This window comes from Anastrepha ludens, chromosome 6 (assembly GCF_028408465.1).
Source record: "Anastrepha ludens isolate Willacy chromosome 6, idAnaLude1.1, whole genome shotgun sequence".
NCBI classification, from domain to species: domain Eukaryota; kingdom Metazoa; phylum Arthropoda; class Insecta; order Diptera; family Tephritidae; genus Anastrepha; species Anastrepha ludens.
In genome coordinates this window covers 32,057,578-32,201,756 of record NC_071502.1, presented here as the reverse complement: position 1 = coordinate 32,201,756, position 144,179 = coordinate 32,057,578, and the positions used below count along the sequence as shown (strand labels likewise).

At 35.4% G+C, this 144,179-nt stretch overlaps 6 protein-coding genes across 7 annotated transcripts; 5 read left to right on the top strand and 1 right to left on the bottom strand.

The window, feature by feature from the left end:
• The first annotated feature begins 75,199 nt into the window (after positions 1–75,199).
• On the top strand, positions 75,200–94,046 carry LOC128867006 (neogenin). The gene is made up of 12 exons (XM_054108098.1): positions 75,200–75,263; positions 75,526–76,701; positions 78,605–79,436; positions 85,749–85,875; positions 85,935–86,090; positions 86,177–86,386; positions 87,248–88,587; positions 88,665–88,765; positions 88,839–88,970; positions 89,379–89,556; positions 90,673–90,842; positions 91,349–94,046. The coding sequence occupies exons 1-12, from the start codon at positions 75,200–75,202 to the stop codon at positions 91,579–91,581; spliced, it is 4,719 nt and encodes a 1,572-aa protein (XP_053964073.1). The 3' UTR covers positions 91,582–94,046.
• Positions 89,680–90,580, top strand: LOC128868095 (uncharacterized). Its single transcript, XM_054109829.1, has one exon. The coding sequence runs from the start codon at positions 89,870–89,872 to the stop codon at positions 90,389–90,391; it is 522 nt and encodes a 173-aa protein (XP_053965804.1). The 5' UTR covers positions 89,680–89,869; the 3' UTR covers positions 90,392–90,580.
• Positions 94,047–105,266: 11,220 nt separating the features above from the next.
• Positions 105,267–128,629, top strand: LOC128867307 (probable cytochrome P450 301a1, mitochondrial). Its single transcript, XM_054108415.1, has 9 exons — positions 105,267–106,156; positions 119,325–119,475; positions 124,894–125,006; positions 125,117–125,310; positions 125,384–125,585; positions 125,667–125,829; positions 125,902–126,150; positions 126,218–126,430; positions 128,363–128,629. Exons 1-9 carry the CDS (start codon positions 105,801–105,803, stop codon positions 128,471–128,473), a joined length of 1,752 nt encoding a protein of 583 aa, XP_053964390.1. The 5' UTR covers positions 105,267–105,800; the 3' UTR covers positions 128,474–128,629.
• Positions 128,630–131,735: 3,106 nt separating this feature from the next.
• On the bottom strand, positions 131,736–132,834 carry LOC128866825 (adenylate kinase isoenzyme 6 homolog). The gene is made up of 3 exons (XM_054107825.1): positions 132,654–132,834; positions 132,388–132,539; positions 131,736–132,329 (listed from the first exon to the last, which is right to left on the bottom strand). The coding sequence occupies exons 1-3, from the start codon at positions 132,703–132,705 to the stop codon at positions 132,000–132,002; spliced, it is 534 nt and encodes a 177-aa protein (XP_053963800.1). The 5' UTR covers positions 132,706–132,834; the 3' UTR covers positions 131,736–131,999.
• A 436-nt stretch (positions 132,835–133,270) lies between these two features.
• On the top strand, positions 133,271–135,686 carry LOC128866823 (uncharacterized). The gene is made up of 4 exons (XM_054107821.1): positions 133,271–133,711; positions 133,797–134,087; positions 134,391–134,612; positions 134,678–135,686. The coding sequence occupies exons 1-4, from the start codon at positions 133,454–133,456 to the stop codon at positions 135,257–135,259; spliced, it is 1,353 nt and encodes a 450-aa protein (XP_053963796.1). The 5' UTR covers positions 133,271–133,453; the 3' UTR covers positions 135,260–135,686.
• Positions 135,687–138,043: 2,357 nt separating this feature from the next.
• LOC128866824 (uncharacterized) lies at positions 138,044–139,979 on the top strand. 2 transcript variants are annotated; one of them, XM_054107824.1, is made up of 3 exons: positions 138,044–138,212; positions 138,775–139,381; positions 139,487–139,979. In XM_054107824.1, the coding sequence occupies exons 2-3, from the start codon at positions 138,930–138,932 to the stop codon at positions 139,557–139,559; spliced, it is 525 nt and encodes a 174-aa protein (XP_053963799.1). In that variant the 5' UTR covers positions 138,044–138,212; positions 138,775–138,929; the 3' UTR covers positions 139,560–139,979. The 2 variants fall into 2 exon arrangements, with proteins under 2 accessions (XP_053963799.1, XP_053963798.1); XM_054107823.1 differs by lacking the exon at positions 138,044–138,212 and having other exon boundaries at positions 138,623–139,381.
• The last annotated feature ends 4,200 nt before the right edge of the window (positions 139,980–144,179 follow it).

Here is a 144,179-nt window from a genome sequence, read left to right as displayed (position 1 = left end):
AGAGAGGACTATACTACTCAATTTCCTACTTAGTCCGTTGGATTCAAGCCTGGCATTATTATTGGTGTTAATGGTGGTTCTGATTCCATGTGTAGAAGTTCGCGCAAGTGAGGAAAGTTACTGATCGCCATTCACTTGGGAGTGGCCAGGACGATTCTTCTGCATATGGTTCAAGCAGCTCACAGCGTCCGGGATTAGCCCACGTATCCTCTGGAGAAGGACTTGGCTTCACTTGGTGTGTCCAATTGGCGCCGGTTAGCACGAGAAAGAAACGACTCGCGCTTTGTTAAACTCGGCCAAAATCGCGAAAGCGGTTATCGCGCCAATTAAGAAGAAGAAGAATGGTGGTTCTCTTGCCACTGCCCTGCTCTAAGTAGAACTCGCTACAGCTGCCTGAGGTCGTTGCACTTTGCATCTCTTAAGGATGTTGCAGACAAAAGTATAAACTGTTTATAAAACTAAGATATGTATTACGAACTAAGTTTAACACGACTCTAACAACACTGCTCCGAGTCCAAGAACACTTCGCACCCTTGTGGCCTGTGCGAGATCTATTCAGATCAGCCTAACTCAATACTGATCGGCGACCGCCTTAGCTGAATGAGTTGGTGCGTGACTTGTATTCGCAAGTGCGTACGTTCGAATCTCCGTGCATGAACATCAAATAATGGAAAATGTGTTTTCTAATAGCGTTCGCCCCCCGGCTGGCAATGGCAAACCTCCGCGTGTATTTCTGCCTTGGAAAACCTCCTCATAAAAAAACATTTGCCGTTCGGATATAGATCCCTCCACTTGTGGAGGCCAAACACCTAACAGAAGTGCACGCGCCAATTATTTATTTATTTTTATTTTTAACCTAATGCTGGTTCTTAATAAACGAAATCTCTTACCACTTCAAAATCATAACTGTCAACAGTGATGGCACAGTCAAAATCTAAGAAGCTAGAAATGATTCTGATATGAGGGACCGTAGCAATCCGGTGTTGAAGTTAAAGCGGCTAACGTTATCATAATTTTCGGATGTTGGCAACCAAGCGTTTCAGTCTGAGTAAATGCACTTCTTTCCACGAGCGAGATCTGCCAGAATATTCATTAAAAATCTTCTAAAAAGGTACTTCAAATCCCAAACCTTCTTCTTCTTAATTGGCGCTATAACCGCTTACGCGATTTTGGCCGAGTTTAGCAAAGCGCGCCAGTCGTTTCTTTCTCGTGCTAACCGGCGCCAGTTGGACACACCAAGTGAAGCCAAGTCCTTCTCCACCTGATCTTTCCAACGCAGAGGAGGCCGCCCTCTTCCTCTGCTACCACCAGCTGGTACCGCATCGAATACTTTCAAAGCCGGAGCGTTTGTATCCATTCGGACGACATGACCCAGCCAACGTAGCCGCTGGATCTTTATTCGCTGCGCTATGTCTATGTCGTCGTAAAGCCCATACAGCTCATCGTTCCATCGTCTGCGGTATTCGCCATTGCCAAAGTGCAAAGGTCCAAAAATCTTACGCAGAATCTTTCTCTCGAACACCCCAAGCGTCGCTTCATCGGATGTTGTCATCGTCCAAGCTTCTGCGCCATACGTTAGGACGGGCATGATGAGAGTCTTGTAGAGTGTTAGTTTTGTTCGTCGAGAGAGGACTTTACTGCTCAGTTGCCTACTTAGTCCAAAGTAGCACTTGTTGGCAAGAGAGATTCTACGTTGGATTTCAAGGCTGACATTGTTATCGGTGTTAATGCTGGTTCCTAAATAGACGAAGTCTTTTACAACCTCGAAATTATAACTGTCTACAGTGACGTGAGTGCCGATACGCGAGTGCCCCGACTGTTTGTTTGAAGACAGGAGGTACTTCGTTTTGTCCTCGTTCACCACCAGACCCATTCGCTTTGCCTCTTTATCCAGTTTGGAGAAGGCAGAACTAACAGCGCGGTTGTTAAGGCCGATGATGTCAATATCATCGGCATACGCAAACAATTGTACGCTCTTATAAAATATTGTGCCTGAGCGATTAAGTTCTGCGGCTCGTACGATGCTCTCCAACATCAGGTTAAAGAAGTCACACGACAGCGAGTCACCCTGTCTGAAGCCTCGTTTGGTATCAAACGGCTCGGAGAGGTCCTTCCCAATTCTGACGGCGCTGCTGGTGTTGAGCAACGTCATCTTACATAGCCGTATTAGTTTTGCGGGGATACCAAATTCAGACATCGCGGCATACAGGTAACTCCTTTCCGTACTGTCGAATGCAGCTTTGAAGTCGACGAAAAGATGGTGTGTGTCGATTCTCCTTTCATGGGTATTTTCCAAGATTTGGCGTATTGAGAATATTTGGTCGATGGTAGACTTTCCAGGTCTGAAGCCACACTGATAAGGTCCAATCAGTTGGTTGACGGTGGGCTTCAGCCTTTCACACAATACGCTCGCTAGAACCTTATAGGCGATATTTAGAAGACTAATCCCGCGGTAATTGGCACAAATTGCAGGATCGCCCTTCTTATGGATTGGGCAGAGCACACTTAAATTCCAATCGGCAGGCATGCTTTCATCCGACCATATTTTGCATAGAAGCTGATGCATGCACCTTACCAGCTCCTCGCCGCCATGTTTGAATAGCTCAGCCGGCAGTCCGTCGGCGCCCGCGGCTTTGTTGTTCTTTAGCCGTGATATTGCTATTCTCACCTCGTCATGGTCGGGTAACGGAACGACAATTCCGTCGTCAACGATTGGGGTATCGGGATCTTCACATTCTCTATGACATGCGCAGCTGTCCCCGTTTAACAGGTTCGAGAAGTGTTCCCTCCATAATTTAAGATTACTCTGTACGTCAGTCACCAGATCGCCGTCTTTGTTCTTACAGGAAAACGCCCCGGTCTTAAAACCTTCTGTAAGCCGCCGAACTTTCTGGTAGAATTTTCGGGCGTTGTTCCTATTGGCCAGCATCTCAAGCTCCTCGCACTCACGTATTTCGGCCTCTCGTTTCTTCTGTCGGATAATACGTCTCTCTTCCTTTTTCAGCTCTCTGTAGCGATCCCACATGGCTCGCGTTGCGCCCGATCGCAGCGTGGCTCTATAGGCGGCATCCTTTCTTTCTGCGGCAGCATGACATTCCTCGTCGTACCAATTGGTTTTTCGGGCTCGCCGGAAACCGATTTCTTCTTCGGCGGCGGTACGTAGAGAACGAGAAATGTTGCTCCATTGTTCGTGGATGCCGGTTTGTTGGGCAGTACTCTCTGAGAGCAGGAGTGAGAGTCGAGTGGCGAATCTTCTGGCTGTCTGTTGTGATTGCAGCTTTTCGATGTCGAACATTCTTTGCGTAGGTAGATGCACGTTTTTTCCTGCACAGAGGCGGGTGCGCAATTTGGCTGCAACAAGGTAATGATCCGAGTCGATGTTGGGTCCTCGGATCGTACGTACATCTAATACACTAGAAGCGTGTCTTCCATCTATCACAACATGATCGATCTGGTTTCGTGTTTTTCGATCAGGAGACAGCCAGGTGGCTTGGTGAATCTTCTTATGCTGGAATCTGGTGCTGCAGACTACCATGTTTCGGGCCCCGGCGAAGTCGATCAGCCTCTGTCCGTTACCGGATGTTTCGTTGTGCAGGCTGAATTTTCCGACTGTGGGACCAAAAATTCCCTCCTTGCCCACCCTGGCGTTGAAGTCGCCAAGCACGATTTTTATGTCGTGGCGGGGGCAGCGCTCATAGGAGCGTTCCAGGCGCTCATAGAAAGAATCTTTGGTCGCATCGTCCTTCTCTTCCGTCGGGGCGTGGGCGCAAATTAGCGATATGTTAAAAAATTGGGCTTCGATGCGGATTGTTGCGAGACGCTCGTCCACCGGAGTGAACGACAGTACTTGGCGACGAAGTCTCTCTCCCACAACAAATCCGACACCGAATTTGCGCTCCTTTACATGGCAGCTGTAGTAGACGTCGCAAGGTCCTATGGTTTTCTTACCTTGCCCCGTCCATCGCATCTCTTGGATGGCAGTGATGTCAGCCTTTACTCTCACGAGGACATCAACCAGCCGGGCAGAGGCACCTTCCCCATTAAGGGACCGGACATTCCAGGTGCATGCCCTCAAATCATATTCCTTATTTCGTTTGCAGGGGTCGTCATCAGTAAAGGCAGTTCTCATCCGAGGCTTTGTAATTATTTTCATTGGGGGGGATTTTTAAGTGGCGGGTCCCAAACCCAACGCACAACCAGCTATCCTGGAATGTTTCGCCTTCTCACGTTAGCTCACTCCCGAACGGGTGTTCGGAAGCTACCCAGAGGATACGTGGGCTAATCCCGGCCGTTGTGAGCTGCTTGAATCATATGCAGAAGAATCGTCCTGGCCATTCCCAAGTGAATGGCGATCAGTAACTTTCCCCACTTGCGTGGACTTCTACACATGGAACCATCCTCCAAACCTACCCAAACAATTAATAAGCCACTAGTGAAACACTGACTTAAGCTGCAATTAGCCATGTCGTATCTATAAACAGCTAATATGGGAATAGATTTAATGACAATATTTGCATTTTGTCATAAAAACACGGATAATTTTCCACTAAGTCAATTAATTTTTCGTCGTTCATTTCCAGTATTCAAATTTTTATCGCAAATATCAAAATAAATGTAAAGTATGCCGCAGCTGCTTACGGTTACGCGGATAAACCAAAATTTAATAGACACATACGGCTACGGTTATGGCTACGGCGTTATGGTGCGGCACCTACAGTCGTTTACAATGATGGCCATGAAATTGAAGTTCAAATTTGAATAGGTCGAGTCAAGGAGCACCAAGAAATTTGGTGGCTCCAAAACCACTCAGGCTAAAAAGCCCATTGTAATTAGAGCTCTGGAAAGAGGGTAGATAGTCAAGGAGGAAAGGAGAAAAGTATCAGAAAAAGAGATAGGAAAGAATAGAGACAGAGACAAAGGTAGTTAGGCCTCTGAGAATTTTCAGATTCTTTGGCAAATCTGTAAATATCCTCCAGTTTAGAGAACGAATATTACTCATTCTCACGACTTCGTAGCCTTGCTCTAGCAAAGGCAGGACACTCACAGAGAAGGTGCTTAGTGCTATCCGTGATAATACCTGTCCTGTGACAATACCGATCAGCAACCGAACGACTTTGATATGATGCCCATACTCGTTTGTTTGATCAGAACAGTTGATTGCTATGGTTATGGTTGCGTCGCCACTAATTGCACCTTTAGCGGCTAGCAGATGGCATTTCATAAGACAAATCCCGATTAAATTCTCCATTTACTGAGATTGAAGATAGATCGCATGCAACTATTCGGCTGCAATTCTAGATGGACTTTCTTTCTAACAGCGCTATTAAAAACCGTTACAATAATTTCGTTATGCGATGCACTGCCGGTCACAGAACTGATGTAATCGATTTTCCGGCGACGTTCTTTCACATTTCTATTAACCTCGCAGCTAAGAAGATATCATAAATGGCAAAATATTGTGACTGGAAAAGCAAAATAAGTCTACTGAAACATTTATTGAAGAAAAAAATTCGAACCACTGACATCGATGTCAATATTGGAAGCGAATTTCTTACCAAACTGCGGCAAAATAAAAAATGCAAAACGAAATCTCGCCACAGATTGCCAGCACAATGCAACATGACAAATGGCATGAAATAAATAAAGAGCAAAGCGCAAAGTGACGTGAAAGGCCGTGAACCTAACAGTGATACAACAAATGCGGTTATGACAATGACAATATGTGAGTATTCACTGTCAGGGATGCTCAGGGAATGCGAATGCGCGGCGAGGCCAAGAATTATGAATGCATACGCAAACATACGTACATGCATATGTAATATACCATACATAATACATATTTGCTTTGAAATGAGTAAACGAAAAATACCTTCTTCTTGGCTGCATCGAAGCAGTAATCGAATGCAGGCGTGCCGCCGCGGAGGGGTGCGTGGAAACTAAACGCATTCGTTGCATATTAATGAAGTGTAAAAAATTGTTTCGGCGCCATTCTTTTGTTCGTCTTTCGCCAATAGTATGTGTGTATATGTGTGTATGTGGAACCACGTGTGGCGTAAAATTGAAAATATTTAAAAAATATATAACGGAGATCTGAAGTGGTGGACCGAATACAGAAGCCATAGAAGTGCCTTTTTTATACCGCTGAGCAGCCGTGGACTTGGGTTTGCAACCAAAATATTCACACTGATGAGAGGATTCGAAGTAGCCGTGCCTGTCTGTCCGTTAGACCGTCTAACTGTGCAAAGTATAATTCGAACAGACAGAGAGACATCTCAACTCAATCTATAACGTTAATTTTCGAAAATATAAAAATTCAGCCTTGGCCAAAAATATAAGGCACCCAATTTTTTTTTTTTTTTTTTTTTTTGTCGGGAAAACTAGCAAGTGCAGCACTCAGACATTAATTAAGTCCATTGTACTACACTTGGATTCCCTTTTAATTTTCTTTACATCTACCCAGTCTTCGAAGATCTATCGGTGCCAAGGATCCAAGGTGGTCGCTTCTGAACACATCAGTGTCTAGGACCTCAAACCTGATTCGAGCGAAGGCGGGGCAGACGCACAGGAAGTGGTCCGCCGTCTCATCCTCTTCTTTACAAGCTGGGCAGCAGAGTGCACTGTCTGATATGCCCACCCTTTCCATGTGCTTTGCCCGTCATCAGTCCAACCAGCCGTCTGCACTCCCTTCTGCTTAATGACAGGAGAGGTGGCGACAGTCGATCGTACATGACAGGTAACATCAGTTTAGTCCATCTCCAGCCTCTTTCAGCCTGCCAAGCTCGCTTGTGGGTTGTAGTAACCCATTTGCTAACCGTGGCTTTGATGGCCGCAGAAGGGAGGGGCAAAACGGGCTCTGGGCCAAAGAAGTTGGCCTCAGAGCACAGCCCGGCTAAGGATATCCACGTGTCCGGGGGCCCATGTTAGCATCAGGCTATTATGTCTACCGACATAGTTCAGCCTGGATTTACAGGACTCGACTACCGCTGATGTAGTTGGGAGCTGTCTTAGGTCATAAGCGCAGCTTGGCTGTCGCTGCAGACCCATATAGATGGGCCTTTCCATCGGTTTTCCACAACAAAGTTCATCGCTTCTTGAACAACATACTCCTCCGCCTCAAACAAAGATGCATGCATTCCAAGAGCAAAGTGCAATTTTGTCCTGCTGGAGCCATGCTCGGTCCTAGAGCCATCCATGAAAATGCGAAAACAGTGTTTGCCGGGCTCATTTTCTGAGTTTAACCACAACTGAGCCTCTGGCAGCACTACACTGTATCTCTTTTCAAGTACGACTCTTGATGGCATGAAGTCAAGGGGCATGGAGAGAATCGTGGGATCGAAGTTCATGCCTTCTCTGTTTTCCAATGCCGGACAGGGGCCGTACCAGTTCCCATTGTGTTTCAGCCTGCAGATGGCTTTGAAGGCCTCTCCTTGAATGAAAGCATCAAGTGGTGGTAAACCAATCAGATCATCTAATGCCGGGCCTGAAGTAGTCGGAAAAGCTCCGGTGCAACAGATGGCCACAGTGCGTCTATTACTGAATTTTTCGTATTAGAAAGTAAAGCACTGATATTTTTGCAATAAATCAGTACAAATAAATAATTAGTGGTAAAAACATGAATATTTAGTAGGTTCGCTCTTGGCTTTGATAACAGCAATCCTCTGGAGATTTTACTATATTTATGGCGCTCCACTCGTGAATTAAAGCATTTTCAGAGCTGTTTTCTTAGCCATGTTACGCAATACTTTTCACCAATATTTACTCACATCCTCGGCACTCTGTACCAATACCAGAAACAAGTAAAAATATCGATGTCAAGTTGGTATCGAACAATCACTAATTCTGATATGACTGTGGCATTGCCGTAAAAACATGCACCGGGTATATAAGATTCGGTCCCATCCGAACTTTTACATTTATTTACTTATTTGTTTATTATCATTTTAAAAAGAACCAGCAAATAGAATTAGGCGGCGACCCTTCCTCTTTATCCGTGTAAATGCTAAACTTGCAAGGGAGAGGTGGGATAGTGGAGAAAATAGAAAGCCAATATGCAATCGCCTTGGAGATTAGAAGAGCAAACGCTGCAGCACGAAAATGTGCAATAAAAATAAAATTTCGTATGCATGAAGGAAGGCACGGTTGGTGCACCGATGCAGCCGATGAAACGGCAGGCATCGAACGGTTGCAGCACCCAACGTCAACATTTGCTTAGCCTTATTCCGTTGCATTTTGCTAACCTCCAAAACGGCAGCACAACGAACGGCCTGGCATGGCAACGCGCGCTTGGCCATTCGATATGCTCCACTATCAAATGCACAGCATCGCAGGCTCACGCCAAAGACCTATAGCCGTAAGGGATACTAAGTTCTTCACCTTATGCTGCGTCAATTGAATAACGGAGGGGCAAAGAACGCAGCAAATTGTATTGTAATGAGAAAGTGGAGTAATAGCGGCATAGTGGAGCATATTTTGAAGCGAAGCACATTCGCGCTGGAAGATGAAACAGAATTCGAATATTAGCTGACGGAAATGGGCATTGGTATATGGCAAATATTGCACGCATTCCTAAGATAAAAAAGACAGAATAATGAAGGGTAAGAAGTGGAAAGCAAGCAAAAGCAAAAAACAAAATATTTCTTGCCACAGCAAATCACCTAGGGAGCGCATTTAGGCTTGCTTTTTTGTGGCACACAGTAATTCTAAAGCCACTTTCCAGCTCTAGCAATTGCCAAATGCAATTGCCACAGTGGGCGTTCATCGTCATCGACATTGCCCGCTTGCTTCAGCGAGATTATCTACGCTTCAAGGATATTTGCAATTTGCATGCAAGAATGTAATAAAAGCTCAAGACTGCTGGCGAGCGCGACTGATTTCGGCTGGGGTGGGGTCTGTGTACGGTCAATATGAACAAGCCCCAATTGGCGGCTATCTGTTTGTGGTTGGTCCTATTCATTTGGAAAATTTGCATTTTAGAAAAGTCAAAGCTATCGAAAATGTGCAACTACTACTCTTTAACAATAGGCAGTGTATAAATAGAAAATACAGATACTGGAAATGGTAACAAATTCAATAAAGCTGGATGAGAAAAGAAATGATCTATGATGGCTACAAAAATAGTGGAGATTAACTGATAAAACAGCTTTAATTGTGTAATACAGTACTCAGTTTTTGTCGGTAACATCTGTAGCACTTTCCGTAGGCTCTGGAAAGAATAGAGTTGCCATAAAATTGTTAGTGAATAAAACATAACTTTTGCTTTTCACCACCACATATAAGGTACCAACTTTTACCCTACCAAATATTAACGGACAAACTCTCAAACTTTCACCCAGTGCAAAGTACTTAGGGGTAATTCTGGACTCCAAACTTAGCTGGAAATTAAACGTCGAAGAACGGGTAAGGAAAGCAGAAATCGCTTTATAAGGCTGTAAACGTATGCTTGGAAGAAGATGGGGTCGTCAATCTAAGCATACATTATGGCTATATAAGGCGGTTACACTACCTATGTTATCGTATGGTTCAATAGTTTGGTGATGGAAAGCTCTAGAGAGAGAGTACAATACTAAGTTACTCGGCAGAATACAAAGATCGGCCTGTGCATAAACGATCGGTGCAATCAGATCATGTCTTAGAGAAACTCTCAATGCACTGGCACACGTTATTCCAATAGACCTACATATTAAGAAGACAGCAGCCATGAGTGCATTTAGGTTAAATGAAGCGGGTCGCTGAAAAGAAAAAACTTATGGTCATGCCAGTCTATTATTGCGACAAACACAGTTAATCTCGGTGAGGACTGAGAACATCGTCCCGACGGTAACATTCAATAGGAATTTTGCCACTCTCTTTCCATCAAAGGAAGAATGGAATAAGGGATTCTTACTAAACAACTTCGACACTACATAGACAGATGGCAGTAAAATGGAGAAATCGGTGCGTCTCCCTAATACCAGCAGTGTCTTCCAGGCGGAAGTACTGGCAATTGGGGAAGCTTGTAGGCTACTAATCGCAGATCCCTCTTTTAAGGGCAATATCGCTATTCTTTCGGATAGCCAAGCTGCAATCCAGGCACTGAGTTCGGCTACAACAACCTCTAAAGTGGTGGAGCAAAGTAGGAATAGGCTAACCAACTTGAGTGAAAACCATAAAGTAACCTTAATCTGGGTCCCGGGACACCGGAACATTGAAGGTAACGAAAAAACAGATGAACCAACAAGAGGGGGATCTGCCATGAATAACGCTCTTGCAGAATCGGTACTCACACCATTAGGTGCAGTTAAGAATACAATTTCCCTAAAATACCTCCAATCGCGGATTGTAGATGGAAAGACCAGACGAAATGCAAAATTAGCAGAACGTGATGGCCTACCTACAACCTCAAGCAATCGTTGACATTAATAAACATGAAACGACGGGACACCTGCAGACTTACGGCAGTCATAACTAGCTTCTGGTCTGTTGGAGGACAAGCAGCATACTGTCACAGTTGTAAGCAACCGGAGAAAAAGGAAACAATCTTCCATTTCCTCTGTGAATGCCCTGCTCGATGGAAGGACAGAATATTAACCCTGAGCAAACCGCTGTTCGAGAGTCTCGAGCAACTGTCTGGCGTAGACGTCAACAACCTAATAAGGGTCTTAAACCGCACAGACTGGATATAGTCATGCTGTAAATAACCGTTAAACAAGTTGGTAACGAGGATGTGGCAACAAATGGTGCGGAAGCGCTAGTTGTATTCCGGAAGAATCGCCACTTTAACCAACCACCCAACCAGCATCGAATTAATGGCATCGCATATCGATGGCAGTGTAGGATGTCCACTAGAATTGTATATTCCCGGTACTGAATACGAAGCTAGTGAAAATGTTTTATGCGAAAGCCCAAGATTGAATGGGAATTGCGCTGCAGCAATGGTCGGTCATCTACGCAACCTACGTGATCCTGAGATGGATGTACATCTTGATAATAAAGCCAATGATAACATAGGGAGCGCTTGCTTAGGCATCGAGAGTCGCTCTCTCGAGAATGCGGGCAGCACTAACTAAGCTTCAGCGCTTAACATGCGTGTGCATCACGGGGACGATGCGGACCTGCCCTACAGCTGCGATGGATATGATACTCGAGTTGACGCTGAGTTATTCAGCAATCTGCCAAGGGTGGCCTGGTGAAAAATCCAAGGGAAGGTGTCGTTAGAGCAAAAGTGATGTCATCTAAGAACATGGGATTGCTGAGTCTGTAGCTACCAATTACCCAGTTACCCAAAGGTGACAACACCAAAGTCGTCAGATTCGAAAAGAAGCTCAGCATTGAACTAAACGACAAGATAAAGTCGAGTACAGCTGCATTTGAAAGGAAACTCCAGGAGTGTACCCTACGCTGATACACAGATGGTTCGAAGACTCCAGAAGGCATAGGCGCTGGAGTATATGACCTCAGAATCAAGCGTGTAGTTTTCCAAGCATTTTCCAAGCGGAGGTCTATCTGCCGTCTGTCTGTGTGCAGGCATAAACTTGTGCAGGAATTTCCGAACTGAGCGAATTGCCATTCTGAGCGACAGTCGGACGACACTCAAGATTCTGTCATCCTGTGAGATTAAGTCCTCACTGGTCCTTGAGTGCATCGAGAAACTGAATATGTTAGGAACGCACAATCGCATCCAGCTAAATTGGGTCCCAGGGCACAGGGGTATAACTAAGAATGAAGGAGCGGACGCATTGTCATTAATAGAACACGAGCTCCTCCTTGCTATGGGGCAACATATCATCAAGGAAAGCTTAGGAGTGAAGAGCTAAAGCTACGCCAGACGAAATCCTTACTAGAGGGGCAGAAACAAAAGAGGTTTGGAAGACCCCCGAAATTTTTGTGTCCTGTTTTGCGAAAAAGTTCAAGTCAATGTAATTTTTTTTTTTTTCGAAACGAAATTTTTCTATTCCTATTTCCTATGATTCGTACGCTTTTCAAATACCGAAAATCCCAAGACTTTTGTCTCCATTTTTGCTAAAAAGTTCAAGTCAATGTTTTTTTTCTACAACGTGGAATTTTTCTGTCTCTATTTCAAATGATTCGTCCGCAAGTATAAATCCCGAAATTTTTTTATACATTTTTGCTAAAAAAATTTTAATTTAATTTAATTGTTTTTTGTTTTTATTTTTTTTTGCTACAAAAGGAGATTTTTCTGTCTATTTTATATGATTTGTACACATTTAAAATCCCGAAAAACCCGAAATTTTGTACTGGGACCCCGGAATATCGGAATTGATATCGCGTTCTCCCATCGGCCAGCATTTTCATGTGGAATTGTCACAACTAAGCGGCATGAACTACTGCCGCACCCATCCTACTCTTTCGATCTGGCCTGGCCCGTGTGTGGAAGCCATTAGAGGCAGCGTATAAAGTGAATTAAAATGGGAATCAACGCTCTTCATCAGAGTTTTGCGCTGAAAATCTATTTTAAAAGTGAAAAAGTTTCCACACACACCATCAGACATAGGTAAAAATAGAAAAAAATAGAAATAAATCGAATATGTATTCGATGCAAAAGCCAAAGTCTGCAATGATTTTCGCAAAAAGTTGCAACCAGTTATTCCGCGACTAGTTGGAGCAAAGCAATTAACACCTATTCACGGCGTCCGTTGGCAAATGCGCTTTCATAAGTACTTGTTCTTACACACACATATAGATGCATGCATACATACATACATACCTGCATATATACATATGTACGTACATACATACACACAAATGTGCATTTTTACAAATTTTCAATCATCCTTCTGGTGCTCTCTCGCATGTTTTGCATGTTTTCGCTTCGAATATGTGGCAACTGTTAATGCAACGTCGCAGCCACTGTACGAGCGTGTCCTTTTTATCGCAAAATATGTAAATTCATTGGCAAATCATAAATATTCATGCACTTTTCTTTAAAGCGGAGCAATTTCCTGCCTGCCAATGTCTCAGCTGCCCAGCTGCCGGTGTTGCTGCTACTTTTGCCGAATGTATTTTTACTGGATGCTTGTTTGTGCAACGCTATTGATGGTGCAGTTTCGTAGATCATGATGTTGCTGTTGTTGTAAATGCTAATTTTTTCTTGCTGGTAAACCAAAAAAAAAATTTTTTTTTAATTTGCAACAGCTTGCTTTGAATGCTGTCGATATGCTGGTTGCTAAATGGCAACAACAGCTATACCAACACCAATAAACAACATGTACACTAAATCGAACGCATCACTATCACCATCACTAATAAAAACAACAAATCACCTTTGATGAAAAGTGGAAAGCCAAACATCCAATTCTATCCAATCGAACTGAAATGAACTGAATTGAACGCCTCAGCGCATTTTCCTCTCAGTTCGAATTTTCGTTTGCTAAATGTTCCATTAAAGGCTGACGTTTTGTTGTTGCTTGATCATCATTTGCTTTCGGCCGTGTTTTGCTTTTTTATGTTAGTCGATGTCCGGTGCCGTTGCCGTTGCAGGGGGCGACCGAGTAGCTTACACGATTTGTTATGTTTTCATGTAAAACTGTTTATGGCCAAATTGCCGCTGACGTACGGCTGCTGTTTATGAGTGCTTAGGAATTGAATTTCCTTTAAACATTTTACACACTTTCTATGCAATTGTGAAGGGAAATCGAATTGGCCAAATGTGTATGGTGTGCACTTATTCAATGTGTGCGCGAAAAATATTCACACACACATATACACCCGCGATCAAAATAATAGCGCTGGGGAAATACACATCGCAAAAAATTATTATTTTGGAACAAGCGGGGCACTGAATTGAAAAATTACTAAAAAACATCGAAGCGGAGTGATCGTCGTTCAAAAGAGACACTTCGAGCTCACTTTCCCGTTTTTAAAATGGGTCTAATTCGCGTAATCCGATGACCTCTGTAAATGAATGGTTTGGTGGCATTAATCGAAATTAACGACTTAACTCTGAACGATTACAAGAATTAAGTGCAACTAATCCGGATTAACTACTAGACATTATTCTCATAATTTATGCGGATTAGGGCAATTTTAGATGTCAACACTGAGACAACAGTGTCAACCTAAACACGAAACGTCAACCTAAGGTCGAATAAGAAATAGTTAATTTTAGTCTCAAGGTGGGTAATACCCGTATGTGTTGCCTACGGCCCATCTTTTACTAACAAAACTATCGAATAAGCCGTAATCCGGCGGCCTCCGTAGCCAAATGGTTTGGTGCGTGTGACTACCATTCGGGAGTGCGTAGGTTCGAATCTTGTTCGTGCATGGACATGAAATAATAGACAACTTTTTTTCTAATAGCGATTGCCCCTTGGCAGGCAATGGCAAACGTCCAAGTGAATATCTGCCTTAAAAAAGTTCCTCATAAACAACCATTTGCCGTTCGGAGTCTTCTTAAAACTGAAGATTCCCCCATTTGTGGAACGGCATCAGACGCGTGCCACAACTAGAAGGAGCTCCGCCAATTATTTAGTTTTTTATTATATATTTTTTACAAGTTTAATCAGATTAACTGGGCGAGTAATCTGGATTAACGCCGCTGTCTGTCAAGGCTATGACAATGGCCCCATTTTAATACGCTTTGCGTAGATTTCACGAAGAAGGCAACTCTTAATTCGCATGGCTATGTTTTAGATTTGAAATTCGTTTAGTGGAAATAAAAATCAGAAGGAATAACCATCGTTTTTTACCAATTAGATTACGTTAAATAAAAAACAATTTTAAATTTGTATCTATGGACTCTGGATCAGTGAGCATTTGCTGCAAAGAAGCAATCACCTCGATTTTCGGTCACAATATTTATCTTCCACCTGAGGCAAGCTGTGCGCGTCATAATAGATAAATTCGATTCAGTAAAATCGGTGTAAAACGTTCCAAAATCAGTGAAGCCACGCACGAACGGTCGAAGTGCCGAAAATATCGCAGCCGTGAGTGCTACAGCTCAAATTGTTCTTAATCAATCGATTCTGGCGATCTCTGCGTTGGAATTTGAAGTTTCTTTCCGCGTTGTGGCGAATTCTTTCGCGAAAATGTTCACCAAACCACCTACAAATTTATATTAACTCAAAGAACTAAGCCAGTTGAAATATCTCCAATTTACAACCCCTTCTCCTTGATTTTTCCGTTATATGCGATTGTATTTATTCATTTATTCGTTGCATGCGAATTCAAACAACAACAACAATGTGATAGATAAAGTTTACCAACTGCCATGAAAAAGCTTACTTGTCTGAGTTTTTACAAATTTACTTTTAACTTTTCTTCAATAAATTCGACGTTCGTTTTCAAGTGCCTCAATTAAGTGTAATTTAATTGAATTAAATCAGTGGCATCATTGTTCAAGCAACATACGCAGAACAAAAAACATGTGGAAGGGTCGTATGCCTTTTTTGTTTACTCAGACAAAAGAAATTTCAATTTAGTAAATCGAATTTCTTGGAAAGTCGACTGCAAATTTTAAAGGCAGTTACTTTTTTTGAAAGTCAGGAACAGAAAAAAGCTATTATTTCAGCAATTAATAGAGACTGAAAATACTAATCAAATTTGGTTTAACTGCTGTGATATTCTTTTGAAGTTCGTAAGACCTGCAACGGTATATTTATGACCACAAGTAAAAAGAGTCAAAGAGTCAAAGTTAAAAATCTTGCTTTCGAGCAAAAGGAATCTAAACCAAACAAACTGTGATGAAAATAATAGCAGTGGCGTATGTTGCAAAGTTCAGGTCATTTATTTATTATTTAATTCATTTAATTTTTTATTTTTTAGATAATTTTTTTGTTTTAGTTATAATAATTTTTTTTATGTTTTATACAAATTTGCATAGTTCATACTACAACAAACAATATATAATTTAAATTAAAGTTTGTAAAACATTAAGAAAATCAGGAAGATTTCTTCAAAAGATTTCAAAATTTTTAGAAGAATTCTGAGCATGCAATCTTATTGTGTGCCAGTGCAAGGGTGAAGAGCATAGCAGCGCGATATTTTGCAAAGTTTTGATTATTTTTTATTTAATATAAATTTTTGGGAAATTTGTATTGTTCAAAATTTTTGTGGTAATTTTTTTTTTATTCTTAGGCTTCCAAGTTGAAACATAGGGCATTAATAAATTATATTACATAATTAGCTGTACGCGGCGCGCGTTTCTACGCCAACAACTAAAATAAATTTAAAAAGAATAACTTTAAAGAAAAATCAGTACACAAATATTCAATTCATTCTAAATAATTTTATTGATTTTGTTTATTTCGAAAAAATGGGTTGAACGGGGCAGAAGTTGCTACTCTGCAGCGCCACCTGGTGGCGAGTGACATGCTCATTGCATATTCTACAAACCTTCTACGTGGAAAAATATGTACATATATATACCAATTTTTATAATAATCGGTCCAGTAGTTTTTGAGTTCATCGAGGATATACAGACAAACATTCATTTTTATATATGAAGAAGAAGATATAAAAAAAAAAAATTCTAATAAAAAATTTTTTTCGGGGTTTTTAGGGATTTTTTTGTTTAAAATTTTTGGGAACATTTTTTTTCTTTGATTTTTTTGTTAAACGTTTTTTGGTGACATTTTTTCTGTATTCTTAGAGTTCCAACTAGGAACATAGAGTCACCATTTATAATATTATATTATATTCCAACTTTCGAAAATAATTTAATTTTTTTCTTCAAAATTTTTATTTTATTGTTTTTAGAAATTTTTGTGAAACTTTATTTTGTGTTCAAAGTTTTTGGGAACATTTCTTTTTTGCTTTTGTGTACAACATTCTTTGGGAATTTTATTTTTTTTTTTAATTTTTGGGGATTTTTATTTTATTTGTTTGTTCAAAATTTTTATGGCATTTTTTTTGTTTTTGTGCTCAAATTCTTTGCGATGTTTTTTAAAAAATTTTGAGGAATTTTTATTTTATTGTGGTTTTTTTTAATTTTTGGGAAATTTTTTTTGTGTTCAAAACTTTTGGGGTCATTTTTTTGTTTTTGTGTTCAAATTCTTTGGGACTTTTTTCACAATTTTTGTGTTCAAATTTTTCGGGACTTTTTTCACAATTTTTTGGGAATTTTTATTTTATGTTTTTTTTTTTAATTTTTCGGAAATTTTTTTGTGTTCAAAACTTTTGGGGTAATTTTTTTTTGTTTTTGTGTTCAAATTTTTTGGGACTTTTTTCACAATTTTTGGAGAATTTTTATTTTATTGTTTTTTTCTAATTTTTGGGACATTTTTTTTGTGCTTAAAATTTTTGGGGACATTTTTTTGTTTTTGTGTTCAAATTCTTCGGGACTTTTTTCACAATTTTTGGGGAAGTTTTATATATTGTTTTGTTCAAAATTGTTGGGAAATGTGTTTTTTGTGTTCAAAATTTTAGGGACATTTATTTTTGCTTTTGTGTTCAACAATCTTTGGGAATTTTATTTTTTCAAAATTTTTGGGGAATGTTTATTTTTTTGTTTTGTTCAAAATTTTTGGAGACATTTTCTTCTTTTTTGTGTTCAACATTTTTTGGGAATTTTTTCAAAATTTTTGGGGAACATTTGTTTTGTCATTAAATATAAGACTATGTATAAAACTGAATACAAATTTCATAGTGGGATTCCCGTAACGCTTCGAGTTATATTCAAATACTAACACGCGTGGCGACGCTTCAATCGATTAGTAATCTGAAGTAAAACTCGTATACGAGCAGGTATGATACAGTAGTATTTTTCACTGATTTTTCCCAGTTTCGCTGTACGTAATTTGAAAAGAATCGAATATTGAAAAGAAGATATTTCGCTTTAAAAGAATTTACCGAAATTTTCGGTATTGAATAAATCCAAAAAATAATATTATTTTTTTAATTTTTTCAGTTTACGTTTCGAGCCTACAAATAAACCAATTTCTAGAACCACTGACGACAATGTTTAAAATAATTTGGTCACTTAGCATAGCTTCGCTCAACTTTTTAAAACTACTCGTTTTGAAGCCGTTACTACTTACTACCTTAGACGTTGTGAAAGCTTCTATATAATCATTTAAATGTTCAATCAATAGATTTCGAAATTTAGGTACATTTTGAATTGAAAGTTTTTTATTACTTATTACTTACTTATCCTTAAAACTTTAAACGAAACTTTCTTGCATTTAATTACTAATTTTTGGTCACTGACTAGACTTTCTCTCTACTCTTACTTGGCTGTGTGATGATGCCTGTGCTTTAGGTGTTACTTACTGTGTGTGCGGTGCTGCTTCGAATTAGTCCCCATGTGTTATGTGTCACACACAGGAAATGCCGCCATATTTGCCGCAAACATCCTGCAAGCCATCCGCCCTTTTTGTTTACTCTCACACACTTTATTCTTGGGTCGGTTGGTTAACTGCAGGAATATAAAAACAAAATTTGGGGGAAAACGTGTATCATTTCCGCTTTTAATAAACGCCTTAATGGAAGCTGAAAATGGCCTGCAGTTTCAGCTGCTTAACGGTGCTGTATATTCTGGGGATGTTGGTTGGAGTGATATTTCAGTGCCTCGCCACACGCAGATATTGGCTTGCGAACAGATATGAAAATTCTTGACAGTTTGTCGCAGCGCAGTGGGTGGACATTTTAATTTAATTTTTATTCTATTGGTTGTTTTATTTTCTCTAACGGCTGCTGTGTCTCCGAATAGATAACGTCTGTTGGTCATTACTCGGCACTTCCGCGTTGATGACCATTTTCTGTATGGCCAGGCGTAATTTCATCAAATCCATTTGTTTAAGTCTTAACGTTTTCGCTTCTCTATGCCACACCTCTCTACGTACTTTAGTCTCTTCACTTTTACTTCATTTCCTACTATAGGGTGGATCATCGGCGGGCTTCGTTTCAAGAGCGAAGTGATATTATTTCGATTTTTGCGTCCGTTAGAAAATGTAAACCTTTCCATTGCAGTGCACGTAAAATATCAAGTTATGTAGGATAGATCATCGGCTAGCATAGAACGAAATGAAAAAACACCCTTTCATATACTTATGTTGACAATTTTGTTCCATTAGGTAAAATATCAAGTGCAATTTCACAAAAACTTTAATTTAATTTTGAGGCGCAGATTACAAATCTGTATTTTGTTTTTCCGGAGCTGCTTATTTTTTCAAAATATTTCGATTTTAGGTATGTTTTGCATTGTGCCTCAAGTAATTGCAGAGGATAAAAATGTCTAAATGATTCAACAAACCACTTGGCAACCGAAGATAGTTTCCCTGGCTCTATGTTTGCGGGCTTATGATGGTCGGTTTTATGCGGGGAAAAAATATAGAATTCACGTGTTGTCGTAACGTAGCGTAATCTCATAAAATCTTAATTTATAGCAGCGCAAAAAACCTTGTTCTTGACTGCCATCAAAATGGAATTAAAACATAACATCTTCACTAGTTTTGACAGAGTGGAGTTCGGTTTAGCTTCATTTGACTCTTTTAACTGACTCTAGTTAGTGTGAAAAAGAAAAAAATCTACTGACTGACTAATTGAATTCGACAACCGAGCAAAAAATAAGAAGCTTCATAAAAATTATCAATTTATTACCCGGTGTAAAAAAAGTAAAACAAAAAAAGGTAATCCATAGTATTTTTCTAGTAAGTTATGGAAAATAAGACGACTCGCATTTTACCAAATACTTTTATCTGTAACTTTTTTCATTCTAAGCAACTTCAAATATTAAATGCAACTCCTACATTAAATGCAAGAATCTTATCTGGAATCATCAGTAACTTCTTCCTCGCCATGATCCCTTAGTTGGGGTCGGCGCTCCGTATATGTACGCAATTTTCAAGATAGTTGTGCTTAAAAAGGATTTACAGAGTCTCATCACCGCCAAATAGATCCGTTGCTCCCGCTTAGTGGACAGCGGCCAGCATTCAGAGACATACGCCATTGCAGGTCGGACCACAGTTTTAAACATTTTTTCTAATAGCGGTCGCACGTCGGCAGGCAATGGCAAACCTCCGAGTGTATTTTTGTCATGAAAAAATTTCTCATAAAAACCATTTGCCGTTCGGAGTCGGCTTGAAACTGTATGTCCTTCTATTTGTCGAACAACATCAAGACACACACCACAAATAGTAGGAGGAGCTCGGCCAAACATCTAACAGAAGTGTACGCGCCAATACTTGTTTTTATTGCTTATATCTTTATTTTTTTTTTTTTTTTTTTTTTTATGTTTTTGTTTATGTTCATAATTTTGTATAAGAGTATAGCCCATTGTCTTACAAAAACCAATCAAAATCAAAGCTTAAAATTTTATACCCAAAATTACAAAAATACCAAAAAAGTTCTAATTTTGGCATGCAGTTGAAAAGCTTATTCAATTCTAGTACAGTAAAGCGCCGTTCCCGTTGTTGTTTTTTTTTTGTTTTTTATTATAATTTTTTTCCTTTTTTCCAAAGTTCTCATTGTCACTTTTCACGGTGAAGTGTCGAAAGTAAGCCTCTTTCGAAACTACTTTTCAATAAACACAGATTTTGGCCTGTGCTGAGGAAGTAAGTTTGCCATGAGTAGTATGTATATTCCGGACTACAAGACAATATCAAAAAATGTTAAAATTTTAACATTTTTATCATTTTAACTCAAAAATTTAACATTTTTACCATTTAACTCATTTTTTTAACTTACAGTTACTCAAAATTTTAACATTTTTTAACATTTAACTCATTTTTTTAGCTTATATTATCTCAAAAAAAAAGTTAAAAATTTTGAATTGGGTCGATTTAGTCCACCCCTAAATTATAGTTACTCGTAGTTAATATTTTTAAGATATTAAAGATATCTATTTTTGATGTACTAGTAATCAATATTTAGGTTGGTACAGTTAAAATTTTGTGTTGGGTCGATGTCTATTAAGTGAAAAAATGTTAAAATATTTATTACAAAATATTTAAAGTAATCTATTCAAACAAAAATAAAAAAAAAAGTTAAAAATTTTGAGTTGGGTCGATTATTATTGATTGATAATTTTAAATATTTATTACAAAATATTTAAAGTAATCTATTCAAACAAAAATAAAAAAAAAAAGTTAAAAATTTTGAGTTGGGTCGATTATTATTGATTGATAATTTTAAATATTTATTACAAAATATTTAAAGTAATCTATTCAAACAAAAATAAAAAAAAAAGTTAAAAATTTTGAGTTGGGTCGATTATTATTGATTGATAATTTTAAATATTTATTACAAAATATTTAAAGTAATCTATTCAAAAAAAAATAAAAAAAAAAGTTAAAAATTTTGAGTTGGGTCGATTATTATTGATTGATAATTTTAAATATTTATTACAAAATATTTAAAGTAATCTATTCAAACAAAAATAAAAAAAAAAGTTAAAAATTTTGAGTTGGGTCGATTATTATTGATTGATAATTTTAAATATTTATTACAAAATATTTAAAGTAATCTATTCAAAAAAAAATAAAAAAAAAAGTTAAAAATTTTGAGTTGGGTCGATTATTATTGATTGATAATTTTAAATATTTATTACAAAATATTTAAAGTAATCTATTCAAAAAAAAAAAAACAAAAAAGGATACATTTATTTTTTAAAGTACCTTTCAAAAAAAACGACGAACTCCTCAAAACAAGAGTCTTTGAGTCAGATTTGAACTTGCAACAAAATTATTGTTATAATTCCAACTGCTTAACCAACTCATCTAAACATCATATTCTGAAGTAATGTAATTACAGCTGAGTAGTATGCAAAGCAAGCAATGCTGATCTTATCAACATTGCTCACAATCTATAAATAGAATAAGCATAAGCACAAACCAAAAAAAAAAATGAAATACTGTTGAATACGAGTCACAAACTGCAAGATAAGCATAATATTTGATAAGCTTTTATACATCAACACATGTTTCGACTCTGTCGAAACCGTTTGACTTTGTCAAACATGGTTACAAGTGCAGTATGTATTTAGCGTTAGAAGAGGGTGGACGCAAAATAATTGAAACTTCAAATTTGAACTCTTTGAAGTTCAAATTTATAAAATTTACCCAATATTGGTTCATAACTTAAATCTCTTATTAAATATGTTATTGGATTAGATGGATAAATTTTACTAATATAAAATATTTCTCGAGTCCAATTATTTTTATATTTGTTTTCAAATTGTTTTTTATGTGATTGAATTCTTACTTTTTCTCCAATTTTAAAAACTGGTTTTTCTAAATTGTTTCTATTAATTTTAAAACAATTATCAAAAATTAATTGTTCATTTTTTTCATTTACTTCACATGGTTTCATACCAATAGTTCTATGTACATCTTTGTAATTATATTCATATAATATTTTATCAATTACATCAATCCAATTAGTATTTTTCTGAATTTCAAATCGTATTTTTAGTTTTTCATTAATGGTTCTATTAAATCTTTCTACAATTGATGATTTCTTTTCACTAAATGTTTGATACATGTTAATATTGTATTTATCTAAAACTTCTTGGAAATGTTTATTTAAAAATTCTTTACCAGAATCTGTATGAAGTAATTTTGGTGCACAACCTGCTTTTTTAATAATATTTAAAAATGCTTCAGAAGTTGTTTTTCCATCTTTCTTTTTTAATGGTTCTATATAAGCAAATTTAGAAAATGTATCAATTACATTAAGCATATATTTGTATCCTCTATTAATTCTAACATTAACTGTTGTCATAATTAGTAAATCTGCTGCCCACAGTTCATTTATGCCTTTAGTAATAATTTTTCTTCTTTCAAAATTTTTTCTTACTGGTTTATGCAACTCTTTTGCTATTTTAAAATCATTATTTTTAGTATCAATAAATTCATCTTTATCCATTTCAAAAATATTTAAAATTTATTTTAATTAAATAACAATGATATCAGATAAAGTTTTAAAAGAATATATTAAAACACAAAAAGACTTAAAAAATAAACTTCAACAATTTAATTTAAACAAAGTAATAAAACAAGAAAAAATTAATGAAGATCTTCAAGCAATTATTCAACCATTAAATCAATCAGTTATTAATGTTCACAATTTAAATGATAGCTTTAAAAATTTAATAGTAGATTTAAATCAATCATATAAAAAAAACAATAGATGGACATTCACAAAGTGAATATGTTTCAACGGAGTCGAAACCGTTTGACAATAATATGAATTTACAAACTAATGAATTTAACGAAAAGCAACTATCACCAATTAGAAAAACAAACAAACAAAAATTAGTTGAAAGTACACCAACAACTAGCACATGTTCACGAAGCGAACAGTTAACTCCATCAACATCAAAAGACGCTCTTTTGCGTAGTGCAAATGAAACGTTATCTACACCAGTACAATTTATTTCAGACAAAATTGGAAATATGGCAATGAAATATTTAAATTTAAATAATTCTGATATGAAATTATGTGACAATATTTTTGGTCTAAGATCTGAAGATGGAAAAGATTTATGGATTGGTAATACTGAAGTAAAAATTAGTAATAATGATATTATTTTAAGTAATAAAACTTATAATGGAACAAAAGGGTTATGGGAATTAATAACTTTAAAAGAACCATCAACAGCTGTAACAAATAATGATTTACAAAATTATGAAGAAATTATATTATCAACATATGCTTACATGCAAAATAATGACAAAAGTTCTAAACGTATTAAATCTAGCGTTGGAAATAAATATATGAATTTTATTAGACCAATATTGATTAAAAATAAAATTATAAAAGAAAAAGTAGGATCTGGTTTAAATTCAAAAAATAATCTTTCAAAATCATTAAAAAATTTTAAAATTAAAACTAGTTTACCTACTGAATATGTTCGTTTTGCGAATCGTTCACAATGTGAACGTGTTTATTGGAATGATATTAATGAATTAAAAGATAGATTAAATTTGTTGTTAGGAGAGTATAATGCAGGAAATGATAGTCCAGAAATACATAATGAAATTATGAATATTATTGAGGAACTAAGAGAAGAAAATATGTTGACTCTCTCCGAAGGAAACGTATTAACTGTTTAATTAAATTACATATAAATTTAAATAAATTAAAAAATTGTTTTCTAATAAATGGGAATTGATAAGTTTGGACAAAAATCTTTTTCAGAAATAAATTCATCTAATGAATATTCTCTTAATAGAATAATATCATTAGAAAATGAAGTTGAAGAAATTCGTTCAAATAGTGATCAAATGAAAGATATTATTAGTAAATTAATGGAATTAAATCAACTACTTCAAAAAGAAGTTGAAAAACAAGAAAAAGATAATGTGGTAGCTTTTGGTGTTGTATATAAAGAAATAGAACAATTAGAAAATAATTTAAATCAAGATATTATTAACATAACTAAACAAGTAGATTTTATAGAAACAAATATTGAAAATTTTAAAAACAGTTTAGAAAAACAATTGGATAGTTATTCGGAAAAACAAATTTTAATTGATAATTATCTTAAAGATTTAGTTTTACAAAATAAAGACAATATTAATCAAAATAATATTACTAAACAAAATGATGAAACTAATAATAAGATTGATAAAAGTATTCAAGTAGATGAATATATAAAACAATTAAATATTGAAGAAAGTGAAACAGATATTGAAGAAAGTAAACTACAAATTGAAACAAATATAATTCAAAAATAATTTAAAAAATTCATACATATATAAATGATAAACAAAAATAATAAATCAAAATAAAAATTCAAATATTCAACATCGTTGAAATATGTTCACATCATATTTCATTTGAAATTAAAAAAAAAAACTTAATCTAATATAATTAATAATTTAATGTATAGTAAATAGGAGGGGTTCGTTTTAGTTACCTACATTTCCTATTTCATAATGTCCCCAGGGTAATTTGTAAGTCTTATTTAACTTATCGTTATCATTATTATTCAACTTTTTATTGAAATAAAACTTATCATCATAGGGTGACAATCCTATTTTATTCTCTTCTGTAGTATATAGTTTATTATCATATGATCTAATATTATGAACAGTTTCATTTTTATTTTTTAAATTAATCAAACAATTCTTATAATCTTCAATTGTTAACTTTTTAATATTATTTTTCTTTATTCCTTTACAAACTTTTTTATCACAAACATCGGTCTTAAATGCATACATTTTACTTCTAAGTCCACAAAATTCTCTAATTGGTATTCCATTATATTCATCTTTAAATTTTCCTGGTACTTTTTTATTAATATTAGATTTTAAATCTTCAATTGGAAAATTATCTATATAATCACTGGTATCATAATTATCTAGATCATCTTTCATTTCAGAATAAATATCAAAATCATCATCAATATGTTTACCTTCAAAATAAAGAATAAATGAATCAGTATCTGTTCCTAATAATTTCATTCTATTACCATATTTAGTTTTAAGTTGTACATACATTTTAAACATTAATAATTTTGATAAATCTAAAATATTTTGACCTCCAAAGATAGGTTTATTTAATTTAATATTTGTATTTTTACCAAACACTACACACATATTATGATCTATTATTTTTCTTGATTGATATGTATTTCTACTTATTAGTTTTCTCATAATTTTTTCAGTTTTAACTATTCTAACATTAAGTCTATTTCTAACATTTTCCATTTGCTTACCATATACACTATTATTCATAAGTTTGAAAAAATCTTTTTCAAAATCGTTTTTAGCTTCTTTTCTAAGTGTTGTATTTTTTTCAATATAATTTTTTAACCATGCTTCTTGTCTACATTTAATACCTCTATGAATTTTAGTTAAAATTACACCATTATTTAAATATTCTTTTAATAATCTTATATCAATTATATAATTTTTCTTTGGTAACAACGTACACATTAATTTTTTAATTTTATCATTTGGTTTACTACCAATCCCTTTATTAATTAAGTCTGTTTGATTTGGTGATAAATCTTCAAATTGTGGAACATAATGATGAGGTGCTGGAGCATAATCATTATAAAAGTTGTGTAATTCCGGAGGAATACTTATATCAACTTCTAATGTATATCCAATATTATTATCATCAAAATCTTTATTTAAAATATTATCAACATTACAAAAATATTTAATTTCATCTTCATTTAACCATTCATGATTACCAACACTTAATTTTTGTGACATGGCCCATCCATATAAATTATTTGCATCTAAATATAAAATATAACTTGTTAATTTTTTAGAATCGTATATACCTTTAAGAGAAGCTTCCTCTTTACTTAATTTATAAACTTGTTCTACAATATCAGCATGTTCCTTTCGGTAACCGTTGACATGGTCAATATGTTCACTCTGTGAACCGTTTCCTTCGGAAATGTAATAATAACAATTATTAGCTTTAGCATAGTTATGTGCAATTTGTGATATTCCACCTCTAGTTCCACTTTCATAAAATTCATACATATCTTGATCTGTTAATAATTCTAATTTTTGTTTGGTTAATTTTAAAGCAGATGAATTACTTAAATGTGGTGAACTTATATAATGTATAGGATCTAAATTATAATTTTTAAAACATTCTTTTCTAAAATTATCAAATACATCACTTAAAAGTATAACATCTAATTTCAAATACCAGTTATGATAGTCTCTAAATGTTTTACAATTAAAATGTTTCCAAAATTTATTTGCAAATTTATAATCGTTAATATTAATATTTCCATTTAATGATGAATTAAAATTTTCAAGATTTGGAAATTCTGTTATACTTAATTTTTTATAATCATCAATAAATTCATATGGATATACACCTTTTCTAAGTAAATAACATTTATTTTTTAATGATAGATTTTTAAAAATATTATTAAAGTTTTCTAAATGATCAAAATTAATAGGTTTTATATTTTTAGTATTACAAACTGAACAAATACTACAAGCATATATTTTATTCTCAGTATTTTTACTAACTTTATAAGATACATAATCCATTTTTCTTATTTTCTTACATGTTACACAATATATATCATTAACATCTAATAAATTTTTAACAGCTTTATCTAATGAAGTATTTATAAATTCCATTGAATCTATAAATCTTAATTCTATTTTTTCGACAACTGTATATAATTCTAAATCTGTTGAATTACAATTACGACAAGTGTTTCTTGTCTTTAAATTATATTGATATTTACATTTTTCATTTTTACATTTTAAATATTTAGTTTCACCTACAATAACTGGTTTTTTAATTTGTTTAAATTTTTCAGTACTCGTTGCTAGAACACTAGTTTCAGTTTCAGGATGAAATTCATCTAAATATTTTAGAAATAATTTTGAATCATAACCTTTTAAATTATGAATAATAATTGGTAAAAATTTTGGCATCTTTAACTTTAGATTACATTTATTACATAAAGCCATTCTATATTTACCAGTTGTATGGTCATGATCCCAACATTTTTTATTTTCTTCAGAAAATGGAATATCACAAATTTCACAATTGTTAGTATTATCAAACTTTAATATCGATTCTTTATCCTGAATTATATTATTCAATTTTCTTACTTCATAATAATCTTTAGCATATTTTATTAAATTATCTAAGAATGATTTCAATAGCACTTTTCTATTAGAAGTATTCTTTGAAATATATTGTTTGTTATAAGTGTTATAAATACCATAACTATTTGGAATGTGTTCATGAAGTAATATTGTATTTTTACATTTGTCAGATTTTTTTTTATTAATTTTTTCCAAAGTACATTCAAAATCAGCATATAAAGTATATGGATGAAATAATTCTGCACCATTAGATTTATATTTTAAAATATTTTCACCCTCTTTAGGTAACTTTATATTTTGTATTATATTATTATCATCTTTTAATAAATAACATGTTTTTATATGTTCTTCTAATTCATCAGATTTTTCAAAATGTTTAAAACATTTATTACAAATATGTAGATGTTCATGCTGATGATGAATTTTACCACTTAAAAATCCAGATAAATTTTTAAGTAGTACAAAGTGAGATTTGTATGTTTCTTCTGTAATATTTTCTTCTATATATATAATATTAACATGTTTTTTTGGCAAACCATTAACGAAATAATGAAAAGAGTTACTTTTATACATTAATTGAATTTGGTAATATTCATCATCATTTTTTTCTGAATCATAATGATAAAAATTCATGGTAATATTAAAATAATCTTCTAATTTTTTAACATTTTCTTCATTAATTATAAATGGAAATTCTAAATTTAGATTTTTAAATGTATCATCATTTTCTAAATCTTCAAGATATTTTTTATATTTTGTTGGTCTTTCTGGATGAATTTTTAACACATCTTGATAAATAGAATATAAGATACAATATAAAATACATTTATTATCAGTATTTTTAATATTAACACAATTTCTATTAGTAAATGGAATATATGATCCAGCAAGAATTTGAGACTTATCTCTACTAATATGTGTTTTTACTATTCTAACAAAGCTAGCTGTAGATCCTTTTGTACATTTTTCTGAGAATTTATTATTTATTTCCTCTATCATTAAATAAAATTCTTTTGTATAGTTTAATTTATTAACATAATGTATTTCTGATCTATACCAATATTCATAACTTTCTTTAATTTTATTAGTTTTTTTATCAATAATCACAATATTTACCGCTGTTGCTAAAGACACTTTAAAATTACTATATTTTTTAAAACCTTTGAAAAAATATTTGAAACAATTTCTTTTTATTAATTCTAAATGCTTTTCAATATCAAATTCTTCATTATTTGTAAACTCTAAATCAGCAACCATATTGTTAAAACATGAACCATTTAATTGTTTTTCTTGAATATCAATAATATCAAAATCATAATCATCAAAATTTTGAAATATATTTTGAATAACATCATTATTATGCTTTTCTATTAAAACACTTATTATGTTTAATAAACTATTTTTATTTTTATTGTACCAATATTTTGGCAATTGAAAAATATGTTTATTTGCTCTAATATATTTTTTTAAATTTTTTAAATTTTTAGATTTCAATTCTTTAATATTAAATGGATTCATTTTTATTTGGTTGATATTTTTACTTAATTTTTCCTTATTTATATAGAAAATTTTTTTTTAATAATTTAACTTCGCACCTCAAACATTTTAATACTTTAAATTGTGATGTAAATACTAATTAAATTTATTTAACTTAATTAGAAATTAATTTTTATCAGAATTTTTTTCATTATTTTCTTTATTATTAATATATTTAATATGAAATTGAGATTTTAAATGACGTTGTTTATGTGGAAGAGTATAATTTATACCACATTCACACTCTACGCTTGTAGTTCTACTTGGTAATGAGTTACGATATGCGAATTTTTGATTGTAACATTTTTTACAATACCCCTTATTCAAATTAGAAATAGTTGTTTCTTCTAAGCATGAAAAACATATTTTTTTACCATCTATAATAGATAAACATATTTTTTCACCATTTATTATTTTATGATATAATCTTTGTTTTGGTATGTTTCCTTCGTGAATGGTTTCTTTTGAAAACATAATTTCACTCATTATTTCCAATTTATTAACAAATATTTTTTTTAAATTTATGTTAACTTTGTTAACTATTTTCTTCGAAAATATCAATTTACATTTCTAATATTTAATCTTATACTAATTTTTTCTTTTCTAAAATCAATTAAATTATTATCCTGATCAACAATATAAATAGTTATATTTCTAATAGTATTTGTATTTACTGGATAGTATATTAAATTTTTAGGTATTTCATTTATTTTTTCACCAGGTTTATCATTAATAAAAAATTCATGAATAATATTTGTTTGTTTATTATTTTCATAACTACCTCCTACAATATTACATTTTATTCTAATAGAATTAACATTCATAATATTTACTGGTAAATCAGATGATACTAATGTATTAGGTTGAATAATTTGTTCACTAAATCCTAGTAATGAAGCTATGGAATTTTTTTGTGTAAAATCAATAATATAATTACTTTTAATTTCAACTTTTAATGTTGTCATATTTGGTTTAATAGTAATACCCTTTATTTTCTCTTTTATAAAATTGTTTATATCATTTATTTCATATGAACCAGTTGGAAATGTAATTTTTTTGTTAACACTGTTAATTGTATGTAAATTATCTTGTGAATCATTTCCTTCGAAAATATGTTCACTTTGTGAACCAATGACAGAGTCAACATAATGTAAAATATTATTTTTTAATTTTTCAGATATGTTCGGTATAGAATTATAAGTAGAAAAATTAAGCAAACACATTTCAAAATCATGTTTAACTTCATTTGACTCTGTTGAAATATGTTTATTATCTAAAATTATTGGTTCATCAAAATTACATGAAATTATTGAAGTATTTCCATCTAATGATATAGTCGGCATTATTTAATTAAGTAAAAATTTTAAACATAGATGACCACAAATTATTTCATTTATTTCTTGATCAATATTATTATTAAAAATTACAGTATTTTCATTAGTTTTGAAATATTTTTCTATTAATATTGGTAATTTATTTATAGCAAAGGAATCATAGTAAAAAATATGATTATTATATTTTTTATATGCTACCCAGTGTGTACCATTACCATCATTATTATCTAAATTTATTATTCCACATTCTTTATCTTTTATCTTTTCTGGTAATCTATCTTTCATGAATACACCCCTAAAATTTGCTATATTAAATTTTCTAGCATATTTTTTTAAATCATAATTACTTAATGGTTTAATTGGAATTAATTCAAAATCAAATTTTTTTTAAGTAACATACCATTACCAGATTTTTTAAGTAACATACCATTACCAGATTTTATATTTTTTTCTTCTAATGCTTTATTATGACGTATTTTTTCTTCTAATAATTTATCGTTAGTTTTTTTATCATTATATGCTCTATATAATGTTGTTCCTGCAGTAACTGCAGCTCCTATTGCTGGAATAAGTGGTAATAGTGCTGGTAAAAATCCGCCAATTTTTTCATTATTAAAACTTTGTAACTGAGACATAGATAATTTTAATATAAAAATTTTAAAAGTAGTTTTATTATTATCTAAATGTTTTTTTATTGAATTAATTTGTTTTCTAGTTAATGGTAAATATGTTTCATTCATTACACTTTCTTTAGTTCTTTGTAATTGAATTGGTTCTAATTTTATAGTAATATCTGTTTTATTTTTCATAGCATCATAAACTTGTTTTTGTTGATCCTCATTTAGAGATATTGGATATTTAATATATCGTCCACATTTTGGAATAAAATTAATTTCATTTTCATTTGTATTATGTTCACTTTGTGAACCGTTAACAGAGTCAACATTTATCAATTCTTCAGTTAATGAATTGTGAGTTGTTAAACCCATACCCATTTTTCTTTTAAATTTCATAGCATTAGTAGTTAAATATGCATTTACTTTTTCTGATAAACTAGCATCTTTTGCTGAAACTCTTGACCATGCTTTATCTTCTAAAATTTTATCAGCTTCATGTCTTTTCTTTATATCGTTACTTTTAGAATATGCAATATCATGTTCTTTAGCTGCTTCATCTAATTTATTAATTGGATGTATATCTTTTTCAAGTTTTAATTCAAGATTAGTACCAGGTCCTAAATAATTATATCCTGGAGAATGTAATTCAAATGGAAGATTATTTATAAGATTATTTATAATACCACTACCATAATATCGCACCATTTATTATAATAGAAAATGTGATGTATTTATTTATTTATTTGGATAATTATTAATCATGAACTGAAGGTAAACTTGAAATATCATCATCAACTTTTTTATTAATATTAGACAATTCGTTTTTATTTTTCTTATTTATTTTAGTTACATTCTTTAAAAGTTCCTCTGTTAAACTATTTGATTTAGTCTGTCGAGAATTGTATTCATTTGTCGAGAATTGTCGAGAATTGTCTTCTTTTGTCGAGAATTGTCGAGAATTGTCTTCATTTTTAGTGTTTTTGCCAATAATTTCAATACCAAGTAATTTAAGTCCATTATTAAGAGAATCGCGTGAAATATGATTTTGTTCGCAAAATTTTACTTTAGTTAATTTTAAAGTACTAGCTTGTTCTAAATAATTAATAGCTAAATTTCTTTCTCTAATTTGTTTAAGTTCTTTAGCATTTTTTGGAATATGAATATTTTTTGAATTTCTAAAACTTTTTGTTTTCCCTTGTAGTGATACAAGTGGTGAAACAGTTTTAGTAGAAGGGCTTGGATGATTGTATAAATTAGTTATATTCTTATACATTTTATTCATTTTAATTTATTTATGAAAAAATTTTTTAAAATAATTATATTTTTCTTAGTGTTTCAATATAAAAAAATATTAAAAATTTTTATTATAATAAATGTCGAATATACATACAATTGAAGAATTTAAAACAAATACTGATGTGCCTATCTTGAAATTAAGAGGATCTAGTATAAAACTATTAAATAAAGAAGAAATAGAAAAAGAGGTTAAACAAACACAAGAATTTATTAGGCAACATAAATCTCAGTTTAATAATAGAAGTGGTTTTGTTCAATGTTTAAATGATGCACTTAAAAATAATGATCATGTATGGCATGAATATGCTGTTTGTATTATGAAAAGTGTTAAAAATATTAAAGATTATAATATTGAATTACATTCAGAATCAAATAAAATATTAGTAAATGAATTATTAAATGAGAAAGCTATATTAGAATTTAGTTTAATGAGTTATGAAGAAATTATTGGCAAATTAAATGATGATATGTATGAGTTACAAGTAAATTATGATATTCTTGAATCAGAACATAATAACCTTATAAATAGCATTGAAAATAAAAACGCTGCATTAGCTGAAAAATATAAGAACAATTTTATTAAAAGACAAAAAGCTATTGAAGAATCTAAAACAATGAAGATTGGACTAGTAAATAAAAAAATTACAACACAAAAACTCAATGATTTATTGAAAAGTGTAAGTAAAATGAAATAAAAAAAAAAATATTGTTAATAAATGAATACTTGTGTTAATATTATTCCATATCAAAATGATTGTATATCACAGTTATACATAATTGATGCTAATAATAAATATAATGGAGGATGTAGATGTGTCATAATGGATCCGTCTTTATTAAAATTAATTTCTATTGTAATTTTTATTGTAATTGCAATTCTTATATTTTATGCAATATATTTAGATATACAAAAAAAGGTAATTGAAAATGAATGTAAAAAGATTAACAAAAAAAAAATATTAAAAATATTTAGGATTTTTTCTATTGCATTAAATGAATAATTGTAAAAACAATTTTGATAAAAATAATCAATTATCAAAAATAGATTTTATTATTTCAAATGGAATAGATAAAATAATGCAAAATGAATACATTTCAATGGTACTAATTATTATTCTATTAATAATGTTTTTTTATAATTTGATAAGACAATTAAATACAAGACTACAATTATTTTAAACATAGGTTTCGACCTAGTCAAAACATATTAGTAAATTTTTAATAATATTTTTTAGTTAAATAAATGAAAGAAGAAAAAGGTATCGAATCTTATGACTTTTATGAACATTTGCCATCTAATTCTACACTATTAAATGAATATGGAAGACCAATAGAAATAAATATTAATAATCAAGACATTAAAACGTTACCATCAAAAAGTTTACTTAATATTAGAGGTCAAATTATTGCTAAAGATAAAGATGGTAAAATATTAGATAAACTTAATCCTGATAAAATAAATTTTGTGAATAATGGTATAATAAATCTGTTTAGTAAAATTACATATTTTATTAATTCAGTTGAAATTGATAAAATTGAAAATCCTGGAATAACAACAACAATTAAAGGCTTAGCATCATTTTCTAATGATTTATCATTAAATAATGCTGGTTGGCAAATTGTAAATAAAGGTAGTGTTTGTAATAAGAAAGGTTATTTTTCTGTTAGCATTCCATTATGTATATTAATTGGGTTTTTTGATGATTACAAAAATTTCATTTTTAGAATTAATCAAAAATTAGAATTAATAAGATCAAATGATGATACAAATTGTTTAATTATTGATAATAGTTTAAGTGATCATACTTTTTCTATTGATATTAATCAAATTATATGGAGAATGCCTCATGTTAAATTTTCAGTTGAAGTTGATCATGAAATTAATAAAAAAATTTCAAATAATACAAACTTTCAAATGTATTTTAGAAATTGGAGATACTATTGTACTACTGCAATTCCAGCTGTAAAGACTTATACCTGGAATATAACATCATCTAGTGCTAAACCTAGATATTTTCTTATTGCATTTCAAACATCAAGAAATCAGAATAATTATGAAGACAATAGTAAATTTGACCATTGTAATTTAGAAAATGTTGTAGTTAAATTAAATACAAATAGATATCCAAACTATGATATGCAACTATCTATTAATCAAAATAAATTTGATACATTATATAATATGTTTCCAGATTTTAAAAATTCATATTATGGTTCTAGTATAAATAATTTACCAATAGTTAATTGTGATACATTTTTAAAAGAATATCCAATAATATGCATTGATACATCTAAACAGAATGAGGTAATTAAAGAGGCTGCTATTGATATTAAAATTGAATTTAAATGGACAGAAGATTTTCCATCAAATACAGTCGTTCACTGTTTAATTATTAGTGATGATAGTTATTCATATAATCCACTAACAAATCAAGTGATGCATGTTTGACTTGTTTTTTTTAATTTTTATAAAATTAAAATTAACTAAAAATTAATTGAAATAAATATGTAATTAATTATATTAATAGATTAAAAAAATTTATCTAAAATTCTAAATTATGGATGGTCATTTAAAAGTTACTAAATTAGATAATAAAATTAAATTAACTATTCAAAATTTTGATACTCATAAACCAATAAAAAGATTAAATGAAATATTTCCGAATATTATTAGAGCAATTATTTGTGGACCAAGTAATTGCGGAAAAACAAATGTATTATTAAATATATTATCAAAGATTTATTATTCTGATATAATAATTTGTTCAAAAACTTGCTATCAAGAAAAATATAAATTTTTAGAAGATATGATAATTCAATTCAATAAATTGTGTGTTAAAAATGATTTGGAATCTAAAGATATAAAATGTTTATCAATTCAATCTCTACCAACACCTGAAAATATTAAACCATATTCTATAATAATATTTGACGATATCTCTACAGAACAACAAGATAATATTGCCAATTATTTTGCTTATGGTAGACACAATAACATTTCTTGTTTTTATTTATGTCAAACATATTCAAAAATACCTAAACAATTGATAAGAGATAATGCAAACTATATAATTTTATTTAAACAAGATAAGACTAATCTGAAACACATATTTAATGATCATTGTAATGATATTGATTATGATATTTTAAAAAATATGTGTATTCAATGTTGGAAAGAACAGTTTGGATTTTTAGTAATAGATAAAGAACAAGAAACAAATGATGGTAGATATAAAAAAATGTTTGAATTTTTCTTTACAATATAAAAAAATGTTTGAATTTTTGTTTGAATAAGATTTTTATTTTTTATTATATCCAGTTATTTTGGAAATCTTTATATTTTTCATTTTTTTCATCAAAAACTATATCTAATATTTTTCTATATTTATATAATCCATCAATGGTGGGCAGCAGATTTACTAATTATGACAACAGTTAATGTTAGAATTAATAGAGGATACAAATATATGCTTAATGTAATTGATACATTTTCTAAATTTGCTTATATAGAACCATTAAAAAAGAAAGATGGAAAAACAACTTCTGAAGCATTTTTAAATATTATTAAAAAAGCAGGTTGTGCACCAAAATTACTTCATACAGATTCTGGTAAAGAATTTTTAAATAAACATTTCCAAGAAGTTTTAGATAAATACAATATTAACATGTATCAAACATTTAGTGAAAAGAAATCATCAATTGTAGAAAGATTTAATAGAACCATTAATGAAAAACTAAAAATACGATTTGAAATTCAGAAAAATACTAATTGGATTGATGTAATTGATAAAATATTATATGAATATAATTACAAAGATGTACATAGAACTATTGGTATGAAACCATGTGAAGTAAATGAAAAAAATGAACAATTAATTTTTGATAATTGTTTTAAAATTAATAGAAACAATTTAGAAAAACCAGTTTTTAAAATTGGAGAAAAAGTAAGAATTCAATCACATAAAAAACAATTTGAAAACAAATATAAAAATAATTGGACTCGAGAAATATTTTATATTAGTAAAATTTATCCATCTAATCCAATAACATATTTAATAAGAGATTTAAGTTATGAACCAATATTGGGTAAATTTTATAAATTTGAACTTCAAAGAGTTCAAATTTGAAGTTTCAATTATTTTGCGTCCACCCTCTTCTAACGCTAAATACATACTGCACTTGTAACCATGTTTGACAAAGTCAAACGGTTTCGACAGAGTCGAAACATGTGTTGATGTATAAAAGCTTATCAAATATTATGCTTATCTTGCAGTTTGTGACTCGTATTCAACAGTATTTCATTTTTTTTTTTGGTTTGTGCTTATGCTTATTCTATTTATAGATTGTGAGCAATGTTGATAAGATCAGCATTGCTTGCTTTGCATACTACTCAGCTGTAATTACATTACTTCAGAATATGATGTTTAGATGAGTTGGTTAAGCAGTTGGAATTATAACAATAATTTTGTTGCAAGTTCAAATCTGACTCAAAGACTCTTGTTTTGAGGAGTTCGTCGTTTTTTTTGAAAGGTACTTTAAAAAATAAATGTATCCTTTTTTGTTTTTTTTTTTTTGAATAGATTACTTTAAATATTTTGTAATAAATATTTAAAATTATCAATCAATAATAATCGACCCAACTCAAAATTTTTAACTTTTTTTTTTATTTTTTTTTGAATAGATTACTTTAAATATTTTGTAATAAATATTTAAAATTATCAATCAATAATAATCGACCCAACTCAAAATTTTTAACTTTTTTTTTTATTTTTGTTTGAATAGATTACTTTAAATATTTTGTAATAAATATTTAAAATTATCAATCAATAATAATCGACCCAACTCAAAATTTTTAACTTTTTTTTTTATTTTTTTTTTGAATAGATTACTTTAAATATTTTGTAATAAATATTTAAAATTATCAATCAATAATAATCGACCCAACTCAAAATTTTTAACTTTTTTTTTTATTTTTGTTTGAATAGATTACTTTAAATATTTTGTAATAAATATTTAAAATTATCAATCAATAATAATCGACCCAACTCAAAATTTTTAACTTTTTTTTTTTATTTTTGTTTGAATAGATTACTTTAAATATTTTGTAATAAATATTTAAAATTATCAATCAATAATAATCGACCCAACTCAAAATTTTTAACTTTTTTTTTTATTTTTGTTTGAATAGATTACTTTAAATATTTTGTAATAAATATTTTAACATTTTTTCACTTAATAGACATCGACCCAACACAAAATTTTAACTGTACCAACCTAAATATTGATTACTAGTACATCAAAAATAGATATCTTTAATATCTTAAAAATATTAACTACGAGTAACTATAATTTAGGGGTGGACTAAATCGACCCAATTCAAAATTTTTAACTTTTTTTTTGAGATAATATAAGCTAAAAAAATGAGTTAAATGTTAAAAAATGTTAAAATTTTGAGTAACTGTAAGTTAAAAAAATGAGTTAAATGGTAAAAATGTTAAATTTTTGAGTTAAAATGATAAAAATGTTAAAATTTTAACATTTTTTGATATTGTCTTGTAGTCCGGAATATACATACTACTGCCATGCCGTTCCAATGCGAAATATATTTCAATAAAGATAAACCAACCGCTGGCCCACCCTATACTCGGAACACATGGGCTGCAACATTTGTGCCCCCACCTACAATTTAGCGCCTTCAAATTTGGTTAGGCTGGGAATTATTCTTCCATTTGGTTGTTTGTCTGTTTTTCTTCCGGTCGGCAAACTTTTACTGAGGTTCAGTCACTCTTTTATTACTTATTCGTTTGTTTGTTTGTTTTGGTGAATTCGAAGCTTTTGCTAAATGATGACTTTTCCAATTGAATTAAGAATTTGCATTCACACTTTGCCTTGCTGTTGAGCTTTGTCTAACAATAATAATTGTCTGATGAGGGAGGAGCATCATGTTTTTTTTTTTTATTTTTGCCGACAATTTGCTTCCAAGTTTGCACTGGTTGAGTGGCTCGACAATGTCTGTATCCAGATGCAGATGAATGGCTTGGAAGTGTCAGCGACAATTTTCTGCTTTACATTAAAAATAAGCCAGGAAAATCATTGACTTGATTACATAAATAGTTGTGAAGACTTATTTACAGCTTTTGTCTTTCGCAATTAATTTTTCTGTATTACTAATATTATAGAAACATTTTAAAACTCAGTTTTTATATTTTAGGAGTCCGTTTTATTTCGGAATTTTCCAGTGATTTTCGTGTAGAACCATTCATGACATTTATTCTTTAAAGATAGTCCCTTTGAAATGTTGGCCGCAACTGCGTGGTAATTCGGCCATCCGTGAACACCAATTTTGAATGATTCACTGGAGGACTTCGGGTTGGTATCTCGTGAATAACTTTAGTTAATTTGGCTGTCAATGCCTCAATCGAAGCTTGTTTATCCACAAACCATTTAGACTTTACATACCCCCACAAATAAAAGTTCAAAGGCGTGATATCACACGATCTTGGTCGCCAATCCACTGGTCCAAAACAAGAGATAAATTGCTCACCAAAACGACGACGTAATAAATCCATTGTCTCTCGCCAGCCTCGTCTTTGAAGAAATAAGGGCCGATGATTCCTCCTGCCCGTAGGCAGCCCTAAAGGGTTGTTTTCAATAAATGTAATGGTTCTTCTTGAATAGCTACGGGTTGCACTTCAGCCCAAATATAACGATTTTGCTTATTGACGTGGCCATTAAGCCAAAAATAGGCCTCATCACTGAACACCATAATTTGGCCTGAGCGCGCGATGTACACTTTTCACAGAGGCGCAAGTCTTTTCATGATGAAATGTCATATACTGAAAAAAATACTGCCAATACCGAAAAAATTATGTATTCTAATTTTACATATTTTATTAAGGCCCTCGCTTCATTTGAAATGGTGTTTTTCTTTAAAAGCGTGTAAAACGGAAACGAAAAAAGATTTGGGTTATTTATTTTATGTTCCATTGTTAAAAAATTTAAAAAAATGTTGGCCAAAAAATGGCTTAAAAAAATGGTCCCCCAAAAATGGTCTGAAACCAAAAAGCGAAACCAAAAAGCGAAGCAGGTTGTTGTTCGGTATGAATGTCATTATCGTGTGAACTGCGATCTTTACAAAAAATGAAATGTGACAAATTGGCGAACGTTCAGAGATGAAAAACAGTTTTCTGATCCTTTTTTTTGACTTTAACGGTCCGAAAAAAATACTACAAAATATTTTTCCGAATGATCGTAGTTCACACGATAACTACATCAATTCTACGTCATTTAAATTTTATTTCAACAAAATCGGTTCAGTAGGACCAGCTATATTTGTGTCGCCAGCTCGAAAAACGTGGTTTCGAGAAAAACGTGTTTAAAGTTTTGGGTTCATATTTGGCATAAATGCATAAAAACAAAAAACAAATAATGGCCATAAAATGCATACATATTACTAGTCGAGTATCGGACATTCGGAATTTCGAAAAATCGTTTGGGGACGATATTTTTGAATATTTAATCTATATAAATAAGCAGAAAAAAAATTTTTAAATTTGGAATTTAAAAAAAATTTAAAAACTGAAAATTAAAAACAAAATTGAAAAATTCAAAGTAAAAAAAAAAAGTTTTTTTAAATTTAAAATTGAAAAATTTAAAATTTAAAAAAATTTAAAAATTGGAAAATAAAAACAAAAACAAATTGAAGAGTTTAAAAATGAAAAATTTAAAATTAAAAAAACAAAATTGAAAAATTGGAGAAAACCATTGATAAATTGAAAATTAAAAAAAAAAAAACAAAAAATTAAAAAATATAAATTAAAAAAAATTTAAAATTGGAAATTAATTTTTAAAATTTTTTTTTTAAAAAGGCGGAAGTCGTAAAATATATAAAATATTTTGTACAAATATAATCGAAAATTTTTCAAAATTTTTCGAAAATTGTACAAAATTCGAAAATTGTGCTTTAAATGGAAGAAACATCTCTACATTATTTTCAAAAAAATTATTAAAAGTCAACGAGAATTTTGAGTTACTTCAAACTTACACTTTATTATACTAAAATTGAATGGACTGTAAAACTGCGTACCAGGAATTTTTATAAAAAATCCGATTAATCTAAATCGCTTAACTTATTTTGATGAAAATTATTTCGAATTTCCATAAAGTTTGTACCAAGTTTGAAACTTAAATTTTTAAAATTAATGAAAATTAAAAAAAGTAGTCAAAACTGGTTGAAGTATGGGGATGCTATTATTTTGTCTGTAAATGCATGTGGATATGTAGGTATGTACCTTACAAGACAGCTGACTATCATATAAGCACTCGTATTAGAATCATCACTATCCTCATCCAAATACACATTTTTGTTGTAGCCATGGAAGAGTTCTGATAGTTTCCCCTTGTCGGTGTGATATTCTATGTCTATTTTATCAATAGCAATTTCTTATAACTGAAAACTATATATCTACTATGCTCTAAAAGCAAGGCAACTAATCATTTTTATTCTTACAATGTAATAACTGCTGAAAACTAAACTCCTCATTGTCGTCATCACAAACTTCTCAGCACTAATAATCAAACATCTCATTTTTGTTATCAAAAAGTTATCAGCATTGATGGGCCAAACTACTCATTTTCGTTATCAAAAAGTAATCAGCATAAACTCGTCATTTTCGTAAGAAGTAATCAGACTGATGACAAAAACTCCTCATTTTCGCTATCATTAAAAATTTAGAAATATATAAAATTTATAAAGTATTTTTTCGTTTTCATTAGAAAACTTTTACATACCAATTCGGTGTTTCATCCACGGTGATTCGAACTCACCAATTTTCAAATTTTAGCCAAGCATCTAGTCATTCGGCTATGGCGGCTATACAACAAACACGGCCTAATTTCATACTACTACTTTTTTCACAGCAGCCACATTATATCGTTCAAATCGTTAAAATTAATCAACACTGATGACAAAAACTCCTCATTTTCGTTAAAATTAATCAACACTGATTACAAAAACACTTCCTTTTCGTTAAAATCGTTAAAATTAATCAACTCTGATGACAAAAACTCCTCATTTTCGTTAAAATCGTTAAATTTAATCAACACTGATGACAAAAACTCCTCATTTTCGTTAAATTCGTTAAAATTAATCAGCACTGATGACAAAACCTCCTCAGTTTCGTTAAAATTAATCAGCATTAATGATAAGAACTCCTCATTTTCGTTAAAATCGTTAAAATTAATCAACACTGATGACAAAAACTCCTCATTTTCGTTAAAATCGTTAAAAAGTAATCAGACTCATGACAAAAACTCCTAATTTTCGTTATCATTAAAAATATAGAAATACATATATAAAATTATTATTTTTTTTGTTTTCATTAGAAAACTTTTACATACCAATTCGCTGTTTCATCCACGGTGATTCGAACTCACGAATTTTCAAATGTTAGCCGAGCATCACTCCTTCGGCTATGGCGGCTATACAACAAACAAATTTCACACTAGAACTTTTTTCAGAGCAGCCAAATTATAAGCATTCAAATGAGTTGCCTTGGCATTTAAAGTACAGAAGATATATTTTTCACTTATATGAATTTGCTATTGGTAAAAGAGAGATAGCATTCACACCGACAAAGGGAAAGGAATATCAAATGAAATATTTGATTTCCCCATTAAAAAGTGTTGTATATGCCATTCTGATAATGCGGATGTATTAGAGACTAATAAAATACTTGTAAATGTGTTGGAATTTTTGGCGAAAAGGCTCAACACTGGCTTGGCGGGTAGTGTACTTGTACATGCATAACAGTAGCAACTCCATTAAAACTATGTTTCGATGAAAATTTATCTATTGTGTCAATTCTGAAAATGCTGCATTTAATTTTACCATTTTTTTTGTTCATTGCAAAAACCCAAGCATTTTTAGGTATATTTTTTATTTGTATTTTTGTTTTTTTGTTTTATTTTTTTTTTGTTTTTTTTTTTTCATATTCCAATAACCGCATTCCTTTGTCTATTAACATTGCCATTTATCCAGTTGGTTTGGACAACTCCAAAACGACGACGCAGAGCAAAAATGTAACTTCAATGTCATCATTCAGACGAAACCCAAAAAGTGGGCAAAGTAGGAATGGTGAAAGCAATAAATGTTGCATTAGTAGCAGACAGAAAATACATATATTTGTGTTTATTAAAATACCTTCCATAAAATGGAAACAAAACAGAACAAAAGAAAAATCCACTACCACCATTTTTAATGCGCATTTTTATGTTGGCAAAACAAAAGAAATATTCGAAAAACTTTGTCTGGTCGAACGGTGGGTTTGAGTTGTGTTGTGCAACATTAATTTTGTTTCACTGCATCAACGTATTTCATATTACATTTGCTGTCCGCTGCAATGACATTCTCCAACAATCTGTTCACGGCTGTCGGTCGTCATCTTTCAACCAGCATCCGTCTGTCTGCCGAAATGTCTATGTATGGGTGTGTGTGCGTGCATTCCGGTATTGCTGAGGTTTCACTACTTCCTCTCCCTCAAGATGTCTCCTCCCTGTCGAACAACAACGGAAGCAGAAGCGGGGTTTCCTGTCGTCGTGTTGCAAGCGCCACGTTGGCGTTCTGTGGCAGATATATCCGTCTTGGTTTGTGGCAGTTCAGTGGAAGTGGCGAAATGCTTGCACTCATAGTTGCATCAGCATTGGTTGGATTCGGCGAAACTTTTCATAATTTTATATTTATGTGTTAATGACCATGAAAATGTAACGAAATTCAAAAAAATTAAATACATCGCATTTCATTTTCTCGTAGCATACAAATTATCAAAAGAAACACAAAACAAAAAAAAACCAAAGAAAAGGAAAAAGAATTAGACAAATACGAAGCATTACGAAATAAAAGAAAACCACTGAAGTGCACGTATTATGGCAACATTAAATTGGTTTTTTATTTAAGCCTTATACAGCCGCCGAAAAATCAATAAAATCACTTAAATGTTTTGCATATTGGGTTTTATTTAATAAATTTAATTTATTTATTTAATTTTTTGTCATCACTGTTGATTAATTTTACCGATTTTAACGAAAATGAGGAGTTTTTGTCATCAGTCCGATTACTTTTTATGAAAATGAGGAGCTTATGCTGATTACTTTTTGTTAGCGAAAAAAAAATGTTTTCTGTCTGCCTAGGTTAGGTTAGATGGCTGCCCTTGCGAGGGGCCCACTTGGTCAAAAATTTAAAATTTGTCCGTTGTGATACCATAAAGGGGGAGGAGAGGGGAACAGGAGAGGGAGAGGAACCGACAGAATCCAGGGTTTCAACAAACTAGGGTTCAACAGTGGCGATTTACGTTTGTGTTAACCGTTTCTAGCTACTGAATAATTTCACCAGATGTGTAATATTGACCTCCGCAATATCCGCCGGTCTAGCCAAAAAGTGAGCGCCTAGATGTTTAAACCTTAGCCCGACGAGAGCAGGGCAGCTGAGAAGAAGGTGCTGCGATGATTCCACCTCGTCTTGCAGACAGCTTCTGCAGAAAGGGCTTGAAGCAATCCCAAGCTTCACCGCACGGACACCTAACGCACAATGCCCGTTGAAGATACCTACCAAATTCGAAGGCTGTGGCTTTGTTAGCCTTAGAAGTTCTCTCGAGCGCCCCTGATCTATCCGCGGCCAGAAGGATCTCGCGACTTTGCACGTTTCCGCACTAGCCCAGCGCTCGCTGAGTTGACGCGAGGCCCATCTTTCCAGTAGCAGACCACAGGTTCTTAAGGGAACTCCAATCCTCTCATATTGCGATGAAGCCATCTCCAGAGGCTCCTGTCTAGCCAACTCATCGGCCCAGCAGTTTCTCCCCTATGCCGCTGTGACTCAAATGAGCCTAATATCGAAGTATTTTTATGCAATTTGGAGGGAAGTCAGGCATTCCACGACTAAATTCGATCTCACAAACTGCGAGCCCAAGGTCCTAATTGCCGCTTAGCTGTCAGAGTAGATATTTACCTCCTCTACTGTAATTACAGAAGCGATCAACCAATCCACAGCTTCCTTAATTGCGGTTACTTCTGCTTGGAAAACACTACAGCGGTCCGGAAGCCTAAATTTGAGCTTGATGGGGAGCTTCTCGCAGATTATTCCCCCACCAACTTTTCCGTTCAACTTCAAGCCATCCGTAAACATGTTCGGTATGCCCTGCTTGCAAATGTTGTCCCCGCCCACTCTTCTCTTGAAGGAATATGAGGGAAAAAGTTCCGCTTGGACCTAGCGAGGGTGTACAATGATCTAGCACCATGGGGATGAACTCAAAGTTGTTGCTAGAGAGCCCGTAGCTTAAGTTTAGCTTATAACCCCAACCCCTCAATGTGCTTGCGACCCAGGCAGTGGTAGTTTTTCCTGCGATTTCCACGGGTGCCACATTCATCATAGCGTTGAGTGCTAGAGTAGGTGCGGTGCGAAGCGCCCCACTGATTCCAATTAGGGCAGAACTTTGAACTCTCTCCAGCTTCTTAACTGATGTCATAATTTCCAGCGAGTTCCACTAGACAAGGACTCCGTACAGCACAATTGGCTTTATATGTATGGCTTTTGTGTTATAAAGCCAAAAAGTAAAAAAAAAAGTAATAAGAATTGTCTTCAAGAAACTTCTGCCACACGAGAAGACTGCTGCGGTTCATTGTCTTGTTGAAATAACCGGTAAATTCTCGTCCACATTAGGTGGGTACATTTGGAAGCATCTGAACGTATGCACGGGACTTGACTCTCCATTCTCGCTCGTCCTAAGAAGTTTCACTTCAAAAAAATCCTCTGCCAGAGTAGGATAAGCAAGGTTTGATACACATAGCGAAAAATTGAAGAAGATGGTCTATTGAGATGTTTGCCAACAATCCATAACCGATTCAGGCCCTTAAGACGCATATCAAGTACGCCATTCGTGAGATTGAGCCAGAAACCGTCACCAAGGCATTGGAAAACTGTGTTAGCAGGTCGCGTTTCTCCAACACCAGTCGCGGCAGCCACACGAATAAAATAGTAAGTAAAATAATGGGAATGTTTGCTTTGTCGAATAACCCGATAATATACCAAAAGCACAAAAAAACAAGTTTTGTGACCCAGCCAACTGAGCCGCTGGAGTTTTAAGCTGGAACTGCATTAAGTCTATGTCGTCATTGTTCCCCCGCCTACGATACTCGCAATCGCCAATGTGCAAAGTTCCAAAAATCTTCCGCAGAATCCATCTCTCAAACACGGCAAAGAACGCCTCATTGGATGTTGTCATCGTCCAAGCTTCTGCACCATACGTTAGGACGGGCATGATGAGAGCCTTATAAAGTGCTAGTTTTGTTCGTCGAGAGAGGACTTTACTGCTCAATTGGCTACTTAGTCCAAAGTAGCACTTGTTGGCAAGAGAGATTCTACGTTGGATTTACAGACTGTCATTGTTATCGGTGTTAATGCTGGTTCTTAGATAAACGAAGTCTTTTACAACCTCGAAATCATAGCTGTTAACAGTGACGTGGGTGCCGATATGCGAGTGCGCCGACTGTTTGTTTGAGGAGGTACTTCGTTTTGTCCTCGTTCACCACCAGCCCCATTCACTTTGCTTTTTTATCCAGTTTGGAAAAAGGCAGAACTAGCAACGGCAATGATAAGGCCGATGATTTCAGTATACGCCAGGAAATGTACGCAAATGTACGACATATTGAATTCCTATGAATGAATTTTGTTTTTGTATTTTATGATAATTAGACCTCAAATAGCTAGCCCACCCTGCCTGCAATATAACCAAATTCATTCTCGACTGTTAAGCAGGACTTCGCTGACACTTGCCACTGCTCGTAGTTGACCGCAAACAGATTTGTGCAACTAATTGCATTGAATTCAATTCAATTAAGTGCCTAGTTGGATTTTTTTTTGTTGCATTCATTGTTATTTGGTTGATTGCAGCATTATATTAGGTTTAGTTTTCGGTCGAGAGACTTTATGGCCCCCCCGCACATATCAGCGTTCCCAACAGACTACTGTGGCCGACCACAGTCCGTCCGATGATGCAACCGTCTGACTAACTGCCACCACTGGATAATTACATCATCAGAATCATGCACATTAACTGGGGTATCCCCCAGGTCAGGCGGGCAGACAAGTAGTGCTCGTATGATGAGTTGTTTGTAGTGACGACTGTCCTGCTCCTGTGCAAATAATTCACTTTCCTGCGCTTCACATTATTCGGCAATGTGGCAGGCAACATGACATGTTATGGCAGCAATATGCGAGGTTTACAAATGCTTCATTTAGTTATTTGTTGTAGTTGTTAATTTGCATGTAGCACATAAATTAATACATACATACACACACAACTCGTCCTCTTGAGCTTAACCGCTTGCCCGTTTCCATGCAATGCCGAGTGAGGCGAGAGGCGGGTAGGCGGAAGCTGCAGAAACATGACAGTCGACAAGTTGCAATTTGCATTTTAATTTTAGCAAATGTTTGTCATTATCACAAAACAATTCAAACTGTCTGCCACATATCTGTTTAGCGCCGAATTGAGTGTTTATTTGCAGAGCTGGTGATCAGCTTCGTTGGGAATAAATCCACATAAGGGTTGCTAATTAAATCAATTTTATTATTTCATTTGTGAAAATAACACAAATGCATAATGAATGAAGTTTACTATGAATGGCGGCCAAACAGTGCGTGTTTCCTATTCAAATCGATTTGGGTTCGAAGCCCACTGAGGTGTGAAAAACATAGTTCTCGTTCTCAGCGTGTTTTAGCAAGCTCCTGAGTTATTTTTACCAAGATAAAACTTCTCTCGAAAATCTGCTGCTGTTCGAGGGCGGCATAAAACTGTAAGTCCCCCCCACTGTAGCGCAACATACCTCTGAATTGAAGGAGAAATTCGGCCAAACATCTAACAAAGGATGCGTGCCGGTGTATACTTGAATGCTTTTATTTAAAATTTATAATTTTGATCCAAACAATAAGCGTTAATTGAATTAATAATATCAATAATATAGCATTAGTGCAAGGTGGCGCAAAATTAAGTTATTATTATGCCATTTACTGTCAAAATGCTACAGGGACCGAAAGAACATACAGCGAAGGCGAAATATAAAGCTTTAGATCCGAAAAAGCGAAATACTCCATATTCACAGATGGATCAAAAGCCCGAAACTTAGTGTCTTTTGCCGTCACCAAGGTCAACTGAGTTTGATGATCGAACAGGATCTTCTGCACCCCACATGCTCTGCTTTTATAGCAGAAGCAGTGGCTTTGTTAAAGACCTCCATTTATGCTAAATAAATTAAAAGCAAAAAAAAAATTATATGGAAATTGTTAAGGCCGAAGCCGCATTTCGGATGCGCGCAATATATCGCGGTCAGGTCAAATCAAACAAGCAGCTAAGCTGCGAATATTCAACTCTAACGTGAAGTCAGTATTATATTATGGTTCGGAAACCTAGAAATGTTCATAAAAGCTAAGTCTTTGTAAATAAATGCTTGTGGCAGATTCTAAAAATATGGTAGCCTTCTCGCACATCAAACGAAGAGCTCTGTGATCGAGCCAATCAAGTATGGGCAAGCAATGAAATCAATAAGCTGAAATGGCAATGGATGGGACATACACTTCGCAAAGATAACAACTAGATACTTGTATTGCAAAACAAGCACTGAGGTGGCACCCGCAAGGATCCCGTCAGCCAGGTGTCCCTGCTAAAACCTGGCGAGAACTGTCGATAGCGAACTGAATGGCAGTGGGTATTCGTAGACCATAGTATGCAGGGAAGCAAACAACACAGTTACCATAAGCCATCCAAACAAAATTAAACTTTGTGGAATCACTGCATTCACCAGTCTTGGCCCTTAGCGACTTCCATCTGTTTCCAAACCTAAAAAAATGCAAGCGTGGAAAGCGTTTTTCGTCAAATGATGAGGTCATTACAGCTGTGGAAGCGTATTTTGCAGAACTTCCGATTCTCACTTCAGGAACGAAGTTCATAAATTGGAATCCCTTTGTAAAAGTGTACCGATGCTCAGGAAGACTATACTGAATAATAAAGTGTATTTCGAACCATAAAATAGTGTTTTTCATATCGAACCGCAAAACATATTGAACAAGAAGGTCGTCTTCTTAATTGGCGCGATAACCGACTACGCGATTTTTGCCGAGTTTAACAAAGCGCGCCAGTCGTTTCTTTCTCGTGTTAACCGACGCCAGTTGGGCACACCACATGAAGCCAAGTCCTTCTCCACTTGATCTTTCCAACGTAGAGGAGGTCTTCTTCTTCCTCTGCTACCACGAGCTGGTGCCGCATTGAATACTTTCAGAGCCGGAGCGTTTGTATCCGTTCGGACGGCATGACCCAGCCAACGTAGCCGCTCGATCTTTATTCGCTGCGCTATGTCTATGTCGTCGTAAAGCTCATACAGATCATCGTTCCACTCGCCCTCACCAACGTGCAAAGGTCCGAAAATCTTCCGCAGGTCCAAAATCTTTCTCTCAAGCACGCCAAACGACGCCTCATCGAATGTTGTAATCGTTCAAACTTCTGCACCATACGATAGGACGGGGTCTTCTCCAAGACTTATTGTGAATTCTGGTCGATTGTGGATTTTCCAGGTCTAAAGCCACACTGATAAGTCCAATCAGCTGGTTGATGGTTGGCTTCAACCTTTCACACAATACACTCGCTAGAACCTTATAGGCGATATTTAGAAGACTTATCTCGCGACAATTGGCACAGATTGCAGGATCGCCCTTCTTATGGATTGAGCAGAGCACACTAAAATTCCAATCGGCAGGAGTGCTTTCATCCGACCATATTTTGCATAGAAGCTGATGCATGCACCTTACCAGCTCCTCGCCGCCATGTTTGAATAGCTCAGCCGGCAGTCCGTCGGCGCCCGCGGCTTTATTGATCTTTAGTCGCGTTATAGCTATCACTGTCTAGCAGGTTCGAGAAGTGTTCCTTCCATAATTTAAAATTGCTCTGGATGTCAGTCACTAGTTCGCCGTATTTGTTCTTACAGGAAAACGTCCCGGTCTTAAAACCTTCTGTCAGCCGCAGATCTTTCTAGTAGAATTTTCAATCTCCTCGCACTCACATATTTCGGCCTTTCGTTTCTTCTGTCGGATAATACGTCTCTCATCCTTTCTTAGCTCTCTGTAGCGATCCCACATGTGGATCCCACAGCATGGCTCTATAGGCAGCATCTTTTCTTTCTGCGGCAGCATTACATCCCGCGTCGTACCAACTGTTTCGAGCTCGTCGAATTCCGAGTTCATCTTCGTCGGTGGTACGCAAAGAACAAGAAATGTTACTCCATTTCTCGTGCATACCGGATTGTTGGGCAGTACTCTCTGAGAGCAGGATGGAGGAGTGACGAATCTTATGGCTGATTGAACAACCAAGTCTGTATGAAAATAAGCAGAATTCAAGTAATTTCTATTTGCGAAGTTGTGATCAAACACGCAGCCTTCGGATTCACAGTCGATTTATTGCTAAAAAATCCATATAAAATGCGTAACTCTTCACATCACCACATGGACTTATTTATTATGTTCCATATTTTTTATTTTTCTTTTATTAAATATGTATTAGAAAAATGTATAGCTACTTTGGCTCATCTATTCAATTGAGACATAGGTATGTATGTATGAACATATGTGTGTATGGTATATGAACCGTCACTATTATCAATTCATCCAACTATCGAACTACTGAATGGGCGATGTACTCAGCAGACGTTCGAAGTGCGTGTGTTCATTTTCATTGTATTGCATGTGGAAAATTGTATGCAATGATTTTCATGAAAATAAGAAAGGTTTTATTTTTATATTTCTTAATAAAATGAGCATGAAAAATATTTAATTACGATTTCATAGTCGAAAGTTATAGAATTTTATAACTTAAATCCCATAAAATGAAGTGAAATAACTCAAAGAAAATAATTAATGTAAATTCCTTTTTAAGTTCAACGTTTTTGGCGTCCCTTATAAAATTATTATATATAAAAAATCACACAATGCAAAGAAAACAACAAAATGCTTATACGATAAATATTTTTCCTAATTCCACAGATAAAATATAAACTTTAGTAATGAATACTTCAGAAATTCAGAAATTAAATAAATTGATGAATAAGTAAAAATAAATTAAATAAATAAATAAATTTTTACACGAATCTAAATCTGGTAAGAAATTTACCTTAATCCTCCTCTCTCGTTAAAAAGCTGAGTATTTTATGTGTGCCTATTACCCGGTTTTTCGGCACTCGTTCTGAGATATTTCTCTTAATTAGTTAGGGGTAGTTAGAATTTTCAAAAAATTTGATTGGTTTGACATTTTCTTAAAGCATAATATCTTAAAAATATTGTGTGAAAATTACAAGTGAATCTGACAAATACTTTTCGAGTTATTCTACAATTAAAAAGAGCGCTCGGGCGCTTCGGAACCTACAGCAAAACTTTAGATGGGTTTTCTTCAAAACTGTGTTTTTTTGATTGGTGATCACTATAACTCAAAAACCGCTTGGTATATTAGATTTCAATAAAATTTATACTGCTTTTGAAAAACAGGCACGAGGCCTGATCGAAGGAATTTTTTTTTTCAAAATTTCCATTTTTTGTGGTTTTTTTTCTCGAAAATGTGAAAAATATTTCATGCGACCGCCACATTGTTAATTTAGAAGAAAAAAAGCTTCGATCAGGCACAAGATTATCTATTAAAAGGGGAGCCTGGTTTATAAGGTAAAAAAAATCAAGTTTTTTTCAGTTTTAAGCGATTCCTAATATATTTCAGAATATTCACACAAAGTTACAGAGCCTAATTCTCAATATTTCCGTAGATACAAAGCCAAAGGTAGGCGAGCGTTAGGTAGTTACGCTGTGACCGGACAGCTATAGTACAAACTTTATCTTCTTTTCTCGACTTTTCATTTTTATGATTTCTTTGAATTGGCGTACATGAATGAAAAAAAACTAATGAACCTTTTGAAATGAATCATAGCTTGTTCCCTTCAGTATTAAATTCTACTAATTTCTATGTTAAACATTTTTTTCAACTTATTTTAACCAGTACAAACATTTTTTATGCTTTTTAAATATTCGTTAAAACATAGAAAAAACTTTGCAGTGCTAAATTAATTAAAAAAAAATCACAAAGAGATGCAATTTTTAGACTTCATAAACCAAGCTCCAGCCTTAATGAGACTAATTTTTCTTGTCCGATTGATTTTAGATGCATCTCCAAGGACTTGTGATGATCACCGCAAGGGACTTCTAGTGAAACGAGTTCTACACAAACAGCGATAACTTTTACAATTATTAATTTTTTTTATTTTTTTTTTGAAATTTTGCTAAAATCAAGTCAAAACATGATTTATTAATGCTATATTTTTATTTTTGTAAAATAAAGCAATAGCAATAGCAAAATTATTGAAAATCATTATTTTTCGGGCCTCTGACTTCTCTTAACCCCTTAAATTGAATAGAAATTCTTTTACTCTAAAGCCTTTATACTAATTGCAAACATTTTAAAATTGATGTTTCCAAATTTCATCAAAACTTGCAACTTTTTAACAAGAATTTTTAAAATTTTTCCGGTTATGCAATTTTATAGCCCATTAAATTTTAGTATAACAAAATGCAAGTTTCAAGTCACTACAAAATACCCTGGATTTTTTACAATTGTTCTCTGTTGAGGTATCACACGATTTCTTCAATCAAAATACTTGCTCGACTTTTTTTACATGAAAGAAAAAGCTGTGGGTAATTATATATGTAGTTATGTATATATATGCTTTCCTTTAACTCCTTGTCGAGCATAGTGCATCAACAATTCCTCATCGCCAGCGAGTACGGTTTTGCGCTATAACCCTCAATTCGCTCCATGATAAGCCAAGAGATGCCAAATCGGATTCGGTTGATCTCCGCCAGATTGTACGAGGTCTTCCAACTGCAGAGCTCTACTTGTTGGAATGGGCTCCTCCTTAATAGCCACGTTGTTGTCGTTTTTTCGAAGTGTGTGACCAAACCATTGCCATTTCCTTCGCTGCACTTCAAAGGCAATCTCGACCTGATTGGCAATGCTAAGCAATTCGGAATTGCTTATTTTACGGGGCCAGAAGATTCGTAGTATGCGTCGAAGGCAGCGGTTGATGAAAATTTGAAGGCGTTTTGAGATTGTCACTGTAACCTTCCAAGTAGTGCACTCATAGAGCAACACAGATCTAAAGCATCCATTGAATATTTTCAGTTTGGTACCGACGCTTATGTTGTTATTCTGCCATAGAGGCGCGAGAATACCGAATGCACTCTTCGCTTTGCATACTCTTTGTTCAACATCTATGTCAGAGCCTCCACTTAAGTCGACACTACTCCCGAGGTAGCAAAACTTCGTCACGCTCTCGAACTACTGCCCATCGACGTCCAATGACTCAGAGGCGGTACTGTTGAGATACAAGGCTTCAGTTTTATTGAAGTTGGTTTTAAGTCCAGTCGAACGATTAGGTTAGTTTAGGCTGAACTGGTTGACTCGCAGGCACGCATAGACCGGTTCGGAGCGAAACTCAGAATATCAGCAAAGGAGATGTTCTACGGTTTCTCTTGAGCCCTGCTCTCTATATTTCTTGCATTTCTCGCTGTCCGACATTCCTGTCTTATAATCAAAGGCTACTACTAGGGTATGTCCCGTCAGCACGCTTTTCATACTATAGTTATCGATATCGATAGTTCTCATGCAGCTAAAACCAAACACCCGATATAACAAAAGCCTTTTAAATCAAAGTTCCAAGTTTTGTAAGAAACTAAAAAAATACTCATAAAAATTGCCACACAAATTGTAAACTTTTTAATCAAAATCTGTGTATTCATTTTGAATCTGCCTACTTTGGCAATTTTTTTTTGTTTGTTTTATTATGTTGAGAATTTTCTGCCACGTTTCAGCTTCCTTCTCACTATACAAAAAAAAAAATTTGCTTTCTAATATTTCATCCGCTGCTGTGCTTTTCAGTGTACGTATATTTATATTTATCTATATACATATTTATTTATATACATATTTATTTATATTTACATCCAAATACCTGTATGCTTCAAGTAAGTAATTACTGCGGTTGCTTTGTACTTCTCAATGACTAAACTAAATAATGCCTTCGATTTTCTGCTGCAATCGCATTTGTTGCAGTTGGCAATTAATCAAGCTCGTCATTAACCAACTCTCCACAACAACAACAACAAACAGTTTCAATCACATCCCCAACGCAATTGAAATCCCCCTTTACATCGACTTCAATGACCTAACAGAGTAAACACAGCGCAGTAACACACACTCGAGCAGCGCTAATGAAATATTTACCTGCACAAAATAACAAATCAGTTTTCATTAAGTGGATAAAGTGAAAAATTCTGAAATCCTGAAATCCTGAAGTCGGAGCAGGATGCGCTGGAAGGCTCATTGATGACAAATTGTTAAATCAATAATTAAAACAACTTTGCCCTGCCACGTACGAATGTGGCGCAGTATTGGAGATACTGAGAGAGAGAAAATAGTGCAGTTATCTTCAGCGCTATCAGGTAGCAAGCTGGAGAATGATTTTGTTGGCTTCGATTACAATTACAAGATGCAGTGGTGGGGTTTTTTTATTGTATGTATTTTCTATTCTACTGACCTGCCTTCAACGGATCCAATTGATTAGTTTGTAGCAAATGTGACGTTGATAGGTTTCCCCTGTCGACAAAAGGATGTCACAGCATTACAGTTGCTTTAGGATTTGTATGGATTTGGTAGAGACATTTATTGGCAGAGTTGACTATTGCAGTTGATTGGAAAAGAGAAAACATGGCTGAATTGAAGGAATTTTAATCTCGGCGCACACACATAGGTCAAATGTCAATCATCATTAGGGGAAGCCTTTACATTATTTTGTTGCAGCAGTCGGTAGAGTGATTTCTATTATGAATTTATATGTATTTCCTTGGCATGCAGCTTCGTGCCATACAGTTACGGATGAGAGAATCTACTATGAATACATTTTTTTATGGCTTTTTAATATTTATTGGATTTTTGGGTCGTATTTCATTTACTTTTAAAAAATATTGATTGATATGATATGATGTTTTGCTTAGACTGCATGAGAACTATCGATATCGATAAAATCATTTGACAGCTGGGACTGCGTTGATATTTCTATTAGGAACAACGCGTCATATATAGGAACAACGATGCCACTTAGACCACCTGCTCAAAATGCAATCAGCTTAAAGGAGGTTGGCCTTCGGAGTCAATCTCTCAAGGGACATGGTAGCATTTTCGGGCAGTTAACACCGTATTTCTCCGAACTTCGAACAGATCTCTCCATCCGCAAACTGGAGTTTGAGGCTCGTGGCAGCATTGGATCGTGTGGAAAATCTGCACCGAAGCTTGCACCTCTGTTTTCACTGATGGTTCTAAGATGGAATTGGGAGTCGGAGCAGGGGTTTTCTCTAAATCAGCCAATATTTCAGTCTCCTTTAAAGTTCCGAAAACTGCTAGTGTTGTTCATGCAGAAGTCTTTGCGATCTTTCAGACATGCAAAGTGCTTAGGGAACGCGGCAGCGAGGAAGATATTATATTAACATATTCTCAGATAGTCTAGCTGCGATCAAGGCTTTTGACGCCATGGGGCAGAGCGAAATTAGTAAACTCCTGTCAGGAGGAGATCAAATCTCTTGGGTGTGCGAGTAACATTTCTCTGATCTGGGCTCCAGGCCATAGAAACATAGAGGGGAAATGAAATTGCTGATGAGCTTGCAAGGAAGGGGACTGCCACTGGCCTCAGAGACCTGCTACCCGGGGCATCGGCATCCTGCTGATAGTTGTTATGGTGGAACTGCACAAACTATTTCTCAGGAAAGCGCAGAAAAGATGGAACTATATTTCTTAATGTGCTATTTCGAAAACCCTGTACAGTACAAATAACGGAGAACTCAGAAAGTCCTTTGGACTCCTCGCCATTCAATTTACAAACTCGTAGGTGTGTTTACCGGTCACTGGACGATCAGCATTGCAGAAGCTGTGGGGACCTTTCAGAGAAGGAGACTGTTTAGCATTTTCTCTGTAAATGTCCGGGTTTGGCAGTTAGACGATTAAAATCATCACTGGGTGCTCCTTTCTTCGACAGCCTGAGGCATAAGGCCAATCTAAATCCCAACAATCTTCTCCATTATATCAAGAGCTCTGGCTGGCTGTAGATATCCGCCTGTTGGAGGTCTCATTATGTTATCAAAACGGCGCTTCAGTGCTACTTGAGGAGTGCCAGACTGGCACTTCAACCATTTCACTTATCTACCTACCTACCCTAGACTACGAAATTTAAGAGATTGACGACAATGTAAGACTCTCCTTGACGTTATTTGGAATGCATCCAGAGTCCGTAGGGCAGCTTGGCTGTCTAATAGAATGCAGATATCTTTTTTGATACTCTGTTTATCTCTAACCATCTTAATAGAATAGAATAGAATAGAATAGAATAGAATAGAATAGAATAGAATAGAATAGAATAGAATAGAATAGAATAGAATAGAATAGAATAGAATAGAATAGAATAGAATAGAATAGAATAGAATAGAATAGAATAGAATAGAATAGAATATAATATAATATAATAGAATAGAATAGAATAGAATAGAATAGAATAGAAAAGAAAGAGAATAGTGATAATCACAATCCCCAAACAGTTTGGTAAGTCATCATGAATCGTTTAACCTCAAAACCAAGATTCCAAATTGTGCAAATTTACTTTGAAAAAATAAATCTGTTTACGATATTCATAGAAGTGTTGAAGAAGACACCGAAATGTCTCCTTCGTCCTTCTCAACTTGTTGGCCTTTGCCTTGAGACTACGTGGAAAATTTTACGCAACGATCTTGGCTTACGTTCTTATAAAATATCGCTCGTACAAGAATTGAAGCCAAATGACCAGCCTTTGCGTCGTATTTTTGTCTATTGAGCTCATTTAGATTTATTGGAAAAAGTAGTCAAAAATTTGCCTGATGGAATCGACCTTATGACTCATAGCCGCAGCGCTCATAAGCCGGATATCATATTAAAAAATAAATGTCAAGAAATTATCTAACAGATCATAATAAAAAAATTCACTCCAACAATTGTTTTTGTTTTTTATTAAGATTTTAAGTTCTCTAGCTCTTCAAAAAACCCCCAATACAAGCGAAAGTAATACAAAATCTGCGACACAAGCCTTTCTATTTTAAAAAATTGCCGTTAATTTTCACACTCAATGTTGGCTACTCTGCTTTCCCTAATCAGCGCTTCCATGGTTTCTCCATTTACAAATACAGTAAAATAACTCTGAGCTTGAAATTAATTAAAACGTGCTTTAGAAGCTTTCGCTTCGCAACTTTTCCCATAGTTTGCCAAGATAAATCCCTCAGATTATTTCGCTGGATGAAAAAAAAACAACCAATTCCAACAAAACGGAAGGATTTGCGGAAAAACAGGAAACCACAAATTAAACTGGAAAAATCGCACTTGAAAAGAATGCAGAAAGAAGTTGAATAAAATAAGCACTCACTTCCACTAAGTCGCAACGCCTAAAAGCTGACACCAGCGAACAATAAAATGCAGTAAAACTAAGCAATTACTCAAGCAATTCTTTCACATGTGTGCGGTTTGCCACACAAACGATCTCATGTACATATACATTTACAATTGCATGTACGTACATGTGTGGTGGCATGTTTTATTGTTTTGGCTTGCCGCTGCTTACGAGTACTTTGCGGCATACGAATATAAAAAGAATAAAGCAGGAAATTTAATTAAGTGCAAACCGCATATAGCAACCAAACAGCCATCAAATGATGGCAACCGTTGGGCCGCCAAGATGGCAACATGGCAACTGGCAACAACTTTTTCCTCTATTCTATTTCTAAGCAGGCAAAAGAGCAGGTACAGTGGCTGAGGTCAGCATGCGATTGTAAATACTAAGGCATGGAAAAAGATAAATTGAAGCAACCGCAAGATTATTAATTATTTATTATTCATTTATTTTAGGTATTATAAGTTGAGATTGAATTGAAATTAAGTTGAAGTTGAAAACTAACGTATTTTTTTCAAACTTGCGACATTCAAACGCTGCAGACCTCGAACATTTTCATTTCCGCGACTAGATTTTAAACACAATTATCGCTTCAGGGGATCGGAAAACCTAAGGAGCTTCCGCAGAGAGTGCCAGTTCGGAGTGGTGCCATCAAAGCTAATGCTTCAAATATGTATGTTGTTGGGAACGCTTTTTCAGTTACAGAGCTATGTTTGCCATTTTTTTCGGGTTGGATTGGATGTTTGATATGTACACAGCTTATCAACCGGTCGAGATTGAGTGCGCGCGTCAGCGTTTCGTTAAATCGGTGAACTCATTTTCCACATATTTTTCACTGATTCGCTTTACTTGTTTGAATATGGTATTATATATTTTCAAAGATTATTGAGCGCAGACTCATCTGTGAATGACAAATAAGAAATGGAACCGATTGTTTTTTAAAAATTACAAAAAAAATTCTTAAGAGTTAAAAAAAAAAAAATTTTTTAAAGCATATTTTAACCGAAAAAAAAAATTTTTTTTAACCAAAAAACAGCACAATTTTGCTTAAAAGTATATGTTATTCGAAAAAATTAAAAACAAAAATTAATATATTAATTGGTTTAAAAATTAAAAAAGGGAGGGTATACCGTTAATAGTGGAAAATAACATCAGGCAAATGACCACCACGAACACGCTTATAGGACGAAATCCTTTTCATGAAATTTTCCATAACCGAATTGCAAAGTGGCTGTCCTATGTCCTCTATAGCCTCTCGAATTCCATCTTTGAAATCTTCTCGACCCTGGGCTGTTCGCGTAGACCTTCTTTTCACGTGGCCTCAAAGAAAAAAGTCACAAGGTGTTAAATCACAAGATTTTGGTGGCCAATTGTGATCACCTCTTCGAGAGATAACACGGCCCGGGAACTTTTCCCGTAAAAGATCAATGGTTTGTTGCTTGTGTGGCACATAGCGCCGTCTTGTTGAAAATAAACGTTGTCCAGATCAATACCATCCAATTCCGGCCATAAAAAATCGTTAATCATCTCTCCTGTTTAACACCTAACACCTGGAAACCCCTTTATATGTTTTTGAGGTTGCTTGGTCCGAATTCGTTGTCAATTTGTCCTTGCGGGGGTCAGTTCAAGGTCAAACACAGAATATTCCCCGGAAATTTAAAAAAAGTTGGCATATGTTTAGGGGTTGCTTAGTCCGAATTCGTTGTAAGTTTGTTTTTGCGGAGTCAAATTGAAGGTCAGTTCAAGGTCAAACACCGAATACTCACCGGAAATTTTAAAAAAAGTTGATATACATGATTTTGGAGTTGCTGAGTCCGAATTCGTTGTAAGTTTGTCCTTGCAGGGTTAAATTGAGGGTCAGTTCAAGGTCAAACACAGAATACTCAGCGGAAATTTGAAAAAAAGTTGATATACGTGTTTCTGAGATTGCTGAGTCCGAATTCGTTGTGAGTTTGTTTTTGCGGGGTCTAATTGAAGGTCAATTCAAGTTCAAACACCTAATACTCACCGGAAATTTGAAAGAAAGTTGATATATGTATGTACATGTTTTTGGAGTTGCTGAGTCCGAATTCCTTATCCATATGCCCTTGCCTTTTAAAGCCACTGTAAGCAACGCTAATATAATTCACATATCAAAACGTGCTGAGTGCGTTTATAGCAACATATGTCAGACTTTCCAATGGAAACGTTAGATGGCGCCTGACAACAGTAAAGAGGCCCAAAGCCTCAAATATAAATAGCAACCCTCGCACTTATATTTGATCACCTAACATTAGAAGTACCCATACCCGTAAAACGGCTATGAAAATAACTGAGGTCAATAGTCCTTTAAATGTTGCATTGGTTCCCTTTATACTCGCGAACTTTTATTCAGAAATGGGCGGTGTGCTTCAGCCTAAGTGACCTTTTTTGCTTACAAAATGCCAAAGCTAGGCAAATTTGCGCTAACAACTCTTTATGTATTAATTAACAATAGTTTTCCACTTGTATTTTTACGTTCAAATATGCATTTCAAGTGTTGTTGCCTTTAAAATTCAGTTAGCAAAACAAAATTATTATTGAACCTGGCAGCGACGATTAAGCAGCAGCCAAGTGGCGTTCCTGAAATAACAATGACAGGCCACAGCACAGAGGTCATTAGAGAGACTTGTTAGTGCAACGGCCTCAAAAGTCATAGTTAAATGTTGTATGCTAATGTTGCACGATGGGCAGATTGGCAGCCGAGAAAGGATGCTTGAAAATTTGAAATTTTCTACACTCGTACTTGCGCTCGGTATTGAAACTTTCGACGTGCTTTCATGCGATGCACACTTACGAGTACACACGCATATATACATACACACATACACATGGAAATAAAAGTTGCATGTTGTTTTATGGGTTTCGCAACGAACTGAGTTTAATTTGCATTGACGCTTTCGTTAGTAATATCGCAACGGATTTACGGCTAATATGTTTTGGATAGAGAAGGCAACTAGCAATTAGTTTCTTAATTTTCTGCCACAAACCTGCCAATGCCCGATAGCCAGCTCGCATACTCGTATTGGCAAATGTTGCGCGCCAGTGTCGTGTACTCGAATTAGTTATGCAGCTCCACCAGCACCAGCAACACCGCCGGCACCGACAACTACCCTTTTTTCACGCTGCGACTGCGACTCCCTACGTTCATTTAATCGAAATCTACAGCTAAGTAAATCCCATTTAGGGCTTAGTACTATGCGCATGCAACTGCAGCTGCAAAAGCGATGCAAGGAAAAGCGCAAACAAAACGCCAGCAGCCCCACCAAGCATCGCCACACCAATAGCAGCAAAATCAACAACAGTAGCAGTGTTGGGATGGCTGGTTGGAGGCAGCAGGCGCTGCAAATATTGATACAAGACTCATTAAACGCCCACTTATCAGCGATGGAGGTCTAGCATACACACACACACACACACCAGGCCAACTACAAATGCTCTTGGTGGCACACGAGCTGTTGCTGCAACACATGCATGTGGAAACAACAGCGATAACGCCAGCAGCTGCTAGCCACTCTTATTGCAGCCTAAGCGGCCGATATTGCCACAGCAATGATATCTCAGCATCAGCAGCAACTGCCTGTCGACACGCCACACGGACACATAGGCATGTATGGGTGTATGTGTGTACGTAAATACATACCCTGCAGGAAAAATATGAGGAAATTTCTGTTTCAGTACCACTCCTCTTTTAAAAGTACTTCAGTAACAGTAAGTTACCCATCGGAGTAGGCAACTGCAGACTGAACCCGTTAAATGTACTATAAACTGTGTGTTTTGTGCTTTCGAGTGTTTCAAACTCTCTTTAGAAAGTGTCAAATGTACTTCGGAATATACAAAAAGATGAACTTTGATTTCATACATTTTAAATTAGACATCAGACACTTCTACTGCGTTAAATAACTGTAGCACCAGGACTTACTGACAAATTTTGAAAATTTCTGTATTTTCTACATTTTTTTTTTGGTATTTTTTTTTTTTTATTTAATATTTTTTTTATTTCATGCTTTTTAATTTTTTTCTTTTATTTTTTTTAATATAAAAACCACATATGTAAGTCCATGTTTCTAACTTTGTGCAAATTAAAAAAAATCAACAAATTTTCTTGAAAACTTCGAACGTTTTGATTTCAATCTTTAGAAAAAAATTTTAATTGAAAAACAAACAAAAAAAAATTATATAGCCCATTAAATTTTGTTATAATAAAGTGCCAGTATGAAGTGGCTCAAAATTTTCGTTAATTTTTGACGCTATTGCGCATTTTCTCAATATAACGAATGCGCAACAAAATTTTTGTATGGATAAAATGCGCAAACCCGTCAGGGAAATAAATTCTCAAAAATCAACGAGATTTTTCAGCCACTTGAGACTTAGACTTTAATGGAACAAAATTTAATGAGCTATAAAACTGCGTACTCAACACTTTTTTAATTAAAAGTTTGATAATTTGTTGAATTTTTATAAATCTCGTACAAAGTTTGAAACTTTGATTTATGTATTGGGTTGTCCGGAAAGTAATTGCCGATTTTACATATAAACGGCGTTGATAATTGTTTTGAACAGCTTGTGACTATTTATTTTAATTCTTTCTTTTAACAGTTATTAGCTGTCACTTTTAGCTTGCTCTAAAAAAAAGTGCGTGTAATTTTGTTTATATTTGTTTGTTTAGTGTCAATTTCAATATGGAGCCCACAAAAGAGCATTTTCGTCATATTTTACTTTATCATTCCCATAAAGGAAAAAACGCAGAGAAGGTTGCTAAAAAGTTGCGTGATTTGTATGGTGATAAAGCCTTAAAAGAAAGGGTGTCGAAATTGGTTTATCAAATTCCGTTCTTGAGATTTTTCACTTAAAGATGAGCCACGTTCAGGTTGACCAAGTGATGTCGATGAAGACGTTAGCAAGGCTTTAATCGAATTGGATCATCATGTAACTTTGCGTAAGATTGGAGAGAAGTTCATGAGCATATGAAGAGTCTTGGACTGGTAAAAAAGCTTGATATTTGGGTACGACATGAATTGTCGTGGCAAAAGGTTATCGAACGAAATGGAAAATATATAATTGATTAAAGTTCATTCTAAGTTTTCGTAAAAATGTTTTTACTTTCTTTTAAAAAATAGGCAATTTCTTTCCGGACAACACAATATTATTTCTTGTAGGATGAACTTCGTTCGACAACCACCTCCCATCGAAAATACTAAAAACGTCTTCCCAGGAAATCATTGTAAAAATGACAGATTACTTGACTAGATTGAATCTCCGAAAATGGACTTTTGAAACCAAAGGTGTCTTTACTTAAATATCCCATGAATTAATTTCCGACTTTACTTAATTCTTTTATTAACTTATGTGTCGGTGATCTGCATCTGTCGGACAAGCCTTCTTTTTCTTGTTTAGCGCGGATGGTACCGTGTGTAGAAGACCATGCAAGTGAGGAAAGTACCTGATTGCCATTCACTTGGGAGTGGCCAGGACGATTCTTCTGCATACGGTCCAAGTAGCTCACAACTTCCGGGCTTCGCTCAAGTAACCTCCGGATAGCTCCCGAACATCCGTTTGAGAGCGAGCTATTGTGATAAGGGAAATTAGTCCAGGATATCTAGTTGTGCGCTGGGTTTGGGATCCGCCACGTAAAAATCCCTCGCTGAAAAAAAAATTGAGATAACTTCTCTATGAAATTTTCGATAGGGTATAAAACATTAATAAAAAATATAGCTAACTGCATACAGGTTGGTATGAGAATAAATGAAAGTTAATAACATCCTGAAAGTATTTATAGTATTTATATATAATTGGCGCGTACACCCTTTTTGGGTGTTTGGCCGAGCTCCTCCTCCTTTTTGTGGTGTGCGTCTTGATGTTGTTCCACAACTGGAGGGACTTACAGTTTCAAGCCGACTCCGAACAGTAGATATTTTTATGAGGAGCTTTTTCATGGCAGAAATACACTCGAAGGTTTGCCATTGCCTGCCGAAGGGCGACCGCTATGAGTAAAATGTTTTTCTTAATTCTGGTGTTTCACCGAGATTCGAACCTACGTTCTCTCTGTGAATTCCGAGTGGTAGTCACGCACCAACCCATTCGGCTACGGCGGTCCCCCATTTTTAGTGTTTACTATATACAGGGTGGCGAAAAATATATCAACCTATTGAAACATTTATAGTTTTTTCAAACGACGTCGTACATCAATCATATTAAACACTTGTGGAGTACACAGCTGCAGTATACAAACAGACATGCAAAAGAACTGCTGAAATTCAAACTAGAGATTGAGCTCACTGAAAAAAAAAAGTTTTTTTTTGTATTTACTAAAAAAGTCATTCACAAATCAAATTGGATGATTAATTTCGCGCCATTTTTTTAGCCCATTAAATGTTATAATAAATTTTATACAGTATGGGGAAAATGCGCGACATTATGTTTGTGTGGAGAAAATGCGCAAAACCGTCGAAAAAAAATTCTGAAAAATCAATGCGATTTTTACGTAGAGCTCAATGATTTCCGTCAGTCAAAATATTTTTTTTTACTTATTAAAAAAGTTATTCAAAAATCACATTAATGATTAATTTTCGCCACCATACATATATAATATAAAATACTTCATTTAGTTATAGAATAATTATTTATAATTAAATAATTTATCATTCATTTCACTTTGAAAAGGCCTTTTTTTTGGAATTTCCATTTATCCTTTTTGTCATTTTTTTGTTGAATGCTGCGGCGCTTTCATTTTCCATAGATGGTCTTTGAAATCAGCTGATCGGAGTTGGGGAAAATTTTGGCAGCCAGCTGATAGTCAACTTACTTACAGTCGTGGTCTCCATTATTACAAAGTAACATTTTGCATAGTTTTAGCTTTTTATTTGACATTTATTAAATTACAATTCACATTATAAAAATTATTATTTCTTTTATAATACAATTATTTTTATTTAATTTATATATATATATATATTTGTATTATATAGGTATATTTTTTTAAATTAAGGTTATACTACAGCAAAAATCATATAACTCAAAACATAATATTCCGAGCATTCGTTATATGAAAGAAAATGGGTAACGACGTCAACAAAAAAATATCTACATAAACTCAACTTGAATTTTTAGCTACTTTAAAGTTGCACTTCCAATAGTGTATCAAAATTTGAAGAGCTAGAAAACTACATACGCAGAATTGATCTAAAATTTCTGCCTAAAAATTTTAAAATTTTAATGATTTGTTTTTAACTTTTATGAAAATTTTTGCGGCTTTGTAAAAGTTGTACAAAGTGTGAAACTTTCAGTTATATAACTTTTGTTTATAATGTATAACCCATTATTTTATAAAAAAATTTAAAAAATTGTCAAAACTTTGCAAAATGTCGCTATACTGTTATTGTGACCGCAACTGTAAAATTTTAAATATTACATTTATTCACCGCATGGCAGAGAAAAACGTAAATAAATAAAAAAAAACATTCATACATTCACTGTTAAAAAATGATATTATAACTAAGCAATTGCTTGCTTTTAGGTAGAATGGAACTCACAACTTCCTCGGTGTTATACTAATGATCCATTCGATTGGTTACTGTGACTCAGCTGTTCTTGGTAGAAATCAGTTTCATCGCTTCTTCCTAGAAACCAACTACTTTTCGTTTTATTTAAACCTGGTTCGAAACAATCGGAATTGATTTGCAGAAGGTACCAGATCTCATCTCTCGGGAATAGTGCAAGGTGGCTCAAAATTATTTATCTAATTTTGTTTTTGAAATTTATTTATTAAATAAAGAAAAAATTATTTTGAGTTAAGTTATCAGGTGTCAAATATGATTGGCGTACAACGTCATTTGCAGAAATTATAAAACTTCCGATAGGATGATTAATTTTGCGCCACCTTGTACTAGTTCGAAGATATTGGAAAAGTGATGTGCTATCCATGTAGAGTTCTAGAGTTGGAAAATAGAAGGTCTCACCTTCCTTAACTAGTCATACTTCTAAATTCATTAGAAATGCGCCCATTCTGTGCTACTGGATTTCCCCACAGGGGATGTTTGGATGTGCGTTGAAATTGTGGCTATTGAGATGGCTCTTGGCAGTGCTTGAATTGACGATAGTTGCATGACACATAAACCCCATGCATACGAGTGTGTGTGTATATATAAGTGCAATGTTGTTTGTTGGTGTCAACTCGTCTCTTCTTCGCAATGTGTCGATACTGCCAAAGCAGTTGCGGACATTGAAATATGGACATATACAAAATCATACGTTTTTTGCCATTTTTGAGCCGAATGTAACTGGCTGATGAAAATAGGTAGATAGGTTAGATGGCAAGAGTACTCCAGGTACACTACAAGTAGCACTTACGTGCCATTTTGATACCATAATGAGGATCACTACCTGCGAAAAGAAAAATTTAGTGAAGAGAAAACCGTCTACAGCCATCCAGTGCTGTTGATGTGGTGGAGGAGAGAAAATGGAGAATTTCTTCAAGCCATCACCAAAAGGTACGCTAAGGAATCTCGAGCGCCTAGCCGTCAGAGCCGGACATTTGCAGAGAAAGTGCTCAAAATTATCTTTCTCTGCAGGACCCCCACAGGCTCTGCAATAGGGGTTGTACGGAATGCCAAGCCTCTCCACATGAGTACCGATCACCCAGAGACCAGTGAACACCGCAGTGAATTTGGAAATTGAATTGCGGGGCCTCCCATCACCTTAAGCGTTCTGTTATTGAAGCCATAGTGTTTTCGAAATAGTACACGATGAGGCAGACCTCCATCTGTCTTGCGCTGTTTTTAGAAAAGTTGTGTAGTTTCTGAAGAAAATATTCCAAAGGAATTTTTATTTGTGTTTATAAAAGTTATTTCTTGTAGATATTTTACTATTACAAAACTTGGTTTTTAATAAATTTAATAAAATTATCTCAAATTGTAAGAGAAATTATTAAAAACAAAATATTTTAAAGGCGTCTTATTCAATAATTTGAAGTGTCTCCTTTAGTATCAACATGTCCTTTATTCTTTCCGACAATAAAATTGTCAAGCTCTGCCAGTAGAATCCCAATGGTTCCTGGTTTCGTATCCTCAAGAAAGCTTCTCCAAAAATGATTGGCTCTCACAATTCAATTATATTTGGGGCTCTTTGGCTGATCGTCGAATATATAAACCAGTATTCAAAAGTCTCCCATGCATGGCTCCCGCGGCAGCGCTATAGTGCGGAGTAGATTGAGACATCTCGGCCATTTGCAGCCGGAAGAAAGGCACATACGCTTAGTCCAACCCAGCTTTATGGCAAGTTTAATAAAAGAACAGGATCTGGATGAGCAATTGTGATGAGTAGAGGACACAAAAGGTCATTAGGTCGAATGCCAACCTGCAATTAATCTAAATTTAATTCTAAAATAGTTCTCGCAGTAATTTTGCTACCGACGCTTTCTATGAATTCCTTCTAAAATGAAAGATCAGAGTTTATTAATTGTAACAGTTTGAGGCATACCCAAGCATTTGTTTTTGCGCTCTATTAACTGATCTTTCTTTCAGCTGCTCGCTTTCGCAATTTCCTTTTTCATAAAAACTTTCGACTCCAGATTTCCTGCATTTTTTGTTGCACTCTTAATATACATTTCGGTTTTTTTTTCATCTATTCGGAATGACCTATGCGTTCGGTACTCTTTTGCAATAACTTCTCAAGAAAAATAAATCACTAATAATAACAAAATACATTCTTTCATTGCGCCGAACTCTCTCGCCGATTTTCTGTGTCCATATTTGAATATCCGCAATTGTATCTATTTGCCTATTTGCCGCTGATGTTCAGCGTCTACGTACTGTGACAACAACAGCAGCAGCAGCATGACTAATCTAAATTGCGCTTCATTTGTGTGATTAAGTTTGGCTTGGCTGCCTTAAAGTGCTGGAAAGGATTTGGCAAAATTAGGAGAATATGGAGAATGTACAAACTGTTGAATATGCGATGAGCCTCAAGATGATCGGATGCATACATTTGCGTTGTTTAAAAATTCAAGAGTGCTTAGAGTGCATCGCTTTTTCCAACTGAAAATGTATTTAGGTAAATGACCAACGGTGGCGTTCTAAAAGTGGCACTTTAGAGAATTTCAAGATATCGCAAACAAATAAGTCGATTTACTAATTTAATCAATTCCATCTCCATCGGTTAAAAAAAAAACAAAGAACTAATGATGGCGGTTTGGATTTGAGTGTTTTTGATTCATAAAAATATTTCTTGAAGCATATTTTTGTACCCAATTCTTTCTTCCAGACGCCAATTTGTTCATATAGCGCATTTCTTTTTGGGTAATGCGATAGAGTAAGGATTTCGCGGCGAAGCAGGAGCCTGCAAAAAAATGTATGTCTGACAGCTGATAGAATATCAGCAATAAATAGTGCATCTTATGATGACCAGGCTTCTTCTACAAAATTGTATGTACGTTTCTGTGGACACTTGGCAAGGCAAACTATTTGACTTTAGCAATTGTTGCTTTAAAATTAACAAATTCGTCTTACGTAAAGTATTCGCTGGAAGCTATTTATATCTGGGTTATATAGAGGGTGTTAAGTTTCTTCGAAATCAGCCTTTCTTGAAGCCAGTCTCGAAAGATGTGCTCTGTGAACTGGTGCATTGTTTTGAAGAAACTAACTGCTTTAGGTGGGTAAGTAGGTGAAATGGTTGAAGTACCAGACTGACACTCCCAAAGTACGAGGGGGTTTCAATAAGTATCTGTGTTAGAAATGAAGACACCATTTTTTCAAATTTTTTTTTCTATTTTTCCACATAATCCCCTTTTAGAAAGATACATTTCTCCCAACGCTCCGGCTATTTTTTTGAACCCCTCCAAAATATCGGATTTGTCGAAGTCTCCAAAATACGCCTCTGAACTAATTTTTTCCCCCCGCGAACCGTTTCTTCATGTTAGGAAACAAGAAAAAGTCAAAAAGAGCCAGATCTGGTGAATTCCGGGTTGCGGCAGCAATTCATAATGCAATTCACGCAGTTTAGCTGCGTCAAATCCGGCTGAATGTGCCGGTGCGTTATCGCGTTGAAACAGCACCTTCTTTTTTGTCAAATGCGGCCTTGGCTCCTTCAATTTTTTATGAAAGCAGTCCAATAACTTACTGTAGTATCGTCCAGTGATCGTTCTTCCTTTTTCTAAAAAATCCATGAGGACGACACCGTTCACATTCCAGACAATCGTCACCGTGACCTTTCCGACCGATGTGACTGTCTTCACCTTCTTTGGAGCAGATTCACCGGGAGAAATCCATTGTTTTGATTGTTGATTAGTTTCTGGTGTGACAACTCGACTCGACTCGGGGACAACAGGACACATAAATTCCTTCGGATTTCACTTAAACTGCTCCAAACACTGCTTCGAAGTTAATAGCCGCATCCGCCGCACTAGTGCTTGTGAGCAATCGCGGCACCCCTCGGGCCGACACCTTTTTCATCGCCAGTTATCATGTAAAATATTAATTGCCGTTCGGGTCGACTCACCTATGGCCTTTGTTACTTCGCGCACTTTCGTTCGTCGATCGGCGAGAATCATGTCGTGAACTTTTTGAATGATTTCCTTGGTAACCACGTCTGCCGTCTCCTCGTCAAAAACGGATGCTCGGCCACGTTTAAATTCGTTGAACCAATATCTAACTGTGGTCATAGATGTCGAGGCGTCCCTATAGCATCTTTCGTCCCTCGCAGCACTAAAGCGCCGTTTTGATACCATTTTGATACCTCCAACGGGCAGATATCTACAGGCTGGCTGTTGAGGTGTTGGTGTAATTGAGAAGATTGATGGAATTTTAGCTTCTTCAATAGGGATTTAATAATGAGCCTAGCTTTTCTGCGTGTGCGCCGATCGTCCCGTAAACATAGCTACGAGCTTGGAAATTGAATGGCGTGGAGTTTCTGAGACTTTCTGAGATAATTCTTTCTTAATCGGATAATTGGGATACATACATTTTCACATCCCTCAATGCTGTTTTCGGAATGGTGAACTTTCTTTCTTGAAACAAGTTAATAGTAAAAGGTATTCCAACAAGTGTTAACGGTGAATGGATTGCGCTATCGAGAGATAATTAACGATTTTTTATGGCCGGAATTGGATTGTATTGATCTGGACAACGTTTATTTTCAACAAGACGGCGCTACGTGCCACACAAGCAACGAAACCATTGATCTTTTACGGGAAAAGTTTCCGGAGCGTGTTATCTCTCGAAGAGGTGATCACAATTGGACACCGAGATCTTGTGATTTAACGCCTTGTGACTTTTTTCTTTGGGGCCACGTGAAAGAGAAGGTCTACGCCAACAGCCCAGGGTCAATTCAAGACCTCAAAGATGGAATTCGTGAGGCTATCGAGGACATAGGGCAGCCACTTTGCAATTCGCTTATGGAAAATTTCATGAAAGGATTTCGTCCTATAAGCGTGTTCGTGGTGGTCATTTGCCTGATGTTATTTTCCACTATTAACGTCATACCCTCCTCTTTATAATGAAATAAACATCCGATCACCTCTTATTGGAAAACCCATTAGCTAGCTGTAAATGCTTCAATTTATAGAGCCTGAAGAGAACTAAACTCCTTCTCAAATTCTTTATATATATTTTATTCTTTTATTCCTCTATGGAACATAGGGCTTCAAATTCTTCAGCCTTTGGTTTATTTTCGTCTAAGTCGATCTTTAAAATATTTTTAAACGTAAAAATAGTAACCGCTTCCAGCATCCGAGTAGCTCGCCAGCAAGCAGCCAGCAAAGCTTCTAAGGTTTTATTTTTCATTATTCGGAAAATTAAGTAATAATTTTCGATTAGTTTTATGCTATTAATAGGACTATGAATAAGTTCGTGCGGTTTTACAACAGATGGCGTAACTTGATTATTATTCCATCGATCCACATTTCCAAACATTCATTGGAGAGCTACTGTCGTAAGGCACAAACGTCAGTATACGTTTTTTATTTGAAGCGTAAACAACAATATTTTTACCACACTTGAAAATGTCGAATTTCGTGCCAAATAATGTGTTTTTGCGGGGAATTCTTCTTCATTATTTTAATATGAAGAAAAAAGCAGCCGAAAGTCATCGTATCTTGGTGGAAGTTTATGGTGAGCATGCTCTATCTGAGCGAACGTGCCAGAAGTGGTTTGCACGCTTTAAAAGTGGTGATTTTGGCTTGGAAGACGAAGAACGCGAGGGTGCGCCGCCAAAGTTCATGGATACCGAATTGGAGGAATTGCTCGATCAAGATCCGGCTCAAACGCAAGAAGAGGTTGCAAAAACTTTGGGAGTTGATCAATCAACCATTTCCAAACGTTTAAAAGCCATGGGAATGATCCGAAAGGTAGGCCATTGGGTGCCGTATGAATTGAAGCCAAGAGACGTTGAACGCCGTTTTATGGCATGCGAACAACTGCTTCAACGGCACAAAAGAAAGGGTTTTTTGCATCGAATTGTGACTGGCGATGAAAAGTGGGTCCATTACGACAATCCAAAACGTCGGGCAACGTATGGATACCCTGGCCATGCTTCAACATCGACGTCGGCGCAGAATATTCATGGCCTGAAGGTTATGCTGTGTATACCGACGACAATTGATGCGTTTGAGCCGAGCACTGCGAGAAAAACGGCCGCAATACGCCGATAGACACGACAAAGTTATTTTGCAACATGACAATGCTCGGCCACATGTTGCACAAGTGGTCAAAACATACTTAGAAACGCTCAAATGGGATGTCCTACCCCACCCGCCGTATAGTCCAGACCTTGCGCCATCCGATTACTATCTCTTCCGATCGATGCAACATGGCCTGGCTGACCAGCACTTCCGTAATTACGATGAAGTCAAAAAATGGATCGATTCGTGGATTGCGGCAAAACCGACCGAATTTTTCACAAAGGGAATCCGTGAATTGGCAGAAAGATGGGAAAAAGTAGTAGTAAGCGATGGACAATATTTTGAATATTAAATTTGTAACCATTTTACGTCAATAAAGTTTCAAATTTCGAAAAAAACCGCACGAACTTATTCATAGTCCTATTAAATCTGAAGCTAGTCTTTATTGCACCAAACTGATATCGGGTAATCTTAAATGGGAACTCACAAATGCTTCTGCAAAGCCACAGAGCAGCAGTTCCTCTGTTAATTTAAAAATGTGATTTAAAAATGCGCCACAGTTTTAAAATAATTACTTTTCAAAGTTTTCCACTCAGCTGAACAAACTCATGCGATGCTTTGATTTTATTGACAAAACCCAATTATGTACTTGCTCCTAAATCCATTACATAACTTTTTTTATTTTTTTATTTTCGAAAAATCCACCCAGGTCGCAAAACACAAAACAATAATTAAGCTAAGAGCCCCTTTTGATGGTACCAGAAGCAGCAACATAATCGGGATCAACAGTTTTAAATTAACAGCTTTAATGGAAGGTAGCCGGTGGTATGAATGACTTCTCGCCTTTGTTTAGAGTTTATCCATACAGCCTGCCTGACGTCATCACTGTTGATGCATCAATATTTGCGGGTATGAGATCCTCCCTGTATTCTTGCATCGCAACGAATGGGCGGCTAATTTGAATATAAAGTGTTGCACACACACACACATAACTGTGGCAATAACGAGATGCATAATGCGTTGAAAGGGTTGCACAGTTCAATTGAATCACTGGGAACAAATCTGCATATATACTTAAATACACTTGGCGGCAAAACGATAGCACGTAGACATTTTGACCGGTTTTGACTATTTATTTACTTATCTCGTAATTTTAATTATTTTTTTTATAAAAACATAGTTCATGCTACAACAAGAACCATATAAAACCAAGTTTCGGACTTTGTATAAAATTTGTGAAAAATCGGCAAATTTTCATCGAAATTTCAAACTTTTTAAAGAGAATTTTTTAGAAAAATTTCAGGTACGCAGTTTTATAAAACCTTGAATTTTGATATGATAAAGTGCAAGTTTCAAGTGATTTAAAAATCGCGTTGATTTTAGGCAATTTTTTCTGCTGACGGTGTTGGGTGTTTTCTTCCATATAAAAAAATATCGAGTAGGCAGCGTCCGCAAAAAATTGTCAAAAATCAGTGTGATTTTTAATCTAATTGAAACTTGCACTTTATCATATCAAAATTCAAGGTTTTATAAAACCAAAATTCAATGATCTATAAAATTGCATACCCGAAATGTTTCTAAAAATTCTGTATAACTAAAACCATATAAATCCAGTTTTAAAATTTTATTAAAAATTAGAAAAATTCCACAAATTCAATTCATTCCAATTACACGGTTTTTAATTAGAATTTCCAGAAAGGATTTTGGTACGCAGTTTTATAGTTTATTAAATTTTAATAAAATAAAATGCAAATTTAAAGTTAGTAAAAATCCCCTTAATTTTTTATAATTTTTTGCCTTGATGATGCTGATTCTTCTCATATAAAAAGCTTCCCAATAGCCGAAAAAAAATTCTCAGCGCCATATGCAAAAAAAATTGTCAAAATTTAATTCGATTTTTCAGCAATTTGAAACTTGCGCTTCTTACATTAAAATTTAATAAGCGGTAAAACTGCATACCAGAAATTTATTTATTTATTTATAAAATTTACTTAAAGTGTAAATCTTTTAACCTAATTGTAATGTAAAGCAATAGCATGGAGGCCTTACGCGGATAGGGGCCTGTATGTATAGAGTACTTTTGTATCTTAAATTCTATGGTAAGTGCTAGTTATTTTGAGGAAATCGGTTGCTAGAGATATTGAATCGGAAGTTGGGGAAGATAGGTGCCAAAATTTTTTTTAGAAATTCTAAATAAAAACTATAAGATTTTGAAGAAAAGTTTGTGGAATTTTTCTGATTTTTTAATCAAGTCTAAAACTTCAACCTCTTAAGCAATGAGCTATGTTTTTATTAAAAAATAATAAACGTTGAAAACATAAAATAAAAACAGTCAAAGCTGCTCGACGAAATGTTGATGTGTTATCATTTGTCGCGGCGTGTATGCGCTCATGCATTTATGTAGAAAATAAATTTTGTTGCCGCATACACTTGCATATATGTATATGAGTGTGTAGGCTTATATGTATGGGGTGTTTTTTTATCTGGAGGACAACTATCGATATCGACAACTGTGGTTTGATAGCTGAAATTGTGTTGATGGCAAACTGTGTTGACCTTTCTGTTCAGTAAGGTTTGGATTGAATTTAACACCCAAGCAATGCGCCCAAATTGTGGAAATTTAAGTAGAAAAGTAAAAAAAGTAAAAAATTAATAAATCTCTCGCGAATAGAGATGTTCATAGAGCACTGGCGACACCATCGATCCTTATTTCTTCCGAAATGTGAAAGGGGTGCCATTGCGGTGCTATCGAGCGTTGCTGACTGAATTTTTGTTTCCAAAAATTTTATCAGCTAACCATCAACGACATTTGGTTCGCACAAGACGGCGCAACTCGCCTTACAGCGCGCCAAACAAATTATTATTATCAACATTCCAGCCCCTATTGACGCCATACGGCCAGATTTATTGGAATTATTGGAAAGATTTGACTGATTGAATGGCCCATGAAACTCGTAGCCGCAGCGAACATGTGCCGGATTTCATATTCAAAAAAGAAATACCTCGGAATTATCTGCCAGATTATAATAAAACAAAACTTCATTCCAACAATATTTCTGTTCGGCCGCCGTAGCCAAATGGATGGGTGTGTGACTACCATTCGGGAGTTCATATAGATTCGAATGAAAACGTTTTTTTCTAATAGCGGTCACCCCTCAACAGGCAAAGGGAAACCTACTAATTCTGCAATGAAAAAGCTCTTCATAAAAAACCATTTGCCATTCGGAATCGACTTAAGGGTGCAGATACTTGTAAACGGCCATATTTTCCCTGATTTTCATTAAAATTATTTAAAATGAAGAAGTCAATATATTTTTTTCAAAATTGGCATACAGTTTATTTATACATTAAAATAATATACAAATTTTTTTTTTATTTTAATCATTTAAAATGGCGGATGTACACTTAATTCTTCCAGGAAGGTCGCAGCGGGGCTTCTCAATCGGCGGGCATTGTAGCATCGGCGTCAGTGACCTGAATACAAAAAACCAAAAACTTTTTTGTTTATTAATGTCATCATTTCTATATGAAATAAAATGCTTAAAAAAATGAATTTCGAGGCGAATTTTTCTAATATTTTTGCTTCGAAAAAATTATTTTTTCGAAAAATTGTCGAAAACTTCAAAATTCACATAGAAAGTAATATCATAAAAAAGATGGGTGTAAAATTTCAAGGAGATCGGTCAATAACTTTTCGAGTTATCGTGTACGCCAATTCGAAAAATAAAGTTTTGAGAAAAACGCGTCTAAAGTCGGCAACGTAACTATACCTCTCCCAGCGCTCGAACGCAAAGAATAGAGTCGTCACGGTTGACGATTTATAATATAAGAAATACTTAAATTTACGTTGTAAAAATTGTTTGACATATTCTTAAAGGATTATATTAACATTTTATGAAAAACAAAAAAAAATTTGTTTTCGAAATTTTACAGGTATCTGTATCCTTAAAACTTTAGGTCCCTCCGTTTGTGGAACAACTTCAAGCCGCACACCACAAATAGGAGGAGGAGCTCGGCCAAACACCTAAGAGAAGTGTACGCGCCAATTATTATTTTTTATTTTTTTGTTTTTTTGTTTTTAATAAATTAATTTTTTTTTTATTATCATTTTAAGTTCTCAAGCTCTTAAAAAACCACCCGATATATTAAAAGTTTTACGCAAGCTTGTGGAAATTTGCCTTAGAATAAAAAAAATAATAAATAATGCGTATCTACATACAAACTTACATCTAAGTGTGGTGCGCTCTCGCTCGGAACACTCGGAAAATATGTCAACTGCAATCATCATCCGGGCGTTAAAACAAAACATACCTCGAACAAAGGCCAACAATGAGCTAAGGACTTGCAAATATCTGCGGGAGTTGTAACTCCTTCCACCAACTCTGCTGACTTCTGACTGTCGTTGCCATCAGGGCGAACTCGAGCTTGTGTTGCATCAATTGTTTCATCATCATGTTTACAAGCTGGCAGATTGCCGCAGCGGTAACAACAAGCTGCCATCCAGCCGCCACCAGGGCAATCAAATGAGTCACCCCCATACCACATCCCACAATTGTGACTTCAACACAGAGCAGCTTCAATGCAGCGGTACTAGCAAATGCTAAAATTGGGGTCAGGGTTTCTTTTATATTTTGCACATTTGCTCTGCATGCCTCTGCGTGTGTCTGTGAGTGTATGTGGGTGTTCGTAGGCTCATGCTTGTGCTCAAGAGGCAGCCCAATGGGGTCTACACTGGCGCCGGCACGCATTAAGTGGCATAATGAAGCCTCAGGCGGGCAGGCAGGCAGGCAGGTCGTTCGTCTCCTTTTTTGTTGTTGCACGTGCAGTTGGTAAACATGAGTACATGCACGACTGAGTGAATGAAGTCATATATAAATCATAGTCCTGCGGCGGTGGCATATGTGCAACTGATTACTTCATCCTTTGTGTTTCGCTCACATTCACTGCAATTCATTTGCTTGCAGATCAAATCATTATGTTAATATCTTGCATTCTATTATATTTTTACTGACATTCTTTTCTGCAATTTCTTTTATTTCTTGCAGTGCTCACCTTTACAATAGAGCCACAGGATGTGGTCGTGCCGGAAGGACATTCGGTGTTGCTGCAGTGTGGCGGCACTGCACAAATCGGCAAGTCTGGAAAAGTATTGCCGAATATACGTTGGCGTGCACCAGATGGCCAGGATTTGGGTATTGTGGGTGATACATTCCGCACTCAGTTGAAAAACGGCTCATTGTACATAAGCTCCGTGGAGGAGAATCGCGGCTTGACCGGCTCCTACCAGTGTCTGCTCAGTGCGGATGGCATCGGCACTATTGTTAGTCGCGCGGCCGTGGTATCCATAGCACGTTTGCCCGACCTAAATCAAGACTTCATCGAAACGTATCTACTACCCGGCCAGACTGCGTACTTTCGCTGCATGATCGGTCAAGTTCAGCCGGGCATCAAGCACGCGGTGCAATGGATCAAAGACGACATGCCGCTAGTATTGGACAAATTACGCATGGTTGTACTGCCGAATGGCGCATTAGAAATCGATGAGGTGGGCATTGGCGATCGCGGTGCCTATCAATGCAATGTTACCTCGGGTAGTGTGTCGCGCTTGAGCAGCAAGACAAATTTGAACATCAAAAAGATGGCAGATCCGGGTAGTGAAAGTCTGGTGGCACCATCTTTTCTTGTCGGTCCCTCACCGAAAACCGTGAAAGAGGGCGACAGCGTCACCTTGGATTGTGTGGCGAACGGTGTGCCCAAACCGCAGATCAAGTGGTTGCGCAGTGGCGAAGAGCTCGATCTCAACGATCTTGATTCGCAATTCTCCATTATCGGTACGGGCTCTCTGCAAATTTCCTCGGCCGAAGATACAGACTCGGGCAACTATCAGTGTCGTGCTAGCAATACAGTCGACTCGCTCGATGCACAAGCCACCGTACAAGTTTTGGTGCCGCCCAAGTTCATCAAGAGCCCGAAAGACAAGATCGCCCACGAAAAAGAAGAATTAGAGTTAGAGTGTTCGATACGCGGCAAACCCACGCCGCTGATCCAGTGGCTAAAGAATGGTGACGTAATCACACCTAACACGTACATGCAGTTGGTGGGCGGACACAATCTACGCATTTTCGGTCTGTTGCAATCCGACGCCGGTATGTTCCAGTGTGTCGGCACGAACCCAGCGGGTAGTGTGCAAGCGGCGGCGCGTCTCCGCGTTGTTCAAACCGGTGAGTAGTAGAACCGACGAAGGCCAGATATCAACTTGTAAATATGGAACTAACAGTTGCCAAGCCATTGAGTACCTACTAATGCCAAATACGAAGCGCTTTTAGTAATCAAAATTAAGCTTTTTGTATTTTTTGTATTTGTCTTGAGAAGCTCTGTGAATTGGACGTAAAAGCAACTGGCTTAAATACATTAAACCCTCTAACCTAGTGAGACCACTAATCTGCGCTTTAACAACCTTACTGTATAAAAAATACGTTGGACGCCTTATTATATTTTTCGGTTTCCATAAAGGGTGATCAATTTAGAGGTATCGGATTTTAAATTGAAATAAAACACAGGAAATTCAAATTTGTTGGGCAATCTTTATTATTTTTTTGCAGAACTATTCATGGCATTTATTTTTGAAAGTTTTTTTTTCGTGTTCACTCCACTCGGGAGCATAGTGCCTCGACAAGACTAAGTCTTGCGTTGGTTTCGTTAATCTATTTTTTTTTATTTATTTTTTTTTCTGGCAGGGTAAGCGATTAGCCTTCTGCTACCAATTTTTAAAAGATAATCCCTTTCAAATGTTGACCGCGACTGCATCCTAATTCGGCTATCCGTAAACACCAATTTTGATTGACTCGCTGGCGGACTTCGCGTTGGTATCTCGTGAATAACTTTAGTTAATTTGGCTGCCAATGCCTTAATCGAAGCTGGTTTAGCCACAAATCATTTAGACTTCACATACCCCCCCACAAATAAACGTGCAAAGGAGTGATATCACGCGATCTTTATGGCCCATCCACTGGTCCGAGACGAGAGTTAAATTGCTCACCGAAACGACGGCGCAGTAAACTCATTGTTCCACGGGCTGTATGGCAAGTAGCGCCGTCTTGGCGGAACCAACTCCACCCGTGTTGTGAAGATCACGGGCTTCAGTTTCCGGCCTCAGAAAGTCGTTTATCATGGCGCAAAGCGTTCGCCATTCACTGTTACATTGGCGCCAGTCTCGTCTTTGAAGAAATGTAGGCCGATGATACCTCCAGCCCAAAAGACGCATCAAACGGCTGTTTTCAATCGATGTAATGGCTGTTCTTGATTAGTTTCGGGTTGCTCAAATCCCAAATACAGCAGTTTTACTTATTAACGTAGCCATTGAGCCAAAAATGAGCCTCATCGCTGATCGCCAAAAGTTAGCCTGAGCGCGCGATGATCACTTCTCACAGAACGTCGATTTTCGTAATACATTTTTAAGCTTTGTAAACGTTGTTGAGGCGTACGTCTTTCCATGATGAAATGTCAATGAATGCTTAGAAAAATTATGTATTTAATTTGACAGTAGTCACGCCTGATCTGTCAAAAAAATCCTATTGCAAAAAGTACCTCCAATCTGATCACCCTTTATTAGACATAACCTACCAAGTATTTGCTTTGAGTAAAGGGTGCTTTGAAAGCTTAACTTTTTTTCTGCGACTTGGGAATACTAAAAATATTAACCTAGCAAATTGAGTAATTAGCAAGTAAGAAGTCCATGGCTCATTAAAAATCATTCCTAAAGCTGATGCAAACCTTTCCCGCTCATAACAAATTAGTACTTAGTTTTGTTATTTAGTTTGCTTACTTTTTTTCTTTTAGCTTAATTTATGTAAATAAATCTGCTTTCGATGTATACCGGATCGGTGCGCTAATCCGAAAAAAACTGATTCGTTGATTTTATTTGAATATGAATATATAATTTTTGTTGCATAGAAAATAAATATTTTAAAAATTGTTTTCATTGATTTTTTCACAAATTAATTTCCTTTTTTGTTTTTCCTTTTTTATTTGTTCTTTATTTTCATCCACTTCCTTTCACGACACGCAACATTCTTTTAACACTTCACAAATTTTCCCACCATCCATCCTTGCCAATATCCAAAGGTAAATCTAAAAATTACCGTCCACCACTTCCGCAAACGTCAAAATCTCAACTACTACCATCAGCTTCGCCCATGCGACGTCGCAAGGGTGGCGCGTCTGTAGAAGGGCGCTCTAAATCAGTTGATCCTTTTGACACATTCGGCGATGCTATTGACGCTTCTATGGGTTCGACGCGTAGTCTCTCCAAAAGCGCACTGGACAGTTTACTCTCACAGCGAGGTAAAAAGTTACCACGACCACACGAGAGACCACAAAATGACAACAGTTATGGTGAATTTGCATCACTCAAAGACGTCGAACAGTTAGACTTGGAAATGGAAGACACGGACAGTTCATTGGAATTGCCAACAAGTACGCATGAGTTTAGCGGTGGTGATGACCAAGAAGATGATGATAACGAAGACGAAGACGATTATGACGATTTGAACGCCAATCAGGAGTTCATTGACGCTTACAAACATGGTGACGATCCAAACAAAGTACTGAACTCTTGGAAGAACAAAAACAAAAAACAAATATCCTCAGCCACATCCAATTCACAAGCGACATCATCAAGTTCCTCCTACTTATCCTCAGATTTAGATGGACTCGAAGGTGGCATAGGCATTACTGGCGTAAGCAATACGGATAGCAGCGGTGGCATTCTGCAGTCTGTCGGTGGCGTGACGCATATAAATGGTGCACTACTGAGTCGTTTGCCGGGTCCACCACGCGATTTGGTTGCGCAAATCGTGAAGCCACGCTTTGTAACGCTCAGCTGGATGGAGCCTATGAAAAATCCAGTGGAAGTGGTGTCCTACACAGTATTCTACAAGATGAACAACAGCGAACGGTAAGTCATTAGAACTGAGTCGATTTCTGACTGAAATTAGAAAGTCTAATAAATTTACCAATTATTTTTTATGCATATTGCAATTTTATATATAATTACAGTAATTTAGAATTAATGCTCGATTTTTTCGGACATGTTTCATTATTTGAGACACAATGATTTTACGCTGTATCGATAGCTTAAAAGTAACAACTTTTTGTGGGGTTAGGCCACTGCTTCGGCGGAGCATTTTTCGTACATTTCTTTCAGCAAAACAAAATCAAAATTTTTAAAAACCTTTTTTTTTAATGTATAAGTACTTGTCATAACCTTGTAGCGGCACACTCGGGCTCATAGCCCATGCGATGTATTATGGGGAACTTGTGCAAATCTTCCTAAAGCCAATGCGAAATTTACAAGAACTTTAGAAGAAGTAAGGAGCGTATATGTATACTATTGTATAATATACAAGGTGAAGTCCAAAGAAAGAAGACTGGCTCATAAAATGTTTTTGATGGCGCTATCATTGAAAAAAAAATATTTTTAATGAGTTAGTGCTTTGGATGTTACATCCCTAGCCGACGTCCAATGAAAGCTTGCTGACATTGGGTTCAGTGGAAGAGAAGTTATTGCGTCTAAAGTGTCAGTATGTTTGTGTCATCGGTACAAAAATGAGTTTCGAACAAAGAGCTGATATCAAATTTTGTTTTAAAATCGTTAAAACGTTTACCGCAGCATTTAAATTTATGAAAAAAGTTTATCGCGATGATTGTCCATCTCTTGGAGAAGTCAAAAATCAAGGCGATACTCATTTATTTTTACAATTCCAAGGAAATTGTCCACAAGGAGTTCGTGCGAACGGGCCAAACCGTCAACGCATTTTTCTATATTGGCGTTTTGAAACGTTTGTTGCATCGCATTAGGCCGTCCAAAAGGCTTGTGCTGATATCCTGATGGGCATTCCGGTGAATGCCCTGAAACACTCTTTCGAATATCTTTTAGATCGCTCAAAATAGTTTTTTCGAGGCCAGAGGGGACTATTTTGAATAAATAAACTCGAAGTTATCAGATCAAAGCTCCTTTCTTTTCTATGTATATTAATAATAATAAAAATAAATATAATGCAATAATAAATCGTTAGCTTGTGAACAATTCATAGATGCCTGGAAAGTTATTATTCAAAGCTGGGAATAAAAACGACATCGCGAACTACAGGCCTATTTTCAAACTTTCAATGGTTTCAAAGCTCGTTGGGCATACATTTTGTCAAAAAAGTACCGATAATTGTTCAATAAAACGGAAAATAATTGTTGAATCATCAAAATTTATTTCGTCGCCTTCAAAATAGGCTCCATTCGATGCAATACAAAATGCCAACGATTAGTCCCAGTCATCAAAGCACCTTTTAAATGCGTTTAAAAGATCTTCTTCAGCTACTTCAGCGAATTCTCCTTAATGGTCTCTATCGACTCAAAGCGGCGTACGCGGAGTGGAAAAAGTCACAGGGGGCTAAATCCGGTGGTTTTTCGACGATATTTGTCGAGTTTTTGGTCAAAAAAGTGTTCCCGATATGAGCCTTGTGAGACCGTGCGTTTCCATGAGTTTTCATTCCACAAATTTTGACGTTTCCTACGCACATTCTCTCTGAAACGTCGCATAACCTCGCAATAATATTCTTTATTTACCGTAGAACCATTTGGAACGAATTTCGAGTGCACAACACCGTGATAATCAAAGAAAACGAATAGCTTGACTTTCACTTTTGACCGACTTTGTTGTGGTTTTTTGGGTTTCGGCTCATGTGGATAGCGGCATTCAGCCGCCTGTTGACTGGTTTGCATGCCAAACTCATATTCCACGTCTGGTCCATTACATTGGGTCCGAAACCACTTGCTCCAGCATGTCTTCAGCCACCTTCGTCCGATGAATTTTTTGAAAGAAATTCAACTATCTTTTAACGAGTCGAGCAGCCACGCGTCTCATGCCCAATTGATGGTGTAAAATATTGGACATCTAAGGTCACAAGCTACCTCCCTCAAGCTTAAATGATGGTTTTCCAGCACCATTTCCTTGACTTTGTCAACGTTTTCATCCGTTGAAGACGTTGACGTTGATGGGCGACCAGATCGGGGCAAGTCTTCTACAACCTCTCGGCCCCCTGCAGAAGCTATATACCACTCGTAGACCCGTGTTTTTGATAAAGCACACTCGCCATAGGCTTTCTGCAACATTTTCAACGATTCGGCACACGAAATCCCGTTCAAAACACAAAATTTAAGACAAATTCTTTGTTCGAAATTTTTATCCATAGTGAAAATCGCAAAGCACACCTGCGGTTGACTGATAATAATTAAATACCAAAAACAAGCTAATTAACAGATCTCGCTCAAACTCTGCAATATTATAGAGGGCAATTGTACCAACATTCCAGCAAATAAAATATAGGCATATGTAAATCTGAGTTTTTAGAAAAGTTGCGAGTGGGCAGTTTTATAGTCCATTGAATTTTGAAAATTATTAAATTTTTGAAATTAAATAAAAGACAAATATTAGGTACGCAACTACATTCCCGCTGTTTGTCAATAGATGCCGTCGATTCTCACATAACTTAAACGGCATAAACCAAGCTTAGACATATGGTAAACAAAGTTTAAGGAGATGCTGCTTTAAGTGAAACAACGTGCCGAGTTTGGTTCCGTCGCTTCAAAGACGGTGATTTGAATGTGGACGACCGTCCGCGTGAAGGAAGGTCAAAAACCTTCGAAGACGCTGAATTGGAGGCATTGCTCAATGAGGATCCGTGTCAAACGCAAGAAAAGCTTGCTTCAGTATAAGGAGTTACCCGTCAATACATTTCCAAGCGATTGCATGCTTTGGGAATGATTCAGAAACAGGGGTCTTGGGTTCCTTATGAGTTAAAACCAACGGATGTTGAACGTCGTTTTTTCGCCTGTGAACAACTGCTCCAGCGACAAAAAAGCAAAAAAGGGGTTTCGTCATCGCATCGTGACGGGTGATGAAAAATGGATTCATTACAGCAATCCAAAGAAAAGAAAGTCATGGGGACTGTCCGATCATGCTTCTACGTCCTCGCCTCGGCCGAATATTCACGATGCGAAGGTTATGCTATGTATTTGGTGGGACCAAGTTGATGTTATTTATTATGAACTGTTAAAACCAAACGAAACCATTACTGGGGATCCGTATCGACTTCCATAGATGCGATTGAGCCGAGCACTGCGCGAGAAGCGGCCGCAATACGCGGAGAGGCATGAACAAGTGATTCTATAGCATGACAACGCTCGGCCTCACGTTCAAACCTACCTGGAAACACTGAACTGGGAAATCCTGCCCCACCCGCCATATTCTCCAGATATTGCGCTGTCCGATTATCACCTGGTCCGATCGAAGGCACATGGTCTAGCTGAGCAGCAGTTCCATTCATATGAAGACATCAAAAAATGGCTTGATCGGTGGATAGCCTCAAAAGATGAACAGTCTTACCGCGACGGTATACGAGATCTACCAGAAAGATGGAAAAAAGTAGTAGCCAGCGATGGGCAATACTTTCAAAGATTCACTTGTAACCATTTTTTCTTAAATAAATTTGTATTTTCATCTAAAACACAGCGAGAACGTAGTTGCGCACCTAATAAATTGTCAAAACTTGTCGTCAATAAGTGCCTCTGCTTTAGTTATTTAACGCTTTGTTATACTCGAATATTCTAACTCAAAATGTGTGTTGCATCTAAAAAACAGATACGTACTTGAAAGACCCTATATAAATCGCTAATTCATTAATATCCCATAAAAGCAGAAGTTTTCTTATGGTTTGCAATGCCCGCGATTTATCGGTTTTCCATTTCGTTTACTTATTTTTGAACACAGAAATCGTCCTTTCAATTAGCGAACACAAAAAGCCAATAAAGTGATTCATTTTCCAGATGAAGGCAAAAAGTGAAAATTCATATTAAAAACAAATCGACGACACTACTTTGCTTTCACTTCTCCCATTCACTTTGGAATTGTCGATGTCATTTCTTCTTTGCTTACACCGCCAGTTGGCTGTCTCGCAGCGGAAGTCGTTCGAATCCAGACTGCTGCTGCTGCGTTGGCACCAACGTCAATTCAATGATTTAATTTGAAAACAGCTTTTGCAAATTGCCAAGTAGAATTTCCTTATTTTGGCAAACGCAATTTGCTGTTTTTCATGTAGTTCCTTTTTCTGAGCTCCTTTTTTATTTTGCGCAATAATTTTATATTTTTCCTCTTTGTCAAATTGGCAGCAGGAAAATGCTCCGAATCTATTCAAGCGTACTGAGAACCAGACACACCACCCACTTGGTATTTGAGTGGCCCACTATTGGTGAAAGAGCTATGATGGCGACACAATTGTCATGGGTAGACGACAAACAAATAACCACTTGCCAGAAACAATGGCATTTGGATGTTAAGCAGCTACTAAACACCTGAAATGAGATGGCATGCAAAAAAATCGGCCGAAATTGTTTACAAAGGACATACATCCGCTTAATTTAAAGATCTTTAGGGAATTTTAAAGGCCGTAGAATAAGTTAAATGAGTATTCGCTTGCACGCACATACAGTACCTGGGCATTGAATTATGACCGACGGCATTTTTTCTGAAAACTTCAAATATCAGGTAAAATGTTCAATCTAATTTGGGCTTTTCCAAATAAAAAAGGGATTAAGGGGGTTTAACCTGTTCTTAGATGTTTTTAAGAATTTTCGGTCAATTCGCCTGCGACGATTAGAAAAGGAACATTTTTTTTTGCTTATAAGTGAAAAGTTAAGTGTGCAAGTGCCAGGGCGAACTAATTTGATCTTGTGTGAGGAGCATAAAAAAACTAATTGAGATCGTCTGAAAAGTGAAAGAATTGAATAGTGAATATTCATATATCTAAAATATAACAACAGTAAGTACAAAATGTACATATCTTTTAATTTGCCAAGTGGATTATCCTTTTTTCAATTTAACCAGTTTTTTTTTGTAGAAAATGGGCCGAAGGCGGATTTGACATCGGGACAAAAGCAACAAATTGCAGTTCTTTTGAAAGCCAAGAACCTGAGCAATGCAGACATAGCAAGAACCGTTGGAATATCCAAGGCGTCTGTGGTAAATGTTGCCAAAAAGTTGAAATATACCAACAAAATTTTAGCGGTAACTTCAAACAATCGCCAAATTGAGAATGCATCACCTCAACCAGGCAAAATCGCAAAATCATCCAAACAGTTCTCTGGAACAGAAATGCTTCAAGTCGGATGATTTTAAGAGAGGTTCAGGAATCTGGAGTAAATATTTCGGAAAGAACGTTACGACGACGCTTATACGAAAATGGACTTTTTTGCAGACGACCAGCAAAAAAGCCAAAGCTGACACCCTGTATGCGAAATCGGCAGAAACTTTGGGCACAACTTCACAGACACTTCGATGCGGAATATTAGAAAAAAGTAAGTTTAAAAAAAAACATTTTTTTCCTTTGTCAAATAGCAGTAGTAAGAAGATGTGAATATTCACACTTTTTTGAATATTTCTGAAGATTGTGTGCTTCCAAGGGTCAAACACCCCCACCTGTGTTATGGTTTGGAGCTGTATAACCTCAGAGGGACCAGGTCGGCTACATTTTATTGAGGGAACAATGCGCTCTGTCCAGTACGTGGAGGTGCTGAGAAACGTTTTGATGCCTGAAGTGTCCGAGAGACGAATACACCTTTATGCAAGATGGAGCTCCATGTCACACATCCAGGATGAGCATGAATTGTCTGAATTCAATGGAAATAATGGTTTTGCCATGGCCTGGCAATTCACTGGACCTTAACCCCATCGAAAATTGTTGGGTATATCTCAAATCGGCAGCATACCAGCGGAATAATACCACAATACAACAGCATAAGGAAAACATCGAAGGTATGTGGTATAATGACCAAAAAATCTTAAGAGGAAGATAACACAGTGCGTAGCCAGTATGCCTCAACGAATTGCGGTCGTCTTAACAGCAAGGGGAGGAGCCACGAAATATTAGTTTAAAATAAATATTTTTAATGCAAAAATGTCAAGAAGCTTTTAATAAAAACAAATATCTAAACTTTTTAAATCCTTTAAAACCGTTTGCTTTTTATTCGCTCTCAAAGCCATAAATATGTAATTTTTATCATCGATCATAATTCAATGGCCAGGTACTGTACGTACAAATATACACTAAAGAAATATATTTCATAAGTACATGCACGTGTAAAATAAGCATTGCTATTATTCTCAACATACAATAATTACTTTTATCTTTCATTCGTTTTGCTGTTTCGCCATTTATAGCGAACAAAAAATCGTTACCAAATCCCACGATGATCAACAGGTGAACATCCAAAACTTGATGCCTGGCAAAACATATCAATTTCGCGTGGTGGCCAATACGAACTTTGGAGCTGGTGAATCTTCTGAGGTGGATATACATTTTTTTACTTATTTTACAGTTAAATTTACAGTATTGTAATTCTACAGGTATTGGAAGTGCTGACGCAACCGGAGGAGAATATTGCTGGCCCACCACGCAACGTCGATGGGCATGCGACCAGCGAAAGAGAGATTTTCGTAAAATGGGATCCTCCTACCGTAACTAATGGCGAAATACTGAAGTATCGCATATACTATTCTGAGGTATGCAGGGCCGCCGATAGGTCACTGCCATGCATCTAGCGTAATACTCAGTCCTGATGTGTTGTAATATTTTTTTTTTTTTTCAGAATGACAGTGGCGCTGAGATGTATCACGATAGCACATCTTTGAGTGCTGTGCTCTCTGAGCTTCGTCCGTTTACCGAATACACCATTGCTGTGGTGCCATTCAACAAGAATGGCATGGGTGACCCCTCAAATGAAATAAAAGTCAAAACTTACTCATCCACACCAACTGAACCGCCCAATAATGTAACGCTTGAAGTGACCAGCTCCACGGTGAGTTAAGAAATTTTGCTGAACTCAGTGCATCATTTTGCTTTACTTTGTTTTGTTTTACTTTAATTTAAGGGATTAGGGGTAGTCAGACGGCCGAAAAAATTATGATTTAAATTTTTTTTTTTTGCTAGTCAATTGCTTTATTTTACAAAAATAAAAAAAAATGTTTTGACTTGTCTTTAGCAAAATTAAAAAAAAAATTAATAATTGTAAAAGTTATCGCTGGCTGTTTGCGTGTAGCCCGTTTCTCCAGAAGTCCCTTGCGGTGATCATCACAAGTCCTTGGAGATTCATCTAAAATCAATCGGACAAGAGAAATGAGTTTTATTAATAGATAATCTTGTGCCTGGTCTAAGCTTTTTTTCAAAATTAACAATAAGGCGGCCTCTGGAAATATTTTTCAGATTTTCGAGAAAAAACCGAAATAATTTTAAAAATTTTTGAAAAAAAAAAAATTCTTCCATCAGGCACGAGTTTTTATATTTTTCAAAAGCAGTATAAATTTGATTGAAATCTACCAAGCGGTTTTTAAATTACAGTGAAAGTACCAGTTCAAAAAATATAATATGAGAAAAACGCATTTAAAGTTTTGCTATCGATGACCGGAGCGCTCGAGCGCCCTTTGTTAATTGTTGAATAGCTCGAAAAGTATTTGTCGGATTCACTTCAAATTTTCGCACAATATTTTTAAGATATTATACTTGCAAAAAAAATTCAATTTTTTTTAAATTCTGATTACCCCCAACCCGTTAAGCTTCTATTAATTGCATGGCTACTATACATACTTCCCTTTACTGTACTTACGCAAATTACATTTTTGAAGCATTTTTCATTAAATCGCTGACGTATATTTCCGTTTAGTCTGTCACTGTGCACTGGGAGCCGCCAGCTGAAGAGGAGCGCAACGGTCAAATTACAGGCTACAAAATCCGTTATCGTAAACTGAAAGATACACCCCAAGTGAAAAGTACACCAGCAAATATTCGCTACTTCGAATTGAATGGCTTGGAGCGGCATTCGGAATATCAAATTAAAATTGCTGCTATGACAGTGAATGGCTCGGGTCCCTTTACGGAATGGAATCGTGTCATGACACTTGAAAATGATTTAGACGAAACTCAGGTGCCAGGTAAACCGGTTTGGATCGGTATACATCCGGGCGGTGATAGCATTGCGCTGCATTGGGGCCCCCCACAGCAGCATGAAATCAAGATACGCAGCTATGTACTAGGCTGGGGTCGTGGTATACCCGATGAGAACACAATCGAACTAAAAGAATCTGAACGCTACTATGTGCTGAAAAATTTAGAATCAAATACGGAATATGTGGTATCGCTGCGTGCACGCAATGTCAAAGGTGACGGTCCGCCTATTTATGACAACATTAAAACACGTGACGAGGAACCACTCGATATACCAGTGCCGCTAGAAGTACCAGTTGGCCTGCGCGCCATTACCATGTCCAGTTCATCGATAGTCGTCTACTGGATAGACACCACGCTGAGCAAAAACCAACATGTCACCGATAATCGGCACTACACTGTACGATACGGCATTTCCGGCTCTAGTCGCTATCGCTACCACAACACCACCGATCTCAATTGCATGATCAACGATCTGCGTCCAAACACACAGTATGAGTTTGCAGTCAAAGTGGTAAAGGGGCGACGTGAATCGGCTTGGTCCATGTCGGTGTTGAACAGTACCTATCAAAATGTGCCAATCACGCCACCGCGCGAGCTGACCGTGCGACCCGATGAGCAGAATCCACAAAATGTCATTCTACAATGGCTCCCTCCCAAGCACAGTCTGGGCCAAATAACCGGCTACAACATCTACTTCACAACGGATACAACGAAGCGTGATCGTGACTGGTCCATTGAGGCGTTCGCAGGCGATGAGACAATGATGATGTTGCCTAACTTAAAACCCTATACCACATACTACTTCAAAGTGCAAGCGCGTGTTGGAAAGGGCATCAGCAATGCGCCCTTCTCGGCGCTTGTCGCCTATACGACCGCGGCGACGGTGGTGATGCAGGAACCGAAGCCCATTGCTAAGGGCATTAGCAATGAAATTGTGTTGTACTCAGTGGCGGGCGTTGTTGTATTTTTGGTAATAGTAATTGCGGCCATTTTGGTTTTAGTGTGTCGACGAAAACCGCAATCCACACCCGATCACAACAAGAAGAGGTACGAAGAGTGAGTGCACTATTCTTACTAAGTGAATTTATTTGGCTGAGAAAAATTTCCTAACCGATTTCATAATTTTTTAATAGCTACCAAAATGTTGGTGTACCAAAGCCACCGGATCTTTGGATACATCACGATCAGATGGAGCTGAAGAATATAGATAAAAATATACACAGCACAACGCCAGGTAAGTTGAAATAGTAAATCTGCTGCGTGGTTTTCCTAATTTGTAAATGGCCCTTTAAATTTCTTCATTGCAGTTTGTAGTGACGGTGCTTCGAGTAGCGGTGCCTTAACATTGCCACGCTCTGTGGTGCATGAGTATGATGTAGATACGCCAGTGCCAGTTACAAATTCGTTGGACAAACGTTCATATGTGCCCGGTTACATGAGTAAGTCGCAGCAGATCAAATCAAATATCGAGCGGCTACTGCAAACGTTGCAGCCTCTCGTGCATAAAAAAAAAATATTATATTTAGCTCTCGATTAACCCTTTTGCATCACCGCTCGAAATGCGCGATGTGCTCAAAATACCTCGCGTCGGCAAGGCGTTTACTATTTGTTTTTATAAAAAAATTATTTATTTTCCTCAAACTTTAACAAAAAATTAATTATTCCGTTCTCGGTGATAAGAGAAAGCTTTTATTTACGCGGACTATTCCACTCTTGGTGCTAAGAGAGAGTTTTTGTTCGCGGTTTATTCCGTCGAATGATGCAAAAAGGTTAAGACACAATCCGCCCTTTTAATTATATTCATCCAGGCATACATTTGTACATTTACAATTTTTAACTCACTTTAGCTACGTCGATGAACTCGACCATGGAGCGACCACAGTACCCACGCACACAATACAACATTTCAGCCAATCGTTCGCATATGACGGTCGACACGGGACATTCGCAGCAGAGTTTGACACAACAGCCAGGCTCATTGGCACAGACACCCGAACATCCTTATGGTTATGAGGGTAATTTCTGGTAAGTGATTTCACCTTAATTTGAAGAAACTCCACTAGCAGCTAATAAATGAGGTAATCGAATAAGTATCTCCAGAAACATCATTTATCACTTAATTAATTTTGACTGCTATTTTGCCTACCAATCGCCCAGACAATCAGGAACAAAGTGATTTATGAAAAATTTTTCAATTTTATTTCAATGTCTAAATAAAATCAAAATTTTTATCGGCCGACGAAATTTTAGTGTAACATAAATTCTTTTTTATTTGTATTTTTTTTATTTGTAACCATCCATCCACTGAATACGAGTACATCAAACGGAATTGAGTGTCATGTCATCCATCTGGGAGAAAATATGTGAAGTATTCACAACTCTGGTGCGGCCAACTCGTCGCAAAACGCGCGTCTGCTTCAGCCCCAGCACACTCCATCGAGAAATCATACGTCATACCAAGCTTTCGGCTTCAGCAAATCCCTTCTTCAACTTTCTCGCCGAAGTGCGCATGAAAACAAATGGCAGTGAATCAGGAAGTGGGTCGATGTCACCGCGCGAGAGTGCGCGCTTGGCAATAACGGCAGGTCGCTTATGGAATTCAATGTCAGAGGAGCAGAAGTTGCCGTACCGCAACATTGCACTGGAACAACGTAAATTAAAGCGTCTGCGTGGCCGGCGGAAACGTGCCGCTTCAACTAAGCGAAGCACGAGGAAACGCAAATCTGCAATACAGTGCGGCTTCCTGTTGCCACCTCAATCTCAAAAGGATGCGTGGTCATCAGGCAGCTCGACACATTCCAAGTGTGATGACAACGATAGTGTTGACACTAGTTCGGATGGAACGGAGAGCAAAATTTAGTGCTAAATTTGTCTTGTTAATGTCTTAACTTTTCCGATATATTATATCTGGCATCACCCGCGATTATCTCATAACTGCGCCTTTGTATTCTTCTATTGTATTGGTCCTACCCAAATGTTGTATTATGATTATTGTAAGGCGAATTTTTTGTTTTAAAAAATTTCAATAAAATCATATTTTTGTGGCAAATGATGTTTTCTAATATATTTGTGATGATTTCTCATATATTATCTGATAGCTGCACTGTTTATAAATTATAAATTATAAATTTTCTCTAGCAGTCCTGGTTACCCGAATGGTGGAGGTGGCAGTGGAGCCGGTCCTGGTGGCGGTCCCGCAAACAATGGTGGCGTTTCAACTATTGATAGTTCTAAGCGTGGTCACCCGTTGAAAAGTTTCAGTGTGCCAGGGCCTCCGCCGACTGGGGGTGCAACACCTGTCAACAAACACAGTGAGTAACAAAATATGTCTACACTTTTTTAATCGATGTATGGTTTTTGGAAAGTAGATTGAGTAGAGTCATGGACGTTTTCATACTAAAATACTAGGTTGTTCAATAAGTTTTGCGGTTCGACAAGAGAGGGTGTTGCTACTAGCCTAATTTTTTATTATGTTGGTACACGCTTCATATGAACGTCTGCGAAATTTCATTTCAATCTGTCAATTCATGTGGCATGCACAGTTGCCATTATTTAACAAGTTCGAGAAGTGTTCCCTCCATAATTTAAGTTTGCTCTGGATGCCAGTCCCCAGAACGCCGTCTTTGTTCTTACAGGAACATTACGTTTAGGTTTTACGAGTATTATCGTAGTATAATTTTAGTGGAAATACTGAGTAAAAAACCATGCACACTAAATTTATGGCCAGCCAAAAGTTTCAAAAGCTCGATTTTTATAGTAATTTTGAATTTTTTACTTCTTATAAATTTATTTAACCGCAATTTGTTCTTTCTCGCAGCACCTGCAGTCACAATACGTCCACAGAATCAATCGCCCTACAAGAAGCCCTCATTCTCCGCTGCCACGCCTACAAACCGATTGCAAGGCGGCTCATCAGTCGCACACTCAAACGATGAAATACAACGACTAGCGCCAAGCACCTCAACTGAAGAACTAAATCAGGAAATGGCCAACCTCGAAGGCCTTATGAAAGATTTGAGTGCAATAACGGCGAACGAATTCGAGGTTTAACAGTAAATTAAAGTAGATTAGTGAGAACGAATAAGTAAGAAAATCTTTAGGTATGCACCACCTAACAAATGGGGAAATAACAAAATTGATGTTGGGCGAAGTGTAAATTTTGTTGAAAAGTTTACAGAAACGACAAACACCTCGATAAGCTTAGCAAATCAAAATGTTACAAAATGAAAACAAAAAAAAAAAGTGAACGTATACACAATTTTTATGGTTTAATAGAAATTGAGTTTTACGATAATCGTACGCTAAATGAATTTTACTATGTTTTTGGCTGCTAATTTTCTTTTTTGCCATTATTATTATTTAAAAAATTTAGGAAGTTAGAATAACCAAAATTAATGATTTTGTGTGAATTCGCAACGCATTTTATACAAATGATAATGGAGAGTGATTGTTGTTGTACGAGTACATATGTATGTATAAGCCAATACAGTAACTCTCAAACAATTCACCAGTGGTGAGCCAGTTAAAGTGCAGATTAAGTTTTAAAAGTGCTGTTATTTTAATTTTTTTTTTTAAAAAGTATTTTTTTGTTTGTTTTTTTTTTTGCAAAAATGTGTGACATGTACATAACTGTAATATGTAAGATTTTCATCATATATATATGTATTTAACGATGTATACTGGTTAAGCATTAAAGTGGAATTAATTAAAGTTTGTGAGTAAATGGAAAATACTGCGAGCACTACAAATAACAAATAACAAAAGCGAAAACAAAAACAAAAATTAAAACAAAAACAAAAACGAAACGAACTCAAACAATTCAATTGATTTCAACTAACTCTATAAAATATTATATTTGAAAATTACGAATTGTTAAAACTTAAGCTGCAAAAATTATATGCGGAATGTCCATTGCACAGCTTGCGACACATGCGAACTTTGTAAAACACATAAATTTGCATACAAAAATGCTTGCATGCTGTAGAGAGCCAAGGTACCATAGCGCATGAAATATTCTGCAAATTACTTCAGAGAATGACTACTTCAGCGGCACTCTTTAGGTTAGGTTAGGTAGAACCGGTTTTCCATTGTGGACACACTCAGGCTCATGTCCCATTGTTATGCCGCATTGGGAACTAGCACTTATCCCTCCTGAAACTAATGTGTACTATTCAAAAATTTCGCAAGATCCTTGATTTCGACAGAGCCGAGGTCTTCTAATTCGTTAAAGAAATGTCCGCCCAAAATGGCGAGTATACGTCTGGATAGAGCAGGACAGTGACACCGAAGGTGCGGGATCGTCCTTCCTCTTATAGACAACTTCTGCAGAAGTCATATGTTTGCACACCCATCCGCTGGGCGTGCCTACCGATTAGGCAGTGCCCCGTAATAACTAAAATCAGTGTGCTACTGTGCTTATCTCCTCGTAGTAGTAGTAGTTCTGTGCGTTTAGCATTGAGAGTCCGCCACATCTGTCGGGCGATTTTGCAAGTGGCTTCGTTACGCCATCTTTCATTCGCTACTCTTACAATTTCCGGATACGCGAATTTCCGCGGATACGTAGTCTACATGTTTGCAAGGCTATACCTCTATCATTGTCTGAGTACTCATCAGTCAATTTGGTACCGATGTTCGCTAGTTCATCGGCTCTGCAGTTCCCCTCCTTATCCGAGTATAAATTCAAATTGTTTCAGTATTCTAGGCAAGTTATTATCGGCAAATTGCGCTGAACCAAAGCTTGAATGTGCTTCTGCTGTTGTAGTTGTTTGTTGTCGTTGTTATCATCAAGATAGTCGGTTCCGCAGCTTCCGCATCTGCGAATTAAGCCAAGATTTATATCCACTGAAAGACTGCCATACCAGACGTATTCTCTCAATGTTTTTAGGGAATATTTTATGTGATTACAAAAGCAACAACCTGTTCAAACAACATCCAGTGCCTGCTCGTGTGCATACACTGTGTATACATATCGCTCATTTGCTGCATGAGTTCCGTAATCAAAAGCAGAAACATAAATTTAGTTAAGTGTGCAGAAATAACCGCAAGCCCCCCTTTTGTGTTGGGTAAAAAATGCATGGCAATGAGAATTAGCAGTACCTCTTAAGGTGAAAATATTTATTTACCTTTTCGCAACTTTGGCCAAGGTTTTACAAAGCGCGCCAGTTGTTTCTTTCTCGTGCTAACCGGCGCCAGTTGGACACATCAAGTGAAGCCAAGTCCTTCTCCACCTAATCTTTATATTCTTCAATTATGTATGGAGGCATAGGAAATTGAAAACGACTTTTCGTTTTTTCGTTTAGGACGCCCTTGCAACAAATGAGCGATTTGTGTGTGTGTGTTGCAGTTTCTGTGTAATTGGAATTCTTAGCTCTGTATGTAACTATTTGAAACTAATTATATATATATGTATGTATTTGCACTTCATATAAAACATGCACAGCTGAAGCTCCTTGCCGCCATACCTATGCAAATACTTTAACTCATACGAAATATAAAAGAGTGTAAATCTAGATTTAAAGTTAAATGAGTTTATACGAAATATTTTTATTCTTTGAAACAAAAAATAACTTTTTATGCGAAACATTTTTATTCTTGGAAACAAAAACCATTTTTTTGTTTTTACTTTTAACTGCACGTACTCAGGAAATCAATTTATTTCTCAAAAACTTTTATTCTTGGACCCAAAAAAGTATTATTTTTTACGAGAAATGTTTACTCTTGGAAACAAAAAATGAATATTTTATACGAAAAAATTTGCGTCTTCGAAACAAAAAATCACAATTTTTTTTGTTTTTTATGTTATTTCTAACTGAATGCACTGTCAACTTCAAAAAAAAATTGTGCGCTATATATTGACAAGTTTTGACTATTTATTTACTTCTTTTTTAATTTCAATTATTTTTTTTTTATTATAAAATTATTTTTTTCTTATAAAAATTATAAAATTATTTTTTTTCTTATAAAAATTATAAAATTATTTTTTTCTAATAAAAATTATAAAATATTTTTTTTTATAAAAATTATAAAAATTTTTTTTTTTTATAAAAATTATAAAATTTTTTTTTTCTTATAAAAATTATAAATTTTTTTTTTTCTAATAAAAATTATAAAATTATTTTTTTTTCTTATAAAAATTATAAAATTATTTTTTTTTCTTATAAAAATTATAAAATTATTTTTTTCTAATAAAAATTATAAAATATTTTTTTTTATAAAAATTATAAAATATTTTTTTTTATAAAAATCATAAAAATTTTTTTTTTTTTTATAAAAATTATAAAATTATTTTTTTCTTATAAAAATTATAAAATTATTTTTTTCTAATAAAAATTATAAAATTATTTTTTTTCTTATAAAAATTATAAAATTATTTTTTTTCTTATAAAAATTATAAAATTATTTTTTTCTAATAAAAATTATAAAATATTTGTTTTTATAAAAGTTATAAAATATTTTTTTTTTATAAAAATTATAAAAATTTTTTTTTTTTATAAAAATTATAAAAAATTTTTTTTTTATAAAAATTATAAAATTTTTTTTTTCTTATAAAAATTATAATATAATTTTTTTCTTATATAACTAATGCAGAGATTCAAACTTAGCACAAAATTTATAAACATTTGGCAAATTTTAATCAAAATATCAAACTTTTTACTGAAAATCTTTAGATAGAATTCGAGTACACAGTTTTATAAAATAAATAATTGGCGCGTCCACTTCTGTTAGGTGTTCGGCCAAGCTAAGCCTCCTATTTGTAGCGTACGTCTTAATGTTTTTCCACAAAATGGTGGGATCTACAGTTGTATGCTTCCTCCGAACGGCAAATGCTTCTTTATGAGAAGCTTTTTCATGGCAAAAATACACTCGCAGGCTTGTCATTGCCACAGGCTTACAGCTCATTGAATTTTAGTAAAAGCATAAATTTCAGGTGACTCAAAGATCGCGTTGTTTTTTGGCAATTTTTTTTTTTTTTGTGTTTTATTCCATTAAAAAAATTCGAGTGTGCGTTAAAAGGAGAAAAGGCAAAAGACCGCCAGCAAAAAAAAAAAATCTTTAAAATCAACCCACTTGCAACTTGCGCTTTATTACATCAAAATTCGCAACTGAATACCTTTGAAAATTTTCCCGAAATTTTAATTCAAGAGTTTGAAATTTTGCTGGAAATTTGTCGAACATTTATATATTTAGTACAAGATTTAAAACTTTGCGTTACATTGGTTATGTTGTAGTATGAACCACAGTGTACACAGTGAGTGTTTTTTTACGAGGAGTAAGCAGCCCAAGCCTAACCCCGTCAATGTGTGACTTTAACCAGAACTAAACTTCCCACTGTCAAAGTACGTTAATAATTTCGTCGAGAGGTAGTATGAGCACTAGGATCAACGTCCGTTACTGTTCTGATGCAATACGCCAAAAGTAGCATCTACTTGTTTCCATCCACTGTAATATGGTTTCTATGGCTGGTATCGTCAGTTTGCTTGCACGTTCGCATTTGATGGCTTACACTATTTCTTGCCATTCGCGACTTCGCCTTGACTGTTTGCTGTATCGAAGTGGCTGCATTATTTCGGCAGCCGCATGTTGTACGTGGTTGCATTTGAAGCGATTTATATGTGTTAGTAGTTGGCTTCCATTAACCCATAGGAAGCAAATGAGGTAAAAATGAATAAAAATTTAATATGAGATTTCAAACAAAATTTTTTCCAAAAAACAAAAAATACGTTTGAAATAAAAAGTTTTTTATTTATAGGAACCTGTTTTTTTTGTACGTTCGATTTTCACGGGATAGAATTGGCAAAGTTCAAAACAAAGAATGAATTCGCCTTGTTTCATTCTGAGCTGACAGCCACATGGACACGGCGAAAGAAAATAGAAAACAAATCAGCTGATTTACCGATAACATCTTTAACAGATTCACCTTTTACATCTTTTTACATCTTTTCCAAAAATGCGTAATTTACAATACATTTTTTTACTGCTAATGGTTTTTCCGTTAATGGCAGCTTCAAAAGTGACATCTCTGAAATAGCGGGCTATTCAAAATAACACCTGTCATTGGAAACCCCTTTATTTGGTACGGCTTCTTTGAAGTGCACGACATTCACAGAGAAGGCGTTGTTCCGACTCAATTTCTTCTTCATCCCACAACTCCTGCAGAAGTCATTGTCAGGTACATACATCCATTCTACTAGCTAGGGTGCCGATAGTGCAGTAACCAGTTGTAACACCTGTGAGGTAAGACGCTGGTGATTGATTTTGCTGAATAGTCCAATATATTACATTACATTTTTTTGTTTTGGCTACTTGTCTCACTGTATACACTGTGGTATGAACTATATTTTTATAAAAAAAAATCGAAATTAAAAAATAAATAAATGAATAGTCAATATTTGTTAATATGTGGTGTATACATTCTTTTGGCGCTTACTGTACATACAATTTTATAGCTATACACTTTCCGATTTTGCAATTTGATTAACTGCTGAATTATTACATGAAATATTTTAAATTTTTGCCATTTTTTTAGTTTTTTTTTTTTAATTTTTCTTTTTTACATTTTACATTTATTTTTCGAGATATAAAATATTTTTTAATTTAATTTTTGTTTTATTATTTTATTTTATTCTTTTTTTAGATTTATTTTTATATTTTGTTTTTTTGCTTTAGCATTTTTTGTTTTTTAGATTTTTTTTTATTTTTTTAGATTTATTTTTATTTCTTTATTTAAAGTGCCATTTCATTCCTCATTAAAAGCGCCACTTTATTCACTCGGAAAGTGAATCTAAATTATTTTTTAATATGTCCGTGTAGCTGCACTCGCCGCAGTAATAGTGAAAAAACACATAATCTAGCTTAAGCTGTTCCATTTGCTTTCAATAAATTAAGTTTTAATTTAATGTGGAAAAAATATGGAACATTTTTTCTTCACAAATCTCACCACATTTTTTTTATTTTTTATTTATTCATTGCCAAATGCATCACTTTAGTTATGACTATTGAAATCTTATTGATCCAATTTTCTAGTGTAAAAGAACATTTCGAAAACTTGAAACTGCCTACAAAGCTGCTTACAGAAATTCATGCGAGACATGGAGTAAACTTCCCGTTTATAAAAGCTTACTTTAATTTAAAGTGCTTTGTGAATCGAAAAATAGGATATGGAAAATTGCGTTGAAGAGCATGGAAAAATCGCTTCAGTTTTTCAAAGCTAAGCTTTTGAAGGCCACATACTTTTTATTTATTTATAAAATGCTTATGCTGGGCTTAGGAAATGGTAAATTTTTGTTTTTATAACAACACAAGCACTGTTATGTGTGATTAGGACTATAATAATAATAATAATTTTGTATCTGTAGTTTGCCCAATGGCCGACACTTCGACTTAAAAGATCTTTTGTGGCCTACTGTGATTAGAACTATGCACAATCAGCGACAAAATGATAGCACATCAACATTTTTGGCCATAATAATAAATTTTTTCGCATAATTTATTTGTTTTTAAGTTATTTTTGTATTATTATTATTAGGCTACTGCGCACTGCGACCAAAAGAGAGTGCAAAGCATGCTGAGGTACCCTATACGAGTATTTTAAGGCTTTTTAAAAATTCCAGCATATTCTGGGGCTTATTGTTCCATAGTTTATTTGGAGGTATGGCAGTACCACCAAGGCACTGTAAGCGTTTTCTTCTTCTGGACATTTACAAAGAATGTATTCTGAATTTTCAGTCTCCATTTCACAGAATCGGCAGTTGAGAGAGACCAATTTTGTTTAAGTGTTATCTCAGGCTGTTGTTTTAGTCAGGCGGCATAAATAAAAATGCCTGAAACATCATCAAAGGTGCCGTCACACCAAGGATATGTGGGGCATGCTCCCTCTTACACTACCACATTCCTCCTCCTCGGCTAATATCTCAGGCTACAGTGACCTTTAAAGTAACCAGTTAAAAGGCTTCAGTTTCCTCTGCTGAATGAAAGTAGCTTATTAAGAATTCCTCTGTTCGGCGTTAGGAATTGTTTCGGTTGTCGCTGACCGTTAGAATTTCACCAGCGTTCAACGAACTTCTCAGGAGAAGGAGTTAATGTGGCCCTTTGTAAGTCCACAGCAAGGCTCAGTACTAATTAGAGACATGTTTTCCACTTTTTAACTAGATGGTGCGCTAGTTAATTTCCCCCATTTTTTTCTTCATGTTTTCTATAAAATATAGCTCATTGTTTAATAGTAACTTGGTTTTATAGTTTCACATTTTATAAAAAAAATTTTAGTTCGATTTTTTATCAAGATTTTTGGTATGCGGTTTTACAGCTCATCCAATTTTAGTATTGTATAATAAAGTATAAAGTGCACGTTTGAAGTTGCTGAGAAATTCCGCTGATTTTTTATATTTATTTATTAACGGAGCAACGTCAAGACGTACGCCCCAATTGGGAGGAAGAGCTCATCCAAACACCTGAAAGAAGTCTTATTATTATTTATTTATGTTATTTATTTTTATTTATTTATTTATTTACAATTAAAAGGCACTAGCGATCGGAGCTATCGGCTTGTGATTTCTTATATTTTTTTCCTTAATTGTGTTGCGCATTTTTCCTATCATCTTCTTCTTCAAAAAAAAAGAAAAATCACGTGCATTTGTTAAGGAAACAAATTATAAAACATCAATTAGATTCTTTGGCAATTTAAATCTTGTACTGTATTATTATAAAATTTAATGTTCTATGAAACTGCTTACCAAAAATTTGTACGGAAACTCTAATTATAAACCATGTAATTGGAATGAAACATTTGTGGCATTTTTCTAATTTGTAATACAATTTTAAAATTGCATTTATATGGTTTTAGTTATACAGAATTTTTAGAAACATTTCGGGTATGCAGTTTTATAGATCATTGAATTTTGGTGTACTGAAGTGCAAATTTCAATTAGATTAAAAATCACACTGATTTTGGACAATTTTTTCAGCGCTGTCTATTCCATATTTTTTATATGGAAGAAAACACCCAACACCGTCAGCAGAAAAAATTGTCAAAAATCGGCGGGATTTTTTAGCGACTTAAATCTTTATTTTCTATTCTATTATTATAAAATTTTATGTAGTATAAAACTGCGTACCCGAAAATCTTTCTAGAAATTCTAATTAAAAACCGTGTAATGGGAATGAAAAATGTGTGGTATTTTTCTAATTTGTGTGTAAAACTTCAAAATTGTAATTACATATATGATTTTTCTTAGACAATGAGCTGTACTTAAAAAACAAAAAATAATAATGAACACTCAAAAAAACAAAAAATAATAATGAACACTCAAAAAAACAAAAAAAAACAAAAAACAACAATTAGCAAAACTGCTTAACCCTTTGCAGTCGATGCCGCCACAGTGGCATTCGCAAGTCGTCGTAGAAGTTGGTGACGCCGATGTCAAAGGAAAGGAAAAATTTCCGGGATCAGTACAGTAGAGATCAGTAATTTTGTTTTAAAATTAAACACAATAGATGAGTTTCAACAAATTCTGTGTTTTCTCAAATCCACATACTCGTATTTGTTTCAAATGGCTAAGGGAGAAATAACTCCGAAAAGCTAAATTTGCCCCGACTAGCAGGTACTGCCATCAGATAAAATTGCCTATCGCAAAGTGTTAAAATACTGATGTGCTATCGTTCGTCGTAAGCTGTAACTTTTATAATCAAAAATCAAAAGTGAACTTAAGAAAAAAAAAAGTCGGAAATAATAAGCGATTGGCTTACGCTAACATTTTGCGCAATTACAAATCGCTACTTGTAAAAATAACATAACACGAAAGTTTAGTTATATGCGAGAGTTTTAGTTTTAATTAATTCTATGCAATACTAAAACACTGTATCATTTTTACTAAAACCAGACGAATGCATTTACATATAACAAACATTTAAACATAATTTGAGAGGGGACGAAAGCGAAGGAAATGTGCATGAAAATCAAAAATAATATTTAAACGCAAGAAGCATTAAAAATCCTATTCAATTAAAATATTGATTTAAAAATGAAAATTTTCTATAATACTTTAGCCATATTTACTCGAATTTAGTCACCATAATTTGTGTTAATTGTCCTTCTATGCACAAGTAAAAACAAATAAATATTTGCATCCATTTGTGTAAGTTCTATAATCTACTCATACATATAAACAAATATTCGCAAGAAAAACTTATTCATTTCAAAAACATTTAATGCGTAGTCTGTGTATTTATTCCTTCGTGTGTTTTAGGCTAAAATAGAGTTTAGTTACAACAAAAAAAAAAAAGTAAAAAAAAAAGAATGAAATGGGAATAATGCAAAGACTTTTGTTAACTTTATCACCAAAACGAAAATTTATGAAATCACATTTTTGAATACAAACCTTTTGATTAAGCATTTAAAAAATTAAGAGGAATTCTTAAGTACATACATAGATATACATACTAGTTGTAATAATTCAATAAAGTAAAATTAAATTAAACTTATTCTTAAAAAAAGGTGAACACAAGAAAATGGTGAAATAAATGTGAAAGAAGATACGAAAAATTACTATGTATAAATAAAATAAATAAATATAATTTATACACTTCAAAGCAACTCTTTTAAAATCCCTGCTGTAGCAATAGCGAAATAATGGCAGGGAAAGAGGGGAAGTGGAATGGCAGAGCGCTGATTAAGCTGCATGAAGGGCGATCGAAATAACCCTGTTTAAAAATATTTGTGCAACTAAGTTCCCGCTGTTTGTCAATAGATACCGCCTGCAGTGTGTGCTAGTCGATTCTAACATAACTTAAACGGCATAAACCAAACTTAAACATATGGTAAAAAAACTGCTCCAACACATTAGTGATTTTGTTTTGGTATCAGATACTTTTGGTTTTGTGAAAATGTCTGATTTTGCGCCGAATAATCGTCATTTGCGGGAAGTGTTGATTTTCCCCTTTCATGGCTTCAGTATAAGGAGTTACCCGCCAATCCATTTCCAAGCGATTGGATGCTTTGGAAATGATTCAGAAGCATAGAACTTTGGTTCCTTATGAGTTAGAACCAAGAGATGTTGAACGTCGTTTTTTCAGCGTTTCGCCTGTGAACAACTGCTCCAGCGGGAAAAAAAGAAGGGTTTTCTTCATCGCATCGTAACGGGTGATGAAAAATGGATTCATTGGAAAAATCCAAAGAAAAGAAAGTCATGGGGACTGCCCGGTCATGCTTCTACGTCGCCGCCTCGGCCGATTATTCACGCTGAGAAGGTCATGCTATGTATTTGGTGGGAACAAGTTGGTGTTATTTATTATGAACTGTTAAAACCAAGCGAAACCATCACCATCACTGAGGAACGTTTCCACAACAGTCGGTTCTACGTTACCGAAACGACCCGGATTTATATCCCGCCAAGGACTGTCACTCCAGCAGCATTCCCCCTATGTAAGTATGGGGAATATTTATGCTACTACAACAACAACATCACTGGGGATCGGTATCGACTTCAATTGATGCGATTGAGCCGAGCACTGCGCGAAAAGCGGCCGCAATACGCGAAGAGGCATGAAAAATGTATTCTACAGCATGACAACGCTCGGCCTCACGTTGCCAAACCCGTTAACACCTACCTGGAAACACTGAAATGAGAAATCCTACCCCACCCGCCATATTCTCCAGATATTGCGCCGTCCGATTATCATCTGTTCCAATCGATGGTACATGGCCTAGGGGACCAGCAGTTCCATTCATATGAAGACATCAAAAAATGGCTTGATCCGTGGATAGCCTCAAAAGATAAACAGAAAGATGAGAAAAAGTAGTAGCCAGCGATGGGCAATGCTTTGAATGATTCACTTGTAACCATTTTTTTCAGAATAAAGTTGTATTTTCATCAAAAAAAACAGCGAGAACTTAATAAAAACAGAGAAACGCAATTTGGATGCGGGGTAAACCGGCTTTATTAGAAACAGCAAACATTGCAATGAGAAACTTCCCCTGCCGTTCGGAGGCGACTTAAGGGGTTAGGGGTGGTCAGAATTTTCAAAAAATTAAATTTTTTTGATTTTCTTAAAATAGGTACATATATCTTAAAAATATTGTGTGAAAAATTTAAGTGAATCCGACAAATACTTTTCGAGATATTCAACAATTAACAAAGGGCGCTCGGGCACTCCGCAGCAGATAGTAAAAATTTAAATGCGTTTTTTTCAAAACTATGTTTTTTGAACTGGTGATCACCGTAACGTTTTTTTTTTTTGTCGGGACAGACTAGCAAGTACAGCACTCAGACACAATTAAATCCATTGTACTGCACTCGGATTCCCTTTTCAATTTTCTTTAGAAAGAAATCTGAGTAGATCTTGTCTATGCCAAGGAGCCGGGCCTGAAGTAGTCGGAAAAGCTCCAACGCAACAGATGGCCACAGTGACTCCCACGAATGAGAGTCTACTCATCCAAACCACTGATATATATATATATATATAACCACTGATGCATAGGTGATAATTGGTATTATCATAGCCGTGTAGATCCATAGGACCTTGCTAGGAGAAAGACCCCACGGCTGTCAGGATATTACTTAGATGCTATCAGGACATGGTTATTTTCGCAAATATGTAAACAAAATAGGGAAATTTCAAACCACAAAATGCACTTATGGAGACGCGCCAATTGACGATGCAGATCACAAATTCTTCAAATGTGAGAGATGGAAATTAGATCGCAAAGCGGTCAAAGGCAGGCTAGGACACCTGAAAACAGAAAACAACTGCGAAAAAATGGTTGTGCAGAAAATTAGGAACTTATTAGCACATACTTAGAGCGAGTCGTGTGCGCCAAACAACTTCTCATGGACTGAGATGCTTATTTGACACTCTAACCTTAACTCACCTATCTAATTAGAAGGTGAACCGATAGCATAGTACTGGCTCCAAAACTGGCGACACTGGATGCAGGGAGAGTAGAAGAGGCAGTCTTTATCAGAACACTGTCTTCTCTGCTTTCGATGAATTGCTACCGGTACCAGTTAGAAGATCTATGCTTCTGTGCTTCTGTGCTTCTGTTGTTGTGGTTGCGTTCAAGGTTAAAGTGCGCGCATCTTTCTATTGCACAAAGTTTATGTAAAATAGACGATTGAGCAAACTTCATTCTTTTTATACAAAAAATTATTTTATTTCTCAAATACAATTGCGGTTATTGATGATGGCAACGGAAATTGTTTACAGATAATCAAGTATGAATTTTGCTTGGAGCTGTGAACGCTCGTTAATCGATAGACCTGAATTTGTCAAGCGTGGCACATAGAGTTGGTCGTAAAATTGAAATATCAGTGGCTGTGGCAGCTACAGATGTGTGACATTTTAATTTGGCTTTTATGTATTTTTTAATGAAGTTCTAATTTTTTTTATTTTTTAAATAAATTTCAAAATAAAATTTTTTTTTTATTTTTATTGTTTTTTTTTAATAAAATTTTTTTAATTTTCTTAATTTCTTGACACGAGTTGAATAAAATAATGTGATTATTTATTTTTTTTTCATTTTATTTCATTTTAATTTCAAATTTCGTTTAAATTTTTTTAATTGAATTTTATTTTTTAATTTCGAATTTTATTTCATTTTTGTTTAAATCTTATGTTACAATATTTTTTAATTTCAAATTTTATTTAAATTATTTTTTTATTTTTTTCATTTTTTTTTACTTTTTAAATTTTATTTTACTTTTTAATTTCAAATTTTATTTTAATTCTTTTTTTACTTTTTTTTAATTTTATTTTACTTATAAAATTGTATTTTATTTTTTAATTTCAAATTTTATTTAAATCTAAACATTTTTTTTTATTAATATATATTTTTTAAATTTAATTTAATTTTTTAATTTCAAACTTTATTAAATTTTTTATGTTTATTTTAAATACAATTTTTGAATTTGCATAACTTCTTGACACTAATTGCATAAAATAATGTATTATTTTTTTTTTAATTTTGTTTCATTTTAATTTAATTTTTAATTTCAAATTTTATTTAAATTTTTTTTAATTTTTTTTATTTAATTTTTTTTTTTTAATTTTATTTTACGTTTTAAATTTTATTTCATTTTTATTTAATTTTTAATTTCAAATTTTATTTAAATTTTTTTTATTTTTTTATTAAATTTTTATTTAAATTTTTATTTTTTATGTTTATTTTAAATACAATTTTTCAATTTGCATAACTTATTAACACCATTTGCATAAAAAAACGCAGTTCCGGGACAGATGAAACATCCAGGAGAGGAAGAGAAGCAATTGTTTTAATGACTCGACGCAGCAGACGACGGCCACTGTAAGTGCAAAGGATTTTAAACTCTCCCTCACCGCCACAAAAACCAAAAAAAATACAGTCGAAAAATTGACTGATCGAATGGGCCATGTAACTCGTAGCCGCGGCGGTCATATACCGTACCGTACACTCACCGTACTTATCACACTTCCCTCGTATTTAAATCCCAAATGCTTTTGCTATTTTGAGCTTTACCATTTCAAACCGGGCAAATACAACTTTTTGATGCTGAGCTTTAGTCCCAATCGAAAACACCTGTTACCAATTATTCAAATGTTTTTTCGCTTTCGGCAGCGCGCAATGGTAATAAACTCGAATTTGTCTGCACAGCGGATTCAAGCGCAAGTCGTCAGCAACGAAAGCAACGATAGCGTAAAGCTTAGGGCGAATCACGTAAAAAAGCTCCTTTACATTCAAACAATTGCAGACAAGATAAAATTTGTAAAAGAAATTCAACCCAGTTGGCGAGAGGCATTCGAAAAGTGCGGTTGATTTTTGGCACAGCGGAGCATCGCAAGACAATTGGAGCAATCAGTGTTGCAAAAAAGAAAAGTGAGCTTGAAATGTTGACGTGCAGATAGGAAGTGGTGTAACGTGAATTTCACACACACACACAAACTCTCGTTGTGGTCGCCAAGTGTGACAGTGACATAGTATTTAGTCTGCCAAATAGTTTTATTAACCTGAAGTGCACATAACTTCTACTTTCTTCTCCCCGTTAACAGCCACTCCATATACTTTTTTCTGGCTTTGGCTTGTCCGCTCTTCGTCCGATTATGTGAACGTTTAATTGAAACGAATCGAGAATTTCAATGAGTGCACAATAATCAAGTAAAATTAATTTAACTCTGAAAAGACAAACATTTTTGTTTTTAAAGCTTTTGTATTGTCACAAAGAAATTCCGTTTGCGACCACAAAGCAAACTTTAATTGCGTTAAATTGCACAAGTGTTAGTCTCTTTCCACATACAACAATAAAATGAGCAATATGCGCGCGTTGTCAGTGAATTTGTGGCGCAACGGTGTAAATGGTCAAATTGGTGGCGCTTCTGCTGTAGCAGCCAAGACCAACAAGATCAGCAACCAAATGGCCTTTGCAACCAAATCGAGAGCAGTGCCAAAAGGCAATGCACGAGGAAACTCTAGCGTCGCGGCGACCGCGACCACGGCCTCGGAGCCCGGAATGGCCTGTCCACATCTGTCCTCCGGCAGTGCAACAACAGCCAACGGCAGTGGCGGTAATGCGGTGCATGAGACGAGCGAATGGCAGAACGCGCTGCCGTACAACGAAATACCCGGCCCCAAGCCGATACCCATACTAGGCAACACCTGGCGGTAAGTATTTACGCATTCACGCACACAAATTTATATAGGAAAAACACATACAAATCAGGCTTAGTTTAATGGAAAAATCGACGCGCTGTAATTATAGTGGCAGAGTAGTGATAAGCGCTGCCTCGATCACTTTACTGCAACTCTTTACAAGCCGCACGTAGCGATTACCTTTTTTTTGGGAATTTGCATGCATATTTTGTATTTGTACGCAGGTACTCGAATGTGTGCATATAAATGTGTGTTTTGTCTGTCTGTTAATGAGAGTGAGTTATTTGTTTTTTACTAATTTCACAAGTCAAACACTATGTTGGTAGCAAAAGGAAAGAGCTAATTTTTTATTTTTGACCAACGTGCAGCGCAACTGAACGAAATCGGAAGACTTAAGCCACGAACTTGCTTTCACTTTTTTTCACAATCCCAAGTCAGAGTGTAATTTGCTCGGACTTCAAATCGTTGTAATGTCGTAAGCAGATACATATATACATTTACATATGTATGTGTAATTAAAAACGCGAATCATCACACACAACGAACGCTCATATAAATATTGCATGCGATTATGCGCACTGGAAGCCCATCGGGTATATACAACAAAATCTGCTCAATTGAAAAAACAAAAAACTAAATTAATCAATCAAACAAAATAATGACTATCGTGATTTTTGTTTAACAAGTCTAAAACACAAGCGCATTTTATGCATTACTTTCGTGAAAATTAAAAATTTTATTTAAAAAAAAAAATAAAAAAAAAAAACTTTACATTTAAATAAAATTTGATATTAAAAAATAAAATTAAATCAAAAAGAATAAAATTAAATTTTTTATGCAAATGGTGTCAATAAGCTACGCAAATTTAAAAATTGTGTTTAAAATAAATATAAAGAAAATAAAAATTTAAATAAAATTTGAAATTAAAAAATAAAATAAAATTTAATAAATTAAATAAAATTTCAAATATAAAATAAATTTTTTGTATGCAAATGGGGGCAATAAATTAAAAATTGTATTTAAAAAACAGGAAAAAAATAAAAAGTTAAATTTGAAGTTAAAAAATAAAATGAAATAAAATTAGAAAAAAATTTTATGCAATTGGTGTCAAGAAGTTATGAAAATTAAAAATTGTATTTAAAAAAATAAATAAAAATAAAAAAATTAAATTTAAATAAAATGTGATAAAATTAAATTAAAAAGAATTAAATTAAGTTAAGTGTGGTTGTATGGTGGACAGCACTCGAAAAACGGTGTAGAGTAGCCACAATTGATCGAGTTCAAAGAACAGCCTGCCTCCTGATAACAGGATGCTTAAGTACAACACCTACTAAGGCTCTAAATACGTTGCTTCACTTGTTCCCTATCGATCTGGCTGGCAAAGCGATTGCAGCGAAAGCAGCGACACGCATGAATGCTATATCGAAATGCAATAAGTATCTTGGCCATTCGGCCATACTGAACAGGAACACTGTTATCTCTTCTGACATAGACTATCATGTAAGTCTTCCATCACCACCCTTGCTATTCTCCTGTTCACTCCCAACTAGGGAAGAATGGAAGACAAATCTAACCGAAATCAATGGCCCTCTGACTATATATACAGATGGTTCAAAACAAGACGGCAAAGTGGGATTTGGAATCTTTTCCAATTCCCCTCACATCAATCTATCATTTAGATTACCCGACTACTGTAGCGTATTCCAAGCGGAAGTATGCGCTATCTGGTATGCTGCGAAAACTCTCTTAGAAAATAGAATATCACTAGAGGATATCCGCTTTTTCACCGACAGTCAAGCGGCCGTTCGAGCACTCAGCTCCTCTTATACCCACTCAGATGTGGTTCGATCCTGTCTCTTATCTCTTAACGAGATAAGTGTTCAGAATTCTGTCCAAGTTATCTGGATACCGGGTCACAGTGGATTCGAAGGTAACTGCAAAGCTGATGAGCTCGCAAGAGCCGGAGCTGCGCAATCAAATGTTAGTAACTTACCCACAATCCACATTCCGCTGTCAACATGTAAATTACTCATTGATCGAGAATTTCACATCATTGCTGATCGGAGGTGGCGAGTGGAAACTACTTGCGTTACGACCAGACAAATCTGGCCATCCTACAATCTGAAACAGACAAAAACCCTTATAAGTCTTTCGAAACACGAACTAAGGCATATAATATCTCTTATCACCGGCCACTGCCTGTTGGGCACTCACGCACGTCGGCTCGGGGTTCCTCAGAACGACCTGTGCAGATACTGCGAGGGCGAAGATGAGGAAGTATCGAGTAGACATTTGCTGTGCAGTTGTCACGGTCTAGCCAGAAGTCGCCTCGCTCTTCTTGGCTCTCCAACAATTGACAATCTTTCAGTACTCTCGAACCTGAAAATCGAATCTCTCATCAAATTCTCGAAACGAATTAATATCTTTGACCAAAATCCACAATAAAAATCTCGGTTAGGTGGGGAAATCATGTAACATAATGAGCTCTAGGGCAACACAACGGACCCAACTTGCGGTCTATGTGGCACTCCGATGCGGGGTCACCCTTAAACCAACCAACCAACCAAGTTAAGAAAAATAAAATCAAATTTTGTATGCAAATAGTGTCAAGAAGTTATGCAAATTTTTAAAATTGGGTTTAAAATAAATATAAAAAACATAAAAACATAAAAAATAAAATAAAATTTAAAAAACAAAATAAATTTTTGTATGCAAATGGTGTCAAAAAGTTAAAAATTGTATTTAAAAAACAGAAAAAAAGAAAATATAAAATTTGTGGTTAAAAAATAAAATTAAATTAAAAAATGAAATAAAATTAAAAAAATGAAATAAAATTAAAAAAATTTATGCAATTGGTGTCAAGAAGTTATGAAAATTAAAAATTGTATTTAAAAAAAAAATAAAAATATTAAAATTTAAATAAAATTTGATATTAAAAAATAAAATTAAATTAAAAAAAATAAAATTAAATTAAAAAAAATAAAATTAAAGCCATTAAGCCACATAAGTAAACGGTGACAAATGAGTTATGCAAATTTAAAAATTGTATTTAAAATAAAAATAAAAAAATAAAAATGTAAAAAAATTTTGAGATTAAAAAATTTAATTAAATTTAAAAAACAAAAAAAAATTAGTTTTAAAAAATAAAATAAAAGTTTAATAAAATTTGAAATTAAAAAATTAAACTAAATTTAGAACCTAAAATAAAATTTGAAAAATTTTAATAATATTTAAAAAATAAAATTAAATAAATTTAGTTTTAATTTTTATTTTAGGTTCTAAATTTAATTTAATTTTTAATTTCAAATTTTAAAAAATTTAAAAATTTAAATAAATAATATAATAATAAATATTATAATAATAAAATAATAAGAAGTTATTAAAATTAAAAAATTGTATTAAAAAAAATAAAAAATTTAGTTTTTTATTTAAAATCCTATTTGAAAAAAAAATTTAAAAAAGTTAATTAAAAAATATTGTACATAAAAGCCAAAATCAAATGTCACACATCTGTAGCTGCCGCAGCCACTGACATCTCAATTTTACGACCAACTCTATGTGCCACGCTTGACAAATTCAGGTCTAACGATTAACGAGCGTTCACAGCTCCAAGTAAAACAACCTGCATGAATTTCTGTAAACAACTTCCGTTGCCATCATCAATAACCGCAAGTGTATTTGTGAAATAAAATATATTTTTTTATACCATAAAAAGAATGAAGTTTGTTGAATCGTCTATTTTACATAAATTTTGTGCAATAGAACGATGCGCGCTCTTTAGCCTTGAACGCAACTACAACAACAGCAGCATAGATCTTTTTACTGGTACCGATACAGCAATCAACTCTCTCCAGGTCACAGCAAAACTGGTGCTCGTTCCATTCTTAATAAACTGAATATCTTAGGCCTGTATAGCCTACTGGTTCTAGGCTCATAGGAATGTATTTAGGATGTAGAGGTTAGACAAAGAAGATCATACTGGGACAATCCACCGGGTTTATCGCAATCAAAATCAGTGACTAGTGGCTGTAACCAAAACGGATTTAAAGACTTTTTGGATGTAAATAAAAATATTTTTAGAATAAAAGAATAAAATACCCAGTGAATGGCTTACAAGCGTAAAGGGTGCCCATACATAAGAAAGGCAGCACGACTTAATGTCAAAATTATAGAACGTTGGCTACAAAGTGTTCACAAATATTCTGTATGAGCGAATCAAAGTTGATGATAAAATAATAGATGTGCACCAGTGCGGCTTTAGAAGCAATCGATCAACACTTGATTAAGATTTCCTGGTAAACCAAATTTGGGAAAAATTTTTTAGCACGTCATTGGTATCTTCTGCCCGTTTATTGATTTTAAACAAGCGTTTGATAGTCTAGTCAGAAAACAAATCAAAATCCCAAAACATGTCATTCAATTGAAATTAATTGAACTGGTTATCTGCAAGTTGAAGAATACTAATAAACAAAACTGCCAAACTCATTATATATCTAAAATGTAAAAGAGGGTTTCCTATGTGGATTTGTCATAAGAATGTGCCAAAGGGTTGAAACTTTGGTCCCCCCTAAAATGAAATCTAGACGTAAACTTACAAATCGAGGCATATTTTTTTGTTTGTTCCACTCTATCAGAATCTGTTGCCCGATCACGGGCTTTCATATGTGGATTGAAAAGATCAGTGTGCGAGAAGTGGGTCCTTGGCCCACTCCTAAAACAATTTCAGACTTAAACTTTCAAATCATCGATGCTCGTACGTACATATAATTTTGCTTGCTACCCTCCATCGGAGTCCATTGCCCGAACCTATTTTAGAAAAAGTTTGCTTTTGCAGTCCAGTTTACGGTCTTCAAGGTTTAATCTTCACAAATATGAAATGAGGCAAACGCGTGCCCATTTTAGATGAGTAGAAAACTGCGCCAAGTGTAAAATTTTTTGCTTCATTTAGTTTAGAAAAAGAACTGCTTGGTAGTGTGCAAACTGCAGATACGCCTCTCCTGCAGAGTAATGAAATTCCTGTTTTCTGAGAGTTGCAGGTTTTTTGTGTATTACAATACCTGCCTATTTTTTGCTATCTGCTTTATTCTTATATTCACTGCATTGGGCTTGGCCATGATTTTGCGCCAACAAAGGAAAACTCCCCAAAAACCACAGTTTTAATCAAACTCATTTAGTTTTGTGGATTTTGTTTTTTTTTTTTCAATTTTATCTTTAGTAATTTAAATTGAAAGCAATCTTTATTCAAACAAAATTTATCTTGTCAAATCATCAACACAAACATTACACACTCAAACCTATTAAACTCCATTGCATTGAATGCTTCTTCTTGCCGTTGATATTACATACTTTGGCATGCATCGAAAAATTCAACTCATCAACTGCCATTTGCGCTGCTGTGGTGGCCTTCGCTTTAAATGCTCCACTGCACCCGTGTGCTCCCTTGCCCCCGTGTGCTCATAGTAGGCTGCCCTCTTTACCGGTATTCCACATAATAAGGGCAATCAGTCGGCAGTCGGCAGACGCACTTTATAGAGCAGCTCTTCAACTTGACCTCAATTCATTTGAGGCAGTAAAATAAAATTGAACAAATTTTTCTCTTTTCTAGATATTTAATTGCACGAGCTTTGTTGCTATCCAAAATGATGAGACTCATGCAAGCGCGTCGCTCGAATGCAATTTAAACTTGATTTATTCAATTCAACTTTTCTGTTCGCATTTAAATTTCAAGCTCAGTTTTCAAAACGACGAGCTTTAATGGTAGGCATTTCTTGTAAAAATGTGGATTTTACTTTCGATCGCGTGTACGCAGACACGCTTTGTGAGCAGAAAATTACAAACAAATTTAGAAAAAAAGCAAACAAATTTAAATACATACCTAAATACTTGTGTATATACAAGGTGGCGCAAAATTAATCACTCTATATAATTTGACAATGATATTACATTTTACACTTGTGAACTAAACAGCTGCTGACAGAGACTGCTGCAAAAGAGACAAGAAATGAGTCGTGCAAAGGTCAAAGCCATTTCCTTTTTTTATTATTAAAAATTTATTCAGGAACAAATTTGGATGATTAATTTTGCGCCACCTCGTAGTTAGCAAATCGCAACACTGCCAACAGTAAAGACCAAATGAGGTATACGCTGTTTTTATCATTATAATATACATTAGCTCGCACCGCATACAGTGAAACCTCTCCTAACGAACCCTTCTACTATTAGACAGACATCTCCCTAGGGCGGACATTTTTTTCCTATACTAACCCTTAACGGCCGAAAGCTTTTTTTGTAATACTCGCCCATAAGACAACATAAAATTAGGTGAAATTCTAAAACGTTTATGAGGATGAAAACTTTAACTAAACATTTTAACTGATTTACTTAGATATGAATTCAATATATTTACTTGAATTTTTAATTTTATATGATCAACATCCCTGGTTTGTACAAAGTTGCAGCATTTGTTAAAGAAAACTACAGCGATGATAAATAAATGAAATGAAAACTGAATCATTTTCATGTCCCCGTATTGGGGCCTTTCGTTTTCTATCGCGTAAGTACTATGTCCCCAAAGCGGGGCCTTTCGGCCATTAAGGACCAAGTTTTAAATATGAATTTCGAAATAAACTACTCTCTCTTAAGCGGACACTTTCTTGGCCGCACGTGGACAGTTATTTTTCATAAAACTGACACAAAAACCTTCATTGAGCGGACGAAAACTCCTCATAGGCAGACAAAATATTGTTTGATGAAAAAGTAATCCACTATTTCCTCGGTAGATGACTGTAGTGATCGATTTCTCGTAAAGTCTCGATCACCTATTTAAAGTTTATGTTCGTTGTCAAGGTGACATCTCAAACTAAAAAAATTAATTTGCAGTTTTTTTATTTGTTCAGTTGTGAATTACAGGGTGTTAACAATAGAAGTCAACAAAGCGGAAACTCGGTACCTTTTAAAGTTTTTCTTTGATAAGAGCGAAAAGGCGAAAATGCAAGCCAGGCCGCTGAAATTGGGAATGGTATTTATGGTGCCGATACTGGAACAGTTAATAACGTGCAATTTTGGTGTCGTCAATCGCGTTCAGGGATTTTTGATGTTACATAAAATGTCGATAATGTCGATAAACTCACAGAAATAATCGAAGTTGAACGGCACCTCAGTAGTCGTAACTTCACCCAGCAGCTAAAGATCGACCATAAAACCAATTTAAATCATTTGCGCCAAATAATACATTTTACGCAAAAATAATGGTTTTCGTTTTCCGCAAATTAATATAATCTTCTTAGAAGGTCATCAGCGAAAAAAGTGCCGTTTGGTTACCTCTAAAAATGTATGATATTAGATGCAATTCCCATACTTCAACTTGGTAGATACTAGCCAAATTGAGCAGTTAAAGAAATAGTGAGAAATTTTGAAAACGGCGCTGTAAAGGCAATGATGTCGTTTCAATTTATTCGACTTCTTCTTTGGTCCCCTTTAAAAAGGAACTTCATTTAAATAGTTTTCCTGCAAATTAACGAAGAAAAGCTATAATCTGTTTCTTTCTTGAACTCTATAAGTTTGTTAAAAAAATACGCGCGCAATCAAATGATAGCTCAAAGCTCTCCGAGTCTTATTATAACAGGGCTGCGATTTCGCCGTTGTTGCGTTCAAGGGGCAATTGATTCTCTTGGGCATTGATTAATAGAACATACATAAGATGCGCTTTAGAACTGCTCTATTTCCTATTATGAATGCCGCGCCATGTGCTAGAGTTAACCTTATGAAGGACGTACACGTTCACATCACAAGCTTTGAGCTTATCCCTGCATTGCTGCTGAAATTATTCTTGCATACGTAGTAAACTTCTCCACACGTCTTTAAATATTTATCTTCCGGTTCAGCTTGGTTTTCAATACTTCACTTCGGAGGATAATACGACAGCAATCCCGTCAAGTAAAGACTCGGATGGTTCGAAGATGAAAGGAAAGGTTGGTGGCTCCCCATTAAATTTGGGCTTCCAAATCACTGCAGGATTTTCCAAGCTGATGGCTCCCCATCAAATTTGGGCTTCCGAATCAGTGCAGGGTTTTCCAAGCGGAAGTAGCCACAATTAAAACAGTTGTTGATGGTTGCTTACTTCTGTAACTACTGTAAGGTAGGCAAATATCTACTCCGTCAGCCAGGTCCCAATTAGGACCCTGGACGTGTAATGAATGCCTGATTTCTCTCCCGAATGCATCTGAATACTTCAATATTAGGTTCATTTGCATTCCCGGTCACTGTGGCACAGCGGAAAACCGCTGGGCTGATGAGCTGACTGGGTAGGAGACAGGCAGGATTAGAGTTCCTTTGAGAAATTGTGGTCTACTTCTCTAAAGATGGACCTCGCGTCAACTTAGCGAGCGCTGGGTTAGTACGCAAACATGCAAAGTCGCGAGATCTTTCTGGCAACGAGTAGATCGGGGGCGCTCGCGGGAGCTTCTAAGGCTAACAAAGCCGCAGCTCTTTTTTATTATCTTGTTCAACTCCTCCTTCGATGCCGTCTTTATGTCGTCAATAGCAGCGTAGCGTCGTCCTTTCATGGGCCCCTTCAGTTTCGAGAACCAGAAAAAGTCACAGGGGGCCAGATCTGGGGAATACGGAGGCTGTGGCATCATTAGTGTGATGCTTTTGGCCAAAAAGTCGCGCACAATCAACGATGTGTGAGCGGGGTGCTATCGTGATGCAAGAATCCGGGCGTTTCTAGCGGATTGCTTAGCGCAATTCGATTCGTCACCTCATTAGCAATGTTCATGCGATGCTGCTTTTGGTCGAAATTGAGCAGTTTTGGTACGAATTATGCGGCGACCCGTCGCACGAGCCAATCGATATGTCTAGGTCCTCACCAACTTCTCTAACGGTGATTCGACGATTGGCCAATACCATTTTCTTCACTTCACAACTTCTCGGCCTTCTGAGAACATTTCGTACCACCGATAAACGTTGCTTTGGTCCAAAGTAGCTTCTCCGTATGACACAGTCAATATTCGGAATGCATCCGCGCACTTAATTTCGTTTTTCAGACAAAATTTGATACAGGTTCTTTGATCCCTCTTTTCGAATAGGTAAAACTCGAAGACGAGCCGAAACACGTGCAAGCAAAGCAGCTGTCAACAATTAACTGAAGTGAATGATTACCAACATATCGCCATAAAAAATAGAAATTCGAATATACGTAACCTGCGAAAATTCAAAATTCGCGATACTTTTTGAACAAACCTCGTATCCTAACAGCATAAGCATCATTCTCAAAACTAACCTAAAAAACATCAGCTCTGTTTTACTCGAATCGACACTCAGCTCACTTTGCGAGGTGTGTAACCTAAAAAGAGCTTACTCAAGGATATCACTAATATCACTAGAGGGGAAAAGTCCTGATACTGTCACCACTACGTCATCTGCGTGTATGCAACTACTTTTACTCTTTTCGTAGGACCACTCTTAGGTGTATGTGAATATTTATATACAGCCAGCGCATGTTGAAGTTTTAGCATCCGGAATATTAATTAAATAAATAAAAGTATTTATATCTCCACAATATTTCAAGTTTGCGCATTTTTGGGGTTTCCACTATAAAATATTTACTCAGAACTCCGTCAAATTAAATACGAACGGAGCTGATGGCCTTGAAATGCTGCTCACGCATATTCTATTAAGCTCTTGCAAGTAATTTATAATAATGATAAGTAATAATTTAAGTAAATAATACTAATTAGAGCAAATATAAGCGATTCATTAGCAATCGGTTAATTTGACTGACAAAAAGTGCAAAATTTTCCAAAACCCCTCCGCGATCCCAATATGCCATAAAGGCCCCCTTTTGTTTCATTATTGGAACATCGTTACATTTTTGCGTTGATTTAATTGATTAATGCAGTGAAAAGCTGCCTAAATGTCCGACTTGTCGAAGCTCTGCTAGTTTTGACATTTTCTTATTGGACGAATTATTGAACCAATTTAAAATTTAAATAGAAAAATATGCATAATAGTCACCTACTATCCATGTATTATATATTCCATGCATTCGTGTGTGTGTGTGTGATAACAACTAAAAATAACAATGACAGAAAATCACACACTGCATCTTATTTAGTTTTTTTTTTATTTGTTTGTTCCCCTCATAAAGCCCATTCACGCTCATTAACACACTTAGCGTCGTATTATTAGATATTTCAAGGTCAACGAAAATGTAGCTTTTTAACACCTTTATTTAATACCCGATTAGTTGGCACCACCTCCTTCTTCCCTCTTTCTCGGTGGCCAACTTGGCACCGGAACTGGTTTTGAATTTAGTGGCCACTGTCCGGTAGACCTTTGTGCAAACCTACTGACTGACTGGGTTACTAATCGGATGCAGTAAAAAGACGTGCACACAACAAAATGCACCAACTGCAATAGCGACAACAATAGCAGTAAAACGAAACTGTATGTAAACTTCAACTTGACCGCCTTCTCATCATTGATTTTTTTCTTTTCCTTTTTATCAAACGAAACCAATATTTATTTTTATGACCTCTCAACAACAGCGGCATAGACTTTTGGTTCAATGGCTTTTATGGGCGCTTTGTTTGTGCGCCTTGTGAAGTGTGTTGTGCATTTACCTAAAGTCTTACTTACACTTACTGAATGTTTGTTCGCTAAATATCAGCAACAAGAGGCCACACGATTCGCAGCTACTTGAAAAATTTGCAAAAAGTAATTTGAAAATAGTTGGTTGCTGGTGTTAATTGATGCTGATGGCAGCCAAAAAGGTGGCATTTACTAGCTAAACAAGATATTTCACACCAGTGGACAAGTATTTTTTAATAGGAAAATATTATATAGGTATGTCCAAATATGATTTTAGTCAAAAGTCAATTATGTTTAAAAAAAAGAGTGTAAATAAAAATAAGTAGACACCTTCAACCCTTTTCGATGTTCAACTAAGCGAACACGAAACAGTAACAACTAAATCAAATAAATAACTTTTTTACGGGGGCATTATTCATATTTTGGCTTCGTAGTAGTAGATATAAGAAGTATACTTAATAAGTGCTCCGAGGGGAGTTTGGCACCATACACTTCAACGATGAGCTGCTGCATCCGTATGGATGCTTCAGTGATGGAACAAGAGGGGACCTTTATGGCATATTGGGCTTGCGGTGCAGTATTTAACGTGGGTTCTTGGAAAATTTTGCACTTTTTGCCAGTCAGGCGGAGAGCAAATTAACCGATTGCTAATGAATCGCTCATATTTGCTCTAATTAGTATTATTTACTTAACTTATTACTTATTATTATTATAAATAACTTGTAAGAGCTTAATAGAATATGCATGAGCAGCGCTTCAAGGCCATCAACTCCGTTCGTATTTAATTTGACGGAGTTCTGAGTAAATATTTTATAGCGGAAACCCCAAAAATGCGCAAACTTGAAATATTGTGGAGATATGAATATTTTTATTTATTTAATTAATATTCCGGATGCTAAAACTTCAACATGCGCTGGCTGTCAGATACTCATAAGAGCAGTCCTACACGAAAAGAGTAAAAGTAGTTGATGACGTAGTGATGACAGTATCAGGACTTTTCCCTTCTAGTGATATTAGTGATATCCCTGAGGAAGCTCTTTTTAGGTTACACACCTCGCAAAGTGAGCTGAGTGTCGATTCGAGTAAAACAGAGCTGATGTTTTTTTTTTAGATTAGGTTTGAGAATGAAGCTGATGTTGTAAGGTTATACGAGGTGTGTTCAAAAAGTATAGGGAATTTTGAATTTTCGTAGGTTACGTATATTCGAATTTCGATTTTTTTGTGGCGATAAGTTGGTACTCATGTCTCTCACTCATGCTAACGAATTCGGCTATTTTGAATGTTCAGTTTATTGTTGACAGCTGCTTTGCTTGCACGTGTTCGATTTTTACGTATTCAAAAAGATGGATCAAAGAACCTGTATCAAACTTTGTGTGAAAAACGAAATTAAGTGCGTGGATGCATTCCGAATATTGACTGTGTCATACGGAGAAGCTACTTTGGACCAAAGCAACGTTTATCGGTGGTACGAAATGTTCTCAGAAGGCCGAGAAGTTATGAAGTGAAAAAAATGGTTGCTGAGGACCTAGACATATCGATTGGCTTGTGCGACGGGTCGCCGGAAAATTCGTACCAAAAGCAGCATCGCATGAACATTGCTAATGAGACGCAAAAGGTCATAACTGGTGACGAATCATGGGTTTATGGTTATGACGTGGAAACCAAAGCTCAATCATCTCAATGGAAGCTGCCGCATGAACCAAGACCGAAAAAAGCGCGCCAAGTTCGGTCGAATGTAAAAGTTTTGCTTACTGTTTTCTTCGATTGCAGGGGCGTTGACGATTGACGGGATAAAGACGGCATCGAAGGAGGAGCTGAACAAGATAAAAAAAATGATTTTTTGAAGTGCTTCGAAGATTGGAAAAAACGTTGGCAAAAGTGCAAAATATCTCATAGGGATTGCTTTGAAGGGGACAAAATAGATATTAATGAATAAATAAATAATTTTTGAAAAAACACAAAATTCGCGATAATTTTTGAACACACCTTGTACGCACGAATACCCAAATTTTTTTTGACCACTTTCTTATAATAGCATCTGGAAGAGGTTTAGCTCATTTAGAGTCCAAACAAAGACGTTTCTGTGTGGAAAAATGTAGATTAGAAATCCAACGGAATATGAAAATGCAGAATAGTATAAGTACATGGATTAACTTGCTTTCTTTTCTTACTGTAAAGTGCTTCAAGAAATTGAGTCCGAAAAAATTTTATTTTTTCCTTTTCTACTATTGCTTCCCTACTTCTTACTTTTCCCATTTTCTAAATAGTTTTCCTTTTTTTCATTCAAAACTTACCGGCCCATAGTCTTTGTTAGATTTACTTAAAATAAAATCACTTACACATACATAGTAGCGCATGACAATTTTCAAAAGGTAATTCAAATGCAAATTCAAGCAATTAAATGTATGGAATCTCTCACTTCAAGCAAAGTTCCGTCATTCGTGAGATTCATACAAATTGCGCTCATCCAATGAAAGACTTAAAGCGCGAACTCGTCGATAGCTGATCGACGCACCTGTGACTAATAAATTCATAATTTACCCTGATACAGGAAGTGGAGTTTTAAATTTTGGTTCTTTTTCGCACACAGAATGATGCCCATCATCGGCCAGTATACCATATCAGATGTGGCGAAAATCTCATCGCTGCTACATGAACGATACGGAAGCATTGTGCGTTTCAGTGGACTCATCGGACGACCGGATTTGCTATTCATATACGACGCTGATGAAATAGAAAAGGTAAGAAGAAAATACTACTGGAAAGTTATTTAATAAAATATAGGCAAGAACCTAAAAGTGCCGCTTTGACTTTGAATAAAATAATATTTGCGTGATTTTTTTTCAATGTGGTTGGGTAGAAATACAGCAATAATTTTTGCAAAGTCTGCCTAATGTCATTGTGCTTTGACTTTTATGTGGCAGACTAAATTTAAAAGTAAAACTCATTTTAAAGTAGACGGGCTAATAGTCAAATCTGGTCTGTTGTTTTAAAGCAACATGGTTTTCTTAGTTGTTTTCCCCGCCATCCTAGAATCAGCGCTTGGGTGAGTGCCTCGTGCAAACTGTGTCTAACATCAAAATTCTGTAAAGGCAATAAAATATTCTGGGTATTAAAATTCCGTATGCAAATTGTTTTGGACCACAGTTCTGTATTTTTGAAAATATTATTGTATGAACACTAAAATGAAAAAAAGATGTTTCTAATATCGGTCGCCCCTCGGCAGGCAATGGCAAACCTCCGAGTGTATTTCTGCCATGAAAAAGCTCCTCATAAAAAATATCTGCCGTTCGGAGTCAGCTTGAAACTGTAGGACCTTCCATTTGTGGAACAACATCCAGATCCAAACATCCAGAAAGGGTGTACGCGCCAATTATCTTTATCTATATATATAAAAATTAAGCCGAAAGAAAGTGTGCGTTTGTCCGGGATAATCTCAGCAACGCGTGTAAGGAAAACAATGAAAGTTTCACACATTGTTGGTGTTGCTTTGGCAAAGGTTTCTGTGAAGTTTGGTTAAAATCCGATAACGCGTGTGTGTGCGGTGCGTCGGTTAAGTGAGTGTGTTTTTGCCATTTGCCGCACGTATTCTTTGTACCGCACATAGCATTCATTAGAATTGAATACATTTTGGTCGTGAGGTAGGATGTGTTTTTACATTGTGGGTATCAAATCAAAGCTACTGATGAGTGCTTTAGTACAGAGCATTTTTTAGATCTCTGAGTGACCTGCGTCTCGAGATATAGCCGAAAAGGTGGACCCCTTGGATGTGTTTGTACAATGCGGGTATCAGATGGAAGCTGTTGATGAAAGCTTTTAAGTGAAGTAATTTTTACTGCCCGTTTCCGGGATAAAGAAAGGAGATGGAGCTGGAGATGGAAGTGGAAAAGGAAAACTGCCTGTTATTCCTCGAGCAACTGTAGCAGATGAATTGGTTGCTTGTTTGAAATCATCATATTTGTGGAGACATGTTCAAACACTCAAACTAACTACAAATGTACGTGTTCTAATGCAAAATGATCCATCAGCTGCTGAATTTTCACAGCAATTATTGGATATTGGAAATGGCAAAGTTCCTGTCGATAATTTAACTGGCTTAATAACTTTACAACCAAACTTTTGTCAAATAAGTCAAACGAAAGAACACGTAATTCAAAGTATTTTCCCAAATTTGCCTCAAAATTACAAAAATCATGATTGGTTTAGTGAACCAGCCATCATGGCTGGCAAAAATAAAGGTGTGAATGAAATTAATGCGGCTATTTTGGCTAACATACCAAGTCCAGAACAAACATATCGATCCGTTGACACTGTTACAAATCAAGATGATATTGTAAATTATCCCACTGAATTTTTGAATTCCCTTGACTTACCTGGATTACCGCCACACATGCTAAACTTGAAAATAGGAGCACCGATTATTATGTTGAGAAACATAAATCAACCACGACTATGTAATGGCACTCGATTAACAGTTAAGAGATTGATGAATAACGTCATTGAAGCAACAATTTTGAATGGAAAATACTCTGGCGAAGACGTTTTAATACCGTGAATACCAGTGATACCATCGGATATGCCGTCTGAATTCAAACGTCTTCAATTTCCTGTTCGCCTTGCATTCGCGATTACTATTAATAAGTCACAAGGTCAAACTTTATCAATTTGTGGTATTGATTTAGAATACCCATGTTTTTCTCATGGCCAACTTTATGTTTCATGCTCTAGAGTTGGTAAGCCATCGGTATTGTTCATTTATTCAACAACGCATGGAAAAACGAAGAATATTGTATATCAAAGAGCATTACAATAAAAAAGTAATAAAGTATTTAAATCACATCAAACGTTTCTTAATTGCTACTACTATTTAAAACTTCTTTCATTACTATTCATGAGCGAAAATTTTTATAAAATACACACAGTATTTTTCGGTTTAATTTAATTAATTAATCTAGATTTTTTTAAAGACGACCAGCGAAACGGGCGGGTTTTCGCTAGTATATAAATATATAAGGTCACGAGCTATCGCCCTCAAACTTAAATGATGGTTTTCCAGCACCATTTCCTTGACTTTGTCGACGTTTTATCCGTTGGAGACGTTGATGGGCGACCAGATCGGAGCAAGTCTTCCACGACTTCTCGGCCCTCTGCCAAAGCCTTTTACCACTCGTGGGCCCGTGTTTTTGATAAAGCACACTCGCCATAGGCTTTCTGCAACATTTTCAACGTTTCGGCACACGAAATGCCGTTCAAAACACAAAATTTAAGACGAATTCTTTGTTCGATATTTTTACCCATTGTGAAATTCGCAGAGCAAACCTACGGTTGACTGATATAATTAAATAAGCTAATTGACAGACTCCGCTCGGCGATACTATAGAGGACAGCAAAATTCCAGGAAAAAAAATTTAGACGCGCGCTTTTTAAACGAACAATTCCTGATATTTTTTTGACAGAATGTATTGTGAGTGCTTTGCGCAGTAAAAATATATTTATAAAAAAATACATTAAAAACATATTTCAAACTTTGGTAATTTCAATTAAACGACACATTTGAAGATTCATCTATTCGCTTTTCTATTTTTATTTTCTTTATTTGTTAACCCGCTGATGTGAATTTCGATTTGGTTTTATTTTACTGTGCGAAATGTTACGACGAATAACATCCGGGGCATCGCTTCGTTCGACGAAGTTCGTTCGGCAATTCGATTATTTTCGTCAGTATTAGTGTTACATTTTAAAACATACAAAAACTACTTTCTGCAAAGTTTAGGTTTACGTTTCATTACCTGTTTGAAATATGTTAACTTTTATTTGTTGAACTGTACCTATTAAAAATGTCCTTAGCTTAGAGCGCCACGTGCAGGGAGTGCCAAACACAAACGTTTGTTGTTATTTATAATTACTAGAGTGCATTTCTAGCGAATGTGCAAATTGTTGCTGAATAAGGTATCACTTCTATAATATTGATTTCAAATATTAGAAAAAACACACACGCGAGTATACCTGGGCATATGCATGCATATACATATGTATGTGTGTGTGCCTTATTTGTGTATTTACGACTAGCCATATTGATTTTTGTGTCATTTATGTGCCATTAGCTTAATATTTGTACATAGTATTGATGTAACTCAGTATATATTTGCAAAATACAACAAGTATGTACATATTTATGGACGGCCGCTCCACCCATAACTTTTATCTTTACTGCTTACATATACGATTACGGGCATCTAGACATTTGAATGGAAGTCATTTGTTTGAACTAATGTTAGTTTTAATGTAGACATGCATATATATGTACATTCATAGATATATAGAAACATATGTGTGTATATCCATTAAATTTGTTCAAAATGTAGCCACATTCAGTTACAAATACATAGGTAAGGCTATGCTGAACGCAACCTCTCTCTTTCGCTCACACGCGCAAGGATTTGAAAAATCCAATTTCTGATTAGACAAAACATTGCAATTAATTCAATTAACAAAAAGCTATAAAACATTTTTATTTATTTTGAATTTGCGAAAAAAATTACTTCATTTAGTACCAGAACTGATATCAAACTCAAGACAATTGAAAGCCTACTCAATCAAGTGATTTGGGAAAACTCTGTGTTGGGTTGGGGTATAAGTTCATAGCGTTTTTATATTTTCTTTTATTTTACAACGCCTTGTTTACTGTTTGGCAAAGGGTAAGTATTCATTCGATAGAACTCTTTCTACTCTATAAAACTACGTTAGTTGTATTTTTGAGTTATTTAATTTTTTATTACTTTTGAGGCATAGAAATGGAATGCCCAAGAGGTAAAAATCAACATTTTCGACACCTTCCCTTCTTTGCTTTTCATCGAGGTCAAAGAGCGACGTGTATGGAGACGAGTATACAGCACGGAAATGGTCTGCAAATGGCGACTTTGACGTCGATTACACATCCCGCAGCGGAAAGCCTGCTGAAATCGATGAAGAACTTCTCAAGGAGGTCTTGAAGGAGAACGATCGCCAAACCAGTCGTGAATTGACCGGAAAAATTAACTGCAATCATAAACAGATTCTCAATCAGCTTCATTCAGTGGGATTTACCGAAAAATTGGGAACCTGGGTGCCTCACGAGTTATACGAAAAAAAACAAAGAAAGTCGCCTTGAAATTGCATCTCAGCATCTCGCCCGCCATCGAGCAACACTCGGTCATAAACAACCGAATCGGCACGGAAGATGAGAAATGGTGCCTATACATCAATATGAAGCGAAGAAAGGAGTCAGTGGCTCCAGGAGAGACGCTCAAGCCGGATCTTCATCCAACTAAGATCATGATATGTGTTTAGTGGGACTGGGAGCGAATGGTGCACAGGGAAATGCTCGAAAAGAATGCCACGGTCAACAAGGAACTCTACATTGCCCAGCTACATCGCGTGAATGAGGCTATTCGACTAAAAAGACCTGATCGACATGGTCAAACCATACTCCTTCACGACAACGCCAGGCCCCATGTTGCACGAGTCATCAAAGCCGCACTCCAAGAGCTCGAATGGAAGGTCCTTCCGCAAGTAAATGAAACCAATGGAAAAACTACATGAATTGAACTTCGAATTGCTCCCACGTCCACCTTATTCGCTTACCTTACCACCTTATTTTACGCTTTAGTCTTCTTGGTTGAAGTTCCATTCCCGGCTCCCTGTGACTGTGTGTATACCGAAGTCGTGGTGAATATCATAATTTCTTATGTACCAATCTGCGTTCCGAGTATCGTAGATTGACTTCTCGGTATAATTAGCGGTATATCTAATAGCGATCACCCCTGGGCAGGCAATGGCAAACCTCCGAATGTATTTCTGCCAAGAAAAAGGTCCTCATAAAAAATATCTGGCCTTCGGAGCCGGCTTAAAACTGTAGGAAAAAGGAACAACATCAAGAACGCACACCATAAATAGGAGGAGGAGCTCGGCCATACACCTAACAAAAGTGTACGCGCCAATTTTTAATTTATTTTTTTTTATTTAATTTTTGAAAATTTTGATTACATATTTTCCTTAATACTCTTTCGAAATAATTGCGCGGGGAAATATAATATATTTTTTTATTCTGGGCTTTCACCCGCAACTCTTTTCGATGAGACACCCTAATATCTAATAATATTTACTTCCGAATCTTACAGTGCTATCGAAATGAGGGTACGACCCCCTTCCGGCCATCAATGCCGAGTTTGGTGAAATATAAAAGTGAAATACGCAAAGAGTTCTTCGAAGACATCGGTGGAGTCGTGGGTGTGTATGTACATAAATATTCCTAATAATAATTTTAAGCTTATTTGTATGCAAGAGTATTGTAACTATTGACCCACTGTAACTATTAACCCTTTGTTATTTAATGTGGTGAAGTCATGGCGAACCTTGGCGCCAGTTCCGCTCACGCGTACAAAAGCCGGTATTGCAATTGTCAACCATCAGACGCTACTTGAAACCATTAGAGCTGGTCACAAACGACTTTCTGGAACGCTGTGAGCAGCTATTGGATGAGAATTCGGAATTGCCCGAGGACTTCGATAATGAAATTCACAAATGGTCCCTGGAATGTGAGTGAAAACTTAAGTTACAAACTTTCGTCTTTTTTTTCTCAGAACGGAAATTCTTTTCGCCTCTGTTTAGGCATCGGGCGTGTTGCGCTCGACACAAGGCTCGGTTGCTTGGAGCCTAATCTATCGCCAGATTCCGAGCCGCAGCAGATAATCGATGCAGCCAAATATGCGTTGCGTAATGTTGCTACACTTGAATTGAAAGCTCCATATTGGCGCTACTTCCCCACACCGCTATGGACGCACTATGTTAAGAACATGAACTTTTTTGTGGAGTAAGTACTGCCAAGTAGCTTAACTTGCTTTAACTGTGAACACATAGTTTTGCCATTTTCATCTAATTAACGTCTATCCAGGGTTTGCATGAAATATATCCACAACGCCACGGAGCGTTTGAGGAAACAAGGACCCAGTCGCGACGGCGAGCCCTCGCTGCTGGAAAAAGTTATACTCGCTGAAAAAAATGAAAAAGTAGCCACGATTATGGCTTTGGATTTGATTTTAGTTGGCATCGATACGGTAATGAACCGCCAGCAGATATTAACTTTTTTTTTTAATAATAAATATTACTTTTTTTAATTGTTTTCTTAGATATCTATGGCCGTTTGTTCCATTCTCTATCAGCTCGCAACGCGTCCAGCCGAACAACAAAAATTACGTGAGGAACTAAAACGCGTTTTACCCGATCCAGGCACGGAACTTTCCATACAACGACTCGATCAGATGCACTACCTGAAGGCGTTTATCAAAGAGGTTTTCCGCATGTATAGCACAGTTATTGGCAATGGCCGCACACTGCAGGAGGATACGGTCATCTGTGGGTACAGAATACCTAAAGGCGTACGTGGATAAGCAGTTCTCATACGAAAGGAAAAATCTTGATAATTTATTCGAAATTTAATTGCAGGTGCAAGCGGTCTTTCCAACTCTCGTAACCGGACAAATGGAAGAGTTCGTCACGGATGCGACTTCCTTCAAACCAGAGCGTTGGTTAAAAACAAGTCAGGGTGGCACTGGCGAGCACTTGCATCCGTTCGCATCCCTGCCATATGGTTATGGTGCGCGAATGTGTTTAGGTAGACGTTTCGCCGACTTAGAAATGCAAATTCTGCTGGCAAAGGTGAGTTGAAGTCATATCAAAAACACATAGCCGAATCTATCTTTATGTTACAACAGATGAAAAAAAACTTGTCAGCACTGATAGAAAATAAACAGAAATTATGTAGATGCTCACGCAAATTAAAACTTGGATTTTAGGTTAGGTTAAGTTGGTTATCCGACATGACGAGTGGGAAACAATCCTTCATTGAGGTCCCTATTCTATGACTCGATTGGAAAGTTCATTCTATTTGAGCAACTGACTCATTTTTTCCTTTGTTCCTCCTAAAAACAAAATACATCGCTCTTGATGTTTTGCTCTCCTGTTACCACCTGTTTATTGCACCTTGAATCATTCCAAAAATTGAATATATGTAAGCTTCAAATATTTTTTTAGAAAATTTTAAGAAAAATCAAGAAAAACAGAACGGTTAAAAGACAGTGAAGCAGCAAACTCTTTCCACCCAACCTTTTTCGAATGTTTTTAATTAGGCCAGGTACTAAACAAGTAGTGTTTGGAATCGATATTTGGATATGACGAACTGCCCGCTGAGTCTATATTATTACATTATTCTTAGAGAATTATACGCTCTTGCAGAGCTAAAAATCCTAAAAATCAAATTAAGGGGTTACATACAGTTAGAAGGCCGAAAAAAGCGAAATTTCCAGAATATTTTCTGAGAAAACTTTTAAATTTATTGATCTAAAAATTTGTACACATATTGTGTTATCTTTTAACTGTATTTTAAGACTTAGTATTAGTAAAAATATTTATTTGGAAAGGAGTTACAGCTGATCTCCCGGAGCTGCTCTCAAAAAAGACGTCTTGCGGTGACATCTATATCTCTGAACTGGATCCTGTGAAATAAAAAACCAAACAAATTTCGTTAATGTTAAATATAAATGTTAAATCTAGTAATTAATCGAAGGACTAAGCAAAATAATTTTTTTTTTTTTTTGAAAATGGCGGTTTCTCAAAAACAAAATCGATTTTTGACCAAAATTTCAGCCTTAAACTGTTTATAAAAAAAATATTTATCGGTGAAAAGAAATGTACAGGGCTAGGCTAAGGCCTTTACGCACTGCGACCAGATTGATCTATTGTGCGAGCCTAATTACTTAACTATAATTATTTAGGATACCGAGGAATCGAACCATGAATCCTTAGGTCTTACTCCTCTACTAAGTACGAACCCAGAATTATGTGTCTCCTGTTGCATAATGCCTCACATTTGGCGATTAAGTGTTCCATAGACTTCATCACAGCAGAACCTGCATAATCTTGCACAGGCAAAGTAACCTGTAAGTGCTTCACAAAGTAATCTGAGGCCATTTTATCTAGGGTTAGAGCAGATTTGCTCTGTTAGCATTGAAGTTCAAAAGCTTTTTTGAGTGATTAAGGCCGCTTGCGCCGTTTCAGTGTTCCCTGATTTTAGTTTACTATAGATGCGTTTTTTGGTTTCCTGTTTTATATTATTTTTGTTAAAGCCGAAAAATGGGGTTGGCCCAATAAATAGCCCTTCTGCCACTAAAATTCTGTCTTCTCGTTTCCTTAGTGTCCCTCATGTCCTGGCACCCAAATCAGTGAGTCCTAATTATGAGTGGCCAGTTTGTTGAGTGCATTGTTGCACTCTTTTAGGACTGTTGACGTGGATATAAAGCTATTCAAGGCTTTGAAAACCGATTAGCTGTCCGAAGGTACAATTTTAATTTTTACTTTCTCGAACCCTCTTTTGGAGTTGATTTCCACTGTTTTTCCGCATGAAAAATCGTGGTATCTGTCCTTAGTGTTAGGGATTTGTGTGCTCTAGGCCCCACTATTCCTGTTCCTATTCCTTGGAGTATTTTGGAACATCTGTGTACCATTCTCAGTTTTTATATGCAAAAGTAAATAAATTTGTATATTTGACGTTTCCATATTCACGCAGACACTTAAATTCCATGTCCATTTCAGCTTCTTCGCAATTACAAACTGGAATATCATCACAAGCCATTGGATTACGCCGTGACTTTTATGTATGCGCCTGATGGTCCATTGCGGTTCAAGATGACTCGAGAGGAATAAATGCACACTTAGTACTAAATATATGCTTACTTATGCTTACACTTACTATTACATATCCATATATACATATTTACATTTTAAATATAAATCGATTGACGCTAATAAAATCATCCTTAGAGAACGGCTTGACTGATTTAACTAATTTTTGTATTACTTACCTGCATATGTACGAGGGTCGTTTAAAAAGTACGTGCAAAATCAGAGAGATGGCACTACTGGCGCGTATCAAAGTTATGTTTAGTTAATTGCATCTCTTGGAAGAGCACACACCAAGTTGCAGCCAGATCTGCTTTTTTGTTTGTGTTTGGCATTCGTTTAAATCGAGGAAGTCGAGTGATTTTCTTTTCCATCACGACAACTCATCAGCTCATGCCTCAGCAGGAGTGGTCGCAAAATTAATGGTAAAACCTTACTTGAACTCGTTTCACATTCCTCCTAATCTCCAGACTTCGCTCCCTTGGACTACTATTTGTTCCCCAATTTGAATGGCTGGCAGAAAAAAGATTTTATTCAAACGAGGAGGTGTTGAAGAAGCGAATTGCTATTTTTTTATTCAGAAGGGATCAGCAACCTGGAGTAGCGTTGGACGAAGTCTAAATCCTAAAAGAAGACTATGTCGAAAAATAAAAAAAGGTTCACCCCAAACAATTAAGTAGTTTTCATTTTTGCACGGACTTTTCAAACGATCCTCGTATGTATATTCCCAATTGTCAGTACAAAGTTAGTATGAAAAAATTTGCTCCCCAAGTTGCGCTCGAGTCGAGTTATTACTGGAAACTCGCATTTATGCAATCACTCGAGAATTCGCACGAGAACGGCACCACGAAGCAAATAATAAGAGCGTAGGTTATTTAATAAAACAATTCAAATCAAATCGATAGCTGATTGATTACATTCATATACATCGGTTCAGATGAAGTCGTCAATTATTCATCTGTATAAAACGAATGAAGCAGCGATAATCATAGAAAGATTTAATGAATACCACTGATTGCCTTTCTATTTCAAACGTGGCCAGTTTTTGGTTCGCCTTGCATTCGCAATATCTAATTTGATATACAATAAGATCACGTGAGCATCCCCATTCCAGCTTACCTTGGGTGCTAAAACATTCACTTAATAGGCCCTTACTACTGGACAAAATATGAGTGTGGTTGTGGTAGAGCAACCTTACTAAACCCCTAAGAGGGGCAAATGTGTTAGAAGTTACGGTTTAAGTGGTCATTCGCTGTGTTGTCAGAGCCCATGAATAAACGAACAAAAGGAAAGGAAATTACTGGATTGTGAACCGGAAGAGAAGGCGAAAGCTATAAAAATTACAAAATGCAATTAGGGTGGGTCACAGTACACTAGACAGGGCTGTGTACTGGCATGTGAAGGCACCCCGTAGACACTAACCATCTTTTCACATGCCCCATCAAATCCACTCATCTCCCTATGGACCCAACTTGTCTAAACAGCTAGTTTCCTGGGCCTACCGTTAGATGAGCTAGACGAAGACCACCGGTGATTACACTACACTGACAGGGCAAAGTTACTGCTACAGCAACAACAACCACCAAACACAATTCATTATACGCACACACAAACACTTTTTGGCCACGACGTCATCCGCTTAAAAACGCGGTAAAATTGCATTTGGAGATACTTTTATAACTCGTGCTTTCACAATTTAATACGTTCACTCTTCGTTTTCATTAGTTGGTTTAGTTTAAATGTCACAAATTCCAATATTACCCAGCCAGTCACTGAATTTTTATAAGCATGTAGTTTCAGCTCCTTCTGTTAATTTCTTTTGTATTATTATGGAGCATGACGTCAAAAGTTGTCCAATTGGCGAAATATAAAGTACGGATTTTCGAAAGACGCCACCTTTTGTATTCTATTCGCCTTGTGTTGCGACTCTGTTACTTTTTTGATGGCCTGTTGCCGATACTCACCTGATTGTAGAAGTTATTTCGGCCCAAACGTGATATTTACAAATACAAATCGATAACTTCCTCTAATTTGAATTTAATTTTGCGTTAAAAACAATAAATGAACAATATCAAACTTGAAAGGAGTACTTATTAAATAACAATTTTTCTTACCATTTCCACTCCACACTAAGAAATGTTATTTTGCGTTTGATTAGCTAGCGATGACCAGATGGTCAACATTTTAATAACTGAAAAGGTTAAATTAAGTCCGGCACTGTTCAATACCTTATTGAGCGTTATGTGTGCGAAAACCCTGTACAAAATAAGGCAAAAACCCAGCACAAGATTTTCCATAGCAATGATCCTTACGAAGAAGACGTGAAAATCCACATGAGATCGCTCCAACAATTACAAATGAAGTTAAATAAATATCTTTGGGAAAAACTGCCATTCCGAAACTGTCCGCAGAGTCCTAAGAGATGTTGATTTACATTGACGTACAGCAGGCAAACAAGACGTTTATCATAGCCAGAAACCTTACTGCCAGGTTAAAGTTTGCAAAAGACTATACAACCAAAGATAAGAACTTGCTTCGAACGACCAAAATTTTATTTGTCAAAGCCAGACACGCTGGAGGGCATATAATGGTATGGGGGCACATGTCATCTGAAGGAACCAGAAATTTAACTTTTATTGTTATTAAATTTAACTTTTAAAGTAATATGGATAGACATACATAAGTATTTGGGTATCTCAAAGAAAAATTTTTTACAAAGTTCTATTCGGGAAAGATTTGGCTCCTATCAGGATATCGACCCGAAGCATAAATCGGCGATAGTACAAATTTGGCTCATTTGGTATTGCTCAAATATCAGGGCAATCCCAGATTTGAATCTTATAAAGAGCCTCTGAGCTGTTCTAGATAAAGCAATTCGAATCCAATCTAACCTCTAAAAGATGTTAAAAGAATAGCAAAAGATGTATCCTGAGTAAACCAAAGAGTTGACGTAGACGATTCCAAAGCTGTTATTGGCAAAAGTGGATAACCTACAAAATATTCATTAATACTACCTTTATAATTATATAATACCCAAGGCGAATCTATTAACGGTGGTATCGGTAAATCAGCTGATTTGTTTTCTGTTTTCTTCCGCCGCGTCCATGGGGCTGTCAGCACAATAAAACAAGGCTAATTAACTTTTTGTTTTCTACTTCGCCAATACTTGCCGTGACAATCAAACGTGCAAAAAATTGTTGCTAGTCTAGTGCCATCACCTTCAATAAATGCACTTTGATAATACCTTTTCAATTTTGTATGTTTTTTGTGCCGTACAATATGTCTGGAATATTCAAAATAATTTTTATTTATACACTATTTTATAAAAAAAAAAATTATTACCAACTAGCATATCAATGTTATAAATAACGTGTTTCATTTTCGCCTAATATCATTATTTCGTTGAAAAACTTGATGCTCATTTGGCTGTGTGTCACTGTTTGTACATATCTACGTACATTATTCACCGTTATCGCGTATTTTTGTACATGTGTTTGATATTTTCTACCTAATCTAGTCCCTATAAACACTTATGTTCAAATACAACAGTTCACTTTCGCTTCCAAGCTTTGTACCAATTTTTAATAGTTTTTAGACTTTGTTCAGCATCCAGCTTAGTATCGCCTTTTAATTCAAACACAATCTCTGGTTTGTAGGAATCACGAGCCTCTTCAAGCACTGTCCCAAAAATTTCACATTCAATGTTAGACTTTAGCTTCTTTTCATTATATCCGCGCTCCTTCAGCCTGTCGAATAGCAGTGTGTTGGAGCAAGTAACAACAAAAACAGCATGGAACCAACGCTCTGGGAAAAAGTCACAGCCATGATATTCCACAATATTTCCACCTTGCTGCATGAAAGGTTCCATGTAGTCCATGAGCTATGATAAATTAAGAGCATTAACTTTTTCTATATTACTGAACAAAATAATTAAATACCTTGTCCTCATCAAGTATAGGGCAATCGTACTCATCATCATATTCTTCAACAAAATCATTTTCCTTTGCAATTTTGGAGCAATCCAACCAATTCACCTTTAATTGATCAGCTATCCTTTGGCACAGATATGTCTTCCCCGCACCAGGCGTTCCTAATAATAGGTAATAACTAATTAAAAATTGCATACTGTTACACCAATAAGACACATGTTCCGCGCCGGCAAAGAATATCTTGCATACTTATGTGTGGATGTTTCCATTCATACCTGTGACCAATATATTTGGTTTAGCGTCCACTTTCTCGTCAGTTGTGGCCATTTTCAGTTAATAACTGAAACAAGCTCTTTCACTTATTATGCGAGTAAAATAAAGTTAAATTTACACAAACTCGTGTTTTCCTTCAGCAATTTGTCAAATATCAGATGCAACTATAAACCAAAGCGAATTCATGGATTTATGTGGATTCGCCTTGAATAGAAATCTAAACAAACAGCTAAGACACAAACCACTCTCATATCATACGGCAATTCCTCAGAATAAATACTTCAGCTTCAAATACTAATTGGCCACATTATCTGTATTTTTCCTTATTCAAACGATTATTTGAGTTTAAAAGCTTTTTGGACTTGTCAGCTTTTCAAAAGAAGTTCTAGACCAAATTACAGGTACAATTAGAAGTGCATGTTATCATTTTGATACAAGAAACTCCTATAATGAACGACTTTAGATCGCTATCTTTCGGATTCAAACCGTAATAAAACTCTGAAAAAGTGATGTTATAGTAAGTGCTGTTGTTTCTCTTTGATTATAATTTTTTTGTTGGAATGGAAGATGCAATAATTCTCAACGGACATACATATGTGCATATGTAGCTCAAGGTCACAAAGTGCAAGACATGAAATATGATCAATACTTCATTTCGTAAGTAGCTCTCGTTTAGTGCGGATCGTGCAGTCCACGCGTATTCAATACTCTCCCAACAAAAACAAAGTGGGGGATTACGGATTCATAGAAGCAATCGCTAGAATCCCAAAATCTATCAATTAAAGAGGGATACGCTTTGAAAATGTCTTTAAACCTCTTAGGTAGCATGTCTCCATCCAAACTACACATGGCTCCAGATACCTCAACTTCCTCTGACAACGCTACGGCTATCAGTTCGCTTCCACGAAATATTCATATTCCTTACATTCTCAATGGGGAACTATTTGAAATACAAACACAAGACGGTGAGAATGTAACGGTGAAATGTTGTAACTGCCCACCAGATCGTGTGTATCGTGGTAGCGTGAGATCTACCGGCAATTTTCACATGCATATTAAGGTAAAAAACAACAACAAACATTTAATTAATCTGTAAAAAGTAAAGCGCATTCTACTTTGATATTAAATTTCCTGTTATATTTCAGCGCCGCCATCCAGATTTGATGGGGAAAATATATGATATGAAGGTTAATGCTTTAGTTGACCGCAGAGATCGCTTTCTGAGAAACCGTAAATCAACTCGACGTCGTAGTAACAATGCCACTGGCAACAGAGCGCCTGCATCACGAATCGGACAACAACCGCCTTCAGAACTATTTAAAATTAAAGCAGCCTTTCAGCGGCACCAACTACAACAACAACAAAACCGAAACCAACAAGGAGATCCAAACCAAAAACATCCAAAAACTGAACAAAGCTCCGATATTTTGCAGAAGGTAAAAACTTGCACCTAATTAAATTACCCTTAATTGTATTGCACATAAGAGTAGCAAAATATTATTAATATTCGCATATATAGCAAACAGTTACGTTTATTTGAATCACATACACCAATATGGGCTGCGCACCAGAGGTATTAATTTAGAGCATAGCGAACCGTTAAAATATATCTGCGCTTCGTTAGTAAAGCTGCTTTGTATGTGCTTAATATGACGGCTTTATGCACTGTTATTGTTATTGGTGTTTGCATCTCATGATATTTCATAAAAAATACTACTTTTCGACTCTCATTTTTCCAGTGGAATGCGCTCGATCCCTTTCTGGTCACTCCTGGCCACTCCCTTGAAAGAGCACATAACAACACACTAATGGACGCGTATATTGAGAAGCCACTCAATTTTAGCCTCAAACAAAATGCCAATGAAAGTACCGTTGCTAATATCAACTATGCAGAGAGAGCGCAAGAGCTGGGTATAAAGGAAGCCAAAACACCTGTGAATTTTAATGAAAATGATATACCAGTGAGTATCGTACTGACTAAATGTATTGACTGTCATATACACAAATACACCTTATCTTATACTAGATGGAAATGGTCGCAAATGAGCAAATAACAGGGTATGAATTATTGTCGTTGCACAGCAAAAATAATTATCAAGCAGAAAATTGCAACTCAGCAAATGAACGGTTTCGCGAAGAATTGTCTCCGCAAGCTGATGAGCACGTGGCACTTTATCCCATCAATAGCGATCAGTCATTTTTCGGCCGCGCAACTACATTAAGCGCCATTACACCGTGTCCAAGTAATGTGAACAGTTACGATGGGAGTCAAGGTGCTAATAGCAGCAGGCCTTATGATTTGAACTGTAAAAACTTGGACGTTATTAAAAATGAATTATTATTGGGGGAAATACAGCCAATCGATCTGTCTATAGCTCCATCATCTTCGACATTATCAAGCTCTTCTGGGTTTGGCTCCGCCGTGAATGCCACGCAAACTTCACGCGAATCAGATGGAAATATAAAATATGACGAGCTTATTGTACAAGTTGTTCATGCTTTGCAGCACTTGCAGCGGGAATTACAATCACACAATCAAACGAATAGCAAGTGGCTTAGTTTGGAAATAGCGAAATTCAAATTTTTGCATCCTGAGTTCGAGTTTTAATACTAGTCAGCAGAGCGCATTATACATATAGGTACATATGAAGGTCTAGCAGGTCTAGATAATATTTGGTGTTTCCCTATATTTTAACCGCTACTCGTACCGCAGTAAAATTGTAAAGAACCACCGTCATGTACAAAGCATTCCGTTCCAATGGTAGAATAAACTATTAAATTTAAGCGCCGTTTTGTTAAAATTTAGCATAAGACAATAATATTAAGCACGCCCCACATGTATATATTATATTTACTTTAAAGCTTTGAATTAAGAGTTTAAGTTGAAATTGAAATTATTTACATTATTTAGTTGAATCTATGAACTGTTAATAAATACCTCGAGAAAACTTTCGATAAGTAAAATTGGAACAATAATATTAATAAAGGAGCTGCGCATACAGCGGTGACAAATTCAATGGATTTCATCCACCAAATTGTGATGTATGTTTCAATTTTTCCAAATCCTGCGGGAGTATTTTTTTTTACCACTTCGTTAATTTTCCACACCTGCTGTCCAAAATCCAGAATGGGGGGAGAACTGTGCTTGTTTAAGGTCGCGACGTAATTTTTCTCGAAATTTTCCATGCTTATGAATATGTGTTTGTACATATGTATGTGCATATATACATATTTACATACCACTACTACTTCTCATATACACAACATTCATATAATTCATGCTACAACAAAAACCATATAACGCAAAGTTTCAGACTACAAAATTTCATCAAAACTTAAAAGTTTTTAATCAGAATCATCATATAAAGTGGGAGGTATTGGACAGAGGTCATCATAGCAGCTCCCATACAAACTGAAACCTCCATATACCTTTTCTCTGGAACCGTTTATACTGAGGTACTTAAATTTCATACAGTTACATAAATTTCGAATGCCACACTAAAGGCGAAAATCTTTAGATATTGCACAAGAGGGCGTGGCACTTTCGAGTAAGTTTTAAGTGAGCACAAATTACAGTTGATTTTTGATCATTTTTCGCTGAGGTGTGCCGTTTTTTCTTTCATACCAATATTTTTATAAGAAAGAATACCCAGCCGAAAGCCTCTGATGCTAGTGCTGCGTTACTTTGTAAGTTTATAAAGGGTGGTTAAATTTTAAGGGACGATGTTGAATGTGAGCCACACCTAAACGTCAAGTTTTTTTCTGCATTTAATTTTTTCAATTTCAGACTAATTCAATTTGGAACCATGGAAAGATACACATGAAAACGGGCGTTCAAATCAAAATCAAAATCATCTTCAGTGATGAGGCACATTTTCACCTCATTGGATTCGTCAATAAGCAGAATTGTCGCATTTGGGCGAATGATAATACAAGAGTGATTGCCGAAGAACCAATTCACCCATAAAGAGTGACTGTTTGGTGCGGTTTATGGGCCGGCGGCATCATTGGGCCGTATTTTTTCCAAAATTAGGCCGGTCAGGCAGCTACTGTGAATAGTGTTCGCTATCGTGAGATGATAACGAACTTTTTATGGCCCGAATCGGAAGATATGGATGTGGACGATATGTGGTTTCAATAGGACGGTGCCACTTGTCATACAGCTAACGAAACAATGGCTCTTTTGCGCGAAAAATTTGATGGCCGTATAATCTCACGTCGCGGCGATTTCAATTGGCCGCCAAGATCATGTGATTTGACACCGTTGGACTTCTTTCTTTGGGGTTATTTGGAAGAAAAGGTGTACGCCGATAAGCCAGCAAATATTCAAGAGCTAAAGGATGAGACAATCCGGCACTTTAACGGCATAGAACCTCAATCATGCCTCAGCGTCATCGAAAATTTGGACCATCGGATGGAGGTGTGCCGCCGAGGCCGCGGCGGCCATTTGACCGATATTTTCTTCCATACGTAATTGGACCATACCAATATTATCATAATAAAGCGAAATGACTAATTTCCTAAAAAAAAATGGATTTTATTCAAAATCAACACCGGCCCTTGAAACTTAACCACCCTTTATAATAATTGTATAAAATAAAAAAATAAATAAGAAATATATGAAAAAAAAATCCTACAACCGTCAAAAAGAAAATGCCAATGCCGATGCTTCGAAGCCACTTAAATTTGCGCTTTGTTGTATATACTACGAAGCCACTTGAAATTTGCACTTCAATTTACTATAAAACTGATTATCCATAAAAAAAAAATCGAATTCAATTTTAGATAAAAAATTTCATTGTGTTATGTAGTAAACGACTATCCGACTATCCTAGAGAATCGCTAAAATTATGGTGACTGTATCCTAATTTATGAAGAATATCACAATAAATGTAATAGTAGTTTATCAAGCCCTGCCTCATCGTCAATCTGATCTAATAGTAGGCCCAAGAAACGTACCATTTCGACGGGGTGGGCCTATGTGGAGAGATGTGTTGGATGAGTGGGTTTTTGAGGGCACATTAATAGGTATCCTGCACGGTAATTTCACACACTTATGTTGAGAAACTTGTTTATCCTCTATTTCACTTTAACATCCTTTCATGCTTAACTAACCACATTTTGCTAATTTCCATTCCAGAAAATTAATTAAAATTTTTAGTCAGTGAATTATTTATTTCACGGAATGAGTTCAAAATTATGTGTATGTATTTATAGCAATTCTACGCAAAACACCCTTAAATCTTCTTACCCACAAAAACAATTTTTTTTGCTTCCATACTCAAATAACAGACATAAAAAATTTGGCTTTTGAATTATGTTTAAAGTACAAAAAAGTTTCTAAAATTTTTACATTTTCATTTCTCTACTCTATTTCTTGTTCTATGGATTTAAATTAAATATACACACGCGTACATATGCACATATACGTGTACACACATACGAATAAAAAGTGCGTATTCAAAGGAAATTTCATCAATATTTGTTCCAAGGCATTGAAAAGAAATTAATTATCGCGATTTTTGCATTTTTTTATCCTCATCTACACTCGCGGATTCTGTGTAAGTCACCACCGCTTATCAATTGAAGTTATTCAGGGTTGTTTCCATAAGTTTCACCCAAGACGAACCCCCGTGCATTAACACAAAAAAATTGCTCTCATCTCTCGCAGGGGTGTTTTTTACATACATAATTGTATTCCTGCCTGCCAGTCAGCCAGGCTGGCTAACGACCTACCCCTTCCACCGTCACATTTTACACAATCTTACCACATGGGTATTGTTTATGATTTAAAAAAGAGACACAAAAGCAGGTACGTGCTCATGTACTCCTAACATAAACTCAGACAGAATTATGTATGTAGATAAGGGTAGAAAAAAAGTAATCTTGCTTTTTTACTAATTACAATGATATCGAGAAACGGGCTAGCAAGAACGAAATCTTAATTTTTCGAATCAGTTGTTTGGCGTATTTCATCTCAGCCACAATCATTCTAAAATACCATTTCACTTTTTATTGCTACCGTAGAGCATACCCATAGCTAATAGTAAAATATGGAAAAGAAAAAAGAATATTTACGTTGTTTGATGCTTTTCTATTTCCGTAAAAATAAAACGGCCACAGATACGAAACGGAAGATTTGTGCAGTATATGGCGATGATGCTGTTAGTGAGCGTGTGGTACAAATTTGGTTTTCAAAATTTCGAAAGGGCGACACAAGCTGCGTTGATGGACAACGCACTGGGCGTCCAGGTGTCGCAGATAGTGATAAAGTCAAAATGTTAATTGAAAGAAATCCTCTTTTCACAACTAGAAAGATTGCGGAAATTATTAATTTATCGGAAAAAACCGTTGCCGACTACTTGCAACGCCTTGGATATGTGGTTGATGGCAATGGCTGGCGCTTCGATGATACTGCTCCAACATGTAATGACAGCGACAACAACACATCGTCAATAGACGAGGAGAAAAGTGTTGCAGAGGCAGAAGTATTCGGTTATTGCAACAAAGAATTTGCATACGAACAGCAGTCTCTCAATTGTAGCGTTCAAATCGCCCCAACGGAAGCAAACATCTCTGAGCCCCGACCGCCAATTTACTCTACCACAGGCTTTACATATATTGAAAATGATAGCTACCATGACATCAACGAAGAAGGCAAAGAGAATGCTAACACTGGCAACAACGCTCCAAATGCTTTACCCTCATTTTCAGAGTATTTTTCGAATGTGTAAGTTTGTGGCCAAATAAAACGTTTTTTATTTGTAGAAAATTTGCATTTTTACAACATTGCATTACAACAACTTGAATTAATCCATGTTATATTTCCTTTTAGTTACACCAGTTACCTTAGAGGTGGTAGCAGTGGGTATTGTGCAATCGAAAATATAAACTGCAACTCTGTGTAGACCTTTGATGGTGGATATCCGTTAAAAGGGCACAGTTAAATTTACATACATATTAACGTCATATATCTAGTCTGCCAACACAAACAAAAATGTTGCAATCAAAGTAGACTTGCTTGCTTGGAAGTCCGACCAAGAAGCGTATGTCTCTAATAATAACACATAGTTCCTCTTTACTGCGAGTATACACTAATTAATTTATTATAATATTATACATACATACATACATATGCATATGTATTTAATCAAATTTTCAAAAAGAGCATTTACATACTCTGTATTACAATGTTTTTATTTCAATATTGTATAATTTTTAACACAGCGTCATGTGAGATGCGACTGACCGAATTAATGATTTTTAATCTAAGCGAAACTTGATTCCTATTTAAATGGCCTGAAATAAATGCGTATATTTTATTGAAACTGAAATGAATTTTTATTTTGTTCCTAAATAACACAACGAACGCATCCACTTAAAGTTTTTCTAAGTGGATTTGGGGAGATTATTTATTATTATTATTTTCTCGGTAGATGGCTGTTCTGATCGATATCTCGTAAAGTATCGATCAAACAATTCAAAGTTTCTGCTCGTTGTCAAGGTGACATTTCACACTAAAAGAATTAATTTGCAGTTTTTTGTTTATTCCATTCAGTTGTGAGTTACAGGGTGACGGGATGTTAACAATGGAAGTCAACAAAGCGGAAACTCGGTACCTTTTACAATTTTTCTTTGATAAAAGCGAAAAGGCGAAAATGCAAGCCGCACCGCTGAAATTGTGAATGGTGTTTATGGTGCCGATACTGGAACAGTTAATTACGTGCAATTTTGGTTTCGTCGCTTCCGTTCATTTTTTATGTCAAAGAAAATGTCGGCAATGTCCATAAAAACACAAAAATAATCAAAAATGACTGAGATGTTAGTAGTCGTAGCATAGCTCAAGAGCTAAATATCGCCCATAAAACAGTTTTAAACCATTTGCGCAAATTTTACGCAAAAATAATGGATTTCTTTTTACCAAACCTATATAAAGGGGTAACAAAGTAAAGTTTTCTCACCAAAGTAAGTTATTTTTGTACTGTATGTATTTACTTTTGCTAACACTGTTTTTCAACTTGAAGTAAAACTGCATCAACATTTTTTCCAATAACTTTTTGGACTTTCAAGCATCGGAAATTGGGGATTTACATATGTAGACTACATATTATCCATCTCTGTACAATTTATTGTACGAAATTCCATAACATTTGTATGGACTGATTTTCCCCGTCGCTGTCGTTGGAGGGCTTGCGGCCGGACTCGAATAAAATAAATGTTTTTAAGAAAGTTTAACATACATAAATATGTAATGTTTTATATCAAATAAAAGGTAATTGTATCTTCTATTTAGGCCGATAGTCTTAGCTACTAATGTCTTTTGTAAGGTATTATAATAATTCATAATTTTAGGCCACACCCTAAATTCTAATAAATGTTTAGCCACCCTGATGTTAATTGCGCCTACCGTTCCAACTGTTGCAAACCACCGGTTCCAGTCGCTGCAGCGTTAAGGCCGTTAACCTCGGCATTTCCCCGCCGAACAGTTAAAACGATTACTGTGTTAAACGCAGTTCGGCGAGGTTACTTTCGACTTAACTTTAAAATTTAATTTCACTGCAAAATTATCATACCAAAGATCAGGACGTGTCAGCCAACGGGAGGGAAGAGTAATTCCGTGTCAATGCTATATATATAAATTGTATCATATAATATATGTACATTCATACATAGATATATCTAAATGCCAATAAAAAAGGCTGATAGCAATTAGACACTAACGTTTTTTTCTTTTCTATAAAAAATATCATCGGAGCGTCCGTGGAAGAACCACATTCAATCCTTACAACTGCGCCGCCATCCGATGATGATTGTGAATAATTATATTTCTATTGTAACAAATAACGAAATACTTTTTTTTAATTAACCAACTTGTTTTCAAACTATTTGTGGCGTACGTCTTGATGTTGTTCCACAAATGGAGGGACCTACAGTTTCAAGCCGACTCCGAACGGCAGATATTTTTTATTTTGTCATTTTAGAATTTTTAAATTCCCACCTTTTCCCCTCGCCCTCTAGTACCCATGTTATTTATTTACGTAAGAAATCTTATATACATAGGTATGCCACTTTGAAAAGTCGAACCACGCCCACTTTTTTATTTTTTCCGTAGCCAAGAGTCGCTATTCTTCACTCATACCCACATTTCCGACCCATGATGCCTTCTATATTTTTGCATCAGAATATACATATATACGATTAGAGATGCCAATTCAACATCGATGTTTGCAAACATCGGAGAATCGTTCACAAATATCGATATTTTAACATCCATCTTGAGACCCGCAAAACATCGATGCATCGTTCATTAATGAATGATGATTTGTATCGATGTGCTTGGTGAACTGAAAAATCTGTTAATGGAAGCTACATACATATATAAGGACTACATTTCACCAAATCACAGATTGGCCGTAATCCGAATATGGTAGCGCCATCTGCATGCCATTTATGTACGTCTTCGATACAATACAGAAAATACGAATGCCTTAATTGTATAGTAATACTGTTAAGCAACGTTTTTTTACGAGTACTCGCGAGTAACTTGAGCAATGATCGTCCTGGGCGATTGCTACTGGTTCCGCGATTTAAGGTGCTTCCTTTTTGGCGATCCGACTGCCAAATCGAAATTATTCACTTAAACATACATATATGTATACATATGTATATATATACGGAAAATGAGTCCACTACAGAATTTCAGAAGGACCATAGCTAGGAACGTGACATATGGGGTTATAATAAACTATTAACACATAAAAATTAAAAAAAAATCAGCGAAAATGGCAAAATCAAAGTTGACTCAGAATTTCTAATGTTTTTATTGTCACCTTTCAAAGGAGAGCCCATAGAATATCTTTCCGTGCCTATACAAAATCTGTATGATGTACTTGCCAATTGTAGCAACCTCAGTGCTAACTAAACGCTAGTTCTTCGCTGTTCTCAGGGGCTGGCGCAACAACAACCCAGCAGAGGAACCGCTTAATGGACACGAGGTTATCAAAATTTTTGTTTTTAAATTCTATTATTAAAAATACATACATACATATGTATGGATGCACATATATTATAAACATAGAAAAATGTAGATTCTTTCAAATTTCACTATTTTTATTCAAAATACGGCTCTTATGGTGACGCTCAGGCATGCATGTCCTGCAGCTTATACATATGTGTGCGTGTCGGGTGACACACGAACTTGCTTCGTGTCACACATACTTGTTGTCGGCTTTTGTATGATGAAAATCAAAAATTTTAGATATTAGCGTCATGCACCCGACACGCACACATATAAGCTGCAGAACATGCATGCTTGACCGTCACCAGGTGCTATTAACAATTACCGTTTAGTAATAATTCTGTACTGGCATACATTTAGGCGCCCTTTTACGACCTTTTATGTATGTGTTGTAGGCATTATTCACCAAAAATTAAACCCCCCATAATCTATTAAAAATTTCGAAGCAACATCGATGTAACTTTCATAAACGCCGATGTTTCAGTCTTGAAAATCATCGATATTCAAATATCAAATTAGTCCAGTCAAAGAAGATTTAACTTAGTAATTTTAGGAGTATGCGAGTTTATGGTTTTATTATGTAAAGCCCATCACTGTGAACTTAAGTTTGAGTTTTCGGGGTCGGGGGTTGTGTCCCGCGGCCGCCATCTTGGAAATAAGGGTGCAACTGGTTTTTTTGCGATTATCTCGTGAATTTCGAAAGTTACGAAAATTTTGTGAAATACTTTTTTGTAGATAATAATATTATCTACAACTTTCATTCAAAACTTTTTATTGTAAAATTAATCATAAAAAAGTTATAAACAAAATTACGCGAAAAATTAAGGGATGAATTTTTTTCAAGCGTAATAACTTTTTTTTTATTGATTTTATGGAAAATATAAATCAGAGCTTTTTTATAGAGCATTCTTTTGTGAACATTTTTGTCCTTAAGATTTTTTCGCTATCTTTATTTAGTCTTATGATTTTGAGCTGCTAAGCGGAGCAACCATTACATTAGCGAAGCGGACCCAGAAACCAGACTATATATTTCCGAAGGTTTATGATGCGCTGAATCCAAATCTGGCGTCAGAATTGCTCTATCAGCTCTGGTTTTCGAGATATTCTAACCTAAAAGTGCAAAAAACACCGTTTTTGCCCATATTTGAGGTTATGTAGCCTTGCAGACATGATATAGTCGATTACTAATTTTCTTGAATTGAGTCTTATTTTTCTTAAAATTTTGTCTCACACCATAAGTGTGCTAACTCACCAAACTCCTACACTATCTAACCCACGGGTACCGAGTCAGACACAGCCCTAACCCCTAGAAACCACCCCTACCATACCGCAAGCAAGTGTAGGGGTGTGGTGAGTCAGCATACTTATGGTGTGAGACAAAATTTTAAGAAAAATAAGACTCAATTCAAGAAAATTAGTAATCGACTATATCATGTCTATGTTATCTCAATCGATTTTCAGGTGTAGGAAAATTTAGAAACATGAAAATTTCAAAATGCGATATCTCAGC

Bases quoted from the DNA above. Each gene is read 5' to 3' on its own strand.
- LOC128867006 (XM_054108098.1), top strand. From the start codon at position 75,200: ATGGGGTCTACACTGGCGCCGGCACGCATTAAGTGGCATAATGAAGCC. The intron at 79,437-85,748 runs GTAAGTCATTAG...CGCCATTTATAG, and splicing joins AAGATGAACAACAGCGAACG to CGAACAAAAAATCGTTACCA. The intron at 86,387-87,247 runs GTGAGTTAAGAA...ATTTCCGTTTAG, and splicing joins TTGAAGTGACCAGCTCCACG to TCTGTCACTGTGCACTGGGA.
- LOC128868095 (XM_054109829.1), top strand. From the start codon at position 89,870: ATGTCATCCATCTGGGAGAAAATATGTGAAGTATTCACAACTCTGGTG.
- LOC128867307 (XM_054108415.1), top strand. From the start codon at position 105,801: ATGAGCAATATGCGCGCGTTGTCAGTGAATTTGTGGCGCAACGGTGTA. The intron at 119,476-124,893 runs GTAAGAAGAAAA...CGAATCTTACAG, and splicing joins ACGCTGATGAAATAGAAAAG to TGCTATCGAAATGAGGGTAC. The intron at 125,311-125,383 runs GTGAGTGAAAAC...GCCTCTGTTTAG, and splicing joins TCACAAATGGTCCCTGGAAT to GCATCGGGCGTGTTGCGCTC.
- LOC128866825 (XM_054107825.1), bottom strand. From the start codon at position 132,705: ATGGCCACAACTGACGAGAAAGTGGACGCTAAACCAAATATATTGGTC. The intron at 132,540-132,653 runs GTATGAATGGAA...ACCTATTATTAG, and splicing joins ACCAAATATATTGGTCACAG to GAACGCCTGGTGCGGGGAAG. The intron at 132,330-132,387 runs GTATTTAATTAT...AATTTATCATAG, and splicing joins CTATACTTGATGAGGACAAG to CTCATGGACTACATGGAACC.
- LOC128866823 (XM_054107821.1), top strand. From the start codon at position 133,454: ATGTCTTTAAACCTCTTAGGTAGCATGTCTCCATCCAAACTACACATG. The intron at 133,712-133,796 runs GTAAAAAACAAC...GTTATATTTCAG, and splicing joins ATTTTCACATGCATATTAAG to CGCCGCCATCCAGATTTGAT. The intron at 134,088-134,390 runs GTAAAAACTTGC...TCATTTTTCCAG, and splicing joins GCTCCGATATTTTGCAGAAG to TGGAATGCGCTCGATCCCTT.
- LOC128866824 (XM_054107823.1), top strand. From the start codon at position 138,705: ATGGAAAAGAAAAAAGAATATTTACGTTGTTTGATGCTTTTCTATTTC. The intron at 139,382-139,486 runs GTAAGTTTGTGG...ATTTCCTTTTAG, and splicing joins TCAGAGTATTTTTCGAATGT to TTACACCAGTTACCTTAGAG.